This window comes from Marmota monax, unplaced genomic scaffold, assembly GCF_021218885.2.
Source record: "Marmota monax isolate L192 unplaced genomic scaffold, Marmota_monax_Labrador192_F-V1.1 WCK01_AAM20220418_F8-fsc00013, whole genome shotgun sequence".
In the NCBI taxonomy this organism is placed as follows: Eukaryota; Metazoa; Chordata; class Mammalia; order Rodentia; family Sciuridae; genus Marmota; species Marmota monax.
This window is the reverse complement of record NW_026692202.1, coordinates 2,012,872-2,157,050: the sequence shown is the minus strand read 5'-3', so window position 1 is coordinate 2,157,050 and position 144,179 is coordinate 2,012,872. Positions and strand designations below refer to the sequence as shown.

General features: G+C 41.1%; 2 protein-coding genes across 3 annotated transcripts; one reads left to right on the top strand and one right to left on the bottom strand.

Annotated features, from left to right (window-relative positions):
- Nucleotides 1-56,660: 56,660 nt before the first annotated feature.
- Nucleotides 56,661-76,849, top strand: Nr2e1 (nuclear receptor subfamily 2 group E member 1). The gene is made up of 9 exons (XM_046432576.2): nt 56,661-56,766; nt 61,370-61,515; nt 64,883-64,970; nt 66,526-66,761; nt 68,074-68,220; nt 70,634-70,730; nt 71,118-71,267; nt 71,519-71,624; nt 75,310-76,849. The coding sequence occupies exons 1-9, from the start codon at nt 56,742-56,744 to the stop codon at nt 75,470-75,472; spliced, it is 1,158 nt and encodes a 385-aa protein (XP_046288532.1). The 5' UTR covers nt 56,661-56,741; the 3' UTR covers nt 75,473-76,849.
- An 18,674-nt stretch (nt 76,850-95,523) lies between these two features.
- Snx3 (sorting nexin 3) lies at nt 95,524-143,160 on the bottom strand. Of its 2 annotated transcripts, XM_058575224.1 has the most exons (5): nt 142,691-143,160; nt 141,122-141,199; nt 102,941-103,036; nt 97,695-97,819; nt 95,524-96,247 (listed from the first exon to the last, which is right to left on the bottom strand). In XM_058575224.1, the coding sequence occupies exons 1-5, from the start codon at nt 142,850-142,852 to the stop codon at nt 96,142-96,144; spliced, it is 567 nt and encodes a 188-aa protein (XP_058431207.1). In that variant the 5' UTR covers nt 142,853-143,160; the 3' UTR covers nt 95,524-96,141. The 2 variants fall into 2 exon arrangements, with proteins under 2 accessions (XP_058431207.1, XP_046286379.1); XM_046430423.2 differs by lacking the exon at nt 141,122-141,199 and having other exon boundaries at nt 142,691-143,157.
- Nucleotides 143,161-144,179: the final 1,019 nt, after the last annotated feature.

Below are 144,179 nucleotides of genomic sequence, written 5' to 3'. Positions count from 1 at the left end.
ATCTCAACATTTAAATAACGACTATTTTTCCTTTTGGCCTTTTATATTTTGAAAAAATGTAAGGTTATGTTTACCTTTTCAGAACAATGTTAATTTTGACATTATTTATAGCTTGCAGTAAAGATTTTGCCCACTGTAAGAGGAGGTTTCATGAATTTAAAAAAATCATACATGGGTTGGGGCTATAACTCAGTAGCAGGGTGCTTGCCTAACATGTGTGAGGCACTGGGTTTGATCCTTAGCACCACATAAAAATAAAATAAAATAAATGAATTTTGTCCATCTACAACTACAAAAAAAATTAATTAAAAAAATCATACATGGGAGGCATTTGGGGTCAGAAATAACTAGAAATCTTTCTACAGGGGAAACCTCCTGACATCAGAGGTACTTTCTGACTCAGCACCCTGGCTTCTATTTTGTCTTCTGCAAATCCACTCCTGCCACTCACTCTCACTGCAAACATGTTCTGATGTCTTTTAATATTCTTTTTTTTTAATTTTTTAGTTGTAGTTGGACATACACCTTTGTTTTATTTATTTATTTTTATGTGGTGCTGAGGATCGAACCCAGGGCCTCGCACGCGCTAGGCAAGTGCTCTGCTGCTGAGCCACAACCCCAGCCCTCTTTTAATATTCTTAAACCAACATGGAATCCACAAACTAGTCAAAATGCAATGTTATCTAACTTAGTGTTTTAGTCCATTTGTGTTATTATAGCAAAACACTTGAGACAGAGTAATTTTTTTTTTTTTGGTGGTACTGAGGATTGACCCTGGGGTGCTCTACCACTGAGCTATATTCCTAACCCTATTTATTTTTCATTGTTCATTTTAATTTATTTTATTTTGAGACATGCTGTCACTAAATTGCCCAGACTACTCTCAAACTTGTGATCTTCCTGCCTTAGCGTCCCCAGTAGCTGGGATTACAGGCCTACACCGTGACACCTAACAAGATTGAGTGATTTATAAATAATAGAGATTTAATAGAATTTCCTGTCTAGTGAGGGACCGTTCCTTATAGATGACACCATCTATGTACCCCCACAAGGCCGAAGGAACAGAGCGAAAAAAGAGGGGAAAATGTGTGCCCTCGCTTGGTGGAGGAGTATAAAAGAGCAAACCCAACCTAAGCCCTTTAAAAAGGCCTCATGTAATCCCTTCAGTGAGGGCTCCACCCTAAAGGTCCCACCTCCTAGTACCATCATCACATTGGTAATTATATTTTAACATATGATCTGGGAGACACATTCAGATGCATAGCTCTTAGCTTCCAAAATACTTATTCTCTTCTGGAGGCTGGAACCAGTATTTGTGTGATTACTATTCCTTGTGGTCATTCAAAAGGGTTTGTGGACACCATTTTTCCTCTCCATTTGTCTTACAGAATGAACAGTTGAGGAAGTTTTTCTCATGAAAATGTAGGAGATGGTGAATGTCAGAGAGATAAAGATTGGTGTAGCCACACATTTCATTTATACCCTGTGGAAGACCAACCTTGCACTTGACTGAGTCACACTCTCCGGCTGGGTGCTGAGGCGCTCAGTCAAAGAAATGTGGCAGAGCTTTCCCCACCCTTCTTGGGTTGGAGGAGAGTCGGTGTCTCGTGCATGAGTGTGTCATGCTACAGCCCCATGGGTGAAGCTATGCTCACCTGTTCCTTTGTAATATAACCCCTTGCCCTGTTTAGGATAGAATCTTCCATGGAAGTGCCTTGTGTGTGTCCCCTTCTCTTACTGTGCCCTTGGGTATGGCCTACCCAGGTGTCAGTCAACCTGATGACAGTGGACATCATGAACATAGACTCAGCCCCCTGAAACCTGACCCCTTGCCTCATTTGAATAGCTTCTCCTCAATAAAAGAGGTAAGGGCATGCTCTCTCACTCTCTCTCTTCCTGTGGACCCTTAAGGTCAGAGGAGCTGTCACAGCGACCCCAAAGGAAAAGGTCTCTTGTGTGGTTATTTTGCACAGCCCAGTTAGCCCAGTTTACCTGGAGTGACCCCTGAGCCTTTTAGTCTCGAGAACAGAAACCCAGCAATACCCAATCCCCATCTCCCTTGCTACCTCCACTACAGAGGTTTGAAAGCCAAATACTGCTTCCCCAGCTTTTAGCAGCTCCAGATCTCAATATGACCCAGTTCTGACCCAAGAGAATTCTGTTAGGGAAACTTCTTTTTTTTTTTAATTTTTTATTTGCTCTTTTTAGTTATACATGACAGTAGAATGTATTTTGACATATATACATGGAGTATAACTTCCCATTTTTATAACTGTATGTGATATGGAGTTACACTGGTCGTTTATTCATTTATGAACATAGGAAAGTTATGTCCAACTCATTTCCATTTCCATCCCCCCTCCATTCCCCCACTTCGCCCTGTTCAATCCAGTGAACATCCCCTTCTCTCTCCCCCTCCCCCTGCCTATTGTGAGTCAGCATCCACATATCAGAGAGAACATTCAGCCTTTGGTTTGGGGGGGATTGGCTTATTTCACTTAGCATGATAGCTTCTAGTTCCATCCATTTACCAGAAAATACCATAATTTCATTCTTCTTTATGGCTGAGTAATATTCCATTGTGTATTATTTTCCTGATCCATTCATCCGTTGATGGTTCTATAGCTTAGCTATTGTGAACTGAGCTGCTCGAAACAGTGATGTGGCCATGTCATTATAGGCTGATTTTAAGTCCTTTGGGTATATACCGAGGAGTGGTACTGGATCAAATGGTGGTTCCATTCCAAGTATTCTGTGAAATCTCCATGCTGCTCTCCATAGTAGTTGCAGCAATTTGAAATCCCACCAGCAATGTATGAGTGTTTATTTTTCCCCACATTCCATGCCAACATTTATTGTTACTTGTGTTCTTGATTATTGCCATTCTGACTGGAATGAGATAAAATCTCAGTGTAGTTTTAATTTGCATTTCTCTAATTGCTAGAGATGTTGAACATTTTTTCATATATTTGCTGACCAATCATTTTTCTTCTTCTGTGAAGTGTCTGTTCAGTTCCTTTGCTGTTAGGAGGACTTCTGATAAAACATATTTTCCTTACTAAATGGGACAGATGTGACTCTTACTACCCTTTCCTGAGCACCCTTCTCCCTGCTTTGAATGCAGAGATGATGGTTAAAGATATAGTAGCCATCTTGAGACCACTAGGAAAAGTCTACCCCATCATCATGAAGCTTCTAAAGCAAACAAAGCCTAGAACACCTCTGGTCTTCTTATTGGGTGAGAAAAATTAAACCCTATTTGTTTAAGCCCCTCAAATTGACATTTTCATATTTTTAGCTGACCACAACCCTACTGTAAATAACTCAGTACTGGGAACCAGAGTACTCCTGAGTGAGAAGAGTATTGTCTTTGATTTATCTAGCCAAAATCATGTGGAAAAAATGTTGATTCACACAATGGAGATGGTTCAGATATCCATAACCAAGCAAATCAAATTTCTTGTGTCTGGTAATCCAAATCAAAGTGACCCAAACTGGTTGGGATTCTCCACTAAATCCCCCATTAAGATCTATTACCTGAGCTTACTTTAAAAATACTCCACTGGGTTTTAAACAGCAAGGCACCAGGAAGCATCATTGCCTGCCATGTTTTCTGCCACAGGAGAGTTTGGAATCAGGAATCAGCAGATTGAATTCTGATTTTGTGTGGGCCCTCAAATCACCATGTAGCCCCCAAAGTGACTTCTCTGCCATTCCTCTGTATAATGAAGGAAATAATGCATAGCCTTCTTACCTCGGGGAACCAGAGTACTCTCCTCTTACCTCAGGCAAGTAAAAAAGAAATCACTTGCATAAAAATATTCTTTAAAACAGATGCCATCCTAATGCCTAAGGAAATACCCAATTCAATGTTATCAGTAATCCGGGTGACAAGACAGGATGGGTGAATCACCTGAGCCTACTGATCAAGCTGAGATGCACTCAAAACAAAACAAGACATTGTGCCTTCTGATTCATTGCTATATGGAATCCATTTCTGATGTATTCTTGCCCCAAAAGACAGGCAGGGGTGGGGCAGCCGGAAGTTATTCAAGTTTTTGGATTTCACTTCTATTCTCAAGGAAATACAAACAAAAAAGAAGCATGTTAAATTTCTGCTTACTTGACACATGAAATCGCTACCAAACGACAATGTGAGGAGACAAGCAGCCAAATCCAGAATGGGGAACATTTCTCAGGACAATTAACCTGGTTTCTGAAAAACAGCCAATATCATGTGAAAAGGAAGGGTGGGGTGGGAGAAAGGAGATGTTATAATAGACGTTTAAAGACTTACAGGCCATAACAACAGCAACAATAGCAAAATATTTTAAAAGATTTAAGAGGTACTGGGTGTGGTGGTGCATATCTCTAATCCCAGTGACTCAGGAGGTTGAGGCAGGAGGATTGCAAGTTTTAGCTCAGCCTAGGGAATTAGCAAGGGTCTAAGCAACTTAGAGGGACCGTATCTCAAAATTAAAAGGGCTGGGGATGTAGTTCAATAGTAAAGCACCCCTGGGTTAAATCCCCAGTACCCACCCCCCAAAAAAAGATTTAAGAGCCAAAAGTGTACCTTATTTACATCCCATTTCAAACTAACTAGTATTTTTTTTCAAGACTTTTTTTAGATAGACATTCAGGAAAATTTTAAGATGAACTAACTATTACATGATATTAATTGTTTTTCCTTCCTACCCCACTCCCAGGACTGGGGATTGAACCCACAGCCTCACACATATAGGCAAGCACTCTATCACTGAACTACATCTCAATACCTTTTGTATTTTGAGACAGAGTCTCACTAAGTTGCCCAGGCTGGCTTCAAAGTTAACAATCCTTCTGTTTCAGACTCCCAAGTTGCTAGGATTAGAGCAATGCACAAGTATACTCAAGCCTAATTTTTTTTTAATTTTTTGGTTAGGTGTGATATTGCCATGGTAATTATAAGAAAATATCATTTTAGGTATAACTTCAGAAATTCAAGAGGCTGAGGCAGGAGGATCCCAAGTTTGAGGCCAGTCTCTACAACTTAATGAGCTCCTCAGCAACTTAGAAATACCCTGTTTCAAATTTTTTTTTTAAAGGAATGGGGATATAGCTCACTGGCTCAGTGGTAAAGCACCCTAAGTTCAATCTCCAGTACCAAAAAAAAAAAAAAAATCAAGCCTGTGTCTATAAAACAGAAAGCAAAGAAAAATTAGTCAGCTGCTAGTGAAGGCAGGGGTTTTACAACTCATGTAATTTCATCTTTAAGTGTACATTCTGACCTGAATTGTGCTGTTGGTGGTCTAAAAATTAAGTGTTTTGATAACTGTACTTTCTTCTCTTTGCTTTATACATTTAGGCTCAGTCCAAACTAGAAAAAAGAAATCACCTTTGAAAGTAGCCAGAGCAGCAGTGGGACATTTAACCAGGACAGTGGTTGAAATACTAAGCTGAGCCAAGTGTGTCATGATGCTCCAATGACAGAAAGGAAGGCCAGATGATGAGGGTCCATGAAAGCCTGCCAGATGAGACAGGGTGGGCTGGGCAGAGAGCACTGTGCCAAAGTGGTGTGGACGGGGCTCTACCTCTGGCCTAGAGGGTGGTCACAGGGCTTATGATGGATTTGCCAGGGTTCCCTCTGTGGTCTTGGCAGCACTCATCTGAAGCCTGAGTCATATGCTCTCCACGTGCCTTGCCCCTGTTTTGTCCCCACATGTGCACTTACACCATAAAGTTACAAGCACAGCATGAGGGTTTTCCTGCCTGATACACTCAAACACAACCTCCAGCTGCATCCTCACAACAGCAAGTGTTGTTCTCAGTTGCTAAGGAGTGGCTGTAGTTCACACCAGATCCCAAAAAGACCAGCCCCAAACCACCGTGCTCCTAAGCCTGGCTTAAAATGCCAAACTCTAAATCTCAGCCAACAGCCAACAATTCAAGAAATATTCCCTGTGAACAGACCCAAGTCCTGGATTCAGTGCTGTGTTCAATACCCACTTTAGGGACTTACAAACTAGTAGAAAAGGTAAAGTGTATATAATTAATTCTCTTATTGAAGTAGCTATGATAGAAGAGGAAAATTAAAGGAAACGGTATTATATGAGAAGAGTTGAAAGGTGGGTAAATAACAAGGTTGTCTTTAAGGGACCAGTGATATTGAACCATTATCTTAAAGGATGGGTAAGCTTCCAGTAAACTGTCAGATTGGGGAGTTTTCCAAGAAAAGAAAATGCTTCATGTATATCTAAAAAGAACAAATAAAAAATTTAAAAATCTTTAAAAATTAAGAAAAGAAAATGTTTGCAGGAAAGATGTGCGGGGGGAAAAAATCCCTGAAGATCAATACACTGTATAGGAGACAAGGTAGGAAGGAAGCAACATTGAGGTACATCTTGATAGTGAATTCAAAAGAGGCTTTAAAAAGCTCAAGGACACAAATGCCACCCTTTGCACTTCCTTGATTAACTTGAAGTGCTCACTCCAGGTAAACAGTGACATGCTAATCAGTGAGACCTTATTTTTGATGTCACCTTTTCTTTATTCTTTTTTTTTTTAACTGTTTGGTCTTGGACATCAGCAGAGGCTCACTGTGGGTCTCCTCTCACTGTTTTGCTTTAGATTCTGCAATACCTCTATCATCTGGGCTCAAACCTGTGCCCCAGATAGTCCCTATTAAAAATGAATAAATATCAAAGGAATGGGGCTTGTATTCTTATCTACTTTCCCCTTGGACGGTTAATTTTTCTTTCGTTAATATCAGATACTGAAGACTAAAAGGGCAAAACGGTGGACGAGGAGGTTTGTTTAGAAGGAAGAGGAGGATGATTCTGGAACATGGATGTTCCTTGGCGCAGGCAGATCTTAGCAGGTGCAAGTGTCAGACTGAAACATCTCTCTTCCCTGTAATCACAGAGCTTCCAGATCCCTGATGTTAAAAAAGGAAATTGGATATCCTTGCTTGACACCAAACAGACCAGACCACAATGATGGAGAAAGCATGCTTGACCCAAGGGTCTAAAAGCTCAGTTTCTGAGTCTCACTTTTCCCACCTTTCTTCACTCGAATTCCCTGGCTATGTGGGCTCTCCAATTCTCTACCTCTTCCAATCTTCCTTTTATTTATTATTTTTATCCCTCTGCTCTATTTTTCTCTCCCTCCTGTCTCCTACAAACTGTGTGGCATGAAGTTCCCCCAAACCTTAAATTCTTAAACTTTCATGTTCTTCCACCAGGGGTCGGCTTTGTTTCTTTTTTCCGAGGCTGATGCTGCTCTCATACTGCAAGACATCTTAGTGCACAAACAGACCCTTTTGGAGGTACCAAAGACGTGGTGGTCAGGCCACAGGAGAGATGACCCTAGGTTCAAAGTTGAGTAAGTAGAGAGGGTCGCCAAGAAAGAGGCTGAAACTTCCAAAAATGGTACCAAAAGTGCTACCAAAACTGCTCCTTCTCTGCTCCATGTGAGGCACTTGAACGGAATCAAGTCTCCTGGGTTGGGGATACCAAGAAATCTTGTGGAACAGATGAGGTCATGGCTCTGACCAGACCTTAATGAAAACACCTGGGCGGTGCACACAGTGATCTGGACAGTGGTTCAGGATGCTGCCCTAAAGAAAGGAGCACGGGTCGCTGAGACTGGGGGAATGGAGAGACTTGGCGGGGTTGGGTCCCTTCCATCACCAGTGGGATGATGGTAATGGAAGGGCCCAGACGCTTAATCCCTGACTATATCCGTCCTTTAGGATCGATTTGGAAGCCAAGGTCTGTTCCTCCGACTGTCCCACCCGCCCGCCTCATGGGTGCAGGAAACCAGTCTACTTCCCTGCGAACCCAGGACCAGGTATTCACAGCCCAAAGCCTTTTCTTTTTGTTGTTCTTCCTGTTTGTTTATTCCCATTTGTATCTCTCTGGCTGCAAGTCAAGAGAGGCGCCCAAATATAAAAGTCAAGTCGAATTAAAATTGTATGGCTTGTGAGCTCCCAATAGCCCCCCCCCCTTTTAAATTGTGTTTCAAAACAACATGGTGACTTTTGGACAAGATTTTTCTATTTCACCCACACCACAATAGAGATGCAATGAATGAGGCTGGTGAAATGTTTGGCTGTGTCAAATTCAGTCCCGCAGGCTGGCTTGGGCCAGCACTGGGGCTCTGCTTTGTGTTATGTTCACGGAGAAGATATTAATTAAAAGAAATACATGATTAAAAAGTAATGAGTTGAATAAAAATTATCTCAGCTCATTTTCTGATTATGTTAATTGTTAAAAACCCTTCAATCACGCCGTTGCAGTCAATGGGCTTTAATGTGAAATTAGTGGGCTCTTGATAACTTACAGTCCAGAATAATCCTGGCGGTTTAGTCATCATTCCTAATAACAAGGATGTTGCTAAGAACAGAAATTTTACATGATTTTGATACATTCAGCCCTTCCCCCATGTGTCATTTAAAAAAAAAAAAAAAGGCTTAGCTTGTCGGCGATTTCCAACTCTTCCTTCCATGGCTCAACCGCGGCCATGGCGAGGACTTGAGTTTGGGTCCCGGTCCCTTCCGCTCCCAGCTCTCAGCCCCTAGCCAGTGCGTCGGCAGATTGCTTACTGCAGAGTCCAGGCTGAGCAGCCGCCGGCCTTTGGGGAACCCAGCGCGCAGCTTCCCCGCCGGCCGAGGCCAGAGAGCCAACCTGCTCTCTAGGCTCTGCCGGGGGCGCGGGAGGGGGTAGGCAGAAAAGATAATGGAGTTCTTAGCTAAAAGGCCCAAGCGGCTGCTTGGCCGCTAGGGAACTCGTCGTCCAGCGGCGGGAGAGTAGGGATGGGCAGAAACGCGTCTAGACAGTCATGGTGCGCCCTGCTGGGTTGCAGCGCACAGGCCGACCGAATTGTGGCGCGGACGTAGTAGTGCATGCGCGCCTCCTCCTTGCGTGCTTTCGGGGCTTTGGATGCTAGGGATTTCCAGAACCCACCCAAAGCGCCAAAGGGGCCGAAGGTCAAGGAGCAAAGGAAATGGTTCTCCAGCCTGCCCGGAGCTCCTGACAGTGTGCCGCGCGCCGAGTAGACTCTTAATGGATGTTTATTGGCTCTTAACGAAAACGAGTGAAATTCGTACATGATTCTGATGTGTGTTGACGGCCGGGTGTTCTCAGCAGCCCCGGGCCCTCATGGAACGCTCTGAGAAGCTCCCACCCCACCTGAAACCAAACTCATAGCTGAGGGAGGGAGGAGAAGATAATAAGCTGGCGGAAGGATGGGGAGCAATGCTTCCTATCCTCTGTGAACTCATTTCACAACACATTTTTCACTCTCAGTGAGCCAAAGGAAAGAAAAAATACTCCACACCCTCTTTTTTTTTTTTTTTTTTTGACTTCTTGGGAAACAATGCCTCTCGAATTTGGTCTGTGAGACTAAAACGACTGGAAGGGTCATGAGATTCTGGATCTTAGGCTGGTGTGGGTGATGAACTGCCTGAGATTGAAATGATGGGCTCTGGTCTTGGAGTATCTGGTACTGGACGTCTAGGAATCACCAAAACTTCCCATTCAAAGCGTTTTGACGCCTTGACCAACCACCACCCGCCTACCAACTAGAGTTGAAGTTAACTTCTGCAAAAGTGAGGGTACCCTCATCCCCATTTTTCTCCCAGAGGTGGGTAGGAAAATTGCATTTGCGAGGTGTGCCTGAAATTATATCTACCCCAAAATCTAGAGATACTGGTATGCAGAAAGTCCATGCGGGGGTGGGGAGGTCGACAGATGAAGAGTGTATGTGCCTGTGCTTTCCCGCGGGCGTGCTCACGCCTGTATTCTACAGATTTTTATTCCCAGAGCATGAGGCTCTATGTCTCCAAATGCCTTTTTTCTAATCTTCTACCTTCAAGGAGGTCTATCTGGATGGAGTTGGGGGTCTTCATTTGTTTTTCTTTTTCTCTGATGACTTCAAAAGAGCAATTTTCTTTCGAAAGCTTTTTAAATGTATGTAGGGGGAGGTGTTTTTCACCTTCTCAAGTCCAAAGTGCGAGGAATCTTCCCGGGGGCGGGGCAGGGGGGGGCGTGATGTCAGGGACTGGCTGGGACGAGTCCCAAGGCCGATTCTTCTTATTCGTCTCTCTATTTGCATCCGCTGTTAGGCTGAGGATCATTTTAATAAATAACAATGAACAGGAATGGCATCTAGAGGGCTTGTCGGCAACATTTAAAAGCCAATAGAGTTTATAATTCTACTCTATCATTTCTTATTGATTAGAGTAATCAAGATAAAAAGCTAGCCGGGCTCGGAGAACTTCAGCAGCATATCATTAAAGATAAGAGTCAGTTAATTCTGGAGCTGGGGTAATGTGGCTGAAATGAAGAGTTCATTTGCATGAGATGCTGAGCCCAGTAACAAGGGGACAAAAATCACTAATTAGGATTGCAGAGTGTCGCCCTCTCTGCAAGCACCCTTTCCAGACCACGGACCAAGCGTGGATTCCATTTATGTAAATCTGGGGCAAGACTGAAAGCTCTCAATGGCTTTGTAGATTGTGATTATCACCCCCGCCCTCTAAGCCTTCCCCCCAAGCTGCCCAACCTGGGTAAGGATGGTGCTCACTGGATCTCCTTCTTCTCTGCCCATCCCACCCACACTCACGCAGCCCGGGTAGGGAATCCTGTCCAACTCCTTTGGGGGCACATGGGCGAGTGTCCAGTGCCTCTGTGAGCGGGTCCTTGCTGAGGGCTCTAATCTAGTCGGTGAAGCCCCTAGACAGGCCCAACTCTGCAGCGCTCGAAGGATAAGCCGTATGAGTGTAGCGTTGACCCCACAAGAAGTTCCAGGCCCTGCTCTCTAGCAAGGATCCCCAAACCAGGCCCAAGGCCAAAGCCTATGATCCCCTCCCCACCACCTGGGTGGCTCCTTCTAGTCCCCTCTGCCAGACTCGCCATTCAGGACAAAGCCGGTTCGTGGGCGCCCAAGGGCGCGTTCTTGTACACTGCTAGCATGCGCGGGAGTGTGAACGTGCAGCTTGTGCTTGTGTGTGCAGGAATGTGTGTGTGTGGGGGGGGTGAGTTCAACTCTTTTATAAGTGTGATATGTTTTGTAAGTTTGTTACTGCGTGAACGTGTTTTTTCTGCATGTGTGTACACAAGTGTGTAAATGAAACTAGTGTATGTAATATATACAATACATATAATATCGTGTATGTGATGTGTGATGTTGAGTGTGGCGCGGAGGAGGGGGGTGTCAAACCGGAGAGGTTCCCCAGCGAGAGAAGCACAGCGAGTTTCACAGGTTTGGGCGCCAGGGGTAAGACAGAACCCCTTCAATGTCTCGGGACGCCCCGAGGCCCTTTAGGGGGCAGGAGGCAGAGCTTCCGTCTGCAGCTGCACCCGTGGGGTGGGCAAGGCGAGAAAGGAAACACCTTGGTGCAGCACGCGGCCCTTTCCTACAGTTCTATGAGCAACCTGGAAAGGCAGCCTTACCTTTCCATTGCCTTACCTTTCCCTCTACCCGCCCAGAGAAAATGAAAGTGGCCACAAGGACGCCCAAAGACCAGCTTTTTAACATAACCAGAGAAGTGAACGTGGAAAGGCCGCTGCACGAGCCAGAACCACACCGCGGCCCGGGAGCTTTCTCCGTCCGAGGCAGTTTGGGCTTCAGATCTTCCGGGGCCCTACCAAGTCGGTGCGAGTGAGAGTATGGACGTGGACCCCCTCGTCTACTGGTACAGGAGCCGTCCCTGACCTCGAAGATCGGAGGGGGGGGGGGTGTCCGCTGCTGGGGCTACTCCTCCCCGGAGACGCGGCGGCCTGCTTGACATCCGCCTCTTGAGAACTAACTTTGCCCCTTACTCGACTGTGACAGAAAGGAATCAAGGCCCGTGTCAGATAATTGTAGGTGTCACCGTGGAAAGTGGAAATGTTTGCACACTTGCAAGACTCGCTGTGTCTGCTCCCCCTCTCCGCAGACTTCTCACGCCGCACTCCAGCCACAGCTCGAGGGCCACGGTTCCCTGCCAGACGTGGGGCTGAGCCAACCACGCGCCTCGTGCACAGGGCACCTGGGCCAGCGCTTAGACGGCCGCCTAGGCTATGAGCGCTAGCGGAGTGCGGGGGTCGTGAGCAGGGCGCCTAGGGGATGCCCGCGCAGTGGTTGGACCGCTAAAGGCGGGGCAGAGCCGCCTGCGGGCGGGGAGTGGGAGGTTCCCGGAGAGGGGAGCTTTTCCTCAGCTTCCCTACCCCGCCCCCATCCTACTCTCCAGGGATTTTTTTTTTTTTTTGTATCCGTGCACAGCTGGGGGGCTCCCTCACCACCCACCCCTGGGCCTCCCCATACAGAATAAAGTCAGTCTGTATTTAATGGTTATGGCGGATGTGAGGGGGATTTGGCAGAGGCAGAAGAGAGGCCTTTCGCTCTCAAATATCGCTCCTTACGTCGTGTGAGTCTACCAACCCACCACGACCCCATATTCTTGTGCGGGTGTCTGACTCGAATGACAAGCGAGCTGATTTTTTCAGTACATAGCTGGGAAATGTAGTGAGTGATAATAGAGATTTCTCTTTCATTTTTTACGCTTGACTTGGTTATTGTTGCTTTTCTTTTCCCGTGATTCCTTCTGAGGATTAGCTCTGACTTCCCCACTATTGGCGGTCAAAGTGGCCCCGACTCGGGATGACAATTGACGGGGATCAAGGGATTGCCCATTCTGTGCCTGTAAGAACGGATTCGTGCCAGAGAAACTCATCAAGTGGAGGCGGAGAATAAAGACCGTTCGGGGGTAAATGTATTCATTGAGAAGGGTTCTCCCAAATTGCTTCTAAGTTTTTTTAATGAAAAGTAACGATTGCAGCAATCAGCGGCTTTTTGGCGGATTACAAATCTGGAGGGAGCTGCGGCGCTGCATTGAAAAGTGCCCCCGCCTTCGCACGGGGCAGCCGGTTCACAGGAGCAGCGCGAGGGGCGGGGGTCCGGTCGCAAGACAAAGGCCCGGAGGGGGTGAGCCGAGAGGGTGCCTGGGGAGCTCGGGGCGCACGCAGGGGAAGTGGACACAGAGGTGTCCACTCGGGCGCAGGCGTGATGCGGTGCCCCCCACAGGAAGGCCAGGAGGAGGGTGCACCAGAGGGTACCAAAGGAGACTGACCCCAGCGCTACCACCACTGGGTAAATTCTGGGCATCTGGAGCGAGGAAGGTGCGCCCGGAGGAGCTGAGCCCATCCTGACGGAAGAAGGGTGCCCTTCACCCCTGGCCTTTGCACTTTTCTTTTAGGGATATTTAATTTTGTGCCCGGGATCTAAGTTTGGAAACCCACTTGGCTGTTGTGGGTTACAGGCGGGAAGAGAGAAACCAGGGTCCTCCTTGGGCAAGCAAGCATTCAGAACCAACTGACTCAAAGGCTTCCAAGTGGCCCGCCCCAGTCCACTCAGCCCGAGGCAGGGCACCCTCACTACACTGGTGTGCACCTTCTCGGCGCATCTCCAGTCCCGCTCTGCGCCCGGGCCTAGGCCTCAGCGCTAGCAGCCCAGGGCCTCGGCACTGGCCCTGGCCTCGGCACTGTCCCTGAAGACGCGGAGGCGGGAGAGACAAGATGTCACTGAAAAAACCCGCCCTTCGCACCGAGGCCGAAATCAGCCTTCACAGCCTAAGGCAACCTCATTCTGCCTGACTTTTGATACATTTATTTTTTAAATAGTGTATCTTAGCAGGGGTGGGGATTGGAAGGTGTGTTTTTTTTCACTCCGACTCTTTGAAGGCGTTCTGAAATAAAGGGGAGCAAAGAACCCAGGGCGGGTAAGGAGAGAAAAAAGAGACTCCCTTCTCGTTGTCCCTCAAGTTTAAGAATAAATCCAGCCCACAGGTCCATAGCGCTGAAAGGTCTAACTTTTTTCTTTGCAGCTTGTCAATGCGACCATTGCTTTGATGGGACGCTCCTCAAGGTGACACATTTCTGAACTTCACCCCCTTTTCAAACTAACTCCCTACCTCCTTGTTAGTGGCCAGCTCTGAACTTCTGCAGAGTGTTTTTGTGTGAGTCAAGGCTCATTCACGGCGCCTTTGTGGGCCTCTCCTCCTTTCAGGCCTCAGCGTGTTACACCAATTAAAGGGCGACGTGCTGTAAATGTAATGGGCCGCGCAGCGATTGTTTCTGACAAGCAACAAAACACATAGATCCACCCCTTAGATTAGGCCGTTGAAGGGGAGGTTGAGGCCGGTCAGTTTACTGAATAGTTTGTGAACTGTAATTCTGAAGGCTCATGTGAAAAAAAAAAAAAAAGTCTCTTCCCACCTCCCTCGCCTTGCTCCCCCTCCCTGAAAGCTCCAAAAAAAGAAAAAGAACAAGGGGGCCGGGGGACAAGTGACATCCATGGAACAGAAAGGGGTCAGTAGAGAAAAAACCTGTGTGAGGGGCTTATTCTGTCACTTGGACAGTCCAGAGAGCTCCTTCAGCTCTTCATCCTCCCCCCTTACTCTATGAATATGTCTAACCTCTCCCTCAGTTTTATGGGCCCACAGAGCCTTCTCCCCTGGTGATGGGCCTGGTTCTCCCCACATTGAGATCAGGGTAGTAGGGAGGAAAAGTCAGAAATATTCCATGGGGGGTTGATCTGTTCTTGGTGGGACAGGGATGAGTCACAGGCTGCAGCCACCCTCATCCACCCATCCAGTGGCAGGACCCTTAGCCCCTTGCTTCCCTCCATCCTTTTTGCTCAGAGCTCAGGATGCTGCAGAGGCCTATGAAGCCAGTGCTCTGCATGGGCTCGTTCTCTCTCCTCCTGGAAATTGTTCTCTCCTCCAATGCCTTGCACACTTCCAGCTTCTGCAAGTAACTGAAATCGTCTGAATTTTAAGGAGCACATTTCACCTGGAAAGGAGACAGAGATTATTTACTCCATCTTCCTTACAAATTCCAAGGCCCAGAGGAAGAGAAATGGCTGGAGCAAAGACATCAAAGCAAGTTCTGAGCTGCAACTGGAGTTTGAGTCTCCTGCTTGACAAGCCACACCAGCCCACACAGCACTGCCTCCCAACTTGCCTCTAGGGCTGCATTTCTGCCCCTGGTTGTCCTCAGGTAATCTCAGCTCTGGAACTTTGCTGAGGTGCTCCTTCTCCCACCCCCAAATTCCCATCCATCCTGCCACCCTGGGCCCACCTCTAGCCTTGCCAGACCAGCTCTGCTCAGCACATTCAAAGTTGGTTTTGCACAAAGAATGTTTTGCCTTTTCTACAAAACTTGCCCCCCCCCTTCAGCTAGTACTCCTCAGTACACCCCACAAGCTCCTCTATGTCAAATTCCTCCTCCCTCCCCATGGCTTTCTGCTTGGAAACCTATTCATTCTGAAAGGCCCTGTTCAAATGACACATCTGTAAAGTTATCCCAGACAGAAGAATCCCAAGGAAGGAATAAAGTTTACCCAGATGAAGGAACTGAAGGAGGCCCAGTGGGGCTGGAGCAGTGAGACTGGGAGAGGGCAAAGGTCAGCTCCCAAGCAGCCTTGTGGGCCACACAAGCACTTTGGATTGTACCCTGGAAGCAGCAGGAAGCCATTGAATGGTTCTGAGCAGGGAGGTTCCTTGTTGGACTGAACTTCTGGAGAATAGAGACTACATACATCCTTTTCATCTTTGTGTCCCTCTGCTCCAATTTCCAGTGTCTGCACATAACGCTCAAGAAACATTTACTGAGCCAAAGACCAAGATCTTATTACATAAGTAGTGAATAAGACATCTATACAACATTTAAAATCTTGCTATGGTCTGAACATTTGTGTCTGCTTAATTTCTATGTCAAAAGTTAATGTGGTGGTAGTTGGAGATGGTGCTTTTAGGAACCAATTAGGAAATGAGGGTAGGATTCACATGAATAGGATTTATGTCCTTTAAAAGACACTTCATGGCTAAAGATGTAGTTCAGCGGTAGAATATTTGTCTAGAACGTATGAGGTCCTGGGTTACATCCCAAGAATGCAAAAAGAAAAAAAAATAATGTCTCACAGAGTTGCCTTGACCTTTCCACCTTGTGAGAACATAACAAGAAAACAGACATCTACAAACCAGAAAATGGGTCCTTACCAGACACTGGATCTACCAGCTCTCTGAGCTTGTACTTCACAGCCTTCAGAACTAAGAGTCATTTTTTCTGGCTTATAAAACAATACATCTATGGTTTTCTGTTATAGCAGCCCAAAAGTACTAAGAAAGATGTTATTGACATAATATACAGGGATTATCATGTTCATATATTTCCTCTATGATTTTGGTGTGTGTGCATATTTTATGATCAGATGTTCCTCTTGGAATTTAATAATAAACCAATTTTAAAATAATGTTTCACTTAAAATACATATGACAAGTTAGTACAGATTATTGTAAAATTCATGGTGAAAAAAGATCATCTTTGTATATCATAAAACTTTTTAAATGTTTTTATTAATAGTTTTATTTTAGAGGACCTTATTATATGAGATTTGTTCTCTGGGTTCTTTTACTATCATAATCTTTTTTCTCTTCTGCCCAGTTTGCCTTATATATTATAGTTTTCCATTTTATGGCATTGTGCATTTTTGTATGCTATCTCAAATTCTTTTTGGAATGCGCTTTAAAAATGTTTCCTTGCTACCTGTTTCTACCAAAATTCTGTATTATACCAAATATATCTCATGTTATCATTCACAGAACCAAAGAATATTATAATTATACAGATATCCATGTATTAATTAATCTTATTCCAATGCGAAATCTATTATCAGTCTTTTTGTAAGTCTCTGTGAATGAGATTTGGAAATATTGGAAATGGTCAAAATTATTACTTAATTATGATCATTGAAATGGCTTTAAAACTTTATGTAGTTGACAACATAATGACATCATTCAGGATAGCCTTCCTAATTTTTTAATTTTTTGTTAATACTACTTATTCTTTCTACAGTGAAGATATAAAAGTGTGTCTAATTGTTCATAATAAAATTCACATGTATGTAAAAAAAATAATAAATAATAAATAAATAAAATGCACATGACTCAGCCCTTCCTTATCTCTCACTTGCAATGAACCAAGTTGTAAGTGCCAGCATGTTCAGAACCAAGTCACAGTGTCTTTGAATCCTCAATAGTCCCTGATAGATGCTGGTCCTATGCTAAGGATTCAGTAACACTTGTTCATTGAAAGGGGTACAAGTGAAAAAATTAAAATCAGGAGGCCTGACACCTCTTGTTCTTGCCCTTACTAGAAACTTCACCTTGGAGAACATATTACTTAATCACACTGAAGCTTTAGTTTCTTCAATAAAGTAGGGATGCTGCTCAACTGTAGCAATTGATTGGGAGGTCTAACACAATTTGTATGAGAATGACTTGATTTTGAAGTATACATTAATGAATGAAAGTAGTGCATGCCCTAGGGCCAGAGCAAGACCAGTAATGTGGGCACCGCTTTAGAATGACAAAAGATGGGTCAGGAGCAAGTTCTCCTTGGAGAACCACCCCCCTTCCTTTGGGGCAGGCTTCCCCTCTTTTGCAGTTGGCACAGACCCGAGCTGGTCCCATATCTTCTCTCAGGGCTGGCCACCACTGCTGACACCCTTCACACTTGGCTGCTTGTGCTTCTGGTCTAAAAAGCCAGTTTCAAAAATGCCCACATTCCCTTACTGCACGTAGAAGCCTGCACTTGGAGACGGGACAACTAGATTCTGGGAAGCCATGACAGGAATCACGAAGACTGCGATTCCTGCTGAGAACCAGGCTAAAGAACCACTCATGGTAAGAGCAGAGGGGCCCACCAGCCCCTGGCCACTCACCAAACTGTACTGCCCAGTGACTGTGAGGCTCTTGTCCTGGAGACCCCCTTGGGGATGAAATGAAATGTGTGAGACTACAGACTGCCTGCACACTGGGATGCTGCTGGGAGGGTGGGTGATGGGTGTGTGCACACACATGTGTGCACGTACAAGTTGCAAACAACATTAGTCTCTGACAGACGCAGTAGGAAAAGATAATCTCCAAAGAGGGAAGGAAGTTGTTTTTTTTTTTTTTTTTTTTTAGTTTTTACATTCAAATAAAATTCCTCTTAAGAACTACCTCACCACCTTCAGTCAAAGAAAAAGGGGGCAGTAAAGGACTTGCTTAGTTTTTGTGAGGGCCTGGGTTCCTTCCCCAGCCCTGAGGAGGAGAGAGGAGAGAAGGAGGGAGCGAGAGAGAGGGAGAGGCAGAGGGAGAGATTGAGATTGTCTGAACACGTACAACCTCTAGGAGCAGGGAATTGTTTGGCATGCCCTGGCCCCCCTGTGGAGATGGCTTTTGGGTCTCCAGGCTAAGTAGATGCCTAGCCAGTAGCCTGCTGTCTGGAGGCTAACATGGGAACGAATGCGTCCTTAGAGACCTTTCACTCCCACTTGATGTGTGTACTGCTAAATCCTTTCCCCAGCCCCAAACTACAAAAGCTATCTTCTTTCTTACAATTCTGGAATCCCTCAGCCAGGAGGAAAGATCCTGCTCAGTATCTCTAGTGCAATCCTAAGTGCTTTCCATCTGGGATTCTGGACCTTCTCTCATATTTCCTCTCAACACATTCCTTCCAGACAGACAGTATTTATTACCCAGATGACCAATGGCATCACTCATCATCATAGGAGGGTAACTCTGGTGGTTGGCTGTGGCAGAAGCTTGGAGAAGCAAGTCGATGGGTAGTTTTGAGGAAGTGCAGGGCCAGAAAGGATCTCTCAAGGAAGGGAAATGACAGTGGAAGAAAAGACTAAGAGCCTCAGAGATCTCTGGGGGATCCCTGGAGAAGAGGGTCCCAGCATGGTCTAGAAATGGCACAGTGTGCCCAGTGACAGCTGAGCATTGCTGACCTTGCCATCAGGGTGAAAGGTGGAGAGGCAGCAACCTAAACAAGTGAATTCAATTACATCTGAAGAATAGGCTAAATTAGGATACATTCCTTGGGCCAGTTCCAGGAAATAGTTGTGAAAAGTTGGTTGAAAGAATACCACCATCCAAACCCTAATTTTGCTATTATGTTCAAGCCCCAATTTCTTTGCAGTTTCTGATTAGAAAATGTTTTCCTGATTTTGTCTTTGCTACTGGCATGTGACCTCTTAATTTAATTTTGATTTTTGCTTATACAAACTAATTGCCATGGAAACTTTTTCCTGCAGTGTAGCAAAGACAGGGGGAAAGTAGAACCTTAGTAGTTATATTTTGTACAATTAATTCATTTAATTAGTAATACTTCATAGCCATAGGCTAGGCTTTCCCTTGAGGACATCAGCAGTCTTTGTGTGTCTCTGCAATGAAAAAGGGGAGTGCTCTGGGCTGAGACATTAGTTGACTGAGGTTAAGAGCCACCGCTGGATGCCTTGATGCCGCCCTAAGACTTTCCTCCAGACCCCTTCCTCTGCCAGTCCTTCACACTAACCACTGCAGCTAGTGCCTGGATACTACTGCCCAATATCCAAATAGCCAGTCAGTGGAAATGAAGATGTAAAATCTCAATTTTTTAAAACTAATTTTTAACTTTTCTGTCAGTCGTCTGAGGTAGTAAAGAAAATGCTTCTTCATTTCTTCAATTTTTCCTCTTGAGGAGTGCTATTAACCCATTGAGAAAACTCAGCTTTATGGGAAATGTTATGCCTTAGCAAGACCCTGTAGCAAAAGAAAAATAAATAAAAGGCCAGGGAAGTGTAACTCAGTGGTAAAGCTACTCAGGAGGCTTGAGTCAGAAGGGTCTCAAGTTTGAGGCCAGTCTAAGAACCTTAGAAAGACCCTGCCTCAAAATATTTTTTTTAAATGGTTGGGGGATTTATCTCAGTGCTAGAGCATTTGCCAAGTATGTGCAACACCCTGGGTTTGATTCCCAGTAGAAAAGAGAGGAAGAAAGAGAAGAGAGAAGTGGGGGGAGGGGGAGGAAGAAAGGATAAAGGGCCAGTATGGCTTCAGAGGAGGGGGGGAAGGCTGTCCAGACAGAGCTGGGTTTAGTTCTTCTATAACCACCAGTCATGACCTTGGGCATGTCCACAAGCTGCAGTTTCCTCAAATGCAGACTGAGGATGATAATAGCATGTGCCTCACAAAGTTGTTTTGATAATTAAAGACAAAACATGGAATCTGTCCAGCTTGGTACCTGACCTTTTGTAGACTCTCAAAAATTGTTATGTCAGATTGAAGTTAAGCCAAGACATGACATTTGGATACTGTTACAACAGTGTCATTTAGGATGTCCTCCAGCCTAGGTGGGAGGCTGGGTGGGAGGTGGGCAGGGTGGTGGGGAGGAACACAAAACTTCTCCACCCTCAGCCAGGGCAGGAATCCAAAAATCTATGTGTGGAATCTGTCTATGGGTCCCGGCCTTCTTTCTGCATTACTGGACTCTGGTGTTTGTCCCATTCCTCTCACCTGCCAGACCCTAGTCAAAAATGACATTCATCCCTGGGCATGATAGTGCACCAAACAGTTCCAGCTACTCAGCTACTTGGGAGGCTGAGGTGAGATCATTAAACCCATCACCCTGGCCAACATAGCAAGACCTTGTCTCAAAGGAAAAAAAAAAAAAGTGACATTCATAAACTGCCGCACTCCCCAGTTTTATGCTTTTTTTTTTTTTTTAGAAACTGGGTCTTGCTATGTTGCCCAGGCTGGTCTTGAGCTCCTGGGCCAAAGCAATTCTCTTATCTCTGCCTCCCAAATAGCTTTTGCCTTTTTAATGTGACTGAGAGTCAGATTGTCAGTTCCATGAGGGCAGTGACTATGTTTGTTTCTGTTCAACAATGTATTCTCGGTATCCTATGGCAATATTTGTTGAAAAAGTTTTTTTTTTTAGCAATAAATTATTCATGACTTTCTCATATGCTAGCGTTTCAGTTAAACCTGAACTTAACAAACTGAACCCTCAATTTATCTGATGCTTCTACATTTCACTTTGTGAAAGAAGCTAACAGAACTAGCCCATAAGAGGAATTTAGTATCCAAAAAATGGGCCTCAGGCTAGGGATGTGGCTCAAGCGGTAGCACGCTCGCCTGGCATGCGTGCGGCCGGGGTTCAATCCTCAGCACCACATACAAAGATGTTGTGTCCGCCGAAAACTAAAAAATAAATATTAAAAAATTCTCTCTCTTTATAAAAAAAAAATGGGCCTCAACTTTTCAAAATAATGATCTGAGATTTGTACAGATCAGCCTCATTACCCATACCTTGTATCTGAGATCATTAGCTCTGTAGAAGTCACTCAACAAACATCAATAGGGCAAGTCCTAGATGCCAAGGACTAAAACAATAACTTAAACTTTCAATTTACTAATTAACCTCATTACGCCTGAGCTAAAAAGACAAATATAACCTCCTCCATTTCCCCTTCTCATAGTAGGAAAGTAGGGCTCTGAGAGAGAGGTTCATTGTGGCGCCTCCTATGACAACCCAGTGGGGCTAAGGGGGTCTGTGGCTCTAAACCCAGAACTACATTTCTCCCTGTGATCTCTTCCATGGAACTACTGTTTAAACTCATATGATTCACAGGTCACCAGGAGAGTGCAAATATTGTTATGTTTACCAAAAGGAAAGTGAACATTCTAAAAACACATTTTGTGCAAGATTCTTAAAAAAAAAAAAAATCTGGTTAGCATGGAAATTTTACCCAGAAAATATTATAAGTCAGAATACTTCACTCCCCAATGTATCCATTAATCCAAATTTGAATCTAATTATTTAGGATTTAAAATAGAAAAAAATAATGTCTTTTTGGCTATTTCTAATAAAGCAAATAAAATTTTTTAGCATGCCTTTTTCTTAATGGATACTTGATAACTAACTCTCTGCAAGGTCCAGCCCTGCAGGGGGTGGCTGAGAGCTATGTGTGCAGAGGGAGTGGGCAGGCCTGCCCAGGTAAGCTAACACAAGAAGGCACAGAGCCAGAGAGAGAGGGAGACAGAGAGACAGGGAGGCATTAGCTGTAGTTTTCTGAGAAGCCTCACCTACCCCCGTTATCCACTGCTAACTATGCTCCACCCATAAGCACAGGTAAGTTTGAATGGGCATTTTACCTTTAGGATCAAATGATCTTTGAAGAGGGCAGCTATGACAAAAATGACCCTCAAGATGATTTGCATGAGAATGGATAGAAGCTCTGTATGATCTGAAGTCCTGAGAAAAACTGCAATGTAGCCACAGGAGCCATGCATACTTCCAGTCTCCCCATCACCCTCCCTGGCCAGCTTCTTAGCCAGGTCTCCACAGCTGCCCTCCTCACCTTTGCTCCTGAAAGGTCTGAACAGCTACTAGGCCTGTTAGAATGAGCTTTTCAGGCAGGTATTCCAGTTGTCCACCAGGTTAATACATCTTAACATGACATGCAGTTCAGAAGAGAATTTTAATACCCTAAAAGAAGTTCTAACTGGTGGAACTTTCTGAGGCCACACAGGGAGTCTCTTGGGTCAGGTTCTCACCCCTGGCCAATAAGCTCAGGGTGCAGGAGAATGCAATCCACAGGGCAGCTGGGCCAGGGCAGCAGAGTGGATCATTTTAGAAGGGAATCTGAGTGGTGCAGTGATTGGTGCCTCCTTTATGTGGTTCTTTTATTAGTCTACTGGGCTGCCATAACAAATACATAGACAAGGTGGCTTAAGCAACAGAATTTTTCACAGTTCTGGAGACTGAGATGTACAGAATTAAAGTGCGAGCTAATTCAATTTCTGCTGAAGGCTCTCTCCCTGGCTTGCAAGTTGCTGCTTCTCTCTGTGACTTCACATAACAGAGAGAGAGAAAAATACTCAGTTATCTTTTCCTCTTCATTTTTCCCCCCCGATACTGGGGATTGAATTGAGAACTCGCACATGCTAGGAAAGCACTCTACCACTGAACTACAACTCTGGTCCTTTTTCTTTTCTTTGCGACAGGGTATTGCTAAATTGCCCAGGTAGACTTCAAACCTGTGACCCTCCTGCCTCAACTTCCCAAGTAGCTGGGATCACAGGTACACTCCACCATGTCTGATTTCTTCCTCTTCTTATAAGGGCACCAGCATTATTAGATCATGGCCCCTTCCTTAGACTTTATTTAGCCTCTATCACCTTCTCACAGGCCCTATCTCCAAATACAGTCACATTGGGGTTAGGGCTTCAATATGAATATTGAGGAATCACAAACATGTAACCTCTAACATTCTCCTTCAGGCTTTTCAAAATTCATGTCCTTCTAACAAATAAATGTATCATTCTGGTATCAAGCTAAAGTTTAAAATCCCAAGTCTCTTCTAAATCAGCATCTGAATCAGACATGGGTGAAGCTCAACTTGAGGCACTATTCATTCTGAGGCAAAATTTCTCTCTAGTTGTTAACCTGTGAAACAGACAAACCATGTGCTTCCAAGGTGCACTGATAGGACAGGTATAGGATAGACATTCTTGGTCCTCAAGGGACAAAAAGGAAAATAAGAAAGTGTGACAGGAGCTAAGCACACGCACACAGAAATTGTGTGGACTTAACTCACAAAAATTATGGAGAATGACAAGTGCTAATATATTCAAGGGGAAAGATTTGCTGAACCCAGTACAATCCCAGTCTGAAGGCCAGTGGCTGCAGATCCACCCAGGAACATATGAAGTTTTTGTTTGAATGCAAAGACAGAATACCACCAATGTCCCAACTCAAAGGCAGTCAGGCAGGAGTTACCTCTTATTCATGGATGGTCTTTCTGCCTTTTTGTTATTTTTAGGCCTTTAACTGATTGGGTGTGGCCTACCCACATGAGAGAGGGCAATTTGCTTTACTCAGTTACCAATTTAAATATTAATCTCATACAGAAACATACTCATATACACACCCAAAATAATGTTTCCAACAAATAACTGGGTATCCTGTAGCCTAGTCAAGTTGATACATAAAATTAACCTTCTGAGTTTTCAATCCCACAAATCATTCAGAATTCTAAGCAAACTGGAATCTCCTAGGGAGCTTAAAAATATGCTATACCCTAATCCCACCCCTAGAAACTCCCGATGTAATTGGTCTGAGATGCAGCACAGATCTTGGGAATTTTAAAAGCCTCTCAGGTGATTCTACTTGTGCCATCAGGGGGGCCAGACATGGAAATCTCAGCTAACAAAGTTAGTGGGGCAAGGAAGCCACACAGCAGCTCTTTGTGTGACTCAGCACCAGAGCCACCACCAACTGCTAACATTCTGCTCCTTGACTGGGGGTGTAATTCAGTGATAAAGCCTGTACTTATCTTGTGTGAGGCTTAGGGTTCAGCCCCCAGCATTCCCCTGAGGGCCTTCATATCCTTCTAATTTTAACTGCAAAGAAATATCAAACAGTTTAACAACATAGGTGCTAAGAACACATACAACAACAACAAAGGCATAGAGCTTTGGGCAGGGGAATAGAGATTCTTTGGACTTGGGAATGGTGGGCTTTTATTTTAATCTACAGTGTTGGCAACAAGTAGCACTTTTGCTCACATTTCATAATGAATGTAGTTGACTATTGCACTTATAGCCATTCAGCTGATTTTGGGCAGTTCCTGTCTGGGCACTTGGGAGCACATTCCTCTCCCTCATTTTCTCCAGTATTGTGCCCACAGCCAGGAAAGGAGAGATGATTTGGCTAAGGAGACACACCTGGCAGGGCCTCCACCGGCCATTGCCAGTGCCAGTGCCCTGCCCTGGTCTGATCTTTATAGACTTGGGTCTCATGCAGGGTGAGGAGGGTAGGGGCTGGGAGGATGACAGGGAGACAGACTCCAGAAAGAGACTAGGACCCCGGTATAGATGGAGTTACCAGATATAGCTTTGCATATTTAGTATACAAATACTAAATTTCTTCTGTGCTGCTAATAACTGAGAAAGACACCTGTTTTCTGAGGGACAGAAACTCTTACCCATTCTGCCAGCAAGGAAAGAAGGCAAACCCAAATGGCAATTTATTATCTGGGTGAGTTTTTACACAGAACAGCTCAATAGCAATCTGGTGTGAGGCTAAAAGTACAGGAAATTTTTACACAGTAGACCAGGGCTATGTTATATTGTTCCACCTAGGGCCATGGAGAACTATGTTAAAACTACCAGCCCCTTCAAAGATGCAAACTTCCTTAATAGAATTTGTTGATAACTTGAAAACCCATGCAAGTTTCAAAAATGAGTTCTACAATGCCTACAGAGATTGCTGCTTGGGAAGACAAAAAATTGCCTGGAAATGGATGGTGGTGATGGTCACACAACCTTGTGACTGTACCTCAAAATGGTCTAAAAGGTTAAAAAGGAAAAGAAAAAGGGAAGAAATACACATTTCAAAATAAAGGCATTCCGTGTTCAGAATTAACACCATCTTTATATAAATACTATCCAAACCCAAGCCCTACACCCTTTACCGTCCAAATCAGAAATTCTGGGTTCAACTACGCATAGACAGGAGGGTCGTGTCCAGGGACCGGGACGCATACCCGCCTTTCTATAGGCAAAGCTCTGGTCGGAGGACTTTGTTCCTCCTTGAACTGCAATTTTGATGTCACAGACTCAAGAACTAAGGAGAAGGACAGAACCAGGGAAGACCCGGAGGGCCCTGAGAACTCCTCCCCAGAGCCACTGCCAGGGTTGGGCCTCACACCGCGGCCGCGAGGCGCCCCCACACCGAGCCGCCGCGGAAGCCCAGCGCCCGCGGAGACCGGTCCCCTCCCGGCAGCTGAGCGGCGGTTCGCTGCAGACGAGGGCGCAGCCTACCCCAGGGGCTGGCGCTATTAACTCCCGGGGCCTCCTGTGGCTGCGAGGCGGTGGCAGCGGCTTCGCCCGCCTCCTCCCGCTCCCTCGGCTCGCAGGTTCAATAAGGATTACATCATGGAGCAAGTATGCCGGGCGGCCTGAGAATCAAAGCCGTCACAATCTGCGGCTGGTTAACTGTACTGTTGCTGAAACACATCCTTCCCACCCCCTCCCCGCGCCCTCTCCCCACCCCAGCCCTCTGCTTTTCGTACCATTAAGGATAGCATTATGGGGGAGAGGAAAATCTGATCAAAACTGTGGACCGCCACCGACAGATTTTCTATGGATTCTATAAAGGCCACCTTAAAGATTTCCCTAATTAATGGATGACATCTTTGGCTGAAGGAGAGGCGATGGATTCGACTCTGTCTTCGTCTTTGTTAACCTTCTAATTAACTTTCGTAGGTCACCCAGGTCTCCCAAACCTAAAAAGTGAAGAGGCCCATTGTGCCGGGAGCAGTCAACTTACTTTTGCTGCTGGGTACTTAAAAGGGAGGACGATTATAGGCCGAGAAAAATAACTCCATTTAAAAGCTTTGTGGCTGCAGAGAATACATAGGTCCCTCCCTTAGAAAATAATTGAAACACCTTTTATACTAATATTTCTTTGCATAATAAAAACAAATTAGCAAAATGCATCTAAATTCAGCAGCACTTTCAAATTACCTTTTCTGGAATGTAAGCCTCTGCAAGTCAACAAAAGAAGTTGGGTTTAGAGAGAAAATTGCAACTGCAACAGCGATGCCTTTATGCTGAGTGAGTGCAAGACAGGCCAGGGCCATGGGTAGGTACCTCCAGGCACCTCTCTGGAGAAATGCTCCAAATATATCGCCCTTGCCAGGCTGAGTTCTAGGTGCCTGAGGGACCCAAAGACTGGCTATTAGCAAAAGAGCAGCACTTTTTCCCTAGATAGACTGGTCTTTTAGGGTTCATTTTTTTTTCTTTTGAACGGGGTCCCCCTGTGTTGTCCAAGCTGGTTTCTAACTCTGACTCAAGTGATCCCCCCTTCCTCTGTCTACAGAGTAGCTGGGATTACAGGCATGCACCACCACACCCAGTTTGGGATTTTTGTTTTGATTTTTCTTGTTTTCTTTTTTTTTTTTTTTTGGTTCTAGGGATCCAACCCAGCTCCAGCATGTCTCCCACATGCTAAGCACCTGCTTTACTGTTGAGCTATACCGCAAGTCCCTGGAAATACTTTTAATGGTCTTAGTAAAAAGAAAACCACAGGGGGAAGCCAGAAAGCAAGATGGAAAACTAATGTGGAAAATGTAAAATCAGCAAACCAGAGGAATTTTTATTATTATTTCATTTAATTTTTTATTAATTAATTAATTTATTTTTGGTACCAGGGATTAAACTTAGGGGCACTCAACCGCTGAGTCACATCCCCAACCCTCTTTTGTATTTTATTTAGAGACAAGGTCTCACTGAGTTACTTAGCACCTCACTTTTGCTGAGGATGGCTTTGAACTTGCCATCCTCCTGTCTCAGCCTCCCAAGCCGCTGGGATTACAGGCGCTGACTCAGAGAAATTTTTAAAAATAAAGAAAAAGATACATTCCTGTTGAAATTTTACTTTTGGCAGATGAGATGCCACTCTAGCCCCTTGGTCTTTGAGGAAATATGAAGGTGACACTGAAGGTAGAGCAGGAGCTCAGCCAAATATGGAGTCACATGGAGCCGCCTTCAAAGGATTTTGCTTCCTCTGAAATACCTTGTAGGTACTGAGATTCTTAACCCAAGGATGACACCACCAGCTACTTCGTTATTGTTTTCTGGTTGTAAACAGAACCTCAGCTAATTGTAGAAAAATATAAACCTTTAAATGTGGTCAATGTTTCAATTATAACAATCCATTTATTTTTCTGCACACCCCAAAATTTCTATTCAGTTCAGATTTGTATCTTTCCTTTTCCTACCTTAATACTGTATCGTGAGTATTTTTCTGTGTTATTAAAAATGAGGACAAGATCCTTTTTTGGGTCCTGCCCACATACCAGATTGAAGGTGAGGGACAACCTGATGACTTCTCTCCTCTAGAAAACTGCCCCTTGTTGGGGGAACAAGTGCTCTCAGGTACTGCTGTTGGAGTTTAAATATCTACATCATCTCTGGAGGGTAAGCTGGCACTATCTATCTAAATGACAGACGTGAACATGCTGGGCTATAGATGTAACCCAGCGGTAGAGCCCTTGCCTGCCTTTGTGGGAGGTCCTAGTTTGTTCACGGGCGTGGCAAAAACAAAACAAAAATTAAAAAATAAACATCCCTTAATGTAGCAGTTCTTTTCTAATGATTGTACCTTACAAGCATACTTGCATATGTACAAAACTATATATGTGTGTGTTTCACAAAAGTTATTCTTTACAGCATTGTTCATAATAGTGAAAGACTGAAACCAATCTAAATTTCCATTAAGGGGAAACTGGTTAAAGAAATAGAGTACCTCCATAGACTGGAATATTAGGCAAACCACAAAAAATAAACAAGGATGCTCTTTATGTACCAATTGGAATGGTCTCCAAAATAGCCTGTTAGGTAAATAACAAAAACAATAAGGAGCAGAATACTGTATATTTGTAGGGAAATTTGAGGTTTGATGTAAAAACTTTCTTCTAGTACTAGTTGTTTTTGGAAAAGAGAACTGAAGGTCTGAGGAATAGCTGTGGGAGGGAGACTTCATTAAAACTTTTATATCTCTTGAATTTTGTATTGTGCTGATACAGTGCCTATTTTTTAAAAAAAATGAAACTATAAATTTAAAATTAAAAAAAATGGTTGCCAGTTTTCAATGTGCCCCTTGCATAGCTCTGTACAATTCAAGGATGGCCCAATCTTTTTTTTTTTTTTAATTTTTTATTGTTGGTTGTTCAAAACATTACAAATTTCTTGACATATCATATTCCACACTTTGATTCAAGTGGGTTATGAACTCCCACCTTCACCCCATACACAGATTGCAGAATCACATCAGTTACACATCCATTGATTTACATATTGCCATACTAGTGTCTGTTGTGCTCCACTGCCTTTCCCATCCTCCACCATCCCCCCTCCCCACCTCTCCCCTCCCCTCCCCTCCTCTCTCTCTACCCCCTCCACTGTATAACCCTGAGGGTCTCCTTCCATTTCCATGCAATTTCCCTTCTCTCTCCCTTTCCCTCCCACCTCTCATCCCTGTTAAATGTTAATTTTCTTCTCCTGCTCTTCGTCCCTACTCTGATCTTAGTTACTCTCCTTATATCAAGGATGGCCCAATCTTCAAAGAGTCTCATCTCTACCATATACTAAATAATGTATTTTAGACTTCTCAAAGTCTGCCAGAATAAAAAGACTCCTAAAATGGAAGATATACAATAACTTTCACTTTGAAATATTTAAATGTTTTTAATAAAAACAGGATAATGCATTCTGTGATTTAATTGTTCAAAATTAAAATTTAACAGTGTTAAATCTGTACAAATAAAACATTCACAGACTTCATTGTTGCATGCAAGAGGACAAAATGGCTTTGGGCCTTGGATTTGTGGAAATATTTCCTAACATTTGAGATGTGCCAGAGATTTTTAAAAAACCAGATAAGATATTATGCAAATTCTTCTTGTTCACAGGAGTCTGATTTACTTGTATCAATCATTTTAAGTGATTCACACTTCATGAGCTATATTAAGTGATTGAACTAAAACCTGGGGCCAATATTATTTTCTCCCTACCCCCAACCAAATCTGTCTGTTTAAATGGCATTGGAAATTATTAGGTTGAACCATATGAAATTAGTGTTGTGTCAGTGATTCAAGAGCAGCAATTTCAAGATTCAATTGAATATCTTTCCTCATCATGATGCTGTAGTCTGTAGCCGAGACATTAATAGTTGACTAGTCCAACATTCATTTTTCCCTTGTCCATTAGTAGAATTCCCATTTAGTTTCCATTTAGGAAAGTAGTAAATCTCATTTCAACTAAGTCATATATGTAGAATTCCCATTTCTTTTGCCTGTTTTTGGTTTAGATGTGAGCATGTGACATACAGTTCTAGGCCCATGAGATGTAAAAAAAGACAGTCAGAAACTTCTGGGAAAGGTTTCTCTTCCATGGGACATTTTCCATCCAGATGGGCTTCCTGGAATTTCAGTAGCCATTTTGCTCCCACAAAGGTTGAAAGTACACATTCAAAATGGGCACGCTAAGGTGGCACAGCACAAGGAAGGAAGTTGGATTTTGATGATAGTACTGAGCTACTATTTTAAACAATTCAGTAATTCCTTCTTGCTACCTGAAATCATAATTTTCTTTGTTGGTTAGCCATTATGAATGGGTTTTTTATTACATTTCAAATATCAGTAGGTCTTTTTGGCAAATATTTTCACCACTTAAGCGGTGTGAAGCCCAGATAATACTTTGTAAAAGCTCTTAAGAGTGATTCTATTGTGCTCCCCCATAAAGATTATTTTAAATCATAAAAATAAATGACTCCTCAATATCATTAATCATTAAGGAAATGTAATGACAACCACAATGACCTGCTGCTTTACAACCAGTAGCCTGGCTATACTAAAGATGGACACAAGTGTTGGTGATGGTGTAGACAAATTACACCCTCGTATTTTGTTGGTGAGAATGTAAAATAGTATAGCCACTTTGGAAAACAGTTGGGTAGTTCCTCAAAAAGTTAAGTATGGATTTATCACAGGACCCAGAAATATATCCAAGATAATTGAAAACATATATCCATATAAAAACTTCATATCAGCAAGAAATTGAAACAATTCATTTCTATCAACTAATAAATGAATAAATAAAATGTGGCATATCTGTACAATGGAATATTATTTGGCAATAAAAAGTTTTTATTATCAATAAAAAGAAATGTTATATTGATACATACTACAGCAGGATGAGCCTTGAAAGCATTAGGCTAAGCAAAAAAGAAACCAAACACAAAAATATAATATATGCTTCCATTTATATGAAATGCCCAGAGTATGCAAATCCATAGCAACAGAAAGTAAATTAGTAGTTCCTATGGGACCTAATTGTTAAAGGATATGGGGTTTGTGTTTTGGGGTGATGAGAATGTTCTGAAATTTGAGAGTGATGGATGTACAACTCCAAATACACTAAAAATTATTGAATTGTACTATTTATTTATTTATTGGTTCTGGAGATTGAAACCAGCTGCATTTAACCACTGAGCACTGAGCCACAGTTCTACCCCTTATTTTTTTTATTTTGAGGCAGTGTCTTGTTAAATTGCTTAGAGCCTTGTTAAATTGCTGAGGCTAGCCTCAAACTTGAAATACTCTTTCCTCAGCCTCTCTAATTGCTGGGATAACAGATGTCCACCACCGTATGACTTAAAGGAAGAACTTTATGGTACATGAATTATATCTCAATAAAGCTATTATAAAACATTAAAAATAAATAACTCCTATAATAGCTTTTATTTCCCAAAATTAATATACAACTAAGGGCTGGGGTTGTGGTTCAGGGATAGAATTCTTGCCTCAAATGTGTGAGACACTGGGTTCAATCCTCAGCACCACATAAAAACAAATGAATAGAGATATTGTATCCAGCTACAACTAAAAGAGAGAAAGAGAGAGACACAACTAAGAGCCAATCTTGAAAAATAAGTGTGACTTGCTGGGCACAGTGGCACACGCCTATAATCCCAGAGACTTGAGAGGCTGAGTTCAATGCCAGCCTCAGCAAAAGTGAGGTGCTAAGCAACTCAGTGAGATCCTGTCTCTAAATAAAATATAAATTAGGGCTGAAGATGTGGCTCAGTGGTCAAGGGCTCGGAATTCAATCCCTAGTACACAAATGAAAAAAAACAAAGACTATTTTTTCTCTAATTAGGTACCATTTTTGCAGTCATTTAAGCAAAAATGAGGGAAGATTCTATACAAGTTTCATAAGAGCAGCACCCACCTCTGCATCTTAGTGCCAGCAATCCACACATTATAAAATGAATGAATGGATGCTGGTGCATCTTCTTAATTAGCCCTTCTGGTTTAGTCCTGAAAATAGGCCATCATTTACTTTTCTGGAAAATGGGATCAAAGCAGTTATAGGATAGAGGTGAGAATTAAGTGTGATGGGTAAGTTAAAGCCTTGCATTGTTCCTGCCACATAGTAACAGTCAGAGATAGTTTTTGCTGTTTTGTTTTGGTTTTGTTGTTACTATAATTATTTTTGTTATTATTGTATCTGGGGACCATATGTCCACTCATCACAAAAAATAGAAATTTCTTACCAGTTGTCAGGAGCAAATTTTGAGTGATTATTTTTAAAATATATAATTTTTTCTTATTATAAAATTGAAGAAAAAGAGAATGCTGACTTTCAGATTTAAAAACAAAAATTTGGAAACTCAGATTTGGCAATCATAAGATTTTTTAACAGCCTATGAATATGTAAAAAAATACAAAATATCATAGATTTGAATTCCCATAGATGATTTAGTCTGAAACATTATTTTTCTGAATTTCTACTTTTTTCCCAGTTATTTCATGAATTTTAAAATACCAAAAGCCTTTTTTGTTAACCAGTCAGCTTTGGCCTATGTTACTTAAGTTTTCAAGAGGGCTCCCTCTTTCCTCCCCTCTCTCCTGGCTTCCCTACTTATCAATTCATAAATGCACCTTATTTGAGTACAATAACATTCACTTTGCATGAAGTGTAACACATATTGGTAGGATACATATTGAGTCAGCATTGTTTAGGGGGTGTAGGGGCATGACAGAGGCCAAACTTCCATCCTTCCATCTTACACAGAAAAAAGTTTAGGTAAGTGATTTGCCCTACATCACATATTGAAAGGGAAGCTCATGACAAGCTAAATGAAGTTCTTCCATCATATCACACATGGACAAACAATGGACAATAAGTGGCCACAGCAAATCATCTCTCCTGAGCTATGACATCAAATATTATTTGAAGAGCCAGGCAAAGCAGCACACACCTGTAATCCAAGTTACTCAGGAGACTGAGGCAGGAGGACTGCAAATTCAAGGTCAGCCTAGGCAATTTAGTAAGATGCAGTCTCAAAACAAAGTTTTAAAAGGCTGGGAATGTAGCACAGTGGTAGAACACTTGACTATTAAGTGCAAAGCCCTGGGTCAATCACCAGAATTCACACACACACACACACACACACACACACAAATTATTATGAGAATAGACAAGTATAGGGAAAGAAAAGTACAAGATTTTCAAGTGCATTCTTCCAGATTCCAATGCAGGTTTTGATCATTTATATAGTCACAAGTTTTTATCTTATCAGTATAACCTATTAGTCTTCCTGTTTGCTCTTGTAGAGAAAATGCACTAGCCAGGGAAAAGTGGAGAAGAGATGAGCAAGTAAGTGATTTGCTGGAAAGATTAGAAAATCTCTACTAGAATCAATTCACACTGTAGCTATCTCTCACTGCCCTTGACAAAAATAAGGGAAAAGAGAGGGCCAAATAGAAATAAGAGTCTTTTCACCCTGGGCATGAGCAAGGTTAGAAATCACTAAACTGGGCCAGAAAAAAATGGATGGCAACCTCAACTTGCACATCATCCCTAGTATCAATTCCTTTTTCTTTGTTCTTAACATCAGGCAGACCCACCCACAAGGGGAAGATCTCCTATCAGTGTGAGGAAACTTTCTAAAAACTAAGAAAGCTGGGTGTTTTCTCTGCAGAAAGGTTTCACCTTGTTTATGGGATGGGTTTTCTATTTTAACAGTTCACAGGGAGCAAGGCCCTATGGAGATGTATTCTTCCCCATGTCCCCAATTTAATCCCTTCATTCACTTTACATTTTCTTTTCCTTCCTCCTTTCCCCTTTGTTGTGTCTGTCTTCTCACTTACACTATCACACTGCTGTTTTATTCCTCTCATCTCTCCTTCTTTTATCACACCAATCTTTAGTAGTATGTTCTGAAATTCTTTTTTTTTTAATATTTTATTTTTTACTTAGCGGCGGACACAACATCTTTGTTTTTGTATGTGGTGCTGAGGATCGAACCCGGGCCGCACGCATGCCAGGCGAGCGCGCTACAGCTTGAGCCACATCCCAAGCCCTATGTTCTGAAATTCTAACTGCTCTGCTGAATGAGAGATCAGTTTAACACTAACAACTACAGGTGGGAAAGGGGAAATACTTAGAAATTATATTGGTCAAATTGTGTTGTTATATGGTGTGCACGCATGATTATATAACAACAAATTCCACCATTATGTGCCACTGTAATACACCAATAAAAATGTAGAAAACAAACTACAGGTGGCCCAACATCCCTTTCTGAATCCATCCACCAAACAAGGAAGCCACATGTCTATCTAGACATATTTTGTAAAGCTTAATTTCATATACATACAAGTTTTGTATACAGACACATTAAAGAATTCTATGGGTAATATGTAGAGACCTTTGAAGTTTCTTCTACATGTTAATTTCTCTGTTAATCCAGATGTCATTGCTCTTTGTGGCATTAGAGAGGTCACTGAGCACCATCCCGATAACCCTCCAGAAAACAATGGAATGCCAGGGCAAAACTTTTTTTCCATCTAGCCATTTAGTACTCTTTTTTCTTTTTTCTTTTCTTTCTTTCTTTCTTTCTTTTTTCTTTTCTCTCTCTCTCTCTCTCTCTCTCTCTCTCTCTCTCTCTCTCTCTCTCTCTTTCTCTCTCTCTCTCTCTCTCTTTTTCTTTTCAGTAAAAGCAGTTAAGTCCTAGGAAGTCTTACCACTGATACCAATTTCTCCCTGGTTTGGTTGGTAGTTATCCTCTGCTGAGTATCTCACAGATTGACACATTTCCTAGCTTAGATAATTACTCCCCAAGGAGCTATCTTGAGCCCCTCTGCCCTTAAACTGGTCTTTCTGGCCTTTCCATGATTACTCAGCACAAAGAATCATAGCTTTTACAGATGAACTTGCTTCCTGGTTTGGAATTCTAACAGCTCTAACTACAGCCATCCTGTTTATAGACAATGGGGGTTCAAAAGATGTAACAAGTGTTAGTGACTGCAGCCTTTTAGCTATCTGACAAGCAAAATATCAGCTGAAATTAGAAGCTGCAAAGATATTTTGTTTTAGCAAAATGCAGATGTAAGATTCATGAATTCTGCAGAACTTATTCTAACATATTAAACATTAAACAAAATTAAATTATTAAGTTTAAAAAATTAAATTAAAATTAAAATTAAAAAATTAAATTTAAAATTTAAATTATTAAATATTAAACATTAAACAAAATGTACAAAATTATCTTAACTAGCTCTCTACAACTAGGCAAGCACTCTACTACTGAGCTACATCCCCAGCCTTATAAAAATTATCTGAATTTGTTAATATTTGGTGAGTTTTAATTTTCCTAGCATGAAAAACAATTGTTCCAAAACAGAAACAGCTTATTTTGATGTGATTTTATAAAGTATAAAAGTCTAGTTTATATACCATGCATAAAGAAAACCCATTTGTGTTTAAAATAAAAATTCTAGAGCTAGAAATGTAACTTGGAGGTAGAGCAAGTTGAGCATTCATGAGGCCATGGGTTTGATCCTCAGCACCACAAAAGTAAATAAAATAAAATAGAAATTCCTCAATTTGTCTTAGGTTTTTGCTATGTATATTTCAAGATAACTTAGGTCTTTAAAAATTATGATTATTGCAGGAAATTTGAAAAACACAAAAGATAAAAAAGAAAAATAATTGGTAATTCCACAATCTAGGCAAGCACTGGTGATACTTTCTTCCAGCCCCTTGACTATGCATATATTGCAAAGCTCCTATTTTAGACTTTCAGTGTTCTGTTTTAAAGCAATAATGCCTGCTGCTGAGGTGTGGCTCAGTTTTTCATGACAGAAAGGGAAAGGGAGAGAGAGAAAAATATCAAGAAAGAGGAAGAGGGAAGCTGCAGGATTCTCTTTCCAGAGAGGCTTTCCCCAAAAAAGCTTTTCCAGATCTGAAAAGTGAAAATATCAACATTTTGTATGTAATGGTTAAAAAACACCTGGATGAGGGGGCTGGGGATGTGGCTCAAGCAGTAGTGTGCTCGCCTGGCATGCATGCGTCCCAGGTTCAATCCTCAGCACCACATACAAACAAAGATGTTGTGTCCGCCGAAAACTAAAAAATAAATATTAAAATTCTCTCTCTCTCTCTTAAAAAAAAAAACCTGGATGTTTACATTTCTGTCATTATTTCTTGGTATCTAAGAAACTGTCAATATTTTTCTATCAGCTTTTTCATGATTAATGTATTTTTTAAAAATATTTTTTAGTTTTAGGTGAACACAATATCTTTATTTTATTTTTATGTGGTGTTTAAGGATTGAATGCAGTGCCTCATGCATGCTAGGTAAGCGCTCTACCACTGAGCCACAACCCCAACCAATGATTAATGTATTTTTGACTGATACATAAAAGCATAGAAAATGCACATTTTAATGGAGTACTATGTGATTTTTGATCCATGCATATATTGTACAATGTTTAAATCGGGTTAATTACATCTATATTCTCAAACATTTATCATTTCCTTATGGGAAAACATTCAGACTCCTTCTTCCAGCTTTTTGAAATGTGCAGTAATTGTTGTTATCTAGTCACCCTCCTGTGTGGTAGGACACCAGAGCCTCTTACTCCTAACTGTAACTTAACACCCACTGAGCAACTTTAAAAAAAAAAAAAAAGGAATCTTTCCAATTACCCCTTAGATTTAAACACGAGGATGACCATTATTCTGACATCCTATCATGTAGTAGTTAGTCTCTGCTGTCCTCCCTTCATATTTTTAACTTAAGATGCTCATGGGAGGGCTGGGTGTATAGCTTGGTGGTAGAGCACTTGCCTAGCAACTAGAAGGTCCTAGGTTTAAACCCAATACTGTAAAACAAAATAAAAATAAATTAATGAGCTGGCTGTTTTTATGGTGCTGGGGATCAGACAAGGACCTTCACACTTCGATATTCATCCCAGGGCTACATGTCCCCAGCCTACACATGGATTTTTCTTCCTTTTTATTTTTCTTCTATTTTTTTTTTTTGTACTAGCAAATGAACCCCAGGGTGTTCAACTACTAAGCTTCATTCCCCAGCCCTTTTATATTCTTTATATTGAGAAATGATTTTACTAAGTTGCTCATATTGGCTTTGAACTTGGGATCCTCCTGCTTCAGGCTCCTGAGTAGCTGGGATTAGAGATGTGCACCACCATGCCTTGTCTCCAGCCATCCATGAGCTGTGTATGTGAGCTGTGCACATTTGAGCATATGAGGGGACTGGTCTTGCATTGCGCGCTGATTGGGCTACACACTGTGCAACACTAATGTGCCTTTCCTCTCGCTCTGCCTATGATCCTACACAGCATATGAGATGGGTGTGACTTGCCAAGAGGTCAATCAATCTGCTGACCACAAGATATCATCAAACAAGACTCCACCCTTCGAAACCCTACCCCTTGCCTTATTTGGGTGGAATATTTTATCAAATGTCTCCTCCCCCAATAAATAGGAGGTTTCGGTGTGCTCCCTCTCTTGCTCTTTCTAGCGCTGCCCAGCGTGGAGCTGACCCTTGGGGTCACTGAGCCGTCCTGCCCTCATTCTTAGAAACTCATGTTCGTGTGCTGCATGGTTTCTTCGCCATTTTCTTAGTTATTAATACAACCAGTTCCTTTGAACCCAGCTCAACTGGCCAACCCAGCCTGGCCAACTGGTGACAATGGCTGGCCTTACCTGGAATCTTAAAAGATCCAAACAAGTTTGAATAAAGAATACAGTTTTCCAGGTTACTTTGTATCACAATGGCCTAGACCCTAAGGTCATTACATTACCTTCCTTTTCCTGTAATTCTGTATGGAAGAGCACACCCCCACAACCTACAATGCCTGTTATGAGCACTATGAACCCACAGGGCAACACTGAGAGCAGAACAGTGTGTCAGCCTTCTAAGAGGATACTCAGTGTCTCATTGAACCTTAAGGAAGTCTCTAAGCATGACGGAGTTTCACTACTTAATTGTGCTATTATTTCATCATGAAAATGTGTAGCTCTGCCTTTTGTTCCCAGCACTGTGGTGGATCAATGCTGATAGTTGATTTTATGTGTCAATGTGGCTGGGTCACATTGCCCAGTTGTTCGGTCTGACACCAGTCTAGTTGTTGCTGTGAGGGTACTTTCTGGATGTGGTTAACATTTAAAGTAGTCTTTGAGTACAGCAAATTACTCTCCTTTACATGGATAGGTCTCACCCACTCAGCTGAAGCCCTTAAGAGAAATGACTGAGGTCCCTCACAGAGGAAAGAATTCTGTCTCTGAACTGCCCTTGGACCTGAGATTACAACATTAACAACATGAACTCTGGATAAAGACTTGAAACTGCCAGTCCGCTCTACAAATTGTGGACTTAACAGGCCCCACAACGTCATAAGCTAGCTCCTTATTAAAAAAAAAAAAATCGATATCTTCTCTTATTTATTTATTTATTTATTTTGGTACCAAGGATTGACCCCAGGGGCACTTAACCACTGAACAACATCCCCAGCCCTTTTTCATTTTTTATTTTGAGACAGAGCCTCACTAAATTGCTTAGGACCTTGCTAAATTGCTGAGGTTGGCTTTGAACTTGCACTCCCCCTGCCTCAGCCTCCTGAGCTGCTGGGATTATAGGCATGCACCATCATGCCTGACTCTACCATATATTTGATAAATATGTTATACAAATATATGTGATAAATAGCATGTAATGTGTAGTATGTAACATGTAGGTAATATATAGTATATAATATCATATGTAATATACACTCAAATGAAGTATCTAATATTGGATAAAACATGTTTTAAAACACTTTAAATTCATCATTGAGCTGGTATAAATAAGAGGGACCTTCAAGTTTCAAAATAAATAAATAAATAAATGAAAGCAGTAACCTTGGTAGATAAGCAAGTTCCAAAGCCAGTTTTCATCTTGAGAATTTCTATCAGACTCTGGAGATCTAGAGATCTGAATCTCAACTCTGAGATGATGCTTAGGCATTGTCCAAAGTGGGGAACCCTTTAGAAGAGTCCTTGCAACAAAAGTAGAAACCACAAAAGAATACCTATTCAGTACAAATATAAATATAAGTAAATAAAACCTGTCCCAAGAGGGGTGCTACATCAAGGACATTTGTCTATCTTGACATCTATGTTGGAAGGACAGAGAAAAAGTCTCTCTTAAGAATTTGGTTGTAGAAGATTGACCTTTTCTGTTCTGCATAACGTTTAAATAGCTCCTATTGTAACTTTTCAGCCAGTGATTATTTATCTGAGTATCTTCATGGAAGTGGCAGAGAACAGTATGTTGAATGTTAATTTTGGCAACTGTAACCAATTTCATCTTGCTAAATTAATGTTTTGTACAATTTCTGAACTGTATACATTTTGTTACAGAGGACTTTTTTCCAGTTTCAGTAAATTATGAAAAGGAAGTTAATACAAAAAAAAAAAAAAAAGAAGAAGAAGAATTTGGAACCACAGGGGCTGGGGTTGTGGCTCAATAGTAGAGTGCCTGCCTCACACCTTCAAGGCACTGGATTCAATCCTCAACACCATATAAATAAATAAATAAATAAATAAATAAATAAATAAATAAATAAATAAATAAATGTATTGTGTCCATCTACAACTAAAAAAAAAAAGAGTTTGGAACCACAATTAGGTCTCACAGAGGTTTTCTATATGGATTCATACCATCTATATGGCCAAAACAAAATAGCAAACTAGCTAAATTTAAAAATAGAATATTTCAATATAAAAGGATCCCAAGTTGGTAGTGAAACCAAGAAAGAAGGTTTCTAGTCAAGTCACCTGGTACAGAAGTATAAACCTTCTGTACAAATTCATCTTCAGTCTTGACCTCCAAGAATCCCTAGATAAAATTCCAAGACAAGAGACACTCAAAGAAGAAAAATATCACAAAACCTAGGAAAAAACATGCTATCATGGAGTGAACTGGAAGAAGCAAATTACCAAATACAAAAGCTACATGCCTAATGAAATAAAACAAGAGTTTGAAAATCTTGCCAAGGAATAGGACTGTCAGGAACAGCTAAATACATTTGAAATGGAACAAAATAGTACTTCAAGGATTTTTTAGAAATGGGAAGTGAGAGGCTTAAAAAAACTGTTTAGTTTAGATCTGGTAGGAGAGAGAATTAGTGAACTGGAAAATAGATACAGAATACAGAATGCAAAACAGTTCAGAACAAACATTTCAAAGACATTTTCCAGAAAGCAGTTCAGAAATAACAAAGAGATAGAAAAATATAAAAGAGATGTTCAGAGTTATAATGCCTGCTGAGTGTAGTAGCACACATCTATAATCCCAGCTACTCTGAAGACTGAGGCAGGATAATCACAAGTTCAAGTCCATCTTGGGCAACTTTGTGAGGCTCTGTCTCAAAATTAAAATTAAAATATTTTTTAAAAGATTGGGGATGTAGTTTAGTGGTAGAGTGCTTATCTGGAATGCACAAGACCTTGGGTTCAATCCCCAGTACTGCCAAAAAAAAAAAAGTCATAATACTTAATCAGTATTATGAAGGAAATCATAGAGAAGAGGCAATCCAAAGAGATACATTGATTCTCAGATCCAAAAAGCCAAGAACATCTCAAGCAGTATAAGTAAAAAAATATCCACCTGTAGCACTATGACTGGAAAAATGCAGAACTCCAAAGGGGAGGAAAGAACTTAAAAGTAGGCACAGATGAAAGATGGACACTAACAAAGGTGCTGTCTTTGATTGAAAACTAACTTTTCAACAGCAACAAGAACAAAGCACAAAAGAAAGTAAAATTGATATGTTGAGGAAAATAACTACAAACCTAGAATTATAGCTCCAGGGCAATATATTTCAAGAATGATGGTAAAAGCCAGTCACAGTGGTTCATGCTTGTAATCACAACTACTTGAGAGTCTAAGGCCGGTTCACAAGTTCAAGGGCAGCCTGGGCAATTTAACAAGACCCTGACTCGAATTGTTAATAAAAGGATTGGAGGAGGATAAAAGGGCTGGGGTTGCAGCTCAGGAGTAGAATGCCCCTAGGTTCAATCACCAGTATGGAAGGAAAGAAGGGAAGAAGGTTATATTGCAGAAAGAAGTAATGTAAACCTTACCAATTAAAAGGCTTGATATAAAGAAGAAATAATCAGCAAAGATATAAACATGTGAGTAAATCTCAATTTGATTGTAAGAACAATGACATCTAATTTGTGGGGGAAAGGTATTAGCCTAGAACTGGATCCCAGAACTGGAAAGAGATTATGACCTATAAAGAATTTCTAAGGTTCTCCTATTATTCAGGAGGAGGAAAAATATTGTTAAACTTTGTTAATTAAAACTACTAAATTAATCAGGTAATCACTAAAACAATAGATGCACAAAGATTATAACTTCTAAGCAAGAACAGAGGAAAGTGGACTGAGAAGAGGGGGAAAACCCTCAATCAATGCAAAGGAATGAAAAAAATGGGAATGACAAAATGGAGAAATATAAAGCACCAAAAAGGTGATAGGAATAAATCCTAGTAGATCAATACATACAATAATAAATATGAACTAAAGTCTCCCTGTAAGGTCAAGGGGTGTAGCTCATTGACGGAGTGGTTACCTAGCGTGCAGGAAGCCCTGGGTTCAATCCTCAGCACACAAAATATAAATAAAATTAAGATTCCAGTTATAAGACAAAAAAATTTCAGGCATGACTACAGTCCCAGGTATTTGGGAGGCTGAGACAGGAAAATCACATGAGCCATGAGTTCAAGATAAACCTGGGCAATATAATGAGACCCAACCTCAAATGGAAGGAAGAAAGAGAGGGAGGGAGGCAGGGGAGAAAAAATAGGAAAATTCAAAAATTATCAGACTGATTTTTTTTTAAATCAGAGATACACTGTTTGTAAAAAATTCTAAAAACATAAAAATCATAAAAATGTTAAAATTCAAAGTATAGAAAACCAAAATTACTAGAAGAAAGTATGGAAATGTATATATTTTAAACATATATATGCATTTTAAAAAATACTATGGCCAAAGCATTATGAGAAATGAAAAGGATTACCTAATTAACTAACAAGGTATACCAATTTTATACTGATATGTTCTCAAAATCATACACTTCCCTTGAATATAAAAGAAAATGCAGTTAGTGCCATTGTGGCTGTTATTCAATAATATATTCAAAGACCTAACCTGTATAGAATGACAAGAACAGAGAAAAACTAAAGGTTAAAAGATTAACAAGAGCCAGGCACGGTGGCTCATACCTGTAATCTCAGTGGCTGGGGAGGCTGAGGCAGGAGGAGTGCCAGTTCAAAGCCAGCCTCAGCAAAAGTGAGGCACTAAGCAACTCATTGAGACCTCTTCTCTAAATAAAATACAAATTAGGGCTGGGGATGTGGCTTAGTGGTCCAGTGCCCCTGAATTCAATCTCTGGCACAAAATGAAAAAAAAAAAAAAGATTAACAAGAAAGCACAGTGGCACACATCTGTAATCGCAGAGACTCAGGAGGCTGATGCAAGAGAATTGCAAGTTCAAGGCCAGCCTCAGCAACTTAGTGAGACCCTCAGTGACTTAAAGAGACCCTGTCTCAAAATGAAAAAATAAAAAAATAAAAAGAGCTGGAGTTGGAGTGCCCCTGGGTTAAATTTCCAGTACCAAAAAAAGGAAAAAAATTAAAGATTCACATGAAAGATACAAAACTGTCATATTTGCACATGATGCTATTGACCACACAGAAAACCCAAAAGAAACTTCAGATAGAGTTTTCCCATCAATATACATTTCCTAAAGAAAAATTTATCAATAAGAAAATATGATTTTTAAAAGAATGCCATTATAATAGCAAAAATACATAACAATTCTAGTTGTAAATCTAAGAAAAGTTGTGTACCACATTTATAGAGAAAAATTATACCTTATTGAAAAACACCAGAGAAAGGCTTAAGAAAATGGAGAAATAGCAAATTGTTAGTAGGAGGTTTCAATAGCCCCAAAATGTCAATTGTCCCCATACTGACTAAATCCAATTCCAGTAAAAATCTCAAGAATATTTTTCATGGAATTTGACAAACTAAATTTTCAATGTAACATCAAAAGTTCAAAACTAGCCAAGTCTCCATAAGAATAATAATGAAGTAAGGCTTACCACCCTCCCAGATAGCAAGACTTAGATATAAAAGCTAGAGTAAGACAGTGGGCTCCTGGCAGAAAGGTAGACAAAAGGGCCTTTGGCATATGATAGAGAACCTGGAAATAAATCAGTGCATGTGTAGAGACTTGACTCTACACATCTAGAAATAAGCAGGGAAAAAAAATTCAATCCACGCTACTAGGAGAATTTATTTTAAAAATTAAATTTGGATCCCCACTTCATACCAAACACAAAAGTCAATTCTAATGGGACTAAAGATTTATCTGTAGAAAGTAAAACTATAAAATCTAGGAAACAATTTAGGAGAATATTGATATAACCTCATAGGGGGTAAGAGTTTCTGAAGACAAAAAAATATCAACTCATGGGGCTGGGGTTGTGGCTCAGCAGTAGAGCCCTCGCCAGGCACGTGCGAGGCCCTGGATTGGATCCTCAGCACCACATAAAAAAAATAAAATAAAATAAAAATAAAGGTGTCCAACTACAACTAAAAAGTAAATATTAAAAAAAAATCAACTCATCAAGGAAAATGTTAAGAAATTCTACCACATAAAGTTAAGATCTTGGTTCATCAGAAGACATTTGAGCTGAGCATGGTGGCACACACCTATAATCCCAGCTATTCCAGAGACTGAGACAGGAGGCTCACAAGTTCAAGGCCAGCCTCATCAACTTAAACCCTGTCTCAAAATACAAAGGGTTGGGAATGTGGCTTCATGGCAAAGCACCTCTAGGTTTCATCCCAGGGCCAACAGGGGTGGGAGAGACATTTGAAAACCCTGTCACAGAGGGGAAAAAAAAGAAAAACAAACGACATTGGAAGAAGAGTGAAAAGACAAGCCATTTAATGAAGAGGAGGAGAGGGCGAGGGCTGGGGCTGGGGCTCAGTGGCAGAGCACTTGCCTAGCATGTGTGAGGCACTGGGTTGGTCCTAAGTACCACATAAAAATAAACAAATAAAATGAAGAGGAGGGGTATCTGCCATGCATATAAGTGACACAAAAGATTAGTATCCAAAATATTTTTAAGCATCTATGAATCAAAACAACCCAATGAAAAGATAGGCAAACTTAGAAACAGGTATTTCATGAAAGAAAAGAAAAAAATACAAATGGCCCACAAATACCTAAGAAATGTTCAACTCTATTAAGAGAGAAATGCAAATTAAAACCACAAATAGATTTTTTTCCTATCTGAATAACAAAAAAAAATTAAAAATCAATCAATACCAAGTGTTGACCAGCTGGCAGTGTAGCTCAGTGGTAGAGCACATGCTTGGCATGAGACAGGCCCTGGGTTCAATCTACAAAATAAAACACAATTGACAACCATTTAGGGAAACATCGTGACGGTCTCTAGTAAAACTGAGTGTTAGGAAAGGCCCCACGAAGCATGCACACGAGATGTTCACAGCAGCATCACTCATAACTGAGGGAGAGAAGGCAGGATCAATCACGGTGGCACAGTCCCACAGTGGAATAACATATGACAATGGGAAGGAAGGTGCCACATCATATGAGTGTAGGATTAATTTAAAACTGAAATTAAACATGTTAGAGAAAAAAGAACCAAAGTTTTTTTAAAAAAGCAAAACTTCACACTATTTAAAGGATACATATCGAAGATGTAAAGTTATAAAGAAAGCAAGCAAATATGTAAAATACAATTCTGAGTGGTGGTTACCTCTGGTGTGTGTAGGTGGGGAGAGGCAGTGCCATCCAAAAGGTCACATAGGGGTCTCCTTGTGGACACTAAGATTCTATTTTTAATATAGCTGCTAGAATGTGGACATTCATTTAAGTTCATTATTTTAATTGTTCAGATATGCTCAGACAGTATTTAATATGTATGATACATTTCAAGTCAAATCTTCATTGTGTTATTTCTGGTATCCTGGCTAACATGCTGAGGCTCAGCCTCTGACTCTTCTGCTTTCCCTCTGCAATGAAAAGCCACTTTAAATCCATTCCCTTATTTGTTTCAATATAGTAGAACCCTGAGGATTGAGTGTTCCTGCTTTTTTAGCTTGTGACTACCACGTCCAATATCTAATACTGAACTTGCCCCTGCTCCGCCATCATTAGATATTAGATTTCTGCACTTTTCTGGCAATCTAAGCCTTAAGGTACCAAGACTCTAAAGGTCCCTTTCTAACAGGGTTTGCTCAGGCTATAAGCATAAGGGGGTGGGGGAATTAAGTTTAATTCTGATCAGACCTCTAGGACTTTCCTCCAATGATGTCTCCACTGAGTGACTTCAAAACATGTTTTTTCAAGAAGTCAGTAATCAAGCCTTGAAGGTTAACCAGGGAGGGATGGAAATGCCTGATACCAGCATGTCACTCACCCCATCCATGGGTGGATGCTACCAAAATTACCCAGCATCCTCCACTCTGAAGACCTTCCTCTGTTAAGTGGAAATGATAAGCAATTGTGCTGAGTGTTCTTAGAAGCTGTGGTTATAAGCTTTCTATTAATAGACAATAAAGACTCTCATCAATTCTGACTAAACCTACGCATCCCTACAGCCTGGAAGTTTCCTCAGGTCTGACTCATTCTTGCTTGTTTTTTTTTTTTCTTCTTCTTAATAATGTGATATCCCAGTCTTTACACCCTCACTCAACTTTTGCTGGAATGGACTTGCTCAGCATTATCACACTTGCCAATAAAGGTCAAATACTATATTAATTTTTGGCAGGCATTAACAACTTTCAAAATAAGCTAACATTCTTGTCATTTACTTGATTTGAACTTGCAAAGGCATCAATAAACTAAAAGAAAGCATACTGAGAATGGGTGAAGAAAAATGTTGATTCCCAAATTTGTCTTTTGGGAATTCAAAAATACACAATAGAGCACAGCTGTTCTAGATTTCCATCAGAGATTAGCAGATAAGTTATTATTGAAATTCAAAGTTGTGACATCTTTAGATAAATATTTGTCCTTGATTTTCACAGCCTCTGATTCAACAGAAATCTGGAAGGGTTCACAGTTTGGCCCAGAGAAGATTGTCTTAAACTGACAGCTTTAAAATGTGGCTGAAAAAGAGCCCAGGTTGGATTCTGCCAGCAGGTCTGTCGGCTGCTGTTGCTTCCCCACTACCAACGTCTAGGTCTCTGCCTCCAGCAGAGTTTCAATCTGTCCCTTGAACGTTGGCTTCACCCCTTACTGTGCCTGCCACAGATTTCAATACCTGGCACCAGATCTCCGCTCTCACTGTGCCCGCCCAGAGGGATGCCAACACACTAGCCAGATGCCTTTGCGGAGACTCCACATGAAAGCCTGGCTCTTAAAGACTTCAACCCTCTTACAAAGTCACTTGCACACGCACAAGTGCCCCAAGAGCAGAACCCCACCCACCTCCAAGTAACCACCTGGGATTAATACCTTGGGACCTCTTCTGTTAGCACTTGGCTTAAGCCCTCCACCCAACAGGTGACCTCCCTTACACACATCGTCCCTCCTCCAAGTTCATTCCCTTTGGGAGCTACTCCTCACAGAAGAATGTGGCCTTTGCACTGATCACAAAGACTGGGGTGTCTTAGATGTAACCACTGCCAAATCCAGCTTATAAAAGAGGCTCCTCTGCTGGGGAATGTGTCGATTTTTATTGTTAAAGGAATTCCCTTCTCCTCTCAGTGTCAGTTGAAGAGCCCTTTGTACTCATTCTCCAATTTTGAGAAGAAGGGAACAAGAGGACATGAACTCCTGGGCCCTCCATATGTGGTGTTTAGACCAGTGACAATGTTAATCCTACAACCGATGTAATTTGTTTTTGTTTGTTTTAAATCACTAACACTTCTCCAAGTACAGTGTGTCTAAAGAGTAATCAGACATCTTTTTCCATATGCTACATCTTTTTCCATTTTTTTTCAGAGAGCTGATGACTTCTCTTGCGTTCCCCAGACCAGGACCCCTCTCCCTCACCTGCTGTGTCTGTATGTTGAAGTCAAGCTCCCTAGGAACATAGTAGTTGCTCAATGCACTAACTATCCAAAGAACGGTCACCCCTCTGGGCCTAGAATACCAATGAGGCAGATTTTCCCTCTTTCCTAAACTACCTGCCTGTACTTCTCCCAACTGGGTGCCCCAATCCCCACCTCGGTGCAGTCACCACCTCGTTTCCCTGAAGCTAGCTGGGCTCTGGCTGGGATCTCAACTTCCGCCTGTAGGGTGCAGCCGGGAGGGTGTGACACGCGTCCGGAGGGGATAGCGGAGGCGGGGACAGGGAACCGGCCGGCACACCCGCGTCCTTCCCACTCCTGGGTTCCCCGAGGTCCCTCCAGTTCTTTGACACACACCCCCCCCCGCCCCCGCAGCCAGAGTGAGGCCAGGAGCGAGTGGAGAATCTTGGCCACGGCCCCCTCCTCCTCCTTATAAAAAAGAAATTGACTTTTGTTTGGAGTTTGTGAAAAGTGGGGCTCGGGGCCCAGTCAATGGGGCGCCCCGCGGCGCAGGCTGAGTGGAGCTAGAGCGAACCGCTCAGCCGCGGCCCCAATTAATCCGCCCTTTGTGCGGCCCGCCCGGCCGCCCCCGCCGCAGCAGCACCAGCGGCCCATTGTTCGGCCTCGCCGGGCCGCGGGATTTACCCTTTTCAAACAGCCGGTTTTGTCCAGGGCAGTTCGAGCGGAAGTTTCTCACTGACAATTTGCCCCAAATAGATAGATTTGTCAGGAGCGACCTTCGGGAAGGAAGCAAAAAGCCACCGGCCTGAAGGTTGGGCCCGGGACCAGGACTCGGGCGTCCCACCCGCGGCCGCGCCGCCCTCTGCGCCCCCAGCCCCTCGGCCCCGCCGACTCCGCGCGTCGCGGATGCGCGCACTTGCAGAGCCAGACGCGCTGCGCACCCGACCTCCACTTTCCCCATCTGGCAAATGGGGGCAGCTTGGCGACTGGGAGCCGTGAAGTCCAGAGCTTTGGCTCAATCAGAGCGCACGGGCTCGGTTTCCTTTCTCTTTGCCCACCTCCCCTTCCAGAACTGGGAGCGAGGCCTCAGTGACCGTGGGCAGCCGCCTGCCTCGAACGTGGGTCGTGGTAACAAGCTCCGGATTGTGCACGTGCTGTCTCTGTTCGGCCCTCCGCGCCTCCTTAACAAAGATGTCAACCGTGTTAAATCACAGGTGGTGCCTTTGTAAGACCGGCTATTGTCTCCTCATAAGTCAAGATATAAAACGCTTTGTACTGGCCCATGATCTGGAGCTCTCTCGACTTGGGAGTCAGGCTGTTAGATTGTCCCCTCCATCCCCCCCCCCACACACACACACACCACCTACCAGAGCCACTCTTCTCCCAAATGACCTCACTTAATAAGCAAAATTTAAATGGGGAAGAAAAAAAACCCAACACGCTGTTGATGAAAAGAATAGTTACTGATTTCTTCACACTTAATGGCAAGTATGAGTCTTTTAAAATACAGTCTCATACCAAACAGATCTGAATTTTAAGCAGAACTGAATTGTATTAATCAGTTGATGGGTTTGTTCTTTTTTTTTTTTTTTATCACTAGACGAGAAATACAAAGGTTGGGACTCCACTGTGTCTATTTCTACTGTACTCAAGCAATCTCTTCCTTCAGTCCAGAAATTTTCCTGCTAGTTGCACATGAGGGGAAAATTGAAACAACAACAACAACAAAAAAAAAAATTCTGGGTTTTGTTTATCCATCAGGTGAATACACTCTTCAGCATCATACAGAGGAAACCCTAGGTGGTCTTTAACAAGATTTCAGTGGTTAAGAGCTACAATTTAGAGAAGATGACAATACATACACAATGTCAATAGTATTTAAACAAACATCCCAGACAACAGAATAATGGTTATTAACTATGATGCTTTGGGCTTCTGACTAATTTCTCATGTCTGTCTGCAGCCAAACAGCTGCAGGGTTCCCACCCCCCCTTTAAAAACTGTTTATGTGCATCATTTTAAAAATTGCATTTAACAGCCATATTTTCCAGAACAGTCCCTCTGGGTGCAACTGAAGTGAATGGTTTAGTAATAGCAAGTAAGCCCATAGTAAGAATGTGTTTCATGCCAAAGGACTCTAACCACTCTGCTAGAAATCCACTACTTGAAAAGATTATCCGTGTCTCTGCAGTGCTGATAGCTGTCTGACCTTCAGTATGGTTTACATAACTAAATAAATGGAGCTCCATGACCCTGCTCCCACTTGCACGAGTGTTTTCAAAATTGATTAAATTACGCCATTCTAGTAAAGTGTACCCCTCCTGGGGTTTAAAAATATTTTAAAATCAAAAGCAAAGGTAAAATAATTTTGCATAATTTCTTTCTCACTCTTCCAAATATCAAATTTTTAAAATTACTTTAAACTCTCAGGATATCGCTTAGTGATACAGCACTTGCCTAGCATACACTAGGCCCTGGGTTCAATCCCTAACACCACAATAAATTAATAAATAAAAATTACTTTAGTGATCAGGACATTAGAATGAATGCATTTCTTGTATACCCCAAATATGCAATTACAATTATTATTTAGCTAATGCAATTGGAAATACTTATATTTAGGGATACAAATGTGTACAATTATGAATACTTGGGTAATTATACATTATTGTAGCTAGTCATAAGTGCAGGGACTAAAGTTGAATTACCTCCACTGTTTTCATTGTTGTTTTTCAGTACTAAGCATCCACTTAGCACTAAAAGATGGTCAGAACATATCAAAGAACCTCAACCTTCAAAAAAGGCATCTAAATATTTGTATTGGTACAGGTGGGTGTTTCAAATATCTCATTATTTAATGTCCTGACTGGACAGAAAGGTTAGACTTCAAATCCCTTTTTTATCTATCCCATATTCATGTAGTTACATATGAAATTTTAGAGACTGGGAGCAATGTCTGCAACCTGGTCCCTGAGTTGTGAACTCCTATACCTGAAAGGCCAAATCCTCTCCTCCCAGCAGGCAATCATCTTATGCCCTGAAGCATGAGATCTGATTACCCCTATCATCATCTTAGCTTGCATAGATACAGATGTTATTAACGGCTGTAGTTTATCCAACCCTTTTTTAAAACGCAGCTGCAGCATTTGACTTGGGGACCTCCTGTGAATCCCACTGGTTGACTCCTTCTTGCACAAAGCACGTGGGGTTTGGGGGAGGGAGAGGAGAGGGGGAGGTTTGTTTTGTTTGGGAGGGATTTTTTTTTTTTTGAAACAGACTTCCCTAAATAGCCACTCGGCATCTTTGTAAGTGATGTGAATTCTGAAATTACTTACTAGAATAGGATAAAGAGTACTGTGTGAACTAGATCCATTGGAAACAAAGCATACTAGAATGTATGATGCTTTTCATTGCATTGGCAGAGATCAAATACGTGGTCCTGATATACTTAGTCACATAATAAGGAATCATAGCCTGTTCTCAAATATGTTAGCCACATTTAAACCAGGCTACCCAGTTTTACATAACAATCGCTTCTAGTAGTGTTGAAACACTAATCTGGATAAAGCAGATCCCAAACCTGCTATAGAGGGAAGACAGGAGTGTTTTTAAAAATCTTTTAGACCCAGGTTGCCAATCTGCACCGATCAAATTCAGTGATTCATTGATCATTGACTTTTTCTCAATATCTATGAATAGTGCCTCTTAAGTACTAAGCATCCACTTAGTATTTTCTCGTAGATCACAGCATTCATACTACAAAACAGAAAGAGACCTCCCATACTTTCTTATCCCTTGGGATACAGCAAACTTTAAGTACTAACAGGGAATTTGAAGAAAAATCTGTAAAAGCATAGGAGGCTGAAGTTGCAGAGATGCTGAACTATTTCTTTAAGATTACAAAACACTGTTCTTAATTTTGATTACTTCACTAGTAAATGAGCGAAATTGCCTTAATTGGAGCTTCTAGAAGTCCTTCTGGGAAATGAGAGGTAGCTCAATGCTGTGGAATGAATATTTCAAAGAGAGCTGGACTCTGTGTTAAGAGATCTGAGTTCTGGGGTGGTCTCTATTTCTAGATGAGTGACCAAGGACAAGTTTTGTCTTGAAGCGTCTCAGTTTCCTCATCTGTAAATTGATTAAATTAATGAGTACTATGGCCCTCTCTAATTTGAGTGCTCTGTGATTCTGGGCTATATGGAAATCAAGTCAGACTTTGAAAATCACAGAAAATTAAGAGGCTGAAGAAGGCTGGGTGGCCAATCTCTTCCTGAATGGAGTCTGCCTTCTTGTTTCTCTAGTTGTTTTGTTTTGTGTTAGAAAACCAAAAATGAACTGCACTACTTCCCAAGGTTTGGGGAGTCAGAGGACCTGTCCCTATTCCCTTCTGGGGCTGAACAAAGGTGAGCCCCTTTAAGCTTCAGCTTTCATTGTGAGTACCACTAGGCAGCTTCTCATACATCCCACTGTTGTAAAGCCCCACTGTGTGCCAGGTACATGGAGCTAGGTAGGTGTTTCTGTTTGCTTATTCTTAGAGCAAAATAATATCAAGGGGCAGTGGGACTCTCTATGAGCCTCGAATGCTCAGTCTGACCCTAGAACTAAATTTCTTCTGCCAAATGAGGGTGCAAATAAATGTGGAGATATGATTTGCTATTTGTTAAGGTGGAAAGCCTCTCGCACATGGTATTGTCTTATCGCTGTTGCTGTTAGCAGTGGTCTTCTTCTCATGAGTGGGAAGTACCAGAAAGTACTTGGCAATACGGTGCTAAGAACACAGAGCATAGTATTGCAATGTGTGTCAAGTTAAAACTCTGCAACTCAGCATCCACTGGAGTCTAGAAGACCTGGGTCTCTTTTCTGGATTGTTCTCCATATTTATTTTCTTAGATTGGAGCAAAACAATTTATAATGAGGTGCACAGTAGAATCAGGAGCAAGCTGGCAATACTTTTTTTCTTTCATTCTGTTACTTAGCAAGCCCTTACTGAGCACACACATATGCTACACACTCTGCTCCAAGACCCATCTCTCACTCACCAACCATTAGTCAAGCAACACCATAGGTTGAATTACTTGGAAGCCAGTGAACATGAACTTTCTCTTTTGTGTACACAATCAAACAAATAAAAACTTGTGTCAGAGTGTCTTTTGGAGGCTGAACATTAAAACTCAGCCAAGTTCAGCAAGTAGGCTTTCCCAGTTTCCTGGGTCTATTTCTTACTCTTTGTAGATAAAGATGAAGAGCATTTTAAAGGAATGGGTCTTCTGGAGGCAGAATGGTCTAAGATCTGCTCATTGATGGGAAAGCCTTTCCTTTCTCCCTTGTCTTTTGATTTAGGAAGGGGGTATGGTAAATGGATAAAATAGTATTTTTTTTTTAATTTTTGGAGTAGCCAATGAGTGGCAGAACTAGCAATCAAACCCAGAGGTCTGGTGATTGGAAGGGTGCTTTCTACCATCTCTCTCAACACAACCTTTGTAACAGTCCTCTACCTCCCTTTTTAGACTGGAAGAGACCTTAGCAGAAGAGTGAACTATATATCACAAGACAGTTTTCAGAAAACAGGAAGTTTTCCACAGAGCCCCTGACAGCCCACCCCACTGCATACTGGTTTAGAAGGCCTTGCATATTTTTCTAGAGTTTCCTGTGTTTTACCCCAATCTAAAACACAAAACACTTTAATGTATCTTCTCCCCTGCCCTGATGTAGACTCCTTGAAAAGGGGGCCATGTCATTATTCTATATCCACAGGAACTGGCACATAGTGGGTGCACAAGCCCTTGATGAATGCGGTGGGTTGATGGATGGACAGAAAATGCCCCTTGATACCATGGTCCTTCTCTCTCTCCCTCCTCCCTCCCTCCCTCCCTCCCTCCCTCCCTCCCTCCCTCCCTCCCTCCCTTCTTTCTTTCTTTCTTTCTTTCTTTCTTTCTTTCTTTCTTTCTTTCTTTCTCTCCTCCTTTACTCCATATTGAGGATCGAACCCAAGGGTGCTCTACCTCTGAGCTGCATCTCTAGCCCTTTTATATTTCTTTTTATTTCAAGACATAGTCTCACTAAATTTCTGAGGCTAGCCTCAAACTTTGGATCATCCCGCCTCAGCCTCCTGAGTCCCCAGAGCCAGCTGTTGGTCTTATTTCTCATTTTCTGGACTAAATAAAAATACCCTTTAATAAAAGATGCCTTCCCTATGTTTTTGGTGTTTATTTTGTTTGAGAGATTCATACTCACAAGAGACTACAGGGGAAGTGAGAAACTATGTTTAGAACTGGTCAGAAGGGTTCCAGAACCTCTGGGCTGTGGTTTTCCCTTCCGGTGGAACTTAAAGTCTTATTTCCCTTAAAAGGTATCTCTGAGATAGGTGGCACTTGCCACTTACTAATCATTTCCCTTAGTGGTCTCACAGGAAAAATCTTTGAAACATAAAGCTGAACAGACTCAGAGTTCCTTAAAAATAACTATGTACAGCTAAGAGAGGTCTAGTCATTTGCCCAAAGTTCACAGCAGGTTGGAACAGGGCCTGATTTCTCATCTGGCTTCCTGTGGTTAACCTTGCTGGGCCTCTAGTGGCCTCTAGCGAAATCTGCCACTGACTGATTGACTTCCTTCACCCAACATTTACGTAGCACCTACTGTGAGTCAAGCAGTGTGCTGGGACCATGCACAGGAAAATTAAAAGACACAGTCTTTGCCCCTCAGAGGCTTTCTTCTCTGACCTGCACCCAAGAGAGCTCTCACTTTTCCACAGCTTTGAGCCAAGGTTCCCGTGGCCTGCAGCATCTTGTTGTGAGCAGAGATTGATGGACACTTAGGCTCCATGCTTTTCTGGGACCTGGTGGGCCAGTGGGTCCCAGCCCCTCCCGCCTACCCTTGGAGCTTGTTGCCGCCGTTACCATCGAACCAATCATGCCAGAAAGTCATCATGATGATTTCAGAACTGCATTGTGAATTATGCAAAGCGCCCGGATAATTACAGCCGGGCGCTCAGAACACAGGACGCATATGCTGCGGGTGTGTGTGCCCGTTTGTGCCTTTTGCCAGGGATAGATTGTGTGTGTGTGTGTGTGTGTGTGTGTGTGTGTAGGCGCGCGCGCACACAAATGCGTGTTCAGTGGACATCTTGACACCCGGCTTGATTAGAAACTGGTGTCAGGAGAAAGAAAGAACATTCCGATTTTGATTTTGTGACAATTTGGTGCGTCTCAGGAGTATTTTTCAGAAGCGCTGGTGCTTGCAAATGAGCCAGCAGTGGGGATGTGGGGAGGGGGAATAGGGAGAGAGGTGATTTGGAGCCCAGGAAAGCCATTATTGTCCTATTTCTGAGCCCCCGCACTCACAAAGCAGCTCCTAGTTCTCCTCCTGGCTACACACACTTAAACTTTCCCCTAGAGACAGGCCCGGGTCTAGTCTCCCACCCCTGCCCTCATCTTTGCCCGAGACAAATTAGTTTGACTCTTGAAGTTCTTTGTCCTTAACCAAGCGCCCCCTTCCGCCTCCGCATCCTGATCGTGGTAGTGGTGGCGGCAGCAGCAGCAAGTGGATTTCTGGCGGGAACCAGAACCTGAGGATCCAAAACAGAGCCTGGCATCTTAATTGTTTCTCAAACCCTTACCGGAAATCCTTTTGCTCCCTGGGCGCGGAGTTCGAGCTTGCCTAGTCGCACACAGGGCTCGATGCGCACGCGTCTGCCCAACTTGACCGTAAAAAAAGAAAAAATGTTGATTTCTCGGCTTGTTACCTAAAAAATCTCTTAGGCTATGGCTTTGTCCCGCAATGCTCTAATCTCGTCCCAATTCGAAAGACCGAGGATGACTTAGGAAATAGTCATCCACCTCTTGTTCTTTCCGGGTCGCCCGGGCCCCCGCGCCCTGCTGGCTGCATTGTGAGGAGGACGCGGGATCCGGTGTGCGTGGTGTGCGCCGCCTGGGGCTTCAGGCCACAGCGAGATAGCTGTGGAAAGTTGAGGTCACGTGTTGAGGCCGCCAACCCGAATTAACAGCCTGCGCCCCCTGGGACGCTGGTGGGGGGTCGATCTGCTGCGTTTTCCGTGGGCTCGGGGAACTCAAGCACTCACTTCCATGCACAAATTCTATTTGGAGATTCAAGTTGACACCGAGTCCGGAGAAAGTGGAGGCCGGGGACTGGGGGCGGGAGGTAGGAATTACTTAGCGCTGGCCACCTCTCCTTCACCCCAGAACACCGTGCAAAGGGCCGGAGGCATGACCCCTGACCCCTGGCCAGGCCCACGCCCTGAGGAGAGGCTAGCAAGCTCTTGTTCAACAAGTTCAAGCTGCCCAAAGAGCTTAAAGAGAATTAATCTCTTAGTGATCGGAGATCACCGCTCTCTTGGCGTGCGCTCTCCCAGCGCTGTGCAAGGACCAGGACGCCAGAGCTCAGAAATCGCGGGAAGGCTAGTGGGATGGGGCAGGAGTGGGGGACCTCTCCAGAATCTCTGAGCCTGGAGAGAGGGAGCCAGCGACGCCCGCTGGGGACAAGCTGCGGGAGGGAAAGCTCTGCTTTCCAGCCTCTCCAATGTGCATAACGGAGTCACCGGAGTTTCCTTCAGTTCCGGATGGGCCGGTTTTGCTTGGGAGAAACTGGCGTTGCCCTCCCCACACATCAAGTGCCCAAACCCACCACGCGGAAGGTCGAAGGAACGCGGTGCCTCCGCAAGAACCCGTCCCAGGCCCCATGACCGCACACAGCATCCTCAGCTCTGACTTTTCATAGAGAGTTGCAAAATGAATACATTACTCACCTCGGGCCAGATCCAACTTTTACCCAACAGAAGAGGCACGGGACCAAGAATGAACCAACTCATGTGGCTATGTCCAGCGTGCACAATCACACACAAACACAGCCACCCCATTTCTTCCACGAATTTATCTGTCTGGCACTCTGGAGAGAGGGGGGAAAGCGTTTTGAGAAAGCCCCATCACCCCTCCCCTTCTCCCTTACCATGAAATATAATAATTCATTTTTATTACAAGAGCAGCACCGTCCTCACCATCACGCACGCACAGAGCCTCACTCCCATATTCACACTCTAACTCGTCAGCTCCGAGAGCGCCTGCATTTTCTTTGGGAGCCGCTTGGAGGTTCATTAATATCATTAGCATTTAACCCCCTCCCTCTTCCCATCTCCTCCCCGCACATGGCTGACGTCAGACCCCGCCAGGAGTTGGGGGAAAAGCTAAGTGGGCCAGGGACGCCCTATTCCCCTCCCCGCGGCTGCCTGTCAGAGCGCTTCTGGAGATATTTCAGAGGACCCAGCCCGCAGCGACAGGCACAAAGTCACGGGGTAATGAACTTCGGGGACCCTTTGCCGCTGCGTGCGCGGCTCTCCCCGGAAACCCGGACCTGGCCGTTTCTTCCCTCGGAAGATTTCCCAGCAATCTAGTTTTCCCACTCGGCTCTCGGGTTCCGGCAGCACGGAGCCCATCTGCCTCTGAGCCTGCGGTTGTGTTTTTCCATCTTTCTTTAGAAGACCAGCGGTCTGTAGAGATCTGCACACTCTGCATGCCTATGTAGAGGGAGAGGTTGAAGACTGAGTGACAGGAATGGGGAAAGAGAGGGATTTTACCCTTTTTGTTCCATAGGCAGACCATTTTTCGTGTCTCCATCTGTCTTTCAATACCCTTCTCGTACTGTCCTCCCTTCTTCAGCCTTCCTGTCCATCTCTCCATCTGTCTGTCCATGTGTATGTCCATCTTAAGCAGCAATCCCAGCAGCCGCAGTTTTGCAAGAGGCGGGAAGAAACTTAAGGATGCTTAAATTTCCACTGTGGAACGAATTCTGAGCACCGGGAGAGCAGCGCCGCGCGCGACCGATACCCACCTGTCGGGCCCCGAAGCTTTGCAGGCTGGAGGGCGGCTGGCGAGCTGCGGCGCCCGGCAGCGAGGCGGGCGCTGCCGGCCGGGACTCCGGCAGTGCCCACCAACCGCTCCGCCCCGGGACCGCCAGCATGAGCAAGCCGGCAGGATCAACAAGTGGGTACCTCTCCCCGCCGCGGTGGGGCCCAGGCGCGCAGCCTGGGGCGGGCTGGCGGGAGGCCGGGGAGATCCTGTTCGGTGCGCTGCGGCTCCTGAGCCCCGGAGAGGGATGTCAGCGGGCGAGTGCCCTTTGGCCCAGGTCCTCGTAGACCGTGAGTCGGATGGTTTCGTGGAGAGTGGAGAGCAATTTCGTTGCTTCTGGATTGCTAGACTCCCCCTTTCTCTGGTGTGGTGGGAAGGTTGCGACCCACTCAGCCCACCAGTCCAGCGAGTTGTTTCCATTTAGCCGCCAGGTGCTGGGGATGGGAGGGGTGCGACGGGGGCGGGAACTGGGCCGCAGCTCCAGGCGGCAGCACAATAACACATTCGCTCAAAACTCGGAGCTCCAGCGCGCAAAAGCAACTCTCTGCAAAGCGGATTTTGAATGGAATGCTTTGCACCCCTTTTCTAGCTATTTCAAATAATCCTGCAAAACTGGGAAGCAGAAACAATTTAAAAGTCACATTTTCTTTAATCCTAAATCCGCGTAGGTCATAACTGGGGAATTTAAAGTATGGCGAACCACTCTAGCAAAGAGAGAACCAAATCCCTAATCCCAAGGACTTTTCGAGCCGAAGCTCAGTAGAGGCAGGAGTACGCGGCCTGCTCCCTCCGCGCGCTCTCTCCTTCCTCAAACTTCCTTAGCCGCTGCCACTCTCACCCACTGCCAACCCGTAGCTGACCTCTACCCACCCCACTGCGGGACTGCAGGGCTACTTGTGAGCGTGAGGACATTTGTGTATGCAGTCCCAGCGGAACCCGAGAATGTGCAGGCCTGCGCCGGCGTTGGGAAAGCGAGGCCGCGGGGCTCGGATCTCCCCCCAGGTTTTTCAGTTCCCGCCTTCTCCGGGTAGGCGGCTGCGGGTTCCAGTGTACAGGACTGTGGCTGCCACAGCCCTCACATCCCGGAGTTCTCCCGCAGCCGGTGTGGTTTTCGCCTATAACATTTTTGACGCTCAGTGCGTCCTTCCCGCCCCCTCCCCCCTCACTCGCCCTCATTGTCCAGAGTCTTTGAAAGTTGGGAGAGTCCAAGATACTTGTGAGGACTGATAATGAAGTTCCACTTAGGAGGGATGCAATTCCCGCCCCTACCTTCCACCCCCGCAAGAAGTAGGTGGTGTTTTTATTTTGTTCACTTGTTTTGATTAGGGTAATGCCGTTTAAAAAAATTAGAGCAAAGTGAGCGTGAACAAAAAGAGAAAAGGAGGAATATTTCGGGCTAGAGCAGAGAGAAGAGAAGGGATCTTAGCCGCGACCGGAACACACAGTCGACCCTTGCGCAGGACTGGCAGGTCCCTCGGGCCTACCCTTGCCGTCACTGTTAGAATCTCCGGGAGGTGAGGCGGGCTCCCTTTTTGCTGCCCCAGTTCCCGGAGTGCCTGCCCTTCACTGGAGGCGCAGAAGGAGGCCTTTCCTGGGGCATTCTAAGTCTGTTTCAAAAAACGAAGCTCTCGGGCCTGGGCAGGCCTCCTGGCTCCTTCGCCCTGGGACAGGCCCTCGGTTCCCGCCCTGGAAGTAAGAAACCTCGAGCTCTTTTGCCCTCTTGGGGTGCGGAGATAACTGGGGGCTTGAAAGGTGAGGGCTCAGTGGCCAGGAAGTGGGCAAGCCCTCTCTGTGGACTGGACTACAGGCGGACCCTCAGGATTTGGGGGTGGGAGAAGGCAGAGTGGGCACATTAGTGAAACTTGAGAGCTTCCCAACTTGCCAAGCCTGCATTCGACCTTGGAAGCCTTAAGCCCGGCTCAAATTGGACGCCGCTGCTGAGGTTGCTTAGGCCGGCAGGACAGCAGCCCCTGCCTCCAGCGCTGCTGCGCCCAGGCGCTCTTCAGACCTGTGGCTGCAGCCTGCCCGAAACCTGCGGCCCTCCAGCCGTGGGCTGCGAGGGGGTCGGCGCGCAGCAGGCCGGGTCAGGACCGGGCTGGACTGCGGAGGTCTTCATCTCCCGCCTCGCTCGGCTTCGCGCAGTTGGAGGGCAGAGCGATGTCACCCGGAGCCCGGCCTGGGTGGTAACAAGACCCTGGCCAGTCACCCCTGCAGCCCAGACTAACTTCTTTCAACAGCCTCTGATGGTAATTACAGTAATCGAAGCTGCCATATATCTTTAGGCAATTATGACACACAAAAAGCCCCGAGGGGACCCCCTGGCGAGGGAAGTTAAGAACGGTTTTCCAGCCTGAGGAAACTCCGGCTCGCCTCAGGTCGGAGCTCGCTCGGCTTGCTAAATGAGAGGAGCTTTGCAACAGGGTCAACCAGTGTGTCTCGTGACCCCAACTCACCCTAACGTGGCTGGGTGGCGGAATCTGAGGCACAGACCCGCTATGCCCAGGAATTTTCGCGTCCCTCCCTCCTGGGCCCCCCCCCCCCCAGCCCATTTTCCTGTCTCTAATCTGCCCCAGGAGCCTCGGCCCCGAGGTCTGCCCCCAAGGCAAGGCCGGCCTGCAGCGGTGGCGGCCCAAGTAGCCACCAACCGGGAGTCCGGGCCCAGGGAGCCAGAGAAGGGTCACCAATCCCTTCACCCCCATCGGATTCTCCAGGGAAGTGTGTCCTTGGCCTCCCGTCTGGATGGGAAGCGGGGAAGACCCCGTCACTGCTCCTCCCACACACTCATCTTGGCATCATCAAGAGTGCCAAGGGGAAGAGGAGGATAGCTGGGGCGACTTTATTGCTGGGCCCCAACACGGACTCCAGCGCTACCAGAGCGCGTGTGATATGCAGAGGAGGATGGTGGCAAAAGACGGAAACCAATTTTTCAGCTTCCCGAGTGAGAGTGATGCAGCAGAGCTGGCCCGGCTCCTGGGCGGCCGTGAATTCCTCCGGGCTCAGTGACAGACTCCGTGAGGGGGTTGAGGACAAGACCCGCTGTGGCCTCCAGGGGCTCTCTCCGGCCCCTCCCTCCCCTAGCACAACCTCCCCTCCCGCCCTGCGGGAGAGGGGGCGCCTAGGCGGTGGCAGCAGCGCCGAGCGCCTCCCCCCACCGTCCTTTGTCGCGGTCCGAATTCCCATGCTACTCTTTTTGACGGGTCACTGGTGGCTCTATAGGCAGGTGCTGCGGCGGGGTTGTAATTACCCGGGCTGAGCCTGGTCGTTACCAACCTCCCCTCACAGCCCGGTCCCCCTCTCTCCCCCCTCCACCTGAAGCTGAGGCCCCAGCCCCGGGTGCAAGCCCGACCCGACGCCTCGGAGTCCAAGCGAGTTTCCACCTGGGACGCCTCCCGGTCCCTCCCCAGGCCGCGTCCTCACCTTCCTAGTTCCCCTCGCAGAGTGGTCTCTGGCCTCTCCCGACCCCAATCTAAGTGCTCTGGGAGCAGCTGTCGAGTTTCCAAGAGGCCTGAGGTCTCCCGGGCCCAGACGGGAGGCCTTTGGACGGATAGCGACGGGAAAATCAAGTGTTAATAAGTTAATTGTTATTAAGTAATATTTTATTAAAGTGTTAACACTTTTTAAAATACTCCCTTTGTTTTACGGAAGGAAGGATTTCTAAATCCCAATAAACGGATTCAGGCACTTGTTGGACTCTTGAACCTTAGAGGAAAACAATTCCCCCCTTTCTGAATTTTTGCATATTGCCTTCTCCCTAAATCCCCCAGGGGCCGCGACCACCCCAGGTTCAGGGGGGATTCCAAGTAAAGTTCTCTGGAGCAGGAGTTCAGTGGGGGTGGGGAAACAGCCTAGAGAAATTAGAACCTTAAAAAAAAAAAAATCAGCCTCTGCCAGCGGCAGAACGACCCGGAGGAAGACTCACATAGGACTAAATAAGAGGAGGCCGGTCTTTTAGGGTAAAAGAACTTGGAGAGTAGAAGAGATGGCTGTCCCACGCTATCGTGGGACAACTTAATGTCGCTCTCCTCTCTCTTCCTAGACCCGTGCTACTTTACGCAGAATTTTTTATCCTAAAAAATAATAATAGTTTCTCAAAAGCGCTCCACCAAGCATTTTCTTAATAGGTAAAAAGAGAAAGTTGGGCAATTACCACTACCCTTATTATCATTAATAATCTGAGTATTAGCATCACAATAATAATCCTAATAATAACAACCGCCCGGCAGAGCTCAGAGAAAACTCTCGATTGCCTTCCAGCTGCCATCCCTGGTTCCAGCCGTGTTTGTTTTTCTTCTTTTCCCTTTTACATTTCAAGTTTGTCTCCTCGCGCGCTCACTAACAACTTTGTCTGTTAAATGCAAGAGCTGAGGAGGGAGGCGGCCAAACTTTCCGCGGAGCAGAAAGGCAGCGGCGGGCACTGCTGCCGCCCGGGCCTGCTGTAATCTTTTATTCCAAAATGGGTCTCGGCGATTAGGGGAGACCCAAATACATGTAGCGGTGCATGAATAATGCTCATTGTAGGAAACTGACACTTGCTCAAGGAAAAAAAGTTTGGCTATAAAATCACTTCATTATTTGCTTTTACCGCAGCTTCGATGCTAATCCCTTCAGAGGTCAGATTGCTTAGCATCTCTCTCTCCCTCTCCCCTTTCCTCCCTCTTCTCCGCCCTCCTCTCCCTCTTGCCTCTTACTGCTCCCCCCGCCCCCCGCCCCACACACCCTGTCTTCCCTGCCATTTCAGGCCGCATTTTAGATATCCCCTGCAAAGTGTGTGGTGACCGCAGCTCGGGGAAACACTACGGGGTCTACGCTTGCGACGGCTGCTCGGGGTTTTTCAAGAGGAGTATCCGAAGGAATAGGACATATGTCTGCAAATCTGGAAACCAGGTACCTTAGCCAGGGCTGCACTGCCCGGCTCCTCTCTGATACCTCCCCTTCTTTTGTGCCAAGGCCTCCTCTGCGTTTCCATGCTGCAGAGGAGAGGCCAGGCCCCGGCCTCTCCCTTCCTCTCCCCTCCTTCCTGCCCCAGCTCTGGGAGGCCCTTTGGCTCTGGAAAGGCCGGATAAGGTGAGGGAAGACAGATGAGTTTTCAAGAGGAAGTCTGAAATCTCATAGCCTTCCTACACTTTTTTTTTTTTTAATCCCCTGACAGATTTTGACACTGGGTAAGGCCCTTGCCTAGTGGCTACAAGCCTGCCCAGGAGACCTAAGGAACTTTAGAATCTAAACCACAAGAATCAAGCAGGAGAAAGGGCTACCTTAAATTGCTTGCCTACCTGACCCCCATTTCTAGCAGCACCCAGGTTCAGTCTACTGACCACTGGCTGGGATGGCAGAAGTAAAGGCACATGGGCATATGAGTCAAGGTCACCACTACTAAGCCTTAGCTACTTGGAAGACAGAGACAGTGCTCTGAGATGGACCATCCCTTTTCAGCTAGGGAGAAGCAGAGCTGTTCTGAAAGTGGATGATGGGGCTTCAGCACCCATGTTACTTTAGCAGGGCCTTGTCAGAAAAGGGCAGGGTGAGGAAGAAGACCCAAAGAGGGTGTAACTGGGCTCCTTCCCAAATTCCCATATCTCCTTCCACCCTTTCTGCTTAGAAGATATGCCTAATTGTGTTTTAGTCTCCAAGAGACAGGGCATTCAGGGTATGAACTGAGTATGAGCCAAAGCTTTCAGACATCGTGAGCTAAAACTCCTGATTGACTCAGTTTACAGCTCAGTTATAAGCTTATTTCAACCTAGGAGATCAAACCTGCTGTTAGTACACTTTGCTCTCTCTTTAGCCAGACATACAGGCCCTCAGTACAGAGTCTCTGCCTTCATTCCTGGGAAGATCCCTGAGAGGGCATTAGTCAGGAGGCATCCTTTGGTATCCAAAATGACACAAGGCTTTCACTAATTAATGTATATGATACACATGAGCACATGCATACCTCATCTGATGCTAGTGAATTATTCTGACTTCTTTTTCTGCAGGCATGTCTGCTCATATCAATTTCTGATAGCTTTGAATTGGCAGCAAATACATGAACATATTTGCATTCGGATGTCATTTTCAACTCTTCAGCCCTGTTACCTGTTTAATTGAGATCTGTATCTGTTTCTAGCTTCACCTTATGGACACATCATCTTATAAACAGACATAGGACTGTATCCCAGTAGCTCCACAGGGCTGGGATTACTGTGTGTTTTCAGATTTGAACAGGCTTCTACTTTGATAATCTTTTACTTTTGTGCAAGATGCAGAATTGGGAAGCCTCAGATGTTATGCTTGATATTTTAAAAGGAGGTGGCCATCCACACATATTGATTTCAGTCCAAGTATTTATACAGGAGGGATAATAGACTCATCAGGCCTGGTGTTCCTTTTCTTGCGAAGAGAATAAAGAGGCTGAGCTGAGGCGCTCATTCCTTCTTCTCTCAGCCTTCAGATATCTATATACATTTTATCTGATGTGAAGACACACTTAAGTACTAATAAAGGTTTCTAATTTGCATTTGCATATTTATCAGAATACTGGGAAGATATCATTTGGGGACAAACCTTTGATTGTATTTAATAAGTTCTTTAAATCTCTTTACATTGAGTTATTATACTGGCCCAAAATGCCCTGAAGAACACTCTTAGAAACTAATTTTTTTCTTTCCTCTCTTTTAAGACTAGGTAAATAAAATTTCAATTTGTCATTAATAGCAATGAAGATATTTAGACATTTTTATGAACTGTCTCCATCTTTACTTTAAACAAATAGACATATTATTTTATTTAGCTTTGTTTTTGGTGCTGGAGATTGAACCCAGGGTTTCATGCATGCTAAGGATGCACTCTACCACTGAGCTAGACCCCTGGCCCAAAGCAACATATTTTTAATTGGAGGAGTATAATCATATAAAACTAAACATTCAAGTGTGTAAGTGTGTTATTTTCCCTAAGGGATATTTCAGGAGCAAATGTACTTGCTCCTATTTCAGAGTATATGAAGCAAAATATAAAGACATATATTTTATTTTCTTCCTTCCCACAACAAATGCAATGATGGCAACTTATATAAATATAGGAAAGCACCAAATTTCTTTGATATTTTCTGTGAATAAAATAACTATGCACAGCCTGTGGATGTAGCTCAGTGGTAAAGTGCTTGCCTAGCATACTCAAAGTCCTGGATTTGATCCTCAGCACCACCAAAAGTAATATTAAATAAAAAATAAAAAGTACATATTCCTCCTTATGTATCTATGCATATGTTCCCTCAGTAATTACACCTAACACTAAATAAATTCTGAAAGAAACCTAACCTGTAAATTTCCTCTTTTTATGGTCAACACTTTTTCCCCAGAAAACTGCACTAGGTAAAACACTTATTGTCTTACTTGTGTGGGATAAATATTTCTAAAGTGGCAACTACCCATTTGTCAGTTTTTATGCTAATACTATCTGTCCCTATTATCTTTTTGTCAGACAGTCCAAGTACTTATACAGGAGGGTGTATTTACACAGTAGACATTTCTAGATGTTCCCCAGACCTTGGGCTCTTCCTTTCATCCCCTCATCTTTTGTAGGAAGGCCTTGCCATCCTACGCACTCTGGCTTTTCTCTCACTCCCTGGGAATGCCTGTGTTTCCATTAATCTGAACTGAGGCTAGTTTTTAAGACTTGAGAGCTGTCTCAACAAGCTGGTTATAAGAATGGCCTCAAGTACAAAAGCAAAGGTGAGATAACAGAACAGTGAAGAATGAACGGGAAAGATTTATCTGTCAGATAAATGGGCTCACCCAGAAAGTGGCAAAAGAGGTAGACTGGAGACCTGAAAGCAGAAAGAATAGTTAACAGGGAGGAGGATGTAGGGTGGATCTTGACCCGCAAGACTGCTTCATACCAAGCTCAGGGCCAAGTCGCTGTCTTGGGTCCTGAAAAGTCTCTTCGTTACAAACCATTCTGCTACTGGCGAAACTGCCCTTCGAGGGCTTCTTTCAGCCCTGCGGGATCTGGCAAACCAGGCTTTCTGACCCTTCACCTGCTGAGAGGAGGACTTTTCCTTCTTGTCGATCCGAAGAATCAGGGGCTAACCCACTTGCAGTAGGCCCGGGAGCCCTAGCTCGCTACCTGGCCCAAGTCTCTTTTCGAGAGCCTGCGGTTGCTGCCCCGGGGTCTGCGGTCTGGCGAGGTCCCTATGCCTTTCCTCTCGCCCTGGCACTAGAGGGGGCTTCTAGTCCCCCGGGGGCGGCTGACCTCCTGCACTCTGTTCCAGGGAGGCTGCCCGGTAGACAAGACACACAGGAACCAGTGCAGGGCGTGTCGGCTGAAGAAGTGTTTGGAAGTCAACATGAACAAAGATGGTAATCAGTACATCCCTTTATTCTTCTAATGTTGATTGAGTAGTAAGTAAATTATATATTCACATAATACATGGCACTCCTATGCATGCAAATCATCTCCTGAACACAACCCTTCTTTCCAGATGCTGGGAATTGGCCTTGGGCTTTCAGTCGTATCTGCTTCATCTTTTCATGAGTCACCCACACACCCCACTAAATTCCCCAGGACAAGGCCCATGCCCAAATCCGAAACTTGGCCCCCCAAAGCATCCTCAGAATGTCAGCGTTGGGGGGAACTCACGCAGCTCCAGACACGGTGTTTCCCGCCTGAGTCCTAGTCTTTTCGCCTTTTTTTTTTTTTTTTGCCATCCCCAAGACTGTTTTCCTTCCCCCAGAATCTCAATCTAGATAATCTCCTTGGGGGGAGATTGTGGCTGAGATGGTGGCGGGTTGGAGAAGAAATTGAGGCACGAAATCTGGAAATTCAAGCTCCTTTTTGCAAATTCACAGATGCCAAAATCAGTAGGTCCATTAGGCGGGTCAAGGCTTTTTCAGAGCCTTTTCTCGGTTCTACAGGAAACCGAGAAAAGGGGTGACGCCTTGGGTGCCTCCGACACCCAGTTCCCCTTGGGCTTCAGGATGCTTCTTGGGTATACAGAGCAGTCCGAGCTGAGTCCCCCATCGTGGCCTGGCGAGGGCCCTCCAACCCCGGGGGTGAACCGGGGGTTCTGGGCGGGAGGGCCGAATACTGTCTAGGGACAGGGTGTCGAGTGGGCCTTGGGGTGGAGGAGGCCTGGGCGGGTGGCAGCCGCCTGAGGCACAGCGCCTCTCCGGGAAAGCTCCTTCCTCCGCTGCTCAGGAGGAAGGAGGGAGCGTCCAACCTGTTGAACTTCTGTATTGACAAGTTGTCAAGCTCGGCGGGCGGAAGATTGCCCTGAATTAATTTGTTTGTTTAAACTGTTGGTGGTAATTGTCACATCTCCCCTGCCTTCCTCCAGCGCACTCGGAGAGGAGCTCTCCCATGTCTCATCCCCCAGCGTCCCCGGGGCTCGGGTCCTTTTCTCTTGGGGCCTTGAAGGCCAAAGCTATTCCTTTGGGGGCGGGTCTGGAGGTCGGGGGAGTTGTTTTTGGGAGGAGCTGGAAATATCTGTCCAGAGACTTTGTGCCTAGATGTGAGTGACACTCCCTATCCCCGTCGTGGGGGCTGGGGGGGGCAGGGCACTTCGCTACTCCTGCCCAAGAGTCTGTGGTTAACTTGCTAGCCCCTGGGTGAGAATGAGCCCTGAACCCACGAGAACACTTTTAGTTTTGCTTAAAGCCATAATATTATGGTGGCCCTTGGGATACAGGCTCCTCTTCTTGGCCTCAGCTTCCTAATCCATACAATGTAGGAGTTAAACGCTAACACAGCGCCTTCTGCGCTCACATTCCCTCTCCCTCCCTCTCTGCGCCTCTCGGGTGACTTCCCAGCCCTAATGTGACATTGGGATGGAGGCAAGGTGGCGCTGAGCACAGAACCGCCAAGTGGGCGGCATCTCTGATCCTGAATGTGTTGTCCGCCTGTTCATCTCTGTAGCTGTGCAGCACGAGAGGGGTCCTCGGACATCCACCATTCGCAAACAGGTGGCCCTCTACTTTCGTGGACACAAGGAGGAGAACGGGGCAGCCACGCACTTCCCGTCCGCTGCTCTGCCAGCTCCCGCCTTCTTCACCGCGGTCACACAGCTGGAGCCGCACAGCCTGGAGCTGGCCGCAGTGTCCGCCACTCCAGAGCGTCAGACCCTCGTGAGCCTGGCTCAGCCCACACCCAAGGTTAGTGGTCTTGCTGGGCCCTAAGAGACTCGAACCTAGCAGATGGTGAAGTAAGGCTCACTGAATTCTTCCAAATTGTGATGAGTTCAGACAAAAGACTTCCTGGGTGCTCACCTTTAGGCTTCTGTCTCCTCTGAGCCAAAGATTCTCAAACTTTAGTGTAGAGTCGCCCTACAAATGTAGTGTACAGTGGCTACAAATGTGGACTACCAGGACCATAACCCAGAAATTCCCTTTCAGCAAGTTTGGGGTGAAGGCCAAAAACTTTCAACTTTTGGAAACCCCAGCAGTGATTGGTGGTGGAGTGGAGCTTGTCCAACCCCGGGGTGGGGGGTGGGCAGCCTTAGGTGTTCCCAAAGGCCGGAAGAACAGATTTTTGTTTTAGAAAAAAGCAGTCAGCTCATCTGGAGTAAGGGCTCCCAAGTTGTGAATCTCTGGGATCTATTATCTTGGGCAAAGTGGTGGGTCTCCAAAGCGGTGGTGCAAGAGAGAAATGTGTAGATCGCACTGTTACTGCTCCCCTTACTGCCTTAAGAGACACAAGGATTTACATCAAGATTGAGCCCCTACTTGCAGGGTCACAGCCTGAACCACCTGGGAAGGCGCCACCTAGGGACTATTTTCCAGGCCTCCAGCAAATACCTCACCAAGGTTCCCATTCCAGAGGGAGAAGGGCCCAGGATTTTCCCTAGAGGAGGGCCAGCTGCAGCCCCACACTGCAGGGAAGCCAAACACCTGGGCACATACACACGCACAATATTTAATATTGCTTTCTTACCCTTGATGTGTATAATAAGCTTGGAAAAGTAGTGTTATGAATATGTTGTCAGTTATGAATGGGAATGCTCTGTGAATGATTAAGATGTCTAATTGAAATATTTCCATAATATACTAATCCTTTCTAAAAATACTCATATGCATATTTGTGTTTGGGATGCCTATTAATTTATACTTTTTTCATATCTATTTTTATTTACACAAATGCAAGCCGCACTTGTTTAAACTGGGAGACAGGCCTGGTACTTGGCTCAGCCCAAGGAAAATTTCCTGTAGGGGATAGAAAAGTCAGACACCCCTCTGGAAGGGAAAAGCCCCCAAAGAGTGGAAATGGGCCTTCCTCAACAGGCATTATTTCCAAAACTCTGTAGATGCAGATGTGTGGTTTTTACCCACCTATGGCAACTGTACATTTAAGGGGAACCTATAGATTTCTTTCCATCCCCTCCCCTGCTTTATTTAGAAAATCAAAAGTGTAGCACTTCTTCCAAAGCTATTGTTTCCTCACGTCCAGGTGTCTCTCTTTCCCTCCTAGTACCCCCACGAAGTGAATGGTACCCCAATGTATCTCTATGAAGTAGCCACAGAGTCAGTGTGTGAATCAGCTGCCAGGCTTCTTTTTATGAGCATCAAGTGGGCTAAGAGTGTGCCAGCTTTTTCCACGCTGTCTTTGCAAGACCAGGTATGATCAACAGGACACAGAAGTCTTGTGAGAAAGGGGGTTGGGGGACTGGGGTTGTGGCTCAGCAGTAGAGTGCTCATCTAGCGAGGCGCTGGGTTCGATCCTCAGTACCACATAAAATAAATAAAATAAAGGCATTAATCCAACTACAACTAAAAAATATTAAAAAAAAAAAGAAAGAGAGTTGGGAAGGAAGCAATAGTACTCAACCATATCAAAAGGTACAATACCTCAGTACCTGGATAAATCACCAAGGTAGGCATGCATTTTTAGGCATAATGAAGAAACCATTTATTTTTACCATCATCTTTCTAAAAATTCAAGTTATCTGCCTATGGAATTGTTAGTAAGAAATGCAATTATGTTATTTCAGAAAAGCTGGATCTGATCTATGAAAAACACATATAAGAACATTATCGCTTTTTTAGTTTAATGGAAACATCAAATTTAGCCTCAAATTTTAAAATGTGAATGCTTTTTAAAACCATTGGGAAAAAAATAGTGTTTTCTTGGGAACATTGGAACTGTGAGAAATAGAAGGTGGTAAGAGTATTCACCCATGAGATTTTTGGAATTAGTCTCATCATATCATATTCTCAGCTTTATATTTTCCATTGAGATTTTAAAGATTTTAACTATTGATTCATCTGCATGTGAAATTAAAGAGCACATTGCACACCTCCTGTAGGCTAGCATCTTTTGTGATTCTTTAAGTGTTTTTAGGCATTTTGTAAACAAATAGGCATTTTGCATAATTCTGTGGTTACAATGACATTCAGAGGCAGGAAAATTATGTGCAGCTAAAAATTGCATGGTGCCAAAACCCAGAAATTTTGTTGTTAGGAATATCAATAATGGCCCCTGCCAGCGTTTTTCTAACTTTAAGGGAAAGAAAAGAAATTGAGGCATTTACAGCCGTTGACTATTACCTATGCATTCACAGAAATTAATGACAAATTTCCCAGAAAGCTAATATATAGGGTTTTTTTTGTTTTTTTTTATTCTTTCCCTCTCCATGCTGGAGATGAACCCAGGGCATCTTATAGGCTATTGCTCTACCACTAAGCTATGCCCCCAGTTCTAGTAAGTAATTCTAAAAGGCAAAGATTTAACTCTTCATTTTATACCCAGTTAAAGCATAATAGTGAGCTTTAATATGAAATATGTTTCCTTTAGAAAGACTGGGCAGAGCTGGAGATGTAGCTCAGTGGCCCTGAGTTCCATCCCTAGCATCCCAAAAACAAAACAAAAGAAAGACTGGGCAATGTGTTAAAATATTTTATCTTCTAGCATGAAATATATCCATAATTACATACAGTTTACCTTGCACTTTACAATTATTATTTCCTGTACTTAATATGATAAAACTTAAAAATAACACATTTGAAAATTCAAACTTTCCATTTGTTTGTGATTTTGGTAGCAAGCCTTCATGATTCTTAGCTCCTAAAAGGAAATTCTTTCATATTAATCATTCAGAATTGGCTGAGTTTTGAGAGATTTCTTTCAAAACTAGAGATTTTTTTCAAGCCTGTTAGATCCTATCTTTGACCAAGTTTACTGGTTGGCTCTACGCATTTGCTCTGTTAGTGTGTATGTGTGTGTTTGTATGTGTGCAAATTGGCTATATTTTTTTTGCTCAAAACAAGTATTTGTAGACTCTTTAATCCAAACAGAATTTACTTACTGTCTGCCACTTAGCCCTAAGCAAACTGCAGTGAAGTGGAATCTAGTATATTAATTTGGGAAAGGAGGCAGATTTTCATTTTAAATATTCAGTAGCGCATTTTATTAGAATGAAAATGACAAGCACCTTGATGCTGTCCACTTATGAGTCTAGGAAAAATCAGGCAGTGAGATGAGGTAAACTCAGCAAAACCCGATTAACATAATTATACCCTGATTTTCCACATGCCTCTTGGGAATTAGTGATCTCTCTTTCTCTCTCTCCCTCTCCCCCCTCTCACCAACCCAACCCCCTCAACCTTCCAGGAAGATGGGGACCCACACTTGTCAGCTTAGTCAGGAATCCTCTTCCTGACAATAACAGCCTTCTGTACTGGGGAGTCCACCTGCCATGCACTGGTGATATTTCTTAGATCCTGGGTCTCTGGAGAAGTTTCTAGGTGGTCAGGAATGGGTGGATATAAGGACAAAAGGGGTGAATCCTCTTCTGAGAGAAGCAAACTTTGAGGAATTGGAACGGCTGACTCTCAAATGCATGTGCACATCTATAGGCACCTTTTCAAAAAGGAAAATATGGGAAATAAGGGAAAGCTAGATTATTTGGAAAAAAATTACCAAAGACAGGCATTTAAAGCACTTTTTAAAATAATGGAAATTTACATACTGAAATTGTTTATAAATTTATAAATTACACACTATATTATATTATACATCTATTGTATGACAGCTGATGCTTTTGGAAGATGCTTGGAGAGAACTGTTTGTTCTAGGAATAGCACAATGGGCCATTCCGGTTGATGCTAACACTCTACTGGCTGTATCTGGTAAGAATTGCACAATTTAATGACTTTGTTGTAGAAATTACCATAAAAATACATTACTGAAAAAAGAACAACATGTAAAGAATAACAAATTCCTGCTGAACAATAGAGTATACCTGTCATTTATAAATCTATATTTAAATGCAAATAATGTTGTTTTGTTGTATTCATGACTGCTTGCATTGTTATTTAAATGCAAATTACTGTGTTTGTTATCATCCAAGAGAAGATTTTATATTAACTTTCATACAATATAGCCAGTTTACATGGAATCAGATATCTTAGAGTGACAATTGAATAGATATTGATATGCAAGATTTTGTCAAAAATCAATATTAAATCATGAAAATGCCTTCATATTAGAATATTTATCCCGTATTTTTATTCTAGGCATGAATGGTGACAACACAGATTCCCAGAAGCTGAACAAGATCATATCTGAAATACAGGCTTTACAAGAGGTGGTGGCTCGGTTTAGACAGCTCCGGTTAGACGCTACTGAATTTGCCTGTCTGAAATGCATTGTCACTTTCAAAGCTGGTAAGTAGACCCAGATCCCTGTCTCTTCTTCTCCAGTTTTGCAGCCTCATTAATTCAGCCACCTCAAAGTCTAGACTGACCTTCACAAAAAGAGGTGATGTTTTCAAGATAATTGATCTACTTACGCTGGCCCCATCTTCAATGGCTGTGGTGACCCGCATGCTCTCCTGATGGGGACCCATTTCCAGAGCAGTGCATTCCCACAATATTTTCTGTGTTGCCTATCACAGTTTCCTGGTCTTCATTTCTAGTTCCTACACACAGTGGTTCTGAACTGAGAAGTTTCCGGAATGCTGCCGCCATTGCAGCTCTTCAAGATGAGGCTCAGCTAACTCTCAACAGCTACATCCATACCAGGTGACTCTTGTTTGCCTTGAACATGTACTTAAGAAAATTGCTTCCATTGTGAAAGTGCAAGCAGGCAGGAATAAGCCAATCTAAACATTGTGACTAATTATCCTGTTGCCTACCAGTTAATTTAGTTAGAATTTATGTCCTCACCCATCTCTCAGGGTGGGTGAGAAGAGCAAATCAAATTAGGTGATCAAAGTGAAAGCTTTGTGAGAAACATTACAACTGTCCTGGATGAACAAGTTGACCAACCAAGATAGTTAAACATGTTTGCATGAATGGATATGGGAAGGATCAAAAGCCAAGTCTAAAGTTTTGTGGTTGGTATATTAAATAATGGTTACATTATTCTTGATTAAAGGTAAGATGCCTTTCCTTAGATGCCACTCCCAGTAGAAGGACCAGAGAACTTTCTAGAGAAGCCATCTTTACCCCTAACATAACTGCTATTTGGCTTCAGTGATGGGTATCTGTCATTTTGGCTACTAGCAACCACAGGTTACTTCTGGCCAACCAGGGCCCTCTGGTAGAGGCTGCCCTAGCTATTTGTAGAAACTCTTCAACAGCACTGGGCAAGCCCACCAAGAGGTGTAGACTTTCTGATTCCATTTTCAGTTGCAAAATGGATGCAAGAGCAATTGGAGCCTCTCTAGCTTCCTAAGACAGGACTGTGGTGGATATGAGATAGAACAGAATTGGCTATTCTTGTTTATTCTCTAGACTGATCTTGAAAGGGACCTGGGAAGGCCTGCCTCCATCATCTCAACATCAGCCATAGACACTGTGGTGGGAATAACTACATGAAATAGGTAGAGGTCATCGGTGCCTCCCTCACATGAGTGGTCGGAGAAATCCCAAGTCAGCTCTATCAGTTTGGAGTGACACCATTTCTGCTAGGATCTCCTTTTTAGTATCATAAATCCTCTCTTGAAAGCTGAATGAAGAAAAGTTTACCTGCACATGGAATATCATTGAAACTATGTTGAAAGACAGTGTATGTGTATATGTTTTTCCAAAGTAAAGTGCCATAGTTTGAAATTTAAAATCCATGTTGAATTTCAGAACATATCTATAGTAACAATGTTTGTTCAAAATGACAAAATGAAAAAAGCAAAACAAAGACAAATGGACTAGTACATAATTTGCACACTTTTCTCCCACTAAAGTCTGACGTTTGACATTTAGAGCTGATAGGATATTAAGAGCACCAAACTAAGAATGAGATGCTCAGCCTTTGGTTCAGTCAAGCCTTTGCTGAGTACTTGCCATGCACAAGGCTCCAGGTGGGCATCGTGGGATGCCAGAAAGACAAAAGACATGCCCCTTTCCATTATGTACAGTGGGCAGAGATGTCACTCCAGTTCACACCAGAGAGGAGAGAAAAGTAAAATGGGAAGTTGGAGAGATCAATTGGAAGGGGGTGAGGAAAATCTGGAAAAGCTGACTGATGTGAGTTGGTCCTTGAATGGTGGAAGGATTTCAGCAGGGAAGAGGGGGTGCAGCAAGCCAGTCGGTGAGCTGGTGGCAGTGTTGTGGGAGGTGCCAGAGAAGTGTGCCAGGGGGAGGGCTGGGAGCCTGGCACACCAGAAGCTGCCCACAGAGTGGTCCAGGAGAATTCCATTCTTTCTATATAAGAGAAACAACTAGTCCACTACATCTTTTTCACTCCTCAAGGAAATGATCTGTAGGAGGACTACTTCTGCTTCAGCATGAGTTCTTATTTCATGATAACAGCTACAGCTATAGCTTAATATCTAGGGTCATACATGTGACATAAATGATGATGTATTCCTTAGCTCTTTCAAATCAGTTAGTCTTCTTTCCTCCAGCACTTTCCTGTCTAGGAAAATAAAATCTGAAATTGAAATAAAAAGTTAATGTGCAAATTGAGCTAATTGTTACAGCTCTGTAAATTATTTCTCTATCTAGGACATCAGGAAAAGGCTAGAAAATGGCATTTCACAAAACTATGTTATAACTGAAGTTCAAATACAGAACTCTGTGGTAGACACAAAACGTTCAAAATGGGAAAAGAAACTTCTTATTATTTGTGCTAATGGATGAAGTCAGAGCTATAAATGTTCTAAAAAATAGTTTTGAGCAGTTAGATTTTGTCTCTCTCACACATTGTTACTGTTTCTGGGTGGTACATTACTCCACATGTAATAGACAATTAATTCTTGTTGACTGACGCCAACCAGCCTTTTCCCAAATAGAGAATAAAGGAAGTGGGTGAGTAAATAAGTGGAAAACTATTCATAGAAAGTTAATAATTAATTATCTATGGATTCACCAAAAATGTATGCTTTCTGAGCATCATTATTTCCCACAATGGTTTCTTACCATGGGCAATGGTTGGCATATGGGGTGGATGCTGCAGACAAGGTGCAGCTTGTCTAAGTAGCCTCTGCCTCAGACCCTCTGCATGAAGAAGGACTGTTGATGAGAGAAAGTGGTCAAAGTGACAGAAAGACATGAGACATGGGAGAACCCTGGCAGATACATTCAGCAAGGAGAAAAAATGATGTATTTTATGTTTTCTTTTGTTTTAATGTAGATAAACTTCATTATTTTCCTATCACATTTTTAAATGTGGTCTGGTGGCCCCTGTCCATGGTGGTCATGCATGAAGTTGGGTAGTGTAAGAGCCAAATGAGGTCCTCAGAGACCCATAATGAATTATATGCCTCGTATCCAGTTGAAGAGAGAGACTCTTATTTATTAAGAGACAAGAATGAAAGTTGCTCCCCTGGACTCTATCTTCAGGGTGGAAATACCAGGCAATTAAACACAGCTACCAAATTCCTTTAAAAGAATTTTGATATCTCTGTTTCCAGCACCTTGTGGACTGGGTTGAACTTGGCTTAGTCACACAGCATGCCCTGCAGCTTGTTTTTTTAGGTGGTTTGTTTCAGTGGAGGAACCCCTCCTTGTGGAGCGAATTGATATCTGATTTTAAGCTATTGGTAGGGGTATGGGGGCTGCAGTGAGAAGGTGGCTTACAGGCATCTAAAGACAGCAGGAAATTGAACTTGCACATCTGAGTACAGATGTATGTTGGACATCAAGAGAGGAAATTGTTAAGCAATTTCTCACATATTTAATTATATGCCAATTTCATTGACATGAAAGTTGGGTGGCACTGCCACCCAACAGAACTTAGTCTTTAATTTGCAGTGTAATAAGGATGGAATTATTCCTGAGAGTGACTAAGTATAATGCCTGAATAATAATTTGGAGAATTGCTTAGAAAAAGAAACCATTTAATTTGAGGGAAGTAGCCTTGTGAAGGAGACTTGAGGACTAGAAAACGAAAGTTCTATTACTGTCTTTATCATCAGCGCCATAGTCATTTTCTACAGTGGCAAAGTTAAGTTTGTTATTTGGCTTAAAGTTGGTATTATGTTTCTTAAGACTCTTCTTTTTCTGAACAAAATGCAACCCCTTTGCTAATGCAGAGAGAGTCACCGTGTGATTTGTGCCGTGTCGTTAATCTTCTCCGTGTCTCAAGTAGTCCACCTGCAAGACAGGAACAGTAGTACCTGTCCAGGGCTCTCCTGCAGGGGCAGGATGTTATTTAAGAGGCCCACATCAGGGAGTTATACTGGAAATGGTGTGTGTTCAGGTTCAAGATGTTAATTCCCATTTGAAAGGGGCTCTGACATTGCTCTCACGGCTTCTCATATTCCAGATACCCCACGCAGCCTTGCCGCTTTGGAAAACTCCTGTTGCTTTTGCCAGCTTTACGTTCTATCAGCCCATCAACCATAGAAGAAGTGTTTTTCAAAAAAACCATCGGCAACGTGCCAATTACAAGACTGCTTTCAGATATGTACAAATCCAGTGATATCTAAGCTCTCAAAGTACCCACTTTTCAGGATGGGACAGTATCAGATGAACTTCTACCCATGGAGAACAAGCCTCAACTAACAAACCCTTCAGGAAGCAGAAACCTGGGAATGTGTAGCCTTCAGGAAAAAAATGCCAACTGACACACAACAGTTCCAGTAGCTAAGACCTGCTGCCTCCACCAGGGCAGGGCAGCCAGGAAGGAAAGGGGGTGCAAGAGGACTGCGTGGCAGCTGCTGTGCCCTGGGAGGGGAAAACTGGGGGCTGCCACAGGCCGAGCTGTTCTGCCTCTGACCTGGAAGATCTGGCCAAGCTTCAAAAGCTGAAAGACGAGTCGTACTTTCCTTTCCTTATTAGCACATAGAGTTGGGTGATCCAATATAGTTCTGTGTATAACATCGTACTGCAGCCTTCGGAACTATGTTATGTTGGAGAATTTATTTTAAAAAGAATGGTTAGGTTTGAAATCAAGAGTATTATCAAAAGTTTCCCTTCTATTGTAATACATCATTAAGTGGCCTTCAGAACCGAGTTAATACGTGAAAATTAGCTTATGCTGTGTGATTTGCTTTTCCTCTATCTCCTTTCCCCCTTTCTCTTCTTTTTTTTTCCTTGTCTTCTTCTCCACACCTCCCCCCCCCCGCCCCCGCCAACTTTTCCTTTTCCTTCTCTTTTAATACCATAGGCCAGGCAACCTTGTCAAAGGAATTGGTGGACATAAATGAGATTCTCACCAGGATTTCAGGTTGGATGACATCTCAAAGATAGAAGAGCTTTACTAAAAAGAACACAAGTCGAGGGAAGATGAGTAAAAACAGCAAAACCAAATAAAGTGGAGATGAGTGATTGAGTGAGGCAGATTGCTGTCCCTTTAAGGTCGTGCTGAAACCAAAGGCAATGGGGTCCACACTCGTGGTTCAGCAAGTCACAGCAGACGGTAAACAAAAGCGGACACAATGCCAGAAGGAACTTCAAGGAGATGAGCACCAAGCAGTTTCCCTATTGATCCATTGCTAACAGCCTGAGACTCTTCAATGCCTTTCAGAAAACTCTGGTTTCTAGTAAAGCCTTGAATGCCCGCCCGCGCTCGCGCACACACACACACACACACAGGCACACACGCACGCGCGCGCGCACACACACACATGCACCACATCATCCTATGCTATAAGCTGCTCCTTTGGTATGAATCTATACTTATGGAAATGTAGAAACAAACATTTTTAAATAGCTGCTGTACTTTTCACATTTTGATTTATTAGGTACTAGCACTGAGAAGAAAATTTCAGCACTTGGACTATCATAGGAGGAGTAAAACTTTTCTTGTACAAAGTGAATTAACTGATTTGTGAAGTTAAAAGGTTGTACTCATTGTATTTACAAAGAATAAAAATATATTGAATTTAAACAAACTCTGCCTGATTTCTTTACCACCCTCCCTGGTGGGTTCTCACTCCCCAGATATGAGGTGGCAGCAGCTACAGCTGCTGTTAAAACCAAGGCTCAGAGCACTGCAGCACAGAGCCGAAGGAACAGAACCACAAAGGCAATTTCCTTTTTACAGTGAATCCCATTTGTAAAATGATGAATAAAGAAATAAAACATAAGATTCCGTTCTCTACAGCTCTCAAACGTAATTGCATCTGTTAGAAAAATTGCTGTGTGAGGAAGAAAGAGGCCGATTAACGGTCTTCATTCCCTCCTCTGTTTCTAACTTTCTTGCCAACATTTCAGTCCTGACCAGGAACTTGATATCATTGAATGATCAAAAAGATAAAGCTTGAAGATCTCCACTGTTAAGTAAGATGTGGAAGGAGCCAGAGACAGTCATCCAGATGTTCCCAGCAAATCTCAGGACACTGGTCCCACTGCCAGAGGCCAGTGGTGGAAATCCAGCTGCCCAAGGTCATGGCACTCTGGGCTCCTGAGTGGCAGCCCCAGCAAGGGTTGCTTATCCCTCTGCCTTTGGACAGAATGACCTTGCAGACCTGTATGTGTGAAAGCTCCATCAGTCATGCACTTTTCTACTGATTTCACAGAGAAAAGCAAGGTTGGGCCGAGGAGATAGCTCAGTGGTAGAGCACTTGCCTAGGGTGCATGAGGCCCTGGGTTTGATCCCAAGTCTCTCTCACACACACTCGCCAAAAACAGAAAATCAGAGAGGTACTCAAATATGTATATATAAGAATGTCCCTTTCAACTCTGTTTATATTTAACAATTAAATGTCAATCAACAGACAATAGATACAGTAGATAGACAGTGTAGCTAAAGGGCATGACTAGAGCCCACACTTCACCAGGAGTTTTTTTTTTTTTTTTTTTTTTTTTGTACCAGGGGTTGAACTCAGGGACAATTTACCACTGAGCCACATCCCCAGCACACACACCACATCCCATTTTTTAAATATTTTATTCAGAGACAGGGTCTTGCTAAGTTGCTGAGGCTGGCTTTGAACTCGTGATCCTCCTGCCTCAGCCTCCCAAGCCACTGGGATTATAGGCTTGCACCACTGCACCCAGCTTCCTCATGGGTCTTGAAGGGAGAGGAGAAGTGAACTGCAAAGGATGCATACAGCTTGGCATCATTTATATTAGGTTTTACAATCCACAGAATAATACTAGATAATGTTTATGGATATATGAATGTATTGCCAACATTTAAAATGTGCATGAATATTTAAGATAAATGATAACTCATGATAGTGGTTACCACTGGGTATTGGTGGGATTTATGAGGGATACCAAGAGGATTATAAAATGTTTCTGTAATGGTTTACTTTATAAGGGAAAAAGTCTGACACACCTATGAGATCAAAGATAAGATTTGGTAAATTGGGTAATGGGTCTGAGGCTGTCCATTTATATATTAGTCCAGTTTAGTTTTAATATTTCTGGCTAACAAACAACACCAAAAGTTTGTAACCACAAACTTAATTCCTTGCTCATAGGATTGCCTGTTGCCTTAGCTCTGCAGGGCTTGGCTCCAGGGCTTCCTCATTCAAGATTGGCAGCTTCGTTCTCTATAGCAGCTTCTTCTCATGACAGCAGCTGAAGTGCAAAAGGCAAGACCAACCATGCAAATGCATTTAAAGATGCTACTTGCCTAGATTTGCTCACTTTTCACTGGCCAAATCCAGACATAAGGCCAAATTCAACCTCAAGAGGGCAAGGGAGCGTTCTCTTCCTATGGAGGTGGGACAAGGGGAGGAGATTCACTGAACCATAATAAAATCTAGTACAGTCATAATCTACTTCAAGTAGTTTCGGTAAAATTAAAAGGGAATAGTATTCCTATGGCAAGCCATAGGATACTGATTCCCTCTGGAATGTCTTTGTCTGGAGGCATCTCTGCCATTACAAACAAGAACCAAATCTGACTCTCAACTTTTGAAAAGGCCCAGAAATAAGTAGCTGTTTCTTCTAGATTTGGGGGATTTCTACTGGACGTACCCTTAAGATGACTTCCTTGGGTCCTTTAAGACCCCCTTACTCTCATAGTTTTAAGATGGACATCCTCTAGTGGCTGGCGTAATAGGGGAAGTTCTGCAGTGGTCTCTGAATATACAGGTTCAAAATAGACAATTTAAACATTCGTACGAGAGAATGAGCCTGTACTGTAGTCAAAAACTGCAGAACTTCCCCTTTAGCAGATGGGTTTTCTGAATCTGGGAGGGTCCTTTTTCAAGGGTTATTTCTATATCACGACCATTGGGTAGGAGCCTTACTTACATTTGCATTTGAATGATTTTTACTTGTCCTTTGATGCCAGGAAGAGGGAGAACAGGAGATGTGTTCAGCAACTGAATGGAGACTTTCAAATTATTTTACTTACAGTTTCAAGTTTTTAATCAAATCAAGAAGTCCAAGAACTGACCCCATTGGCCAGAGACCTGTATATGGCTGCCTTTCTTAATCATTTTTATAAAAATGGAAACACCCTACTTTTCTATAAACTTTGTGTATGTTTGTGCACATGCATGCACGTATGTGTGCACTTGTGTGACTCTCTTCTAGTGGGTACACAAGGCTCTATCTCATTCAATTTATCTGCCTAACATTCCATTTTACAATACACTCTAGTTTATCCAAGTAATTCTTTGTTGATGGACTTGAGTTACTTGCAGTTTTTCATTATAACAAATGAAACTGCAAAGAACCAAGCTTCTATGTACACTTTTGAGGACTTGTGGGAGAATTGCTGTAGGATAAATTCTTAGAAGTGGTGTTTCTGGGTCAAAGATTATATGCATTTTTAATTTTGATAGCTACAGCCAAATGGCTCTCCAAAAGGGTTGTATCAATTTGCACTCCTGCCAAGAGGGTATGAGAGGGCCCATTTCATTGCTCAGAATTTAAAAGTGCTTAATCAGACACAGGCTTGATGAACACTTCAGAAGCTATTAGAAAAATACAGAGAATGCATATGTTTCTATTATGAAAATGCCTCTTTTACCATGCATATTGGACTGGCTAAGTAGGTCTCACCCTGTACCCATGGTCAGAGCTTGGTTTCCCCATATTTCCAGCCCAGGCCTCTTCTTCATTAAATTTTGGGAGTATCCATGTCACAATGAAGTCAATACAAAGTAGGTGAGTGAAAATGTAGAAATAGCTTGTCTGATGCTTTCTGTAACTAAGATGCTGATCTAAGAAGCCCAGTTACATGGGGATTAAGTGTAGCTCAGAGGTAAAGCACGTGTTTAGCATATATGAGGCCTTGGATTTAATTCCTAGCTTAGGTGGAAACTCAAGAACATTAACTCTCTATAACTAAATAACTCTAAATAACTTTTACCACAAATGCCAAAATGGCTTATTTTCCATGTAGTCTGTATTTTTAATGTTGTGAGATTTTTGGAACTCATTTGGAACATGAAGTAGCCTTTTTCTCTGAATACTGCTGACCTTCACAGACACTGTTCAAGAAGGTCATCAACACTTTCAGCTGCACACTGTCAGCTGGGCTTGTCAGCAGTGTGGCAGAGATCAGACTCTCGGATGAAGAAACCAGGATGTTGCCCCATATCCTGGGCATCTTTGTGATGTGATAAAGTGCTGTAGTGCTCTTCTGGGAAGCCATGAGTGGAGTCAATGTATTGAGGATGCCAAGGCATGGGTTTAATCTTCAGAATGAAGATTAAATGTATCTCTAATACAGGCCAATCACACTGTCCCAGGACACTAAGATTTGGCTTACTCTTTCATGAAGTCTAGAAGACAAGCTATAGCTCCTGTCCCACCAATGGTCAGTCTAGGGCATCTTCTCCCCAGCCATGAGCCCAGGAGAAGGAGCACCAGCCCAGGTGAAGAGGCCGGGGTTCTAGTTAAGACCAATGTGATCTTGGGCAAATCAGCTCTCTGCTCCTCTTGGGGTTTCATCTGTGAAAGGGAGTACTAGGCTCAATGTCTAATTCCCCTCCTTCTGATCTAACACCTCATTGTGGAGCCAGGAGACTACCAGAAAATTCTCCTTGGTGGCAAGAACTAATCAGAGTAAGGACGTTTCCAGATGTACTCAACCTTGGCTACTTATTCTACTAATTGTTTTTCATTTAGACACATCCTTCTCAATCCTGCTTGCACATGGTATCACCTGGGGAGATTTCAAAACTCTGTGTCCTGGTTACACCACAGACCAATCGCACCAGCATCTCTACATGGGGCCCAGGCATCAAGATTTTTTGTTTTGTTTTGGGGGTGATGGTAGAAGGGAGGTAGTGAATCCAGGATCTCTTGCATGATAAGCCCACACTCTACCTTCAGTATTTTTAAAGCCCCCTAAGTGACTCCAGGGGTCAGAACCCAGAAAAGAAGGTATATCTTCAGACTCCAGGATTGTGGGTGACCCTCGTCCCTCATGCCTGGCTTCTCTCCCCCTACTCTCTGGTGACCTTTTAAAAAGTTAATTCTTCCCCCTCTTTTCCTGCTCTGGCCTGTCATTGAACTCACCCAGCTGATTGTGGCGCTTGTGATTGAGAACCTCTTCTGACCGCTTCCCTTTCCCCAGAAATTAACGTGATCATTAAGGCTTATAATTTCACTCACCAGTGCTATCAATCAAGGGGCTGCGAAAACGGAGTTAAGAGTCCTTTTGTAATTGGCAGCAGCCTGTGATTCTGAGCAGAGCATCTAGGGTCTGTGGGAGGCTGGAAAAGGGGAGGGCCTGGTGTGCAGGGAGGCGCTCTGTCCCCAGGCTGACTCCCAAAGCTTTCCCCAGGGAGTAGCAAACTGCAGTCTTCGTCTTCCCTGAATGTCAAAACGAGAAAGCCAGTTCTTGCCCAATCTAAACTCTCTGCAAGAGCAAGGGTCTCCCCAGCATCCTTGGAAAGGGGAAGATCAGTGGATTCCTTCTATACACCCGGCAACCCATGTGTGGTTGGGGAAGAGCAGTGGATTCAGATGATCTGTAGTTCAGAAGGGAGGTTGAGGTTATAAGACCCAAGAGAGTGATACATACCTAACTGGACCCCATTTTTAGTGATACTCTGGAACCTCATGAACTACAACTGAGCCCAGAGCAATGCATACTTGGCCCCCTCTGTGCAGCCCAAGTAACCCCAAGCTTCTTACTGCTGCATGATGAGACTATCCCTAGGAAGAGGCGGTTTCCCTCCTGGGAGAGCTGGGCTGCCTGATTTCCTTAATAACACATGAAATGCCTTCTGGAACACTTGATATATACATGGTGGGTAGTATATGGGCCAGAGGAGAGGAGATGGCTATTTTCTTTAAAATACAACACTATAACAATGTGCAAAGTGACTTTCTTTTTTATTAACTTTTTTTTTAGTTTTAGATGGACACATATATTTTATTTATTTATTTATTTATTTATTTATTTATTTAGCTATCTATCTATCTATCTACTGTGGCTTTGAGGATCAAACCCAGTGCCTCACATGCAAGCACTCAACCACTGAGCTACAACCCCAGCCCAACTTTCTTTTTTTTAGATAATACTATACACAAATCTTTTTTTGTTGTTTTATTTATTTTTTTCTCAATTTTTTATTGATTTTTTAAAAATAAATGACAGCGGGATGCATTACAATTCTTATTACATGTATACAGGACAATTTTTCATATCTCTGGTTGTGTATAAAGTATGTTGATACCAATTCATGTCTTTATACATGTACTTTGGATGATGATGTCTATCACATTCCACCATCCTTGCTAATCCCCTGCTCCCTCCCTTTCCCTCCCACCCCTCTCTGCCCTATCTAGAGTTTATGAATTCCTCCCATGCTCCCCCTCCTTACCCCAGCCTCCTTATATCAGAGTAAACATTCTGCATTTGTTTTCTGGGATTGCCTAACTTCACTTAGCATTATCTTCTCCAACGCCATCCATTTACCTGCAAATACCATGATTTTATTCTCTTTTATTGTTTATTTTATTCTCTTGTATACACAAATCTTGACGGGGGAAAATCACTTACAAATTCTACCTCTCCAATACAAACATTTTCACTTTGCCTATTTTTCTAGTTTGTGCACATGTACCTATATATGTTAACATCTTTGTAATCAAAGTGAACGTGTTTTGCATTCTGACAGCCCTCTTAACATTCTATCACTGACAGTTTTTATTAGCAGCTATAAACTCTCAGAATTCCTTTTGGTGTACTCATATAATTCTGTTACTTGGTATGTGCCATGATTTACCAGCCATTTGCTGTTTTGGACAATTAGGCTCAATAAAAATGTCTAACAAAATAAATGCACAATCCATGGAATAGTATGAACAAGACCTACCCTTCGAGATTGTCTAACTTGCAGATTCCTGGTTCCTACTTCTTGAGATTGGGACCCAAGTGGAAGGTAGGACCTGGGAATCTGCATCTAGCAATCCTGATATAGCTATTGCCGGCTCCATACTTCCTGAAACACTCCCTGAGGCTTGCACTGAATTTCTTCAGGGAACACCAGTGATACCAAGAGACACCAAGAGAAACTGCTTTCATCTTGAGCTCTTCCAATTAGCACCAGGATTGAGCACAAGATTGGAGTAAATGTCTCTTCAAAAAGTGGGTCACACTGTAGCTTCTCTCCCACCTGGCTGTTCATTGGTATTTGCTGGGCATTGGCTCTCCCACAAGGCAGTGTCACTAGACATGTGTCAACAGCAAGTGAGCTCTAGTCACAAAAGGAACTCATAGTGAATCCCCTAGTGACTTGTTCCAGGAATCAATATTCCAGTGGTAGCCACTTGGGTGGGATCTGTCTCTTCTACCTGCATGAGTTAAGAGTGGGCAAACTGAGCAGGCAGCTTAGTGGAGGGGGTCAGTGTAGGATGATTCGACTTACCATTGGGACCTCCATGGCTCCTGGCAGCCCAACCCTATATACACCTAGGCTTCACATGACAGCCTCCATCTTTCCCAAGCCAAAGCCATCTGACAGTCTTTTAATCTGTTCTTTCTTTAACACTGGTTTTCAGTGATACAGGAAAAATGACTGTCTAACTTTCTGCTGGTTGCTGAAGAGTAGAGTCAAGCCGACCAGCCCTTGTTTTTTGTTTTGTTTCAGGGCTGTGATCATGGGCTTATTCTTTTTTTTTTTTCTTTTTAGATACAGTAGAATATCTTTTTAAATTTTTTTTAGTTATTGATGGACCCTTATTATTTATTTATTTATATGTGGTGATGAGAATCAAACCCAGTGCCTCACATGGGCTAGGCAAGTGCCCTACCACTAAGCTGCAACCCTAACCCCAAGTAGAGTGTATTTTGACATATTATACATGCATAGAGTATATCATGGGCTTATTCTTTTGTTAGGGGGGTACTGGGGATTGAACTCAGGGGTTCTCAACCACTGAGCCATATCCCCAGCCCTATTTTGTGTTTTATTTAGAGACAGGGTCTCACTGAGTTGCTTAGCACCTCGTTTTTGCTGAGGTTGGCTTTGAACTCCCCATCCTCCTGCCTTGGCCTCTGGAGCTGCTGGGATTATAGGCATGCACCACTGTGCCCGATTCACGAGCTTATTCTTGACCTTGTTTTCCTTTTAAGTATGAGTTATGAGAAGTTATAAATGATTAATAATTGCGATGATACTTTAAAAGATATATATTGCCAACATACATTTTTCAATCAGCTTCCTATCTCATATTGTCTTAATTTTTGCTGAATTTTAGTTTTCTCTCTTAATTACCTTATTATTGTAATAGCACAGCATCAAGGGTAAAATGACATACCGTGAACCCAGTAGCTAGATTATATCATCTTTGAAAAGTCAATGCACTTTTCTCAAGTCCTTTTGTCCTTTATTTCAAAAAGGGTCGGCAATGCACATTTTAGTGGAATTAGTAACTTTTATAAAATTTCTGTGGCTTTGAAGTAAGTTTCATACTGCACACATTCACTCTGAGAAGCACTGCCAATCTCTGGAGAGAAAGAGGTTGAAGAGGGCACAAGGAAGCATCATGACTGAGCCCCAGATTCAGGGAGGTTGGGCCTCACCCTTTTTTGGTCCCTCCTTCCTCAGAAGTGCTGCAGGCAAGTGCTTGGCAAGCTCAGAAGACAAGTTTTGGCCAATTTGAGTTTTTCCCCCCTTGGGATCAACCTAGCTTTCTCCTCTTTTATTAGGAACTAGATAGGACCAGTTCTGTACAATTGCCTACTCCAACATTTTGTCAATTAGAGGGTCATTTGAATTAATAATAAATAAATAAATATATATATATATATATATATATATATTTGTGCTGGGGATTGAAAACAGAGTTGCTTTACCACTAAGCTACATCACTAGTTCTTTTATTTTTTGAGACAGGTTTTACTAGGTAGCTGAGGGTGGCCTCAAACTTGTGATCCTCCTATTTCAGCCTCCCAAGTTTCTGGAATTATAGGCCAGGTGTTCCTTTCCACAGCTCTTGCCTAGAACCTTCTTTTCCAACCCCAGGAGACAATGGTTCCAGTTACAGCCTCGGGAAGCTGCTCTGTCCCTGTGGATTCTCTATAACTTGCCCTCATCTATGTAGATAGTCCTTTTCTCAAACTCTCCTCAAATTATAAAATTTAAATCCAAGTGGCCAGCTGTTTTTCTACCGGAACCCTGATGGCTATGGGTAATATTTTAAAATGGTTCAATAAGTTTTTGTGTTTGCATGCTTTTCTGAGGATTTTGTTTTGCCCTCATCTGGCTGATGCATTCATTTGCCTAAGAGAAATGTTAGGATTTGTTATAAAAAGGAATGAAAGAAGGGCTGGGGCTGTAGCTCCATGATAGAGTGTTTGCCTCACGTGCATGAGGCACTGGGTTTGATCCTAAGCACTGCATAGAAATAAACAAATAAAGATATTGTGTACATCTAAAAGTAATATTTAAAAAAAAAACAGGAATGAAAGAAGAGGAAGAGGAGGCAAGATTTGCTTCTGATATTGGTTTAAACCATATAACAATATTACAAAGCCAGGCTATAATTGAGTATTACAAATCCCTTTATTTTCTCCTTTTTTCGCGGGCAGCACCTGAAGAACCAAGTGAGACCTATTGCATTTGGCCTGTAGAAAACATTGTACTTGGAACATTAGATGGGGCAAAGGGGAGGGAGGGGAAGGGAAGGTGCATGGGATAGGAAAGATGGTGGAATGAGATGGACATCATGACCCTAAGTATGTGGGTGGAGACACGAATGGTGTGACTCTACTTTGTGTACTATGAATTGAAATGCATTCTGCTGTCATGTATAACAAATTAAAATAAATAAATAAATGTTAAAAAATTAAAAAAAAAAAGAAGAGAGAAAGAAAAGAAAACGTTATATTTGGCCTGACAGTGAAACCACAGGCTTGCTGCTGACTGGGTGAAGTAAAGAAGAGAAAGTGAAAAGAAAGCTCTTTCCTTTACAGTCCTTGAGTGTGAGAGCAGGTGAATCATGCTCACATAGGTGTCCCAGTTTTCCCTCAGGCCTCTGACCTGGGGACAGGGAGGGACAGGAAGTGAGGGTAACTTTGGGGTAAGCTTTCTGCCCCCAGACCTGTTTGGATTCTGCTAACCAACAATAATCTGAGGTGGCCAAACCAACCTGGCCACACCCTGTGAAAAGACAAGCAAGGTCCCAAGTTTAATATTCTCAGTTCCTTAGTGTTATGGTTTAGATACTAGGTGTCCCCAAAAAACTTATATGAGAGATAAGGCAGGAAAGTATAGAGGTGAAATGATTGGGTTGAGACCCTTAACCTAATCAGTGCATTAATCCACCTGAATGGATTAACTGGACAATAAGTGTAAACAGAAAGGGTGTGGGCGGAGGAGGTGGGTTGCTAGGGTTGTGCTTTTTGTCCCTGGTGTGCCAAGCTTAGTCCCTCTCTGTTTCTTGATTGCCATATCCTGAGCTATTTTCCTTTTCCACACCCTTCCACCATGGAATGTTCTGCCTCACCTTAGGCCCAAAGCAATGGAGTTGGCCATCTGTGGTCTGAGACCTTTGAAATCCATGAGCACCAAATAACCTTTCCTCCTTTGTGTTGTTGTTGTTAGGTCTTTTGGTCACAGCAGTAAAAAAGCTGACTAAAACACTTGGGAAGTGGAAGCTGACCCAAAAGCTAAGGCCTCATCCCAGCAGGACAAAGTGACAGACTCCTCTGCAGAGGGCAGGGGTGACCACTGGGTTTATGATCGCCTGGAGAATTTAGCAGAGGTTCAAGGGTCAGTATTCTGCAAGAGCTGAAGCGGAGGCTACCACAGGCTCTAGTGCAACCTAGAGACCAGTCTACCACTGATACCTGCTTCAAACCTCAGTGCCAGCACGTGCAGGGGGTGGCATCAGCAGACAGAACATCTTCCCAGAGACCACTGAGGTGGAAGCACCATGTCTGGGGAATCCCCAGTTTTTCCTGAGGACAGGAGTGCAGGTCTGCGATATCAGCCGCCATTGCAGGGGGACTTCCTAGGAGAATGGGAGCAAGGACTGCTATTTGGAAGAATGCTCTTTAAAGTAATCTTACAGTCCCAGGGACAGAGGTGAGAGAAACATTTCACTGTATGCCCTTTAAAAAAACATCAGGGACTGGGGATATAGCTCAGTTGGTCGAGTGCTTCTGGGTCTAGGTTGCGTTAGAGCCTCTGGTAGTCCCTTTTGGGTCAGCTTCCACTTAAAATTTAAAATTTTTTTTTTAAATTTTTGAGACAGGGTTTCACTCAATTGCTGGCCTTGAACTTTTAATCCTCCTGCCTCAGCCTCCTGAGTCACTGGGATTACAGGTGTGTGCCTCAGCCCCCAGTTCCCTGCTTATTATGGAAGGCATTTATGCAGTGCTCACATTTGGAACTTTCTTCTGACTTCCTCTCAGAAGAATGACGGTGTCATCTCACAGTGCTCCATTCCCACTGCTTCCCCCTCAGACTCTCCCCAGCAGCAGTACCTTGGCCTGGACTAAGGGCACAGCAAGTTTTTACTTGGTGTTGCAATGTGCTAGTGTGTCCTGGAAGGGAAGAGTCTGGGTAACTTTTCTGCCTAAGTACAGATCAAAAATGGAAAAACATAAGTATTTAGAAATCATAAATATTTTCTCAAGGAACTGCTTTTTAAATTTTTAAAGCAAACTACTGATACACGCAATAACATGGGTAGATCTTAAAAAATTTTAAAAATTACATAAGCAGCCAGATGACAATGATGCAGGGCCAGGACTGAACTCAAGATTAGAGGACTTCAAAGCCTGGTGCAGTGACACATGCCTGCAATCCCAGTGACTCCACAGTCTGAGGCAGGAGAACTGCAAGGTCGAGACTAGCCTCAGCAATTTATAAAGGCCCTACGCAACTTAGTGAGACCCTATTTCAAAAATAAAAATAAAAAGGCCCAGTGGCTGGGGAGGGTGAAGCAGGAGGATCACAAGTTCAAAGCCAGCCTCAATAAAAACGAGCAACTCAGTGAGACCCTGTCTCTAAATAAAATACAAAATAGCTGGGGATATGGCTCAGTGGTTGAGTACCCCTGAGTTCAATCCCTACTACCCACCTCCCCACCAAAAAAGGGGGGGGCGCTGAGGATACAGCTCAATGGTTAAGCACCCTTGAGTTCAATTCCTGGTACAAAAACAAACAAACAAAAGCAAAAAACCAAAAAACCCAAACATATGTTCTTTCAATTTCTCCCCAGGACTCTCTGGTTCCCAGCCCCCTCCCCTTGCTTTCCAGTCTGGGCTCTGGGTCTGCCTTTAGGGGAGGCCCCTGTTTACTGCTCTTCCCACATATGCAAGCAGAGGAGAGGCTCAGATTTGGTTGCTTCTTAAGATTCATTACAGTTCTAATACCCTATGACTCTACAAAGTCTGATTCTTTTAAAAAACTTATTTTTGACTAGTCAATAGTCACATGATACGAAGTCCAAAAGGACATACATGTTACAAACTACAGGAGACCAAAAAGACATGACTACTAAACACAATGTGGTTTCCTGAAATGGATCCTGGATGAAGAAAGGATATTAGCAGAAAAAATAGTGAAAATCAAAGGACAGAGTTTAGTTAATGATAATGTACTGATATTGGTTTCTTAGTTTTAACAAATGTGCTGTGGTCATATAAGATGTCAGTACGCAGAGAAATTGGGTAAGGAATTTATGAGAACTCTTTATATTATATTTATAATTATTCTATAAATTGAAAATTATTTTAAAATAAAAAGGATTTTTATGTTTTACCTTTTATTTCTGCAGTGCTGGGGATTGGACCCAGGGCCTCACACATTGCTAGGCAAGTGCTCTACCAGTGAACTCCACTCCAGCCCTGAAATTTTTTTTTTTTTTTTGGTGGTGCTGGGGATTGAACCCAGGGCCTTTGCATGTGAGGCACGCACTCAAATAACTGAGTTATATCCCCAGTCCCTGATGTTTGTTTTTTAAAGGGTAGACAGTGAAATGTTGCTCTCACCTGTCTTTGGGTCACCCAGTACCCCCAAAACAGGAAAAAATGTTAACTTACTTCAATTAATGCTCAAAAGAAAATATCTATATTCTCTAAGTATCATTTCTCAAAACAAAGTATGTCTGAAATACATTTCTAGAAGTTCAATTCCTCAGCTTAGTTTAATGTGTATGTATATTTAATTGTAGGTGGACACAACACATTTATTTATTTTTATGTGGTGCTGAGATTTGAACCCAGTGTCTCACAGGTGCTAGACAAGTGCTCTCCTACTGACTACAACCCCAACCCTCAGCTTATAGCTTTGATAATTACTGCCAAATTGCCCCCCACCCCAGCCCCATGGAGGTTGTACCAATTTATCCTCCCAGTAATGTCTACAAGGACCAATGGTTTCACCAATTGAAGACTACTGAGACCAACTCACTCTTCAGTTTGTCAGACTGTCAACTCTCTTGAGCAAAACCTCAAGAATGCTGTCACAAAATGATAGGTCTGTTTTCAATGAGGTAGCATAGGCAAGCAGGGAGTTGGCTACAGCAAGGCTGAGAAGAAGCCACAGCCAAATGATTAACATTCCTGCCATCAATTACTACTGTCCTCAAGGGGAGAAGAAGGGTATTGTTTCTGCTCCACAGCACACAAAGGGTCAAGTCTCACATTTGCTCCTAGAGGGGGGAAAAAAAATCCCACAGGTCAAAGTGTTCAGATTACAGGTCCAGGAAAATCCCATTGCAGAATGAAGACAGCAAATCCCCAGTGTAGTTGAAAGGACAAAACTTTCTTCACCTCAGAGACACCCCAATGAATAAACCGGTTAAACATGGTTTGGATTTACTGAACATGAAAACAACTAGATTAAAGTAATCTAGCTAGAAAGGAAAGGAAATGTACTGAGAAAGCTAAGTAATGACAAAGCTGCAGTGTTTACCTCTGCTGAACAAGGATGGCCATCCCAGTTTTGTAACCAAATTCTAAAATTTTAAATTTTCCTTTGGCTGATGCTAATGAGTCTTTGCTCATATTGGCCTCCTCAAAAATGCTGGAATCAAGGCAACTGTGCGAGCACTTGGGACACTGATATCCAGCAAGTCAGAGACCCTGGCACACCAGAGTCCCCAAGCACCACATATTGGGGTGAATGCTCTGGCATGGGCTTTGGCCAAACTTTGCAATCCAAATGGCAGCAGTATCCATCACACAGGCACAGGTTTTAGGATCACAAAGATAATGGTGAGAATTCTAGTTTCACTTTTTCCTGGTTGTGTGACATTGGACCAAGTAAACTCTGTCTCAGTTCTCCTCTTGATAAAAGATAAGTTCTTCTCTTGATAAAAAGCCACAACCCCAGCCCCCTAGATGTTATTTTTTAAAAAAATTTATTATGCCTGGTGTTCTCTCAGCTTCCCCGATCTGTGATTTGGTGTCAAAGGTCTCAGTCATTAATTCAAATATATATTTTTTCCTCTTCAAATGTACATTTTTTCCATATACATGTACACTGTATCTTTTGAAATGATCCTAGTTTTTGGACGTTCTGTTGTTTCTTCCTATGGTTTTTCTTTGCATTTCATTTTGGGACATTTCTATTAACCTATATTCAAATCCACTGATTTTTTCCTCAAATATGTTCAGTCTACTAATGGGTCCCCTGAGAGCAATCTTTGTTCCTAGTATAGTGCTTTTTAGTATTTGCTTTTTTATTCTAAGTTTTTGCTTCTATCATCCATCTGTTCTTGCTTGTTGCCTTTTTTCATTGGACCTTTTGATGTATTAATTATAGTTACTTCAAATTGATAACTCTAACATTTGTGACCATACCTCTCTCATTCTGCGTTCTCTTTTTTTTTTTCTTGCTTTTGGGCACAACTTGTTAATTTCTTGTTAAAAGCCACACATGTAACACTGGGAAATGTAAACTGAAAAGAGACAGGCCACAAGTGTGAAGGTTTATGGCAATCTAGCCAGGGAGCTGAGACTGTTTCATGTCTGTGGTGTTTTAGGCACCAGAGGCTTCACCTTCCTCTGGTGTCTGTTTTTTGCCTCTCAACTCTGAATTTCCCTAACTGCTTCTCAGAGAAGGGCTTTTAGCTATAATCACTGTGATTACACTGGAATCCATTGGTATTGTGGCAGTGGAGGGAGGTATTCCAGAAACTCCAGATTAAATCTGTATTTCAGTGGGTCTATGATCTATCCAATTATTCCTCCAGTGGTACAGCTTTTCTATCCTCCCATCCCTGGCTGCAGCATTTCCGATCTATTTCCTTGAAGTCCTGATCCCTGCTGACTATTTTTTCCCTTAGGTCAGACAGGAAGGAAGACTAGTGTAAAGCTGGAGTGGGATTGCCCTTTTCCTAACAGGGATAAGGCTCTGGCTATGTTTTACCCTAGAGAGTAGACCTCTGTAAAGGGGGTTCTAGGTGTTGTTTCACAATGATTATGTGGTGCTGAGGTCTGAACCCAGTGTTTCACAGGTGCTAGACAAGTGCTCTCCCACTGAGCTACAACCCCAACCCTCAGCTATAGTTTTGATAATTATTGCAAATTGCCCCTCACCTCTGCTCCATGGAGGTTGAACTAATTTATCCTCCTTGCCAGAGTCACAAAAGATACCTCTAGACGTGAAACTTTGATAGGGTTCCTAGAAGTGAAGTTTACTACTGTAGGGGCCACTCTAAAAATACAATCTCCAGGGATTTCTTAAAGTTACATTAGTCCACACTTAGCCTCCATCAAATCATTACCATGAAAAGTGTTTCTAAACAGGTTATGGCTCTAGTGACTTCTATTGCCAGTAAGCCAATGTGAGTTTTCTTCTCTCAGATGAGCTTGTCACTCCCCATTTTGGAGAATGGTCTAAAATTTGATGGATCCAAAAAAAGTTATTGATTTTTGTCTGTCCAACTTTTTCTTTTTTCTTAGTGCTGGGGCTTGAACCCAACCCAGGGTCTTGCACATACCAGGCAAGCACTCTACCACTGAACTACACCCCCTGCCAAGCTATTTTTTGTTTTAAGAACAAGGGTAACCATTTTCCAGCTGCTTACATATAGAGCTGAAATATGAAGTGTTTGACTTTGAATAACCATTTCCTTGCTTCCATCTGGATTTCCATGTTCTTTATAGTTCTCACATTTGCCTTGTGTACTTTAGCTAAACAATAGTACAGCCATATAGAGCCTTTTCACAACAGGGTCTTAACAAGACTGCGTTTGAAAAAAGGGCTGGTGCTTGACGTCTCCTGGCTATGTTAGAACTTTGCACATTTAAAGGGCTTAGTGCTGCTGGTTGAGTTTATTGGGTCACTTCCATTTATGGCACTCACTCGGACAGTGAAGAGCATTTCTGAATTTCCTTTTTGCTTTTTTGAATTAATTTTCCTGGCCCCTGAATCAAAGTCTTAATTCCTTTACAAGGTTAGAATACAGGAAACTTCAGTGTTAATCAAGATTTATAAATGTAGCACCTCAAGATCTGATAAGACATTTTTCCCTCAATTTCCTGATTTCTTTTTTAAGGTAGTCAACTAAGTTTGAATCTGACCAAACTCCAGGAAATCAGAGTTTCCTAGCTAAATACCTTAACCTGGCGGTTTCAGCATTACCTGGAAAGTTTTAAAAAAAACAAAAACGCCTATAGACTCAGTCTTAGTGAGTAATTATGCTATGTTTAGGGAAATAAGATATTCCAATAAGCAAGCTCTTCATGTCCAAAGAGCTACTTGCACTCAAACTTAAAAACAAAATAAAACTATCCATTCTTTCAATCATGTAGAGCCTAGCTAGAGGACACAGGAAATGTTACTGAAAACTCCCTCTTTCATTCATTTAATAACTGCAATGAGCCACACACCCTGTCCACTATGCCAAGGCATGGCCTTTGAGTAAAACATACTCAGTCTAAATTCAGCATCACTCCATCCTGGGTAACTTGAGCACATCCTTGAGCTTTTAGAACCTGTCTTCTCATCTGTCAAGAATATCACCTACTTCATAAGGGACTTCTATTATGAGATCACAGCAGAAAAAATAAAGAATGATACTCTCTACCCTCCTGAAACAGTTTCCAACTCTGTTCCCAGTCCAAACACTTGCATATTGTACTAATCACCACTAGCACCCACTGAACATTTAATCTACAAACCAGGCAGCATACTAAGCTCTCTATCTGTCCATCCAAACCTCCAACACATTTTATCTGTAAAGACTCAGGGGACAGCAGCCTTCTCCTTTCATTGGGCATATTGATTCCTACCCCTATAACAAAACAGGCAAAGCAAGTTGAGGTAACAGGTTGAGGACTTTTCCTCTAGAGTAGACCATAACAAGAGGACCAAGTTGAAAAGTCATAGGATGTAATAAAAGAGATGCTCCTTCCTCAGTCCCTCTTCCCCAAGGTCCTAAAACCAGTAGAGGGTCACGATGGCAGAACTTCCAAGCAGGAAACTAAACATTACAATCCTGAAACACTATGACAACAGGATTAGTGGTACCATTTGCTGCTACTACTAGCTGTCTACATAGGCTGTGACTGCCATCAGGTTAACTATTAGAAAGCTTTTGCATATTTTAGATACCGTTATTCCACAGATTTTACATTTACTCCTAAACACCATTTATAGCTGGCAGGAGGTGAGACAAGGCTATCTCTAAGTAGACATAAAGCCTGAAAATCTTGTTTATTTCCTATCCAATCCTTCATAACTCACTGCCAACTTAAGTACTGTTCTCTTAGGAAGACTCCTGAGGGTTTCTAGAACCCTTCCTTTTGTGATTAGAATTAAGAGTGCCTGCATTTTTACTTCAGTTGGCTAACAGTATACTTTTATTATCACCATGGTCTCAGTTCCCTAAGAGACAACATTAAAAAGTACCTTCTTGCATTAGGCAAAAAATTATACCTGGAATAAACAACTTTTCCCCTAGTTTAAAACCTGTGGCTTGTCAAGAGCATGCTTGCCCTTAGAGAAAATTGTAGTGGAGATTAAAAGTAAGCAAGACATTACAACCATCCTCAACATTATTCCCTTATCTTTAAGAAACAAAATCAAAAGAATTCCATAGTAAGTGGAAACCTTCATACTGCTGACATTTTTCTGCTTTTCACTGCAGGAAGTTTAGCAGCATCTCTCATCCACCTAGATTCCAGTAGCATTTCCTAGTTGTGACAACCAAAATATCTCCGAGCATTGTCATAAAATTACCCTGGCTGAAAACCATGTTTCAGAGGAATTACTTAGTTTAGAAGAGCTACCATTACTCTGTTCTGAACATCCCAAAGTGACAGCATTTGATTTTAATTTTCTAACACACTGAAATAAAATTTGCATGTTTAGTTATATATTTTCTTATATAACCGATTTTATGGAATTATGAAATACTGTTTGAGCAACAAAAGGCCTTATAAAGCAGCTCTGATTTCTTCCTCTGATTTCTAGATTGCTTGGTATAGATCCCAAGACCTAAACTTAATTCCTCTTAAATGTACTGACCTGTCTCTAGAGGAGATGCATCTGGGGTGGAAGGACAACCTGTCCTTATCTTGGGATTTAACTGGGGATCATGATGGGTCCCCCAAACACACTAAGAGATTGTGCAGACTCACTAGAAACAACATTCTGGCTGCAAAGGTCTAACCAGAAACAGCAAGGAGTTCTGTGTTGTACAGTCTCTTATCATTTAAACAAGTCAGTCTACAACACTGGCCCTTTTCCCTTAAAGAGGATAGAGTGTGTCCCAAGCCCAAGCCTAATAAAAGAGAAAGCATGCACCTGCTGACTTACTACACCCTTGCTAAGTTCCAACAAATCACTCAGATGGACTAGGGAAAAAATTCTGAGAAACAGGAGGCATGGTATTGACTTATCTTAAAAGGTCTTTTAAAGAATGACTTGAGATTATAAAGCATTTCTCAAACACAAAGTGCTTCATAAATGATTCAATAAGCGTCAAGGAATGCTTTTCTAGGGCATCACGTTTTTGTTGTTTAAAAGAAAATACCCCATTCAAAAGGGGATAGCATATTTGATATCACCACTGTTTGAAGAGGAATGGAGTTACAGGAATGAGAAGTGTGTAATTAGTAAATAATCCCTCTCAACAAGTGAATTACGATGTAAAGCCATAAGGGAGAAAAGAAAAGCTAGAGGCACCACAAATCAGTGCATATCAGAAATGCATTTTAATTTTTATTTGAAAACAACTTAAATTTTTAGACAAATGATTTTAGTATATAAATTTGATTTTGTTTTTATACAGAATATAAAGATTTCCCTCATTAATCTTCCATGTGAAGGGTATTACAGACTGGAAGGAAGATACGTTCTGCACACAAGTCTGTATCTTCTGTGTGCGGCACTGGAAACAAATGGTGTAGTGCTCCTACACATAAATTAGATCAAGTGACATTACAGTTTAAAGGGGGAGAAGAGAAATATTGTCGTTAATCCGATTCAAGAAGCAAACATGACACAAAAACTGTGCAAATAAGACCAAGTCAGTAACTTTAGTTAGGATATTGCAGATTATAAGGGAAGGTTTGTGAGGCTATAGTGTGCACCACATTAAAACAGCAAGAAAAGCTATTTATATGGAAAAGCTGGAATGAGGGATTTCCACTAAAGCAAATTAACTTCTTGTCAACTGCCAAAACAAAACAGAGCATATGAGTGTTAGTATACTGAAGGCATGTTATACCAGTTTCTGTGCAGCATGCTAAAAGTTATTTAGAACTTCTTCACACTGGTGCATACGAATCATTAATGGTCACATTTTTGCTTCTTCTCACCAAATTTCAGGCATGTCTTATTTTAGATGGAGTATAGCTTTTATCTATGATCTCATCCTGTAAAAACATGTGAAGACAACGTTCATTCTGTGCCAGAGGATGACCAGCGACCCTGGGAATAAAAAAATACAAATTTAGTCCAATATTTCATAAAAACAGGAGTTTGAGGTTGAGATATATATAAATTTTCTAAAAGTAAGTATTAATCTGGACTACCCATAAAGCTATGCTTTGTCAACTAATGGTGTATTTTCTTTCCTTGGGTTCACATTAGCAATTTAGAAAACAGTTCTTACTGGATTAACTATGTACTGCTTCTCATAATGTGTATCCAATTGGCTTCTTAAGTACTAGTTGGTGTATTCATAAGAAACAAATGAATTTTAACATTAAAAGTGAAATGTATCACTGGATTCTAAGAATCCATTTTAAAAAGAGATACACGATTAGAGTTAAAAATACAGGGAAGTTCAATAAAAGCCTCGATACTAAGAAACAGGACCAACGTTCAGGTGTTTTGTTTTTTCTTTTATCCTCATTTCTTTTTTCACTGCTTTTAAAGTCTTCTATCACAGGCTAAACACAAAACCAGACTGGGTAACTAGAATTCTATTTCAGAATTTAAAAACATCTAACATAGCATTGCCTTCCCCCAGAGAAAGTATGTTCATAATAAGACAAGTAAAGGTTGTGTGCTATGATAGATAACCAAGTTAAAGGCTTTGTGTAACCCTTTCTCTTTTGTTTACTACTCATGGATCTTCAAATTACAAGATAAAAATTAATATGTAAGCTCACAAAACCATGTTTTCATAATTAAAGTGATCCCTTTCTTAGCATAATCTTTCTATTTCTTTGGCTTCTTAAAAGTAACTATATTTTAGCTGGGTGTGGTAGCACATGCCTGTAGTCCCAACTACAAAGGAGACTAAGGTAGAAGGATCATCTAAGCCCAATTTGGGGCCAGCCTGGGCAAAACAGTGATACCCCATCTCTTAAAAAATAAAAAATTATTATTTCAAAGATGAGTAAAATTAAATGCTAGACATATTGATTTGAGCTTATCAAGATTTTCTAAAAGACAACCCTAAAGTCTTTTTATATTTTCAAAAGAAAACATTTTTTAAGGGAAATAAAAAATGTACACCTTTACACAAGACATGTTGATAACACTTCCTTCTGCAATCAAACAAAATGATTGCAAACGTATTGTATGTTTTATTGTTCATTCTAGAACATACCCAAATCAGAAAGAATCATAAGTAAAACTATGTTTTTAAATGCTGCAATTTTAAATGTAATTTGCATAAATTAAGAAAATATAAAACTTAGGTCAACACAAAGCTACTTATTTCAATCACTCAAGTGTGTTAATATTTATCACATGATAGTCAACTTGTCATATACTTTTACTTTGTTTAAATGATACAAAAAGTTAGAAAATGATCAAAAGAAAAGGCAATATCACGATTTAACTTAACATTTAAAGTTACAAGTGGTCAACTCAAGTAGTCTCAAAACAGCTCCCTCTCACCCCCTAAAGAACAGAGAGAACTTACTTGTTTATAAACTGCTCCAGCCCTTGCTTCCTTTCCTCTATAAAATTGTCATCAAATATTCCATCATCTCCTCTAAAAGGTAGTTGACGCAAAAATGCTTTCCCAGGGAGTGGGGGAACTACAACCTAAAAAAATATGAAGAAAGTAAATTCTTGATCATGCTAATTAGGTTGTGAAAATTTATAAAACACAACATGTCAAACAGTAGACCCTTATTATGAGAGCTGTCCCATTCTCAAACTAATTTAAACGTAAAGAGAATTAGTAAAAATATATATATATTCTGAAAAAGCTCAATGTTTTGGAGGCAAGACAAATGAATGCAGAAAAAGCTCATCACACTGTAGTTCCAAAAAGACAGGTCCCAAAGCTCTATTTGGATACAGCACTTTTCTTAGTCTTATCAAATCACAGATACACAAAAGCAATAATCTTCAATTATTTGATTCTTAAATAAAAGGTTATGCCTCTCAGACACTTCAGGAGAAGAAAATGCTTTCATGCAATGAAAACCACAGAATTCAAAATTGTCTCAAAAAAAAAAATGTTATCTATATATTCTTCCTGCAATATGGTAGATAAGAACTCTGTGGTTTCTTCAATGTCTTATCATCCACTACTATTTGGTGCCATTTTTTCCATGTCTTAAAGCTAAAAACATGTCAACTTTCTCCCAAATCCCCTATTCTGGGGGCTGGAGTTGTGGTTCAGCAGTAGAGCGTTCACCTAGCATGTGTGAGGCACTGGGTTCATTCCTCAGCACCACATATAAATAAAATAAAGGTATCGTTTCCACCCACAACTAAATAAATATTTTTTAAAAAATGGTTGGGAATGTAGCTCAGCGGTAGTGCACCTGACTAGCATGTAAAACACCCTGGGTTCAATCCCTTTCACTCTCTGCCCACATACAAAGAAGAGAGATAAATGGCTGATAAGTACATGAACAGGTGATCCAAGAGAATCGAAAATCAAAACCACAGTGAGAGACCACTTCATAAACAATAATAACAGAAATAAATAAGAGGGTATGGAGAGAAGTACAATGCTCAAATACTGCTGGTGGTAATGTGAATTGTGCAACTGTATTGGGTCCAATAGTTCCAGTTACTTGGGAGGCTCAGGTGAGAGGATCATTTGATCCCAGGAGTTGAGAGGCCAGACTGAGCACAGTGAGAACCTGTCTCAAAAACAAAAAACACTGGTGCAACTATTTCAGAAAACAACTGGGTAGTTCCTCAGAATTTTAAAAAGTTAACTGACCCAACAACACAATCCCAGATATATACCCAAAAGAAATGAAAATATATTCACAAACAAAAACTTGGGTATAAATTTTTCTCTCCCTTTCCTTCCCTCTCTCCCTTCCTTTCTTCATGGTGCTAGGGATCAAACCCAGGGTCTTATGTGTAGCAGGCAAGCACTCTACCACTGAACTACATCTCCAACCTATGCACAATTTTTTCTTAATACCAGGATTGATATTCATGTAAAAAGCATGTAAAAAGCCCTGGGATTGGTATTTAGTGAAAGAGTGCTTATTTGTCTCATGAGCACAAAGTTCAAGTTTGAGCACGCTCCACAACAAATTGAATGGAATACATGAAGTGTATCTATATAATAGGATATTATTTAGTAATACAAAGAAATGAAGTACTGACACCTTGAAAACACAGAAAGTAAAAGAAGCCAGACATAAGAGATGACATATATTGTGTTTCCATTTATATGACATGTTTAGAATAGGTTAAGCCCTTAGAGAAAATAGATTGATAACTGCTTAGGGCTGGGTGAGGAGGGGCTGGAGAAAAATTGGTAGGAACTATTTTTGTTTTTTAATATTTTTTTTTAGTTGTCAATGAACCTTTATTTTATTTACTTATATCCTCTACCACTGAGCTACAACACTAGCCCAGAATTTCTTTTATAGGGTGAAAAAAATGTTCTAAAATGGAATAGTTATGTTGTTAAGTTGTACAACTCTGTGCATATACAAAAAAACCCAGAATTGTACATTTTAAATTGGTAAATTGAGCTGGGTTTGGTGGCACGTGCCTATAATCCCAGTAGTTTAGGAGGCTGAGCCAGGAGGATTATGAGTTCAAAGCCAGCCTCAGCAACTTAGTGAGGCTGTCTAAAAAAAATTTTTAAAAAGGGCTGGAGATGTGGCTCAATGGTTAAGTGTCCCTGGGTTCAATCCCCAGTGCCAAAAAAAAGTGAATTGTATAGGATGTAAATCTTATTTCAATAAAGCTGTTGCTTAAAAAAAAAAAAAAAAAAGGCAAAACATACATTCAGCAAATGTTAAGCAAAGGCCAGAGCCTATCACAAACTACTTCTCAATGGTCATTAAAAATTTCTTCAATGGGAGGGGAGGGGAGAGGAAGGGAGGAATGGAAGGACAACAGAATAAAATAGACATTATTATTGCTGTGTGTATATATGTGACTGCATGACCAATGTGATTCTGTAACCTGTACACTTAGAAAAATGAGAAAATTATATCCCATCTGATTGAAACGTATGATATATCAAGATCATTGTACTGTCATGTGTAACTAATTAAAATTAAAAAAAAAAAAAACTGGAGGAAAAAAAAATTTCTTCAATACCCACAATTGCCCCAACTTTGTTTTATACATCTATAATTTGTATGTAGTTGAGTTATACATTTTTATTTCCAAAGAGCCAGATGTTTCAACTCCATTTATCGAATTCTTTTCTGCAATGGTGGTTTGTTTTACTTTTTTATATTGGGGATTGAACCTAGGATCTGGTGCATACTAAGCATATGTTCTACCATTGAGCTATAGTCCTAGCCCTCAACGTTAATTTTGTTATGAACTAAAATCTCCTATTAAAACACGTCAGCTTTTAAATCCTACTAGAGCCTGCTAATCTGTACATCCAATTCTAAAGCAATAATATCCATTGAAAGTTTTTTCATTTTTATTTTTTGGATGGCCTGAGGATCGAACTCAGGGTCTCATGAATAGTAAACAAGTGCTCTATTGCTGAGATATTCCCAGCCTCTAAAGTTTTAAGTACCTTTTTTGAGGGTGGTGTTAGTTATTGAACTGAACCCAGGCATCCCTCATGCTAGGCAAGTGCTCTACCACTGAGTTAAAAGCCCTAGTTCCTTAACTACTATTTCTTTAAGATATGCTCTTATGCCTGGTAAAATACTTTCTCAACAGATAAAGAAAAAGTATGACTAATCTAATCTTAAGCATTCTGATCCTAAAGTTCATATATACAAACCTCCAAGTTTATAAGGACTCCAACTGAGACTTCTATTTGGATTTTATGAATGTGTGTGTGCAACTTTTATATGTAAAAGTTAGGCGATATTACCTTTTTTCAGGTCTCTAGTTTAACTTTTGTTTTTTACAGCCTACTATCATCTATTATACTATATATCTTACTATTTTTTGTGCCTTCCCTTTACCAATATGTTAATATTTGTGCATAATGCTCCTGTATCCAGTCATATTTATCTGGTTAAGGTTTTTTCTTTCACTTTTCTAGTTTTATTAAGCTTTAGAAAAATGGAATAACCTAGACTTAATCTACCTTGGCACTCCTAACACACTCACTTTACTACATTCATCATTTTAAGCATACCATGACCTTCCATGACTCCACGCCTCTAATATCATTCTGAAGTAAGGTTGAAATGAAGGACATCAGAGTGGGCTTTGTTCCCTTGAATCCATTTTGCAGCCCAAATCACTAAATTTTCTTTTAAGCAGACAATTCTACTAGGTATATAATAAGTGATTCTCAAACTGCAGGTAGTGGCCCATCAGTGGTCATGACCACCATTTAAAAAGCCAACCTCACAATGGTGATGGGGGGTAGGGGGAGGGAAGCATAAAAGTTCAGTGGATTAGTTAAAGGGGAAGGGAGGGAAGGGAGCGGAGATGGGAATAGGAAACAGAGTAGAATGAATCGGACAGAACTTTCCTGTGTTTATAGATGAATACAACACAAGTGAAACTCCACATCACCTCCAAGCACAAGAATAGGATCCCAATTAGAGTACGTCACACTCCATGTATATATAATGTGTCAAGATACATTCTACTGTCATGCGTATCTAAAAAGAACAATTTTTTTTAAAAAAAGAAATTTTAAAAAGCCAACCTGAAGAACATCAGCATGTATCATGCAAAGATTATTGTTTTATGAAACTCTGCCACATATGTATGCATGTACGTATGTGTGATGAAAAAAAAATGTAGCCAAGTCTCCCAAAATTAAAAAATGTAGCCAGGTCCCCCAAAACTCCTGTGTTAATCCAGAAATATTCAGAGGTAAAATGAACACAAGAGCTGCAATCTAATCGATTCATCCCTAGTTTGAATGTACTGAGTGGTAACTGTAGGCAGATGGGGCTTGGCTGGAAGAGGTAGGTCACTAAGGGGGTATTCTCCCTGTGGCCCTTTCCCTCTCCACTTCCCAGTGGCCATGACCTGAGCAGTTTCCTCTGGCACGCCCTTCTGCCATAATGTGCTAACCTCACCTTGGGTCCAAAAGCAATGGTTGACTCACCATGAACTAAATCTCTGAAATCATAAATCAAAATAAAATTTTCCCTCCTCTAAGTTGTTACTGTCAGACTTTGATCAGAGCAATACAAAGCTGACTAACACACCAGGTGCACAGGTACACACCTGTAATCCCAGCTACTCAGGAGGCTAAGGCAGGAGAATTCCAAGTTCAAGGTCAGTCTGGGACTCAGCAAAACCCTGTTTCAAAATTTAAAAAGGCGCAGGGGGAACTGGGGACCATTCAGTGGTAGAGTGCTTACTTAGCATGTACAAGGCCCTGGGTTCAAGAACACTCAGTGTTGTGGGGGAAAAAAAATATTATTATTGATGAGTAGGATAAAATTGGAAATACTCTGACATGAGATGCACTGAGGAAGCAAAACTTTTGGAACAGAGAAGATGGAATAGAATTAGAGAAGGAAGAAAGTAATAGCAAGAAGGTTCTAAAAAGTGTTATTCAACTGTGAGTCAGCAAAGGTGTCAACTGGGCCACTTAAGTATATAAGAAAAGAGTTCTGAGAAAAAGTTACAAGACTCTTTCTCTATTTCCCATGAAATAGCACAAGGTTGAAAGGATGAAACATTTGAAAACAAAAAATCATGTTTGCTTTTACTCATTTTAATTAAGATAATTTTCCTAAGAACATTAAAACTTGAAATATTTTGCAAAGGTGCATTACAGGTAATTTTTACCTTGCTCTCTCTCTCTAATTCACTTCGCAGCCATTCAAAGTCACTGTATCTTCTTCTAACAGTAGATTCCTTCAGCTTGAAAATAGGAAGATTTGTCTGAAACAAACAAAAAAATCACTTGTAAGTTGAAGCACATTAAGGAGACCTCAAAGCTGGGGGAGGGAAGCGATGCTTGTCAAATTGATAATATGACAAGCAGGGTTACCTTAAAATAAGGAAATGATTTATTAAAACATTTTAATTACGGCTGGGTGTGATGGTACATGCCTGAATCCCAAAAAGCTCAGGAGACTGAGGCAGGAGGACTGGAAGTTTGAGGTGAGCCTCAGCAATTTTGTGAAGCCCAGAGCAACTTAGTGAGACTTGTCTCAAAAAATAAAAAGGGTCAGGTTATGTGGCTCAGTGGTTAAGCACCACTGGGTTCATCCCTGGTACCAAAAAAACATTTGATTACAATGAAACTCTGCTAATTGTTTAAAAGTATATACTTTATATGAGAATATAACATTTAAAATGTACCTTTGCACGTATGCTTTTGGATATCATTCTGCTTGAGGGTTACTTACATATATAAATATATTTTTTTCTATCATTTTGGTAAAAATGTTAATTGGGGGGTGGTGCAAAAAGGTTAGCTCTGGGTTAGGGATGTAGCTCAATGGCAGAGCACTTACCTAGTATGCTTGAGGCCCTGAGCTTAATCTCCAATACCAGCAAAAGGAAAAAAAAGAAAAACGGTGGGGGGAGGAGGCTGATTTGACTGTTACCTAGCTTAGTAGATAGTTCTCATAAGAGGAATAACACCTTACAGACTTTTAAATAAAATACAAAGTATTCTGTTATTAGGACTAGATTAGATCTTGCATAATAGAAGAAATGAATAAGCATTATTTTAAAGTTTTATTTTAATTGACATACATGTATGAGGTACAAAGTGACATTTTAATACATGTATACATTGTAGGATGATCAAATCTACGAAATAAACATATCCATCACCTCAGATATTTATCATATTTGTTGTGAGATCATGGTTAAATCCTCCATTTTAGGTATTTTGGAACATACTTTAATATTAATACCTCTTGTGCAACAGAACACCAGAATTTATTCTTCCCATCTAACGGTGACTATACTTGATGACCATCGTTTCCCATTTATTTGTCCACTTCCCCTATACACAACCTCTGGTGAAAACCATTCTGTTCTCTATTTCTCCCATTTGAAATACAAAGAATTATTCTTAATGGGTTTCTAAAAAATTCCAAAAAAGAACAGGGAAAGTGCTGCAATGTCTCTCCTCTCTTACCACAAGTAGGAAGGAAAAAAAATTTTTTTAAATAACTAAAACAAATAGGAAATTAAGAGCTGGGAATGTAGCTCAGGGGTTAGCCTGATCAGACTAAAAGTAGAGTTACACTATTTGGCAGACCAGCCTCCTAGATTCAGGTTGTTCCTGGAAGAAAGCAAGTTTAAGAACTAAAAACATAATGCTCATGAGATTAGTTAAAATTAATAAATTTTTTAGAGACTATATTCTGTACAAGATTGCAAAAGTTACTTAGTTGTTGCCACTTCTGTCAACTTCTAAACTTAAAAGAAAAAATTCCTATATTTTTATTATATTCATTTTTTTAAAAAAAAATGCTACCAAATCCAATAAAATATGGTTTCATGATTAAGGTCTATTAGAAGAAGCAGTAGGATACCACCACTTATTATCAAGAACAGATTTTTAAATGTGCTTATCACAAGGCTTGTAGAAAACATAAATGATTTAACACAATAAATGCCATACTCTATCAAAAATAATATTTAATTCTACGTATTCTCTCAGAATACATTCTGTCTTAAATTCAGTCTTTAAACTTAAAGAACTTTAAACCATTTTATAACTAAAAAGAAAAAAGTTCATTGCCAAATGAAGGAAAGACTGGCTTCTTATTTTGGATAGAGAGGGACATCAATATCTTGTAAAAATTCACTCCTAAGAAAAATCTACTCATTTGTTAAACTTGATGCCACTAGTAAATAGTTGTCATACAGCAAAAGAAAAGCTTTTTACTCAAGACCTTAAATCCATTTTGTAGTGGTGTCAATTTTTTCCAAAGTGTATTAACTTCTGTGTTGTACACCTTAGAGCCTGGAATCTTCTACGGATGCTATTGGGTACAACGGTGTATAGGTTTCAAGCATGAAACCAAATCTCACAAGAGGTTTAAAAGCACTTGAATTTTCTTTCCCAGGTAACCACAACATTTGTTCATTGTATTAATGACTAAGAGCAAAATTGCATCTAACAAGACTCTCATTATACTAAAAGTCAAGCTTGTATTTAGAGATGCTGGCTTGCTATACAGAGAGGTATTCTCATTCCTCAGAGTAATAAAATTAGGTCCCCTGGAGAGCAGAATGATAATTCCCAAAAAAGAAAGCACTGGATTATTTCTCTCTAATTTCACCCATTGGCTTTTTAACCAAGTTCATACTTCCGCATTAAAATATTAAGTCTTTGTAAGTGTCTAAAGATAGAAAGGTCTTTACAGAGTTAAGTATTTTCTGCAGGTGAGATTTTACATTTTGAATTCCCTTCTCTCAAATTACTTTACAAAAGGGATTAACTGCTCTCTTTATTCAGTATGTTAAGATCAAGCTTGTGAAAAGAGTTCCCTAAGAATTTTCATACTTCTGGGTACGGAAGTCTACAAAGTTAATCTCTGAAACAACATATCAAGCTTACAGGTACAATGTTGAGGGAAGAGTGCCAATTCAGCTCATTTTACCTTCCATTTTCCCTTTTGAACTTTTGACACAATCATGATTATATCTGATTCACTCTAATGGGGGAGGGGCTGCCTTTCTATGATTAGTAGTTGGCTAGATTGTATACTTTTAAAAAGAATCACAGTTAAAGAAAAATCATTTTGTTTTCTCAGTTGGTTATGATTTCTTTTTGTGCTTTAGAGTTCTGATAAAGTCACATCAAGAAATTCTGGCTCAGTGGTAAAGAACTTTGCCTAGCATGCATGAGGCTCTGGGATTTGAACTCATCACTACCAAAAAAAAAAAAAAAAAAAAAAGAAAAAGAAAAAGAAAAAAGAAATTCTTAATTATTTGTTCTTTACATTTAGAGTAATAAGTATGCCTATTAAACGTCTTCCTGATCATTATAAGGTCATTTCAACTTACATGATTTAAAAAAAAAAAATGAAAAACTGCTCATTTTGTTTCAATCTCTGAACAATCACCACTGTTTACAAATTCTTGTGGTTGGTCACTTTTAATTTTTTTAATCCTTATAAAGTATATGAGTGTCAAAAAGAATATTTTTTTCCCCTACAGTTTTGGGGAGGACTCAACTATTATTTACTGAGCATCTATAAAAAGGCAATAGTATAGATAAGGTGGGGAAACATTGTTTACAATAACTAATAAAAAGTTGTGCTAGCCCTCATGAAGTTTATAACATACCAAGGAGGTGAGAAGATAAGCATATAAAAAGCTGAATTTACATGATTAAAAATACCAAGAGGCTGAGGGTATAGCTCAAGATAGAATACTTGCCTAACATGTGTGAAGCTAAAGCTCCCTAGCAAAAAAAATAAAGAAAGAAAGAAAGAAAGAAAGAAATAATAACCCATTAACCACAAACAAAGTTGAAAGACAAAGTACAAATTATAGACAAATATTTACAACATTTAACAAAAAAACTTCATTAAAATGTAAAGAATAGGGCCAGGGTTGTGGCTCAGCAGTAGAGCACTCGCCTAGCATATGCAAGGCCCTGGGTTTGATCCTTGACACCACATAAAAATAAATAAAGGTATGGTGTCCAACTACAACTAAAAAATAAATATTAAAAAATGTAAAGAATATAGAAAAATTAAATAAAGGTATGGTGTCTAACTACAACTAAAAAATAAATATTAAAAAATATGTAAAGAATATAGAAAAAATAAATAAAAAGTATGGTGTCCAACTACAACTAAAAAATAAATATTAAAAAAATGTAAAGAATATAGAAACTAGTGAAATAAACACACCTAACAAAATAAGGAGAACACAGAAAAAAAACCAATGGACAATAATGTTCAATTTCACGCACAAAAGCAGTATTAGTTAAAATGATAATAATCTATTTTTAAATTGTAATATCCAGTGTTTAGTGGGGAGGGTAAGAATAGAAATTCAGTGAATTAGACAAGGGGGAAGGAAGATAAGGGAGAAGGGATGGGAATAGTAAAGACAGTAGAATCAATCAGACAGAACTTCCCCATGTTCATATAGGAATACAGGACAGTGACAATCCATATCATGTACAACTGCAAGAATGTGATCCTAATTAGAGTAAGCAGTATTCATATCCCCCCCATACACACACACACACACACACACACATATAAATAAAATATGTCAAAACACACTCTACTGTCATGTACATCTAAAAAGAACAACAACAAATAAAAGAACCTGCTAATGGTAATGGAAACTGGTACAACTTTTTTAAGGACAGCATATTGATGAATCTACCACTCTTTTAAATGCACATATTTTTAAAAAATGTGTTCTAATTAGTTATACATGATAACAGAGTGTATTTTAATATATTATATACAAATGAGTATAGTTTTTCATTCTTCTGATTATACATGATGTAGAATTACATCGGTCATGTAATCATATATGCATAAAGGATAGTAATGTTCGATTCATTCTACTATCTTTCCTATTCCCATTACCTCTCTCCATTCCCTTCATTTTCCCTTTTCTAATCCAAAGTACTTCTATTCTCATCCCCCATTCCCCCATCCCTGTTGTGAAATTAGTATTGGCATATCAGAAGCATTTGGCCTTTGTTTTTTGGGGACTGGCTTATTTCACTTAGCATGATATTCTCCAGTCCCATCCATTTACTGACAAACTCCATAATTTTTTTTTAATGGCTGAGTAACATTCCATTGTGTATATATACCAGTTTCTTTCTTTTTTTTTTTTTTTTGATAACTTAGGTCACTTTATTTTCTAATATGCCCAGCTGAAGGTTATCCATTTTATTGATCTTATCAAAGAACCAGCTTTTTGTTTTCACTGATTTTATGTGTATCTATATACACTCATATACACATATAAAATTATATGTAATATAAAATATAACAGTATTATAACATATATTATGTAGTATTGTATCATGTATAATATATTTTATTATATATTATGTATAATATGCCATTGAATTCTATTCTTTATAACTTCCTTTTTTCTCTGTGAGTTTAAGGTTCTTTCTTTCTTTTTTGTTGGTCATTTTTATTCTTTTATTTATTTATTTTTAGTTTTATTGATTTTGTTTTTTTTAAATACACGACAGCGGAATGCACTACAGTTCTTATTACACACATAGAGTACAATTTTTTATATCTTTGTATACAGAGTATGTCCACGCCAATTCATGCCTTAATACATGTACTTTTTTTTTGCATTACAATTCTTACTACACATATATACCACAATTATTCATCTGTTTATAATAAAGTATGTTGATACCCAATTTGAGTCTTCATACATGTACTTTGGATAATGATGTCCATCACATTCCACTGCCCTTGCTAATCTCCTGCCCCTCCCTTTCCCTCCCACCCCTCTTCCCTATCTAGTATTCATCTAATCCTCCCATGATCCCCCTCCCTACCCCACTATGAGTCAGCCTCCTTATATCAGAGAAAACATTTGGCATTTGTTTTTTTGGGGATTGGCTAACTTCACTTAGCATTATCTTCTCCAACTCCATCCATTTACCTGCAAATGCCATGATTTTATTCTCTTTTAACGCTGAGTAAAATTCCATTGTGTATTTTTACCACTTTTTAAAAATTCATTCATCCACTGAAGGGCATCTAGGTTGGCTCCACAGTTCAGCTATTGTAAATTGTGCTGCTATAAACATTGATGTGGCTGTGTCCCTGTAGTATGCTGTTTTAAAGTCCTTTGGGTATAGACCAAGGAGAGGAATAGCTGGGTCAAATCATTCCCAATTTTTCAAGAACTCTCCATTCTGCTTTCCATATTGGCTGCAACAATTTGCAGTCCCACCAGCAGTGTATGAGTGTACCTTTTTCCCCACATCCTCTCCATATACCAGTTTCTTTATCTGTTCATCTGTTGACAGGCACCTAGGTTAATTCCAATAGTTTAACTATTATGAATTAAGCTTCAATAAACATTGATGTAGCTGAATCACTGCAGTATGCTGATTTTAAGTCCTTTCTGTATAAATCAAGGAGTGGGATAACTGGGTCAGATGGTGGTTCCATTCCACGTTCGAGGAATTTCCATACTGCTTTCCGTAGTGGTTGTACCAATTTGCAGTCACACCAACAATGTATGAGTGTACCTTTCCCCCCACATCCTTGCCAACATTTATTGTTGTTTGTATTCTTGATAATTGCCATTCTGACGAATAAAATCTCAGTGTAGTTTAAATTTGCATTTCTCTAACTGCTAAAAATGTTGAGCATTTTTTCATATATTTGTTGAATGATCGAAATTCTCTTTGTGAAGTGTCTGTTCAGTTCATTAGTCCATTTATTGACTGGGTTATTTGTGGGGGGTTTTTTTAGTATTAAGTTTTTTGAGTTCTTTATATATACTGCAGATTAATACTATATTTGTGGTGCAGGTGGTAAAGATTTCCTCCCATTCTGTAGGCTCTTCGTATTATTATTTCCTTTAAATGCACATATCTTTTGAGCCAACAATTTCACTAGAAATTAATCCTACAAATATTTCCACATATACAAAAAGAGGGCTGGGTTTGTGGCTCAGTGGTAGAGGGCTTGCCTACTACGTTAAGTCACTGGGTTGGATCCCCAGCACCACATTAAAAAAAAAAAGAAAAAAACTAAACAAAAAGATAACAGTGCACAGAAATTTACATTAGTACCATTTCTATAATTTTGAAAAGCTGGGCATAAATCTCAGTGGTAGAATATTTGCCTCCTAGCATGTGCGAGGTCCTAGTTTGATCCCTAGCACCTAACTCCAAAGGTTAAAACTGAGCCCTGAATGTCTGGCTAAGGCATCTTTGTGGAGCACCAGGAAGTAATATCTTTGAAAGAGGAAAAAAAAAAAAAAAGTAAAGAAAAGAGAAGTTGCCAAAGTAAAGCCACAAACCAGGCGTGCGTACTCTGTAATTTGAGCAATCTGGGAGGTTAAGGAAGGAGTACTACAAATTGGAAGCCAGCCTAAGCAATTAGCAAGACCCTATTTCAAAAAATAAAAAGGATGGGTGGGACTATGATGCACCTCAGTAGTAGACTGCCCCAGAGTTTAACCCCCAGTACCCCCCCCCCAAAAAGCACAACCTACAAAATGTGGCTTGTATGCATGTATGTTTAAGAGAACAGTTGGTCCTAGTTTGTCCTCTCCCACTTAATGGGAATTGAACCCAGGATCTCACGCACATGGTAATACGTGCTCTACCAATCAGCTATGGCCTCAGTGCCCTAGCTAGGCTAGTGATTCTTACAGTTAATCTGCCTGAAGTATATGGACAAGAGATTGCCTACTGAGGTAAATTACACACAAAAAAATTCCTTAGAGGTTGTTATCATTTAGATATTAGATGTACCCCCCCCCAAAGCTCCTATGTGAGAATGAAATAAGGTTTAGAGATGAAATGATCGGGTTATGAGAGGTTTAACCTAATCAGTGTATTAATTTCCTGTTAGGGATTAATTTGGTGGTAACTATAGGCAGGTAAGGTATGGCTGGAGGAAGCAGGTCATTGGGGGCATGCCCTTACAGTACACATTTTGTCCTTGTTGACTGGATCAATTACCATGACCCACTCCCTCCCTCTTCCTGTTTCCTGGTGCCATGTTTCCCGCTGCTTTCCTTCCACATGCACTTCTGCAATGATGTTCTGTTTCATCTCAGGACCCAAGGAATGGAATCAGTCATCTACAGACTGAGATTTCTGAGGCTATGAGCCTCAAAATAAAGTTTTCCTCCTCTAATTGTTTTTGTCAGGTCTTTGGGTTGCAGCAGCAAAAAAGCTGACTAAACAGAGGTTTTACTTTGGATGTCACTTAAAATGCTTTTTAGGTTTATTTGCACAGAAGTAGAGTGCTATATTCTGAAATTAAATATAAATCAGACAACATGATTACTTTAAGATGATGAAAACTTTTATAACATAAAAAAGTAAGATTTACTATTTGCTTACCCTGACACTCATATTTTCCCTCTAATTTTAATGTAAGTTGCTCAAAACCAGGCTGAGCATACAGTAGAAGTCACAATTTTATTCCTAGCTACTAGACATTTTACTTCTTACCCTACCAATGAACTCAAAGATATCAGTGGATCTTCAATTATGTTTCAGAATTACCTGGATAGCTTAAAACAATGTTTTTAAAAGGAGGTATAACACATTAAGGATACATCTCAATGAGTTTTCACATGGTTTTGGCAAACGTGGGTAGTTTTAATAAAGTCTTGAGGCCTAAACCTCACATCAACTAACTCAAATGGTCCTTTTAAAAATTTCCTCAGAACTGGTGCAGTGGTGCACGCCTGTAATCCCAGTAGCTCAGGACGCTGAGGCAGCAGGATTGTGAGTTTAAAGCCAGCCTCAGCAACTTGGTGAAGCCCTAAGCAACTCAGGGAGACCCTGTCTCTAAATAAAATACAAAATAGGCCTGGGGATGTGGCTCAACGGTCAAGCGCCCCTGAGTTCAATCTCCCGGTGCCAAATAAATAGAATGAAATTCCTCAGATAGTTAATAATCTGGTGGAAACAACTACCAGATTATGTCTGATTCAAAGAACCATACAAGCAGCTGAAGAAGTGCTCAGAAGGTTATTTACAGCTGTAACTAACTATATTTTAAAAAGGAGAAAAGAATTGGGGAGGTAACTCAGTGGTGGAGTGCTTGCCTAGCACACATAAGTTTTGGGTTCAATCTCCAGCAAAGAATGTAAAGCAATGTAAGGGTAAGTAAGAAGAACAACCTTAAATGAATAACCTATACTTTCACCTTAGGAAACTAGAAAAATGGCATATTAAACTCAAAGCAAATAGAAGGAAGGAAATGATAAAGATTAGAGTAAGAATAGAGAATAGGAAAACAAAGGAAAAACATTCTGAAGATTTGCTGAGGCTGGCTTTGAACTTGCGATCCTCCTGTCTCAGTCTCCTGAGCTGCTGGAATCACAGGCATGTGCCACCATGCCTGACTTGTGAGAGAGACTTCTGAAGACTGAACCTTTGGGATTATTATTATTATTAGAGAGAGAGAGAGAGAGAGAGAGAATTTTTATTTATTTATTTTAGTTTTCGGCGGACACAACATCTTTGTTTGTATGTGGTGTTGAGGATCGAACCCAGGCTGCACGCATGCCAGGCAAGCGCGCTACCGCTTGAGCCACATCCCCAGCCCCTGGGGTTATTTTTAATAACTTGTTTTACAAAATTTTTTACAGTCATGTTTATCTTTCTATGGGAGAAGAAAATCAAAGTCAGTAACCCTACTAATTATTCTCTTGTTTTCTTTCTTCCCTTTAAATTTCATTCAGTATAAAAGTACACAGTTACTAATACTCTATATTAGTATAGTGATCAAAAGCTTGGACTCTGCCTAGGTTCAAATCCCAGCAATGTCACTAAATTAGGTGAGTTGAGAAAATTAATCTGTTTCTCAATTTGCTCATCTATAAAGTGGGGATAATACTGTAAAAGCACACTGAAATAAAGATGTTTTAGAATTTAAACAACCTATATATATTATTTCTATTACTTTGAAGTCATACAAATTATAATTTTTTTTGAAATAAATATGTAACACTTGAAGATCATGTTCATGAAACCTTGAAATCAACTACTGTTGTAGTGATTAAATAAAATAATACATCAAAAATTGCTTAAAATTGTGCCTAGCACACAATAAATGTAAAGTCTGTTATTTTTCTTATATGATCTTGTCTTTTTTAAGCTTTCAAGTTAGCAAAAAGTTCTAATATTATTCTAACAAACTGTGTATCTTTAACCAATTGTTATTTGTCAATCTGGTAAATCTACAATTATTTTTGCTGAAAGTAAACTGCACACATCATTATGTATTTTCTAAGAAAGACGTTATTCTTTTACATAACCAAAGAACAAGAACCAAATACAGGGCATTTAACATAATATACGGTCCATATTTAGATATTTTTTAACTTTTTTAGTTTTGGGACAAACAGTTTCTTCCTTTTCTTCTGCAGATTCTTCAGTCTTGCTAGACTTGGCTTCTTTTTTCTATCTTTCTTCACGCTTTGGTTTCTCAGGGTCTCCAACTTTTCCATGGCTGTGTCTGATTCCAAACTGGTGTAGCTACAGAATTTCCCTGGCATCATTCAGCACAACTGGCCTAGGCCTACCAGTTTCCTCAACTGTGTGCAGAAGAGGAGCCATACTCAAATATTACTAATTGTCTCTATGATATCTTTTATAATTTTTTAAAAAATCAGAATCCAATGAAGAATCAAACACTAATGAAAACTGAAAAACTGTGGAGTTCTTCAGATCTGCTACCACAAGACCAACAGAGGGGATGTGATGCAGGTTCACTCTGATAGGCTACTTAGAAATAGACTGGCTCCTTATTCACTCCACTCACAACAGCCAGCCCATTTGGTTTACTTTGGGCAACCTGAAGGCTCTCAATAGTTGAGACCAGGGCTTGAAGGGAAAGTGCATAGGAGAAAAAGTTCATCATATAGGGAAAAAAAAAAAAAAAAGCTCATCATATTGTACTATATAGAAGAGTGTACTGATATTCAACAATAATCTCTTGGCAATTTGAAATAAAACAAGATCCCATGAAACATTCCAAGAAATAGACCTTAATGACTGGCCAATCTATAAGGCTGAGGTTAAAGTGTATTTAAAGGAGGAATTAGAAGACTATGGTGAGGTAGTGAATGACAGTAAACATAGTCAAGGGCTGGGGTGGTGGCTCAGCGGTAGAGAATTTGCCTCACATGTGCAGGCCCTGGGTTCGATCCTCAGCACCATATAAAAATAAATAAATAAAATAAAGGTATTAAACACACACACAGTCAAGGCTCAATAACCCACACCTGTAATTCCAACTACTTGGGATGTTGAGGTAGAAGGATCACAAGAAGTTCAAGGTTGTCCCTGGCAACTTAGTGAGACTCTGTCTCTAAATAAAATACAAAGTAGGGTTGGGGATGTGGCTCGGTGGTTGAGTGCCGCTGAGTTCAATCCCTAGTAGCCCACACCAAATAAATAATTAAAAACACACATACAAAGGGCTGAGGATACAGCTTAGTGGTAGAGCTTGTCCAGCATGCATGAGGTCCTGGATTCAATGCCCAGGACCACCAAAAAAAAAAAAAATAGTCACAATATTTTGGTGCATAATCTATTTCAGAAAGATGAAGACTTGCAGTGCTAGGGATTGAATGCAGGGCCTCACACATACTAGGCATGCATGTACTACTGAGCTACATCTCCAGTCCAATGAAGACATCTTCTTATGAGAAGGGAGGATAAGCTGGGCACGCCTGTAATCCCAGTGGCTCAGGAGACTGAGGCAAGAGTATCGTTGGTTCAAAGCCAGTCTCAGCAAAGGCGAGGCACTGAGCAACTCTGTGAGAACCCTGTTTCTAAATAAAAATACAAAATAGGGCTGGGGATGGGGCTCAGTTGTTCAATCCCCAGTACCAAAAAAAAAGAAAGAAAGAAAGAAAGAAGGGAGGATAAGGAAAGATTGTACAATGAACACTAAGTTCCAGTTAGCATCAAGAAGTTCTGGTGTGGGGGGCTGGGGATGTGGCTCAAGCGGTAGCGGGCTCGCCTGGCATGCCTGCGGCCCGGGTTCAATCCTCAGCACCACATACAAACAAAGATGTTGTGTACGCCGAAAACTGAAAAATAAATATTGAAATTCTCTCTCTCTCCTCTCTCTCTTTAAAAAAAAAAAAAGAAGAAGTTCTGGTGTGTTGTAGAGTAGGACAAAAAGCTCAAAGAAAGAAGTTCGAAGAAAGAATTTTGAAATGTTTTTACCATAAAGAAATGATGAATGTTTGATATAGACATGTTTAACCTGATTTAAACATTACACAAGTACATATGTATCAAAACAACAGTATTCCATTATTAGGTACAATTTTGTTTTTATTTATCAGTTAAAACTTCTTTAAAAAAAGATGAGGACAAAGATGGGTTTTTAATCTGCCTTTTACATACAAGCAAGGATTACAGTATGATATATTAGCCTATTTTATATGACATCCATTTTTAAAGAGGGCAATCATCTTTAACAAAAGCTTTATTTTTTAACCATGTTCTGGTTCTTGGTTTTTTGTTTTGTTTTTTACTAGAGAGAATTTTTTAATATTTATTTTTCAGTTTTTGGTGGACATATCTTTATTTTATGTGGTGCTGAGGATCGAACCCAGCGCCCAGCGCATGCCAGGTGAGCACATTACTGCTTGAGCCACATCCGCAGCCCTCTTTTTTTTTTAATTAAAAAAAAAAAAAAAAATATATATATATATATATATATATACATGTATGTGTATGTATGTATGTGTGTGTATATATATATATTTTATTATTATTATTATTTTTTTTTTGGTGCTGGGGATTAAACCCACGGCCTTGTGCATGAAAGGCAAGCACTCTACCAACTGAGCTATATTCCCAGCCCTAAATATTTTCTATTATTTAAAGAACTCCTTAAGGTTTCTAAGTATCCACTTATTTCTGTGAGGAAAACTCTTAATGTGTCTTTCAACAGAAAGACTTCTGGGGCTGGGGATAGAGCTGAGTGGTATAATATGGCTCAGCATACATGATCACTCCTCATCTCTAAGGTTCGATTCTCAGCTGTGGGGTTGGGGGGGGAACTTTGGACAATTTTTCACTTTCACATAAGCAGTGTTGTTTTACAGGGCTAATTTTGTAATTTTAAAATATGCAACCTGGGACATGCCACATGAGACAAAATTATAGTATAAATCAGCACCCTATATTTCTGCTTTCCTCTATTTTGTCCAAGTTAGATAATGGTACAGTTGATAAGCCTTTTGCAATAGCCCAAGGCTTGCCATTTTCATGTTATAATAGTTTATCTTTAACTGCTGTTGAAGGACAGGAGGGAAATGGCTGTTGGACCTGACTTGTTAACAGCTACTGCTTTATTAAGCTCATGTGCAAGTGAATAAGTCAATAACATACTACATACACACTGAACCTGAAGTAGTCTGCCTAGGACTTAAGCTACCTATACCCTATTATAATAAACAGGACAAATCATTTATGTGTTTCTATGTAATAAAATATATCATAATATTTTAAAAAAATTTTTTGTAGTTATAGATGGACAGTATGCTTTATTTTGTTTCATTTTTATGTGGTGCTAAGAATCGAAACCAGTGCCTCACACATGCTAGGCAAGTGCTCTGACACTGAGCTACAGCCCCAGCGCCTCAAAATATTTTTAAAAAGAATCAAGCACAGCCTCTGGTTATTTCATTTTTAATCTACAATTCTCCTACCTTTTTTTTGCCATTCAAGACACTGACTTTTTTTTTGTACCAGGAATTGAATCCAGGACCTCAGACATTCTGATGCTCTACCACTGAGCTACAGCACCAGCCAAAACCCCAGCCCCTTCTTTTCTGAGTGTTGATGATTAAAACCAATTTCTACCACTGAGTTACATGCCTTCCCCCCTCAATTTATCTGATTTTAACCAACAGAAGATATACTAGTTTAATGCAGAAAAGACCAATTCTCTGACAAATAGTGTGATTATGTAGGTGTGTAAATGTATTATGTTCACAAATTGTTTATTTGAATAAACAGAAAATGAAAGAGTTTATAGTTTACTTGGCTAGAATGAAAAGATGAATATTTGCACTTGCCTTAGGAGAAATTCAAGGCAATTCTTATGCTTCTATGTATGTTGCCTTTTCAATTCCAAGATGATAATGTATTCTGCTTAGCTCATAACAAAGTGATGAACTAACTACAAGATCCTGTGACATTCAGGAAACTATAAAAGAAAAAAAATAAAAACCAACAGGGATTTTGTTGGTATTTATTTCCTCTAATAGCATACCAGAAACAAAACTCCAAAGATGAAATGTCATAAGAGATGTCTGTATGCCTGATACTTTTCAACTGCCATTTATATAAAACAGAAACCAGTCATTTTTCACGAAAAGCACTGTTAATCACACAGAGTAATATCATCAGGAGACTAAAAGGACATTACATACTAAAGAACAGATTTTTGAAACCATGGTACAGAGGTCTAAAACAAGTGCTCCCTTCAAGTCTAAGTAGAGGAAACTGCCATATTATTGGTCTCCAAAAAGCTAGGTCTTATACACTTACACAGGCTGACCTATTAAAGTCAAAGATACCCTATATGTAACCTGATTATCACTGATAGCCAAGCAGAAAACCAAGCTTCAAAATGCAATCACCTGAAAATAGCTTAACAATAGATATTAGAAAAATGTTTACTAGGTGTTTCTAGTATTTCTTCAGATAGTGTCACGTGTACATTTGAAAAAGAGACTGGCAACAACATCAAAAGTATACTCAATAGGCCATACTCTATTCAACCAATCCTAAGAGATGTAAATGGATGCCCCACTACAGTTCTCATTAAACAGTTGCATTTCTCCAAATATCTACATCTAGAGATAAAGGATAAGCTGAGAAGTGCTTAAGCTATTACCTCTCCTTCAGTACTTTTGATACTGTTTTACCCAATCTGGAACAGCATGAATAATTGGAGATATGGTTTATAACCTAGATGAACTCCTAAATATGGCTGTGGAGAAGTCATTTAAATGAAGAATAAGCTTTTAGACTGGAGAACCTTTGAAATGTAGATTGTCACTAAGCCAAGATATTTAGTTTCCTTCTTTTTCAAAAAAATAAGGACATGGCCTTCCAGTGATACAATTCCTGGTTATTTTAAAAGAAGTATCTTTTATGGTATAATTTCCAAAACAGTGGACAAGAAAGTATTTAAATTAATCTAATGCATTAAGCCAACTAATTCCAATACTTTTCCTACTTTTTCCATATTCTTTGTGAATTAGCAACAAGACTTATCTGTGAGCTCATGCAAGGTTTTCAGTAAGCAAGTTTTAATAGAATTGTGCAATGATTCTATTTTAAAGCAAAATTCAATCATAACAGTTCATGAACATTTACATAATTTTACAGGCTCATGCTGAAAGGAATGACTATTAATAGCCTAAGACCTTTTGTTGGATGATTTAAAAGTATATTTAATATTTATGTTCCTGACTTGCCTAATTTTAAGAATCAAGCTCCTCAAGTGTCTTCACCTACAATCTCATTCAATTGGTTCAGGGTAGAGTCTAAACACCAGCATTTTTAAGTGATTCTGAGGTAAAGCCAGGGTTAAGAAACACTGCCCTAGACTTGCCAAATATGAAAAAGGGTATGTGTTCAGATCTCCAAGAGACTCTGGTTTAGCAGAGATGGCTATAGGCAATAATATTCATCCATTCATTCATTCTGGGCAGTATTGGGGACTGACTCCAGGGACACACCACCACTCAGCTATATCTCCAGTCCTTTGCCTCTGGAGTAGCTGGGGTTATAGGGGTTTACTACCACACCTGGCAATATTTTACCTGGATAAGGACAATGATTTGGAACTAATACTATGAAAATACTGGAAATGGATGCAAAGACATTATACTATGATATAAAAAACAGTGAAAGAAGTTAATAGTTAACTAGCTCTATTCAACAATCCTAAAATTCATACAGAACCACAAAAGATCCCAAACAGTCAATGAATTTCTGGGGGAAGTATCAGGGTGGAGGTATCAAATTTTCTAATTTAAAATTATAGGATAAAAGACATAGTAATCAGAACAATATATTCTGTCATAAAAGCAGACACATAGACTAGTGGAACAGAATACAGCCCACAAATAAATCTAAACATATATGATAAATTAATTTTTTTGACAACTAATTCTTTGCACCAAGAAGATAAAATGGGATAAGGAGAGTCTCTTTAATTAATAAGGGATTCTGGGAATACTGGATTCCACATGTAAAGAATGAAACAAGGGGGGCTGGGGTTATGTCTTAGCCCTTAAGTGCTTCCTAGCCACTTGCGGGGCATTGGGTTGGATCCTCAGCACCACATAAAAATAAAACAAAGTATTGTGTCCAACTACAACTAAAACAAAATATTAAAAAAAAAAAAAAAAGAATGAAACAAGGCCAGGTGTGGTGGCACATGCCTAGAATCTCATTTACTTAGGAGGCTGAAGCAGGAAGATCACAAGGTCGAGGCAGGCTGGACAACTTAAACTCCATCTCAAAATAAAAACATAAGGGCTAGAGATGTATCTCAATGGTACAGGACCTTGGGGTGCATCCTCAGTAGCATACACACAAACTTATACATACATACACACCCCTATCACAAGAAACCAATAAAGGGAACTGCATTTTAAACAAAGGCAAGATTCTGAAATAAAAGTAACTGAAGACTGAGTTGCTCTCTCTACAATAAATAACATGATAAACTTCTAATAATAGATATTACAATATGATTTGCCACTTATAAAAGAATAAACCAGAGCTATTTTTTTAAAGCACAAAATATTACCTGGAAAACTATAAAAACATACAAAAAGGGATGTTTAATGAATATTAATTCTCTCAGACATGAGTTATACATATAGTAACATACTTCATTCTCTTCTAGTCAAAATAATTAGCTATGATAAGATCAACTAGACAATATCAAACACTATGCATACACAGTTTTTTTAAATGTATAGATTGACATCAGTGCCATTATAATATGCTATGTCTATCACTGAGCCCCCAAAAGATTATTGTTCTCACAGCCTCCAATCACTAACATAAAAATCTCTTTCTCTCTTTTTTTTTTCCTGTGGGGGTGGGGGTGGTAAGGGAGAAGGCAATACTGGGGGCTGAACCTAGAGCATTAAGCATTCTACTCAAGTGCTCTTCCACTGAGCTACATTCTCGGCCCTTTTTATTTTACTTTGAGTAGGGTCTAAGTCACTCAGTCTGGCCTTGAACATGTAATCCTCTTGCCTTACCTCCCTAAGTAGCTGGGATTACAGGTGTGTGCGACCATGCCAGGGAAAATCCTTCTTTATATTAAAGAAGAAAACTCTTTGACTAATAATCCACATAGTAAACCATGGATAAGTGAACAGGTCACAAGATGAACTACAACTTACAATCAAAGGTATCAATGCTAATCATTAATTTAGTGGATTGGGCTGTATAAATTCAGTGGCAGAGTGTTTGTGTGAGGCATGTGAGAGGCCCTGGGTTGGTCCCCAACAATGTAAAAAACAAAACACAATTTAAAATATTTTCTGACCAGCATACCCTCTTTACTAATTAGGTGTACTTAGTGTTTGAGGTGGGGCTGGAGAGCAGGATATTCTGGTTTCTCCCTAAATTAAGGTCATTCTGAGTATTTTGTCTGGCTTTCTTTCTCCCTATACTCTTTACTCCTTGCCTATCCTGAGTTGTAAAGCTTATAAGAAAAAGAAACACTCTACATCTTTAAGATTTTCCCCAAAACTTACTTGTAAATATGGTATATTTTTTAAGTCACGACATTTGTAAATACTATGAAGTCTCATAAATTATAAAATGTAAAAGGGTAATAAGAATATGGGGCTGGAGATATAGCTCAGTTGGTAGAGTGCATGCCTCACATGCACAAGGCCCTGGGTGGGTTCAATCCCCAGCACCACAAAAACAACAACAACAATAACAACAACAATAACAACAACAACAACAACAAAAGAATAGAACATATAAGGCATTAAGAATCTGTGAACACACATTATGAAAAATACTAAAGACAGGTCCCTGCCGTAGCCATATTTATAATATCCAATTAGAATGGCAGCTATTATGAAGACAAACAACAATAAGTGTTGGCAAGGATGTGGGGAAAAAGGCACACTCACACATTGCTGGTGGGACTGCAAATTGGTGCAGCCAATATGGAAAGCAGTATGGAAATTCCTTGGAAAACTGGGAATGGAACCACCATTTGACCCAGCTATTCCTCTCCTTGGTCTATACCCAAAGGACATTAAAACAGCATACTACAGGGACACAGCCACATCAATGTTTATAGCAGCACAATTCACAATAGCTAAACTGTGGAACCAACCTAGATGCCCTTCAGTAGATGAACAGATCTAAAAAATGTGGCATATATACATAATGGAATATTATTCAGCAATTAAAGAGAGTAAAATCATGGCATTTGCAGGTAAATGGATGGAGTTGGAGAAGATAATGCTAAGTGAAGTTAGCCAATCCCCCAAAACCAAATACTGACTGTTTTCTCTGATATAAGGTGACTGACTCATAGTGGGGTAGGGAGGGAGAGCATGGGAGGAATAGACGAACTCTAGATAGGGAAGAGGGGTGGGAGGGGAAGGGAAGGGGCAAGGGGTTAGCAATGATGTGGAATATGATGGACATCATTATCCAAAGAACATGTATGAAGACATGAATTGGTGTGAACGTACTTTATATACAGAGAGATGAAAAACTGTGCTCTATATGTGTAATAAGAATTGTAATGCATTCCGCTGTCATGAATTTAAAAAATAAAATCAATTAAAAAAAAAAGGAAGTTTAGGAGGATACCAAAGTAGAAATACATGCCTCAATATGATAAGGATAGGCCAAGGAAGGAGAAAAAAATTAAGGATATGGGAATATTGTTGGGAAGTTTCTGTAAGATACTATATAATTTTGGGAATACATTAGGATACAGAAAGGTATGCACAACCTTTTAGGCTCAGAGGCTTTAATATTAATAGAAAATTTGTGGCTGTTACACCATTATGTATCAAAAGTGTTCAAGTTTTGCCAGATGCTGTGGAATATGCCTAGAATCCAGTGATGCAGGAGGCTGAGGTAGGAGAATCACGAATTCAAAGCCAGCCTCAGAAACTTAGAGAGACTCTAAGCAACTCAGTGAGACCCTATCTCTAAATAAAATACAAAAATGGCTCTGTGATTAAGTGCCCCCAAGTTCAATCCCTAGTACCCCCACAAAAGTCTATTTTTTCCCATTCACCTGAGAAAGCTAAAGATATATTCATTAAGACTGCATTTTATAAAAGATACTAATCAAGGTTCAAATTTGTGTGGTGGAAGTTCCTGATATGCTGCATTGTTAGGGGAAAAATGTGTGAGACTGGGAAGGAGGAGGCTACAGCAGGAGGATTGCAAGTTGGAAGCTGGCCTCAGCAACTTAGTAAGACCTTCAGCAAATTATCAAGACCCTGTCTTAAAATAAAAAAAATGAAAAGGACAAGGGTTGTAGCCCAGTGATAAAGCACCCCTAGATTCAATCTCCAATCCCCCCACCCCAAAGAAGCAAGCAATTATATATTAGTATAATTCAGAATTTGTTTTGTACCATTATGATAAATTTAGCATAGTAGTAGCTAATTACAGTCTGATTCCTGGAAGTAGCAGTGAACAGATAGTCAAGCGGATCTGGGTTCAAGTCCTTCTATAAAATTCATTAATAGTATGTCAAGTTACTTTCCTTCTGGGTTTTATCTTTTATTTTCAATGCTAGGAACAAGACCCTGGACCTTGCACAATGCTCTACCACTGTGCTACCCTCCATTAAATGAAAACATTACTACTTATCCCAATAATGAAATAAGAACTATCATAATTCATACATTTTATAATTTATTAGCTACTTATTGTAGGTGGGGCAAATCTATGCATTATGTCATGTTTAATCCTCTGAAGTTTTATATTATGGCCAAAGAATTCAAAGAAAGGAGTTAAGGAATTTGCTCAGGGTCATATGTCTACTAATAGGCACAGAGAGGATTTAATTCTATGCTCAACTTCAAAGTCCATGCTCTTAATGCACAGTGTGGTTACAGTACCTGACTTAAAGCAGATGTTAAAGATTTAAACATTCATTGAAAGATCATTTAATAAATATCTGAACACAACTATTATGTGCAAGGGACCAAGTAATACTTAGCTACAAGGTTGTTAAAAAGCATTTAAAAAGGGCTGGGTATGTGGGTCAGTGGTAGAGTGCTTGCCTATTATGTGTGAGACCCTGGGCTCAGTCCCTAGTACTACAGAAAAAAAAAAAAATTTAAACATTACATAAAAAGTGCTTCTGATGATGCAGAAGTTAACATTAACAGTCCAGTAATATGAATAAAGACTTTTCTTTTAAAACATGGAACCCATCCAGGTGCAGTGGCATATGCTTATAATCCCAGCAACTCAGGAGGCTAAGGCAGGAAGATCACAAGTTCAAGGACAGCCTAGGCAACTCAGTGAGACCCTCAGCAACTTGGTGAGATGCTGTCACAAAATAAAAAATAAAAAGGACTGAGGATGTAGCTCAGTGAAAAGCACCCTTGGGTTCACTCCCCAGTACAAAACAGTAACAACACAACCAAGAAGCACAACGAAGTCCAAGTAGGAAAAAAATAAAGAGATCACACCTAACCAAAATAAATAAATAAATAAATAAATAAAATCACAAATTGTTGAAAGTTATAGATAAGCAAAATCCTAGCAAGAGAAAAATGATTCATCACATACGAGGGACCACAATAAGATTAACAGCTGAATTCTAAACAGAAACAATGGAAACCAGAAAACAGGTGCTTATTTAGAATGTTAAAAGAAACAAGAAAAAACAACAAAGAATTTCATATTCGGTATGGTAGGTAGACTTTTGTGATGGTCCCCCAAATTCCAACCTCCTACACATCCCCTTGGCTATGGCTGAGGCCTATAAATATGATGGATGCCACTTCCAGGGTTAGGTTACACCATATGGCAGAGACAAAGGCATTTTGCAGATGTAATTAATGGCCGTGAGGGTCGACTTACAGTTCATCAAACAGAGATTTTTGTGAGTGACTCCCTTAAAAGAAGCTTTAGGAAAAAAAGTTTTAGTTTCCCTTGAACTCAAAAGGCTTTCCCCACCAGCCATGAAGAGGAAAGCTGCTATACATTCTATAGCTGCAAGAAATTAATTCTGCCAACAACTAAGTAAGCCAAGAAGATAAGATAAACTGCAACCTTGACCATCTCTTGGTCCTGGGAAAGCCTAAATAAAGGGCTAAGCTGAACCATATTCAGGCTTCTGATTTACAGAAACCGGTGGGATAAAATCTGGTGGTGTTTTAAGATGTTAGATTACGTGTTCGTCCCCCTCCAGTGCTGGGGACTGAACCCAGGGCCTCATGCATGCTTGGTAATTTTAAATGTAGCAACAGAAAACTAGTAAATCAAGGACAACTAGCCAGATGCAGTAGTACACACCTGTAATCTTAGCAACTCGGAGGTGAGACAGGAGACCAAAAGTTCAAGTCCAGTCTCAGCAACTTAGTAAGACTTTGTCTCAAAAATAAAATAACAAGTTCTGGGGATGTAGCTCAGAGGTGCAGTACCCCTGCATTCAATCCCCAGTACCAATTTTTTTTTTTTTTTAAAGTAAACAAACAGGGAGGGAGGGCCTGGGTATGTAGCTTGGTATTAGAGCAACCAAGATTAACTCCAGTATTGCAAATAAATATACCCATAAATAAATAATAAATCCAGAAAAACTATCCTTTTAAAACAAAGATTAAATAAGACAGCTGGGGACAATGGTGCACATCTGTAATCCCAGCAGCTCGGGAAGCTGAGGCAGGAGGATCAGAAGTTCAAAGCCAGGCTCAGCAACTTAGCAAGGCCCTAAGCAACTCAGTGAGACCCTGTCTCTAAATAAAATACAAAATAGGGCTGGGGATGTGGCTCAGTGGTAGAGCACCCCTGGGTTCAATCCTCAGTCCAAAAATAAATAAGGCAATAAGACATTTCCAGATAAACAAAGACAGCAAGAATTCATAATTAGCATACCTGCCTTAGAAGACTTAATACTAAACACCTAGATGCATGCCTATAATCTCAGCAAGACCCTATCTCAGAAGAAAAGTAAAGGGGTCTGGAAGTATATTTCAATGGTTGGCCGCTTGCACAGCAAACGTGAAGACCTGGGTTTGATGCCCAGTACTGAAAACAAACAAACAAACAAAAAAAGATCCACTGGTGAGTTATCTTAAGCTTGCCAACACAAAAACTATTACTCAGCTTCCTGGTCCTAATGAAATAACCAAGGCAATTAAATTATAAAAAGAAAGTTGTTGTTCGGGGTCCTGATTCCAGACCTTCCAGTCTACAACCCAGTAGCCAACTGCTTTGGGTCTCTTAAGAGGCTGGCACATCATAGCAGCAGTACATGGTGAAGCAAACTTCATACCACATGAGCTAGGAAGCAAAGAAGAAGAGGCCACCAAGGTACTACAATCCCCTTCAGAGGCAGGCTCCCAATGACCTAAGAACAAGGCCCCAACTCTCAATAGTACCACCTTAGTAACCAAGCCTTTAACATATGCACCTTTAGGGGACATTCAAAATCAAACTACAGCAAGGACTTAAATCATAAGATTTCAATATTTTAATATGATGGATTTTTCTGAGACCTTTATAAAGAACTTTGAGGAAGTAGGACAAGAAGAGAATTTGGAAAGTACTTCCTCTTCCACTTGCAGTACAGGTACAGAACAGGAAATTACTTCAAGGTCTCTGAGCTAAAGTATCTTGCAAGAGCCTGGAGCTCTTAACAGACATGAAAACACATACAAGTGAAATTTGTTTGGGACTAGACACTTTCACTACTTTAACATGTAACCTGGATGGAACTAAAGAGAAAGGAGGCAGATACTATGCATTCTGAAAGATGTTATTTATTCTCATTCCAGTTCTTTTAATTAAACTACAATCCATGTAAACTATGGCTTATAAATTTGCATTCAATTTCTTAACGCAGTCTACTGAAGACCCAGAGGCAGAGTCAAAGACAACCCCTGTGCACTATGGCCACTCCATATCACACCTCTTTGAAGGTAGTGAACACCATAGTCCCAAAAAAAGCCAGAGCAGCACCCTAAAAGCTGCCCAGCAGGCCCAAATGGCTCTTTGATCCCCTCAAATGTAAGCTAAGTGGGAGAATCTAAACTTGTAGACCACTGGAAGGGAGGGTGCCCATGAGTTCCTATCCAGCCCTGGCCAGCAGCATGCTTCACATGCCACATAACTACTTTTTTTGGAAGACTGGGTTTTGCCATGTTGCCCTGCCTGGTCTTGAACTCCTGGACTCAAGAGCATCTCCCACCTCACTCTCCCTGAGTGCTCAAATTACAGGCACGTACTACCAGCCCCAAGGTTTTTAAAAGGTTTTTGTTTGTTTGTTCCTAATGTAACAAAATGTTCCTATCAAGAAAATAAGTCTAGGGGCTAGGGATGTGGCTCAAGTGGTAGCACGATCGCCTGGCATGCATGAGGCACTGGGTTCGATCCTCAGCACCACATAAAAATAAAATAAAGATATTGTGTCCACCTTAAAATAATAATTAAAAAAAAAAAGAAAGAAAAAAAAGTCTCTAACCTTTGGCTGGACAAAAAAAAACCTTTTTTCTTTACCTTGAATGGGATGTGAGGAAGTAAGAGAATTTGGGAAGCACTTTCTCTTCTACTTAACTGAACAGGTACAGAACCAAATTTACTTTAGGGCGCTGAATTACTGTCCTGCTTCCTCATATTTCACTCAAGATAAAAAGGAGAAGAAAAAAAAAAAGCATTCTTAATGCAATCAAAGGCTAGATATGTATTTTCTCAATAAAAACGTTTTCTTTCCTTTTTTGGGGGGGTGGGGAGTACTGAGAATTTAACAAAGCGGCAATTTACCACTGAGCTATATCACCAGCACTTTTTGTTGAGATAGGATCTCACTAAGTTGCTGAAATTGGCTTTGAATGTTGGATGCTCCTGTCTCAACTTCTTGAGCCACTGGGATTATAGGCATATGTGACCACGCTCTTAGTCTTTTTATTTTTTTAAGAATGGAGTGTGTGTAAAGGCAGTCCATAACTGGAATTTGGCAAATGAGTAACAGGGACCCGACTGAATGACCAGTAACTAGAAACATAGTGGGACTGAGACAATTACATCAAACAAACTCTTCTCTACTCTGATCCCTTCATTTATGAGTAATCCTGTGTATTTCAGAGAAGAGGCTTATAACACTTCTGATCAACTTCTGACAAGTAAAATCAAATAAGTCAACATCAATTCCAAAGAAACTGGACACAGGGATATCTGGAAGTTTAACACTTCAATTTAAATAGCCATCTGCGGCTTATGGCTACTGTATTATTGCAATTTTAGAGAAGGGTAGTCAAAGAACATATTCTTTCTAAATGATCTACTGAAGAACTACCTTTATTCATAAGTGATGGCATTTTTAAACCTATAAAGTTTTTCTTAGTTTTATCAGATTCTACATAATTATGATTCTATAATGCTCCCTTAGCTTTGACATTCTTTTTTTTTTTTTAAACTAGGGATTAAACCCAGGGATGGTTAACAACTGAGCCACATCCCCAGGCGTTTTCATTTTTTAAATTTTGAGACAGGATCATACTAAATTGCTGAGTCTGGCCCTAAAATTGACATCATCCTGCCTCAGCCTCCGGAACTGCTGGGATTATAGGCATGTGCCATGGCATCCAGCTTAGCTTTGACATTTTTTAAAAAACATTTAATTTTTTTTTAATATTTATTTTTCAATTTTCGGCGGACACAACATCTTTGTTTGTATGTGGTGCTGAGGATCGAACCCGGGCCGCACACATGCCAGGCGAGTGCACTACCGCTTGAGCCACATCCTCAGCCCTTAATTTTTAACTGTAGTTGGACACAATACCTTTATTTATTTATTTTTATGTGGTGCTGAGGATTTAACCTAGGGCCTCACACTTGCTAGGTGAGCACTGTACTACTGAGCTACACAATTCCAGCCCCTAGCTTTGACATTTTTTGAACTTACTTTATACAGAAGCTTTAGGCTCCTTATATATTTGATACATTTATTTTTTTGTTAACTTCATAATTTTTCAAGTTGGATTTTAAAATTCTATCCTATGCAAATGGATGTGGATATTTTGAGAACAGGTTCTTGCTTATCTTAAATAACTGCTTAATGTTCAGAAATATTGTGTGACTATATAATTACTGTCTGAAATACCTGAATGTATTTTAGACTTTGAGAGAATCACAAGTTGCAAAAGTCAAAGTACTGTTTTCCTAATGTGTGGAAGATATTACTGCTTGAACTTGTTGGAATTATGATGGTTCAAAGGCCTGACAATAAAGTCTGAAATATTTTCTAAGTTAAATTTTAATTAAGCCAATAACCAAAAGTATTCATCATCTAATACTCAAAAATTTACACTTATCTAGTTTCAGAAATTAGCATTTCTCATTTGAGGACACCAGATCACAACAGCAATAATAAAAAATTCTAATATCTGGAATAGATAAAGAACTCAAAAAAATGCCAAAAAACACAATGGCCAAATAACTAAAGACATTTCTCCAAAAAAGCAAATGGCCAACAAATATATGAAAAAAAATTCAACATCATTAGCAATCAGGAAAATGCAAATCAAAACTACACTGAGATTTTCTCTCACTCCAGGTAGAATGGCAACTAAGAATAAAAATAAAAGCTGGTGTACTTGGGAGGTCGAGGTAGGAAGATTCCAAGTTAAAGGCTGGCTTCATCAATTTAGTGAAGCTCAGCAATTTAGCAAGACCCTGTCTCAACATAAAAAATAAAAAGGCTGGGGAGTGAGTTAGTGGTGAGGAGCCCCTGGGTTCAATCCCTAGTACCCCAAACAAAACAAACAAACCCCACAAATAACAAATAAAAACAAAACAAGGGGATGGGGCTGTGGCTCAGTGGTAGACAGCTTGCCTGGCATGTGTGAAGCCCTGGGTTCAATCTTTACCACCCCATATAAGTAAATAAACAAAAGATCCATTGACAACTAAACAAAATATTTAAAACAGAACTACAAATAACAACAAATGCTGGTGAGGATGTAGGGGGAAAAGGCATACCCATGCATTGTGGGTGGGACTAATCTCAGTGGCTCGGGAGGCTGAAGCAGGAGGATCGAAAGTTCAAAGCCAATATCAGGAACAGTGAGGTGCCAAGCAACTCAGAGACCCTGTCTCTAAACATAATACAAAATAGGGCTGGGAATATGCATCAGTGGTTGAATGCCCCTAAGGTCAAACCCCGGTAGCAATAAATAAACAAACAAACAAACAAATAAATAAAATTGCTAGGAATGGACCTACCATTCCAGATATCCTACTCCTTGATATTTATTCAGAAGAACTAAAATCAGCATACTATAGTGATATGTATATGCTAATATTTATAACAGCATAATTCACAAGAGCCAAGTTATGGAACCAAACTAGGTATCCCTCAACAGATGAATGAATATAGAAAATGTGATATATATACACTAAGGAGTGTTACTTAGCCATAAAGAATGAAATTATGTCATATGCTTATAAATGGATGGAACTGGAGAACATCATGATAAGTAAAATAAGCCAGACTTAGAAAAAGTCAAGGGTCAAATACTTTCTCTCACATGTGGAAGCTAGAGAGAAATGGGGAATTTTTAAAAAGGGGGATCTCATAAAATAGAAGGGAGAACAGTGGAGTAGAGGAAGGAAGTCACGGAGTGGAAGGAGGTATGGGAAAGGAAAGGAACTGTAGAATAGAACTGACCAAATTATGTTATGTTCATGTATAAATATATTACAAAGAATTCCACTTTTATGTATAACTGTAATGCACAAATTTAAAAAAATAAATAGAAGGAAAACCAACAGAGTAGAGGAAGGGAATGAGCAGTTGAGGGTTATTTTTCCAAAATAAAGAAGAAATTACCACAAGGTTACTTTGGCGCCAAGTAGAGATTAACAATGCTGACTGAGCAAGTCAGATGTAGTGGTACATGCCTATACTCTAAGATATTCCAGAGGTTGAAATAGTAGTATCACCTGAGCCCAGAATTTCTAGGCCAGCCTGGGCAATTCAGTGAAATCCTGTCTTGCAAAGACCTGGATTTAATCCATAGTATGCAAACTAAAAGACTGAGTGTGAAAGAATCACATAATCTTTGTTACTCTCCCCACCCATGAATATAATTTTGATAGTGTTTTGTTTTTGTCTTTTGTGATACTGAAGATTGAACTCAGGGTGTTTTACAATTGAGCTATATCCCCAGCCCTTTTCTTTTCTTTCTTTTGAGTCAGGATCTTGCCCAGGTTAGCCTTGTGGTCCTCCTGCCTCAGCCTTGAGCTGGGATTACAGACACGGGCCTCCATGCACAGCTTAATTCATAGTATTTTTATTCTTTTTTAAAAAAATATTTTTATTAGTACATCATAGTTTCATATGGTTGTGTGCTCATTTTCACATATTCATAATGGTGAGAAACAAGCCACTGTTATGACAATTAAGTTTTAAGGTAGTGGGCTGGGGATGTGGCTCAAGCAGTAGCGCGCCTGCCTGGCATGCGGGCGGCCCGGGTTCGATCCTCAGCACCACATACAAACAAAGATGTTGTGTCCGCCGAAAACCAAAAAATAAATATTAAAATTCTCTCTCTCTAAAAAAAAAAAAAAAAGTTTTAAGGTAGTTTGCTGTGCCCTGATAACTGATACAACATTGTTTAGAGGGAACACAAGCCTATGCTGTGTACATATATTTGAATTAGCTTTTGGCAAGAGGAATAAGGGAAGATTTTTAGGATTAAATTTGGGGAAAGAGATGCTAGACTGTCTTAAGTACATCATAAAGCACAATTTTGCTGAAAGAGAAATAAGAATGAAAGGTAAGAATGTGCAACTGTGGATAGGAAGTGAAGTTCAATGGTGGAATGTGCTTGTCTACCATGTGTGAGGTGCTAGGTTCAATCCCTGGCACCACCAAAAAAATTTTTTTAAATTAGCAACTGATGTATATCTATGATTGGTTTTAACTAGAACTAAGAGACACTACAGTGTCAAAGAAGTGGCAGGATGAACTGGGGTTGTAGCTCAGTGCTGAGAGTGCTCTCTTACACATGTGAGGCACTGGATTGGATCCTCAGCACCACATAAAAACAAAACAAAGGTATTATGTCCATAAACAACTAAAAAAAAAGAAGAAGAAGAAGAAGAAAATATATCAAAGGAAATACAAGGGCAAGTGCCTACCATACTGTCTGAACATAGCAGACTCAAGAGATGCTTTAAACAAAATATAACCTATAAGTAAAATAAAGAGAGAGAAATGTTTGAGTCAGACAGTAGTAAGGGGTCCTTACTGGTCAGAATGCAGAATTATTTTTGTGTGACTTGGGTAGGTCACTGACAACAGATGCTGGCAATGAAGCACAGAAAAGACAAAAAGGTGCTCTCTTTGCGGGCCCATCATCTGCTCTCACATTCCTGGCCCCAGAGGGCAGATTTGAGTTCCCACAGCACATTATGCATATTTTTACCAATTATTACCAAACTGAATTGAATTTACCTTTCTCCCTACCTCCAGTGTTCTAAGTTTCTAAGGGCAAAGCATGTCTTATTCATCTCTTAGCTAGGCATCTAGTATAGTATCTGACATAGACTTAACAGTTCTTAAATGTTTATTTACTTGATTTTTCAATCATCAGAGAAATCTTGTAGTCCTATTTCAGAATGGTATGTATTTAATAAATGCAGCGGTCAGTTTTATTCAACTTAGCATTCCAAGTGCTCAATAAAGCAAGTGGCCCACATGAGCTACTCAAATTTTAAGTCAACAAATCTAACAAGAAATTTTTTTTTAATTTAATTTAATTTAATTTTTTTTAGATTTAAGTGGACACAATATCTTTAGTTTATTTTCATGTGGTGCTGAGGATCGAATCCAGTGCCTCATGCATGGTAGGCGCGCACTCTACCACTGAGCTACAACCTCAGTCCAAACAAGAAATTTAGTTAGGGAAAAAAAAAAAAACATGTTGAGAAAAATAAAACTGGGCAAGTAACATTGCAGTTAAAAATCATATCTTGACGGTTTGGGGCTGTAGCTCAGTGATAGAGCACTTGCCTAGCATGTGGTTTGATCCTCAGCACCACATATAAATAAATTAAATAAAGGTATAAAAAAGTACGACATTTAAAAAAATCATCTTGATATCTAAGCAAAAAGCTCTATAATTTATTCCAACTTATATCAATATCATCTGCCCTTCTAAACTAAGAATTCTACCAATTAATTACACTGTTCCATTTATAGCTGATGTCACAGCTTCTCAATTTTCATCTTAAATCCCTTTCTATAATTCAGACATTAAAATTACCTATAGCAATGCTCTAGGTAATCTACATGCAATCTATATTGATGTAATTATTTAAAATATTTGTATAATTTATAATCATATTAATGATTAAAAATCACTAATGTCACACTGCCATATTGTGTAGGAGGTTAACATGTATGAACACCACATAGTAAATGGTTATGGTATAAGAAACTAATTCTGAGCTAGAAAATATTTAAACAATGATCCTGGCTAAAACTAACTGCAATCAATTTTGTCAGGCATCATCTTTAGTTTTTCCACTTGTTTGCTGAATCACACTAAACTACCACAAACCTCAATTTTTTTCTACATGGTCATTCAAAGAAGTTTATAAAAGGCTTTGAGTGAGAAAATTAGCTTAATAAACTGAAAATCCGGGCTGGAGTTATGGCTCAGTGGTAGAGCGCTCGCCTAGCACATGGGAGGCCCTAGGTTCAATCCTCAGCACCACATAAAAACAAATAAAATAAAGGTATTGTGTCCAACTACAACTAAAACATAAATCTTATTAAAAAAAAAAACCTAAAAATCCTTGTAGCTGATCTCAATATAAAGAATAACAGCAGCAAGTCTATATAAAAACTGGGTCTTTAAAAGGAAAAACGGGCATCAAATATTTCATTCAGTACCCAGTAACAGGCCTGTGCATTAAGATCCTGTTAATATTTTATTTTTTGCTGTGCTGGGGCTCAAACCCAGGGCCTTCTACACGCCAGGCTAGTATTCTACCACTGAGTCACACCCCCAGGCAAGATCCTTTTAATATTTAATTAATATGTAAGATCAAAAAACTAGGTTATATTAACTACTATTTCCTCATTTACTACTATCTTCCTAAGATGAAAGATTTCTTTTTCATAATCCAACAGTTTTGATATTAGATTCTCCCAATGTAGTTTGATTTTCAATACAACAGACCCTCTTTTCCTTGTGGTATGTGTTCTAAGATCCCAGTGGACTCCTGAAACTGCAGAAAGTTCCAAACCTTATATATGCTATCTTGTTTTCCTACACATGCATACCTATGATAAAGTTTAATATAAAAATTCAGCACAGATTATTAACAGCTAACAATAAACTAGAAAAATTATAACAATAAAGTTATATGAATATACACTGTAATAAAAGTAATATAATCTTTTTTTAAAAAAGTTTTTTGTAGGTGTAGAGAAGCAGAATGCCTTTATTTTATTTCTTTATTTTTGTGTAGTGCAGAGGATCAAACCCAGTGCCTCACACATGTTAGGCAAGCGCTCTGCCACTGAGCTACAGACCCAGCCCAAAAGTAATATAATCTTAATCTCTTTCAAGATCTTATTGTACTGTACCCTTGTTGACTACAGGTAACTACAACCACGGGAATAAAACCATGGATAAGTAGTATAACCGTGTTTCATTTTTCTTCTTGGTTTTTTTTTTTTTTTTTTCCCAGCACTGGAGATTGAACCCAGGGTGCTCTCCCACTGAGCTACATACCTGGCCCTTTTTTAATTTCTGAGACAATGTCTTGTTAGATTGCTAAGGCTGGCCTCTAAGCTGAGATCCTCCTGTCTCAATCTCCCTAGAACCTGGAATTACAGATGTGCACCACCATACCTAGCTACTACTGTACTTCAGTGCTACATACACTCTGCACCAGGAACTGGCAAACTTCTTCTGGAGACAAGAGTTTGCTGTTCTCCAGGCTAGTCTCAAACTAGTAGGCTCAATTGATCCTCTAATCTTGGCCACCAGTGTAGATGAGACTACGTACCACCACACCTAGCCCAACATAGTTTAAAACACTTAAGACAAAAAAAGTTAACTCTCTATTTTTTAGTACCTGTGGGCCAAAGTTAAATACTACTAAATGCTCCTATCAGATATGCTATGTCTTCACACACTTTTTTTTCTTATCAAAATTAATTCTCAGGAAGGGATCAAACTTATTCATATTTAAGATTACCAAAACTATGACAATTCAAGTTCTCCCAAATTCAATGAACTTACTCTATACTGTAATTGCAGGCATCAGAATAAAGGGAAAGAGCCAGGCCCAGTGGCACAGACCTGTAATCCCAGCGATTTGGGAGGCTAAGACAGTAGTATCACAAATTCAAAGCCAGCCTCAGCAATTTAGCGAGGCTCTAAGCAAGTCAGTGAGACCATGTCTCAAGATAAAAAATTTTAAAAAGGGGTAGGGATGTTGCTCAGTGGTTAAGGGTCCCTGGGTTCAATCCCCAGCACCAACATAAATAAATAAAGGGAAAGTATAGATAATATGAATGTAGCTAATATCCTAAAAGAGCAAATCCCAAAGATTTGTTATTGTGACAAGAAACAACTTCTTTTCTTCCCTTCTTCAATTGCCCAGCTAGCCTAAACTTTCCTCTATAGTTAACACATGGCAATGGAACAAAAGTAGCAATGATAACAACTCCTAGGGTTGTGTCCTTCCAGTGCAAGAATAAGTCCTTCCCCTGGCTAGAATGTCGATGTTACTTTGGGGGAGTCATAGTCAAGCTGTACCAGCCCTGGACTGTGCCTGAGGCCTCTCCACATGGGGCACAGGGAGGGAACAACTCTTTTTTAATTTGTGGTCTCTGTGAGACTTACCCAAACTGAATATTTTTTTTATTTTTTGGCACAGGGGATTGAACCCAGGATCACTTTAACCACTAAACCACATTTTCAGCCCCTTTTAAAACATTTTTACTTTGAGACAGGGCCTAAATGAGTTTCTTAGGGCCTCACTAAATTGCTCAGGCTGGCTCTGAATTTGTGATACTCCTGTCTCAGCCTTCCTGTCGCTGGGATTACAAGCATTCTACACCACATTTAGCCAGTATCCTAATTGACAGGACCTTTTCTGGCAAGCCACAGTAAATATCACATTTTACTAACATGTTCAAATTGCCAGGTTCTAAGTTAAATATTTCTTTAAAGAAATAGAATTTTGGCTCAAAGCTTTAAGTGTTTTACTTCAGGAATCAAATCAATAAACAGCAGTTCCAAGATTTTCTTGGACACCATCTTTCTTATGTGATGTTTAAAAAATTGTTGGCTCTGCTTATATGGAAGCAGCATGTCTAATAATAGTACAGTACAGGAAAACCTGTATTATCACCAGGATAGCTAAAAGTTAAGCGTTTTGAGACATTCTCATTTATACTTTCTCCTTTAAAAGTGTATACAGCACAGCCGGGCATAGTGGCACACACCTCTAATCAAAGCGGCTTAGGAGACTGAGGCAGGAGGATCCTGCCTCAAAACCAGCCTCAGCAAAAGTGAGGTGCTAAGCAACTCAGTGAGACCTTGTCTCTAAGTAAAATACAAAAAACGGCTGGGGATGTGGCTCAGTGATCAAGTGCCCCTTAGTTGGAGGTATTCACCTCCAAAAGTGCATAGAGTGGGAATATTCATAAAATATAAAAAGATTCCTTTTTAAAGTGGATTGATTTATTCTTTTCTTTCCTTGACTTCTGGTTTACTTTAATGGTTATACAGGGACACAGACATGGATGTCGCAAGAAGAGCAAAAACATCTGGCTCAGCTGAGTATAGTCCATGCTTCTCCTTCTTCCCCCAAACTTAAAACTATAGAAGTCAATGTGCTTTCCGCTAAATATTTAAATTGTTTCCTCTCCAAAAATAGTTTTCCATCTTTGACAAACTTCATTATTTTCCTCTTTATTGTCAGGATCTGCTTTTTTAACATGTATTTATTATTATTATTTTAGAATCTGCTTTTTTCTTTAACCCTATCAAGGCTACCAATAATTACTCATGCTTCTCTACTGCATATATTTCTCAGTGAGACAGAGAGCATGGTGCATACCAGGAGATATTCTAACTATAATAAAGTGCCCTTGCTTGAGTACTTTTTAAACTCCTACTATCCAAAGTCATCTAATCCAATTAAAAGAGCTACCCCACCCACCCTTGTAGCAGGATTGAACCCTGGGGTACTTAACCACTGAGCCACATTCCTAGCCCTTTTTAAAAAATGTTTTATTTATTTACTTTTTAATAATTTCTTTTATTTTTATTTCTTTACTTTTTTATGGTACCAGGGATTGAACTCAGGGGCACTCAACCACTGAGCCACATCCCCAGCCCTATTTTGTATTTTATTTAGCCACAAGGTCTGATTAGTTCCTCCCTGTTGCTGAGGCTGGCTTTGAACCTTCTATCCTCCTGCCTCAGCTTCCCAAGGATTATAGATAGGATTATAGATGTGCACTACCACACCCGGCTTTATGTTTTGAGACAGGGTCTTGCTAAATTGCGTATGCCTGCAATCCTCCTGTCCCAGCCTCCCAAATCACTGGGATTACAGGCATGTGCTATCATGCCCAGCTACAAGAATCTTAACAGTTTCAAAATCTCCCCAAGTGATCTGAATGTTCAGTGAGGGTGGACAAAAACATATGGGCTCTAAAGGTCAGAAAACTTAGATTTAAATCCCAGTTTTGCCATTACTAGCTGTAACCTTGGACTAGTTAAATTTCCTAAACTTTATTTATTTATAGGTGTCCACTATGTGCCAAGCACAGTATCAGGTGTTGAGTAAGGATAATTATGACATCCCTTGTCATCTGGGAGTTTTTAATGGAAGATACAGGAACTACAGGAAGACACAGACAAGCACCTCAATCCTAATAGGGCTATGAAGGCATACAGGAAGCAAATTCAATTTAGAATGAAAGGATCAGCAAAATCTCTAAAAAGAGGACATTAAAGCCAAGTGCTGTAAAAAAAAAAAAAAAAGTAGTAGTAGTTAGATGAGGTTATTAAAGGAACAAAGGAGGAAATGTATATAACCTGGATATAACCAATTCAGCTTAGTTGATAAATAAAAGTAGTTCAGACCAGAACAGAAAGTAAGAATGAGGGAGGGAGGCCAGGGCAGTAGTGCACCCCTATATTCCTGCTGCCTCAGGAGGTTGAGCCAGGAGAATCTCAAGTTTGAGGCCAGCAATGACAACTCAGCAAGATCATGTCAAAAAGAGCCGGGGTGTGGTGTGCTCCCTCGAGCGTGCTCTCTCTCACTCTCTCTCTTTCTCATGCGCAGGGGGGCGTGGCGCTGTGAAATGTAGCTCAGTGGTAGTGCTCTGGGTCTGATTCTGTATTAGGGAGACAAGAGTTGAGGATCTATATGAATGAGACCTCAGCTTCTACATCTGCAAAATAGGGATCTATCTACTCTGCTTGGTTACCTCAAAGACTGAATTATATATAGAGAGAGAATGTGCAAAAGAATGTAAATGTACAGTGCCTTGCATATAACAGGTACTCAAATGATAAGACACTTCCACTTGGCTTTATGCAGAAAAAAAAAAAAAAAAAAGCTTACCTTTTATTATAAGCATCACTAGCAAACTGTTAACACACTCATCAGAGCACAAGTTTAATAAGTAAGCTCTTCTTTAGCAATTTTTCCTGGGTGTACCTTAACCTGCTATGTCAACTCCTAAGTCTCAGGGTGCCAACACTGATTTTGCTTTCAAAAAGTTTCAGACAGTTCAAAGTGCCTCAACATAAGGCTGTAGATACAGGGCTGGGGATGTGGCTCAAGTGGTAGCGCGCTCGCCTGGCATGCGTGGGGCCCGGGTTCAATCCTCAGCACCACATACAAACAAAGATGTTGTGTCCGCCGAAAACTAAAAAATAAATATTAAAATTTTTTAAAAAATAAGGCTGTAGATACAAATGCTTTAAAAATATTTGATTTTTTATTAAATAAACAGCAGCTATGGACCACTTCTGAACCAAAACCAGAATACTTCAATTTAATCCTGGCTTTTGCACTAACTAGGTAAGTTACTCTAGGTAAGACAACCTTTTGTGCCTTGGTTCTTTTCTGTTATACTGAACAGTATAGAACAGAACCCTTAATAACTCAAAATAAGAGGCTAGGTGGGCATGATGGCATATGCCTGTAATCCCAGATCCTTGAGAGGCCGAGGCAGGAGGATCACAAGTTTAAGACCAGCCTCGGCAATTTAGCAAGACTCTCAAAATGGGGCTATAGCTCAGTGAAAGAGGACCACTGGGTTCAATCCCTAGTACTAGGAAAATGAATGAGTGAGTGAATAAATAAAAGAACAAGGCTACTTTTTTTTTTTGGTGGTGCTGGGGAGCAAAGCCAGGGCCTTATGCAAGGAGGCAAGCACTCTACCAAATGAGCTATATCCCTAGCTCAAGGCTACTTTTTAATTACCAATACCCACCCTATTTTTTTAAGGAATGTCTTGGGTTAGAACAGAATCTTCCCTATGAAAATTTTTATTCGAATGGGGATGTGGCTCAAGCGATAGCACGCTCGCCTGGCATGTGTGCGGCCCGGGTTCGATCCTCAGCACCACATACAAACAAAGATGTTATGTCGGCCGAAAACTAAAATATAAATATTAAAAAAAAAAATTCTCTCTCACTCTCTTTAAAAAAAATTTTTTTAATTCATTTTTACTATTTAGTCTTACACTTTAATATAGGTCAACATACTTTGTTTATATAGTGCTGAGAATTGAACCCCTGGTGCTCTGCCACTGAGCTACATGCCCAGCCCTTTTTATTCTCAAGCAGGGCCTCACTAAGTTGCCCAGGCTGGTCTTGAATTTTCATTCTCCTGCTTCAGCCTCCCAAGTTAATGGGATCACATGTGTGTACCCCCATGCCTGGCCTGAAGCTCAACTTGAAAAGACTATTTGTTTAATTACTAAACAAGATGGCTTCTTTTTATACACTTACCTCAAGAAAGACAGACTTCCAGGCAGGCCTGGTGGCACTCGCCTGTAATCCCAGCAATTTAGGAGGCTGAGGCAGGAGGATAGCAAGTTCAAAGCCAGCCTCAGCAACTTAGTTAGGCCCTAAAGAACTTAGAGTGGCCCTAAACAACTTAGTGTCTCAAAATAAAAAATAAAGAGGGCTGGGGACGTGGCTCAGCAATTAAGTAACCCTGGATTCAATCCCCGGTACCAAAAAAAGAAAAAAAGAAAGGTATACTTCCATACCAAGTAGGTTTCTTCTTCTTCTTTTTTTATGGTGCGGGTGCGTGTGCGTGTGCGTAAGTGCTGGGAATTGTATCCTGGGCCTTGCACATGCTTTGCAAGCACTCTGCTGTTCAGCTACAACCTCAGCTATTTTCTATTTTGAGACAGGGTCTCGTTATGTTATCTAGGCTGGTGTTGAACTTTCGAGATCCTTCTGTCTCAGTGTCTGGAATAGCTGGGATTACAGGTGTGCATCACCACACCTGGCTCCAAGTAGGTTTCATGGAAAGAAAATTTTAGTAACTGAACTGAATATTAACATACAGAAAATTTAAATGGATCACTGGCCTTAAGCTCAAAATATATTAGTATTTACAAAGAGCTAGCCTTTGAATGGGTACTATGTGCTAGTCACCGTGCTATAAAGGGTTTTATGTTTATTATCTCATTTAGTCCTAGGAGGCAGGTACTATTATTATCAAATCTATTTCATAAAAGGGGAAGTGGAGCTTTAATTCTGTACTTTGCCCTGCTAGTCAGTGAGAAATCTATTCTCTGAATTCAAGACTATCTCAAAGCTCAAGAGGACTTTTACCTCCACTCCTGCTTGAAATTGTTGTCTCCAGATACAACAGTATATCTTAATTTAAAATCCCCAGAAAATTGAAATTATAGCACAAACTTCATAAACAGTGACTATATCTCTCTTTCAGCCTTCTCTTTAATATGCCAAAATAATTCTAGACCCTGAGCTTTCCTAAACCTTTAATCATTTATGGTGCGCTCTGCTGTACCTACCCATTAGAACAATTTAAAAAAACATTAACACAGTGCCAATTATTTTCAAAAGCCCAGAGATACTAATCAAGTGATCCTAATAGTCTTAAACACTATTCTCAAACCAAAAAAGATAAATGGAGATTGGGAAACTTGCATTCTAAAGTGCCACCATCCAGATAAAATTACCCTGTGAATTAGAGTAATTTCAATCAGATCCTGTAAAAATTGAACATTTTTCTCAAGACCAGAATTACAGAGTAACTCTAAGATAGCTCAAGGGCCCAAACTCTGAAGAATAAAATGGTTTTCCACGTGGCAAATTCAATAGCAAAAGGCGGGCAGTAGGAACTAGGGAAAACAGCAATAGTTTTAAAAAAAGCAGCAATAAATAAAATTACAAAATGATTAACCTATTCAACTCATGGCCATTCTACCTTAATACAAGACTATAATTACTCTCAAAAATCACATGCTGCTTAAGTAAGGCCTCATGTCTTACTACATGGTGCCCTCAGTTTTAAGTTAACATATTACATACTAAGAAAAACTCACATTTCATAAGCATTAAAAACTCAATTTTTTTTTTGGGGGGGTGCGTATATTTATGACAGTCATTATCATGCAAACTAGTTTACATAAACATAAAATACCAGAGTAAGTGTATAATTTGTTAATTCTCTAACTCACTAGTGAGTCTCAGAATTGTTTTCTAAACCATAAGAATGGCCACACTTATAAACAATTTATATTTGTCATATCAACTATTTGGTAATAAGATACCAGATATATTTAAAAAGAGAGGAGTATGCTGGTCCTGGTGGTGCATGCCTGTGATCCCAGCAAATCAGGAGGCTGAGGCAGGAGGGTTGCCAAAATACAGAGCCAGCCTAAGCAACTTAGCAAGACCCTGTCTCTAAATAAAAAGGGCTGGAAATGTGGCTCAGTGGTTAAGTACTCCTGGGTTCAATCCCAGGTACTAAAAAAAGAGAGAGGGGATTAAATTATCATACTAGAATCTATTTAATAATGCACTTACCAAGATAAACACAAAGTTATTACTTGAAGGAAGTGTAGGCAGGAGATTCCAACTCAATTGTGTGACAGGAAGTATTAGCTATGAAGTTTAGAAACAGGAATACCAAGTTTTGTTTTAGCTCAAGAAAAAAAAAAGGAAAATGTGCTAGTGAATAAAGGCAAAAGAGGAAGTTCTTTTTAGAGAACCATCTGCCATATTATAAAAACAATGCAAAATTATTTCTAAAGTTAAAAAAATACTCACTTTTTCACTGGGTTTATTTTCAACTATTTCTCTGGGTATACTGGAGCTCGAATTTTTCGGTTTCCCTTAACAAGATAGCTTATGGTTCATACTTTACATTCACAAAGAGATAAGGAGGGTTTGTAACATTCAACCATTAGTTCATATCTTTTTGCTAAAGTTTGATGATTAAGTTTTTTTCAACACTAACAGCATAATAATCATTTTTTAAAAGAGCCTAAGTTTCACAATGTGAATATCTCAACACTAAAGAACTGGGTACTTAAAAATGGTTAGGATGATAAATTTTATGTTGTATATTTAACACACAATAAGTTGCAGATGTTAATAAGAAATTACTCCACTTAAATTTAAATAATTTGTTATACAAATTTTGGTTAATCTAATACCACAATCATTTTATGCTTAATGTTAAATAATTTGTTGTTGTCTTTAACAGCTGAATTAGTGTAATGTAATTAATTTTTAAACACACTTCTACACATGGGCAATATCTTTAATCCTGAACCAGAGTGAAATTGAAGCGTTATTCTCAATGAACATCTTTCAAATCATCTGAATTACTTTTCCCAACAAGTACTAGTTATGAAATTATGAGAGTGTGTTTCTACTTCAATTGATTCCTTCATTCAGTTAAGTGCAAATCTTGAAATTAAGAGCGCAAGATCCCTAAATGAACAGGCTTTTCTTAAAGCAGTTGTGCTTTGGTCATGAGGTAGGCGACATTTCTCACACCTCAGCCTTTAGCAAGATTGACAGCCAAGAATGCTAGTCAACCATTTCCAATCACTGTTCACGCCTGGCTCAGTCCTATTAAAAATTTGTCAGGTTTTTGTGAAGTATCATCAAGTTCTCCTAGGAGTGTGCAACCTAGGTTATTATGGTTGCTTGAGGCGGCCCTGGAACAACCAGCTTGACTTGGTCATCTCTGGGAAGTCTCCAGGAAAACGAAAGGAAACGCTTCAACTTTGCGCAAACCCCTTTCTTAGTCACACCTAACTCCCTTCCCAGTGAAGGACTGTGTTCTGGAAAGATCTACCCCTTTCCAACTCAAATGTCACTCCCAGATCAGCTGCTAGAGGGGCAAGCAGAGCTCAACCCACTCCCTCTTCTTCGAGCACCTTCTCGAGTGCCGCAGCCCGCCTACAACCTATACAACCGGGGCCCGGGCTTACGACCCCAGCCCACACGCAAGGCTACCACTGCGTCTCCCGGGGGTCTTGGCCTGGGCGGCAGTGGCCAGCCCAGGGGATCCGCTCCTGATCCAGAGGGGGCGACCAGAGCGGGTGTGAGGGGTCTCCTGGCTGAGCCGAAAGATGGTCTCACCTTGACCCTGATTTCGTAGGTGGTAAAGCGGCCCCGGCCGACCCCCACGGTCTGCGGGTTGCTCACATCGATCTCGAGGAAGTTGCTGGGCGGCCCGTAGGCGTCATTCAGATTCTGCGGCTTGGTGATCAGCCGCCGGGTGTCCGCCACGGTCTCCGCCATTTCGCTGTAGCCGCAGCCGCCGCGGGCTCCCTCCGCCCACTCCGCGTTCCACAGACGCCGCCGCTGCCGCCCGCCGCGGGGACACGGGGCTCGCGCGCAGCGGTCGCGAAGCGAACGAGCACGTAGAACGGGCGTTCACCCCGCTCGCGAAGCTCCACCCCACGTCCCTCCAGCTTCCGCCTCTGTGCCTGGGAAAAAACAGCTGACCCGCCAGAACGCCGCGTCCCGGCCCGGGAAGCCCGGCTGAGGACCGGGAGGGGCACTGCCCGCAAGGGGTTGAGTACAAGCAGCGTCGCGGGACGTGTAGCTAGCGGGTTCAAAACGAACTACAGTGCCCACAATGCACCGGGCGAGCGCGCCGCCGGGAGGGGCCCGCATGCTGAAGGGCCAGACGCCCGGGGGCGGGAGCTTCCGGTTTCCCGGTGCCTGTCTGGACCGGGCGCGGGGGTCGCTGGGCGCCGGAAACGGTCTGAGCGGTCTTGGAGATTTGGGGGCAAAAGTTAAACCGCAAGGTAGGGGTGGTAGGACCGCAAATGTAAACAAAACATATCCAACCATGAGCTAACATTCCCACCACTCCACAATGAACCCCTGAAAATGCTTCTCTAGGTAGTTTTTAATGCCTCAGATAGTCTGGCCATGGGCCTGAGTTTCACCAGACCTGTGGCTAGATTGATAAACCGAAGGCAGTAAAAAGGGGGAGTAGAGTTTTTGAAAACTAGCAGAAGCAAAGCACGTCAAACCGGCGATATGTCTGCTCTCTAAAAGAAAATAAGATAGTGAACAAGTTGAAAGCTGCCTCGAGGATTCTTCTGGGTAACTGGCACTCTTTCGTTTCCCAGGAAGTCTCCTAAGTTTTGAAAGAAGTGGTAAATGTGTCTGCTACCATTGATATTTAGTTAAATAAGCCTTCATAAAAAAAATGGAAAAAAGATCCTAAAATGCAAGTTGTGAACGTTGAGATAGGATACATTTCAATCTCTACCTCAATAGTTCTTCTCTCAATGACTTCAACATTTTAAAAATAACAAACTTCAGTAACTCTGATCACTTTTATCTGTCCCTTAAGCAGAAAAAAAATTTCATAATAGCTATTTTTTTCTGGTGCTGGAGTTTGAACCCAGGGGTGCTCTACCACTAAGCTACATCCCTAGATCCTTTTTATTTCTTATTTTTTGAGACAGAGTCCCCATATGTTGCCCAGGCTGGCCTTGAATTTGTCCTTTTCCTGCCTCAGCTTTCCCAGTTTCTGGGATTGCAGGCATATGCCATTGCACCCAGCTATAGCAACCTTCTTGATAACACTAAGAAATGTTGGAATAAGAAA

Coding starts and splice junctions, on each gene's coding strand:
- Nr2e1 (XM_046432576.2), top strand. CDS start 56,742: ATGAGCAAGCCGGCAGGATCAACAA. Junction 66,762..68,073: donor TGGCTCAGCCCACACCCAAG/GTTAGTGGTCTT, acceptor TTTCCCTCCTAG/TACCCCCACGAAGTGAATGG. Junction 71,625..75,309: donor AACAGCTACATCCATACCAG/GTGACTCTTGTT, acceptor CTCATATTCCAG/ATACCCCACGCAGCCTTGCC.
- Snx3 (XM_058575224.1), bottom strand. CDS start 142,852: ATGGCGGAGACCGTGGCGGACACCCGGCGGCTGATCACCAAGCCGCAG. Junction 103,037..141,121: donor ATAACTTTGTGTTTATCTTG/GTAAGTGCATTA, acceptor TGTTTGTTTCAG/ACAAATCTTCCTATTTTCAA. Junction 96,248..97,694: donor CTGGAGCAGTTTATAAACAA/GTAAGTTCTCTC, acceptor TTTTATTCCCAG/GGTCGCTGGTCATCCTCTGG.